Source organism: Nannobrachium achirus (genome assembly GCF_963921795.1).
Source record: "Nannobrachium achirus genome assembly, chromosome: 20".
Lineage (NCBI taxonomy): Eukaryota > Metazoa > Chordata > Actinopteri > Myctophiformes > Myctophidae > Nannobrachium > Nannobrachium achirus.
The window spans coordinates 21,935,479-22,079,657 of record NC_137827.1 but is presented as its reverse complement, the minus strand read 5'-3'; the positions used below and the strand labels follow the sequence as shown (position 1 = coordinate 22,079,657).

The window sequence follows — 144,179 nt, the reverse complement described above, 5'->3', positions numbered from 1 at the left end:
AGACATAGTAATTATTGTGTTGATTGTGTTAAATTAGTTTTAATTTAACTCTGAATAATGGACCCATGTTTGTGTCCATTTTTGGATAGTGTTCTACTAATGAGAGGAGAGTTAATGAGATGGAGAGGAGACTGACTAGTAGAGGAGACCGGCGTAAAAAAGGAGAGTCAGAAAGAGAAGTTGGTAACTCTTGCTTCATCTTGTGATCAAGGACCACTGGTGACACTACAAACTTCTATCCCTCCTTTCAGCGTTTCTCCAGTCCACCCCCTTCTCTCTACAGTAGCAGTGCCCCTCGCTATTTTTCTACTTCTTATCCCTTTTAATTAGAAGGCAAATTCTGCAGCCCGGAGAGGCCTAATCCCCTACTAGCCAACAATGCACAGAGTGGCTTTGAACAGCCGACCTGCAACCCCTCAATCCCCCCCGTCCCCCCCCAACCAAATTCTCCTCACCACCACCGCTGGACCTTTTTTTTAGGGGGAAGGGGGCCTATTCTTTCTTCTATAGAAGCAAGAACAGTGCGCACGCACGCACGCACGCACGCACGCACGCACGCACGCACGCACGCACGCACACACACACACACACACACACACACACACACACACACACACACACACACACACACACACACACACACACTGTGTTTTGCACAGAGCTACATATTTCTGTTTCAGGCAGGTTAACAGAGATTAAGGGCAAAACTAACGTGGGCCACATAAATGACACATACACATGTACGCTAACTCGGCCCTATCTCGTTTGCGGAAGACACATAGGGTATGAGTCTCCGCTAATTTGCATATATATTAATGTCCCTTGTTGTACAGATTAGATCCCATTAGTTGTGGTGATTCTGGTAGAAGGTGCAGTCACTGGGATGATAAAAGTCCTGTTATTATGTTAAAATGATGTTTAAATTGTTGGGAGGGCAAGCGGGGAAAGAAGGGGGTTAGGGTACAAATATGAGGTTAAGGGCGATTAGACACCCTGAGCATATTTGACAATAGGGTGAGATTTAGATCGTAAAAACGCCCCCAAAAGGAAAGGAGCTGCTTTAGAATGGACCTGTGTTAAGCTCTCCATGATGGCCTACTGCTTGTGTGTCCAAAATAACCATCTTTCATTCAAATATTTACCAAGGGCTGAGTTTTAGTATTTTAGTAATGACATGATGATGTGGTGCTGTCATCCATGGGAGAGAGAGTCTAATCTACTGATCAACACTTGATTTACAAGAAACCTAAAATATATTTTTGTTAATGTTAAGCTGCGGGCCTGCGCTTTATACTGCCTCCAGTGGGCAAAGCTGTGATGCACTGAGACATTTATTACACACAGCAAAACCTCTGAGGCGTCCCATAAGGGTCAATTTTTACTCTTTCAGACTTAAATTGACACTCTGGATTGTACTGTGTATAATAATGACTGAGGAGCAGGGGTATGATTTACCAGGGAAGCGTCATTATTACTTAGTGATCATATTCAAATGTATAACAGCTCTTACAAAATTTCCAGTTACCAAGATAGTATATTTATTTCATTACACTTGAGGTGTATTTGTCAGGAGAGGCAGACTAGAGGGAGCTGCCAGTAGGAGATAGGCCTCTGTTGTATTACGGCTGTGGGAGATGAATTGTCATACTTTGCTTTTGTGTGTTTGAGATCAAACCATGAGAGAGAGGGGGAGACAGAGAGGGGGAGAGAGAGAGAAATGTTTAGGATAGAAAACAAAGTTGGCCAGTTGCTGCTGAGTCGCCTGATAGGTATTGTGTTCAGCAGTGGTATAAAGTGAATAGTGAGTACATTTAGTTATTTCTTGTTTTGTGAAGCGACCTTGGGTACCTACAAAAGTGCTTTTTATTATTATTATTATTATTATTACTATTACTACATTTATTAAGTACTGTACTTAAGTAAAAAAATAGTTATTTGTTTGTTATTTGTACTGTATTTGTACTTATTTGTCCAATTTTCAATACTTTTACTTCTACTCTGCTATATCTCAGAAGCAATTATTGTACTTTTACTCCACTACAATTATATGACAACTTTAAGTTAGTTACTAGTTACTTTGTAGATTTTGATTATAATTACAAATCACTTAAGCCCTATATTCATTTCGGCAATGCGTTGCGACACATTGTGAGCAATTCTATTCACTGGAAAAAAGAATGGGACATTCTGTATAATGAGTACGTTCTACATTTGGTACTTTGAGTACATTTTGATACCAATAGTGTTGTACTTTTACTCAAGTACATTTGGAATACCGAACTTCTACTTGTAGTAGAGTATTTCTACATTGCAGTATTGATACTTTTACTTAAGTAAGACATTTTAGTACTTTTTCCACCACTGGTGTTCAGTGGAAACGAGCTGTTGTTTTTGAGCGGTGCTCCTGGAAGGAGCTAAGCTCGGGCCCCAAAAAATGTCCGGGCTCTTAAGCGTGGCTTACATTTGGCCTCCTGCATCTGGCCTAAATCTTGGCACAACTCGCTCAAAGTTTGTTGAAAGCCCAGGGTCACATTGGCCAAGCTTCGCGTGACCCTCAATGACATTAACTCATAAACAGATAGATAGATAGATAGATAGATACCTTTATTATCCCAAGGGGGAAATTCAGTTGTCCAGAAGTAGCACAGCAGTATACAGTTATATACAGCACAGCACAGCTCACTTGAGATTTTTCTTAACCACATGAGAGTGTCCCTTTTCTAAGGGCAAAAATAGGAAAGCTGCTACAAGCAACTACGTAAGTATAAGAGTGGTTAATATTCAAGTGCAGCTAATTTCAAAAACTGTGGACAGTCTCAGTGCCAGTGTACCTTTTACCATGTACTGCAAAAAGAAGAAAAAAGCTCAACTTAAGTACAGTAGCTGATTGTTATATTAGTAGTTATCTTTATCTTTATAACGACATCAGATGTGGTCATGATAAACATACAGGTGTCAGATTATAAATCAATCCTCACTCATTCAGTGTTGGAAACCTGGGGTTGGGAGCTTGTTTCATATGGAAGAAAGGAAGTGGATAACATAGTAAAGGAAGTCAATCTGGTCTGCATGCATTGGTTATCCACAGACCAGTTTGGTCTGATCTACAAACTCACAATGTGTTGCATGGCACGTTCTGAGCTTGCAGATCGTCTATTTTCAGTGCATGGCACTGTCGTCGATGGACCATAAATTAAACATTAGCTATGCATTGACATGTGCCTCCTTCGTTGCCTTTCAGACTCCCATCATCATCACGTCTCCCGCTCCCTCTACCCTGTAACAATGTTGTCTTAAAGAAATTCAAACAGAGTGATATTGACATAATGAATGATCTTTCAAAGGAAACACAGATTACACAAAATAACTTCGTTTAGCTCCCATATTAATCATTGCTCGACTAATTAGCATTGATAGAGTTGCCCTGAGCAGGGTTGTGTGTGTAGGGAGGGAGGGGTGGGGGAGTGGGAGATGAGGGCAGCCCCATCCCTTCCATTCAGGGGTGTCACAAGGGGGGGGAAAGTGGGACTGAGTTACTAGGGCCCAAGGTGGAGGGGCTTTAATTATGTTATACATTAGCTATTGAAAAATAGCAGATATACAAGCTCACAGCGAGTGCAGCGCTGTGAGCTTGTAGATCTGCTATTTTTGAAAAGTCGTGAAAATGTGTGCAAGTCTTTGAATATAGCCTATGTATTTTTTAAGCGAACATTTGTAACTCAAATTTTGCTTCAGGGGGGTACCTGGAACTGAATATTTTGAGATGGGGGGGTCTGTGGCCAAATACATTTCATTTTGGGGGTCCTTCACATGAAATAGTTTGAACACCACTGACATAGAAACTGGTTTTTCAAAAAACCTTAGAAGGATTTGAAATATTCAAAGACTTTTTTCAAAAATAGCAGATCTACAAGCTTGCAGCGCGGCACTAGATGCCGAGCTGTGAGCTTGTATATCTGCTATTTTTCAATATAGTTAAAGCACAAAATAATTGTGCGGGGGCCCGCAGTGAATCCTTGGACCCAGGGCCCAGAATTTGGTGCGACACCCCTGCTTCCATTTGCTGAGGGCTCAGAGGATTTCTTTTTTTCGCATCCTGTCTCAATTAGTTATCCATGCTGTCACTCAGTCTGTCACATCCTCACATGTCACACTGGAACAACGCAGCGGTGTGGGCCGTTAAAATAAATGTACATCTCTGAGCACTCACTTTCAGGATGAGAGCGTGGGTCACGCCGCCTGCCTTAGGGCCAGCATATCCTTTGCCTACTCAAGGGTTCAACTTTCAGAAAGCTACTTAAGTATTATTCTAATCCCTACCCTGCTTTTTCCCCCCCAGGCCAAAGACTCACGTTACCATTTGGACAGGCCCGGCAGAGCAACTTGATCAGGTACAGGCCTAGTGTTTTTAAGAGTCTGAAGCTGTCCTCCGTGGTTGAGCTACAGCATCGTGTGTGGCAGAGCAGAGGACAACAATAGCAGATTTTCATAGTTCGCTGCTCTCTGTGCTTATAATCGCCACTTTCTCTCCGGTGTTATAGAGCTGTCAATTACATTTAATTTATTTGGAAATACTAAGCAATTCTACATGATTCTGTGAGTCATTATTTAACGAGGCAGGCAGAGCAACTTGGCTATTAATAAAACATAATCTCTTAATTTGCTATAACAGCAAATTACCATGAGCAAATCAATGGCTTTGATTTGGTATTCATGTATTTCTCCGAGCATATTTGCCACTCTCTTGGGCTTAGGCACTGAGGTGGTATTTCCTCAGGCAGTTGCAGATTGGCTGCGGGGGTGCACGTGGGGTCAGGGTGAGGCCTGCTGGGAGTTGTGGGGACGATTCCCTCCGTGGGATGGAATCTCGTGTACAGTTTTGTTGTCTAAATGTTTTACAAACTTAATTGGCATTCCCGGGGGGAAGCGGCCAGCTGTCTGCCTGATGGCGAGGGGTTCTAATTTGCTGCGTGGCATCGACTGTCTGCTGGGGTAGCTAGCAGAGCGGAGCACCACGCACAGTGCACTACACGGAGCACGCGGCCAGATCAAACCCACGGTTTGTTTGTTTTTGCCTCGTTTGCTCGGGAGCACACACGCACGCATGCACGCATGCAAGTTAGGCAGCTAATTACAAGCCAAGGAACTGCTACAGTTGAGGCTGTGACTTTAGTCAATATTTCCACCAAAAGGCCTTTTAGAAATTTTAGTCCCTGCCTCTCTAGGACTGGGGGGACGCATGTGCGCACCCATACGTACACAGAGCCATAAACCTGAGTAGTGGGAAATAGCATGGTGGATGATAAAAGGGTGAAATCTCGCTACTACTACATGTCATCATTTTGACAATGGAGCGTTGGGAGGGTTAAGCCTCGATCAGAGTCTGTGGTGAAGAGCTATCCACCGAAAATTTTAGGTGAAAAGCTTTCCACCTCAAGTCAGAAAATAAGTGAAGGCCATCATAGTCAGTCACGGTGAAGTCCTATTCACCGTGACTGACTGGTCCAGGTCGACCAATCAGTGAATGGGGTGAAGAGCCTATCTGCCTGAAAGTAAAAACAGAGAGATGTGTCGGGACTCGCGGTGGAAAGCTCTTCACCGCGAGGAATGACGTAACGTTGTAGTTTCATGACTCAAAAAGACTACACCGCGGTCGACTCTGATCGAGGCTTTAGCGACTCACCCCACGGAGGTTAGGGTTAGGGCAAGGGTTAGGTTTGGGTGTCGAAAAGATGACACGTAGTAACAGCGAAGTGGTGCAAACAGGACACACGTGCATATCTCCTTGTATGGTCTGTATGATGTCTGTACCGGTATGTGTATGAGCACGGATCTTGATACATGGAGATCCGTACTAATGCAAATTAGCGAAATGTTGGTGCGGTTTGCACAGCTCAAAAATATTGGGCTGGTATTGTGTACGTTTCCACTAATATTGTTTCAGTAGCTTTCACAAATGTAATCGTGTAACCCTCCTCACCTGACTCGCCATCAAATAGAATCGCCATCACCGAAAAACTATTCTGAAAATGTTCTGTTTTCTTGAATGCCGGCATCAACATTCATTCTTTCTTGCAAGTGCTTGGGCTGTAAGTGATGGTTGGTAGATTAATGAGGCATTTAGGTTATGCTAAATGATACCCTAAAAAAAGTGAAAATGGTTCTGAGAAATCATTTTCTCAAAATCTATATACGTTATCCACATATAGCCATCTATTGGTTATAAATTCAACTAGAAAACCAGTTCCTGCAGAAACTGCATTGGGTCACTGAAAACACACACAAAGTAGATTATTTACAGTAGAAAATCTAGTATACGTGGCCCTCACATCTAGAGTTCGGGCTGCTACACACCGACAGTATGTTGGACCGGTCTACCTGTGTCCTTTTTATACCCATATATGGAGATCCCAGATGTTGATCAGTATATGATCAGTATATGCCCATATAGGTCCTTCTCAAAAAATTAGAATATTGTGTAAAAGTTAATTTTCTTCTGTAATATAATAGATTTTTTTAAACTTTCATATATTTTAGATTCATTGTGCATGCAGTGAAATATTCAAAAGCTTTTTTTGTTTTAATTTGGATTTTTATGGCATACAGCTCATGAAAATCAAAAACCCATATCTCAAAATATTAGAATATTCCACATGACCACTCAAAATACGCATTTATAATACAGAAATGTCAAAGTTCTGAAAGGTTATGTCAATTTATGCACTCAGTACTTGGTATGGAATACTTTTGAACAAATTCCTTCATCAATGGGGCGTGGCATGAAGGTGGTCAGCCTGTGGTACTGTTGAGGTGTTATGGAAGCCCATGGGTTTGATTGATTGAGGCCTTAAGCTCATCTGTGTGGTTGAGTCTGGTGTCTCTCATCTTCCTCTTGACAATACAACACAGATTCTCTGTGGGGTTCAGGTCAGGCCAGTTTGCTGGTCAGTTAAGGCCAGTAATACCATGGTCACTACACCAGTTACTAGTAGTTTTGGCTCTATAGGCAGGTGCCAAGTGCTTCTGGATAAAATAAATTATGCTTAAGCTTTTCAATCTACGGAAGCATTAAGTGCTCTAAAATCCCTGGGTAGATGACTGTCTTGACTCTGAACTTGATAAAACACAATGTGGGCAAAACCAGCATTGCAATGTATTGCAGGTGTTGGTCCACTGTGTTTCATCAAGTTCAGAGTCAACACAGCCATTTACCTGGGGATTTTTGAGCACTTTGCGCTTCTGTAGGTTGACAAGCTTTATGGAGATGATGATTTCCTTTAGCCAGAAGCACTTGGCACCTGCCCACATAGCCAAAACTACAGTAACTGGTGTACTGACCATGGTATTACTGGCCTTAACTGACCAGCAAACTGGCCTGACCTGAACCCCACAGAGAATCTGTGTTGTGTTGTCAAGAGGAAGATGAGAGACACCAGACTCGAGCACACAGATGAGCTTAAGGCCTCAATCAATCAAACCTGGGCTTCCATAACACCTCAACAGTACCACAGGCTGACCACCTTCATGCCACGTCCCATTGATGAAGGAATGTGTTCAAAAGTATTCCATACCAAGTACTGAGTGCATAAATTAACATAACCTTTCAGAACTTTGACATTTCGGTATTATAAATGCTTCTTTTGAGTGGTCATGTGGAATATTCTAATATTTTAAGATATGGATTTTTGATTTTCATGAGCCATAAAAATCCAAATTAAAACAAAAAAAGCTTTTGAATATTTCACTGCATGCACAATGAATCTAAAATATATGAAAGTTTTAAAAAATCTATTATGTCACAGAAGAAAATGAACTTTTACACAATATTCTAATTTTTTGAGAAGGACCTGTATATATATATATTCATATTGGTTGAATCAGCAGTTCTGGACAACCGCATAATCCGAACGACTTGATCGCAGGCACCAGACGAGTTTGAAGTCGGTTGGTCCCATATATGCGCATGACCATATATGGGCATAGCGGTTGGACAGGGCAGTGTCACGGCCACGGCCAGTCAAGCGGTTCCTTAGCCTTGCCAGCCGCACTCAAAGACTTTGGAGTACTTTCTTCTTAGCCGCCATCAGACTCATGAACAAACACTGACAATGAATTTCAAGTGCCTTTTACTTGTGATTGGTATTGTTGGCATTAAAGAACCTTGCTATACTTATTAATACAATCACGGATTCTTTCTTACTAGACTTGACTGGAGTTAATGTTCCTGACAAAGTGTCAGTTCCTCTCAAAGCCTACACACATGTGGATGACTTTTCACTCTTGACTCACTCTCCTCCAGTCCTCCTCCAATAGGTGCCTTTAGGTTAGTCCTCTTTCCTCCATTCAAACCTTAAATCTCCCAATCTGATATGCAGGGATTTCTAAGTCAAACTGTAAAATGACTGACTAAGCTCAATTTCTACTTAGAGCACTAATTCAACTGATATAGTGGAATAAAGATTATAGGTTTAGTCTTAGGCTGAGAGTATATCAGAAACAAATAGTACTAAAAAAGACAAACTTGTAATTGAATTGCACATCATTCACTAATAACACTTGTTGCTTTCGTTATAATATATAGCAAATATGGCATTATGATGTAAGATTTCTATTCCGTGGTGAAACTATAAAGATAAAGTAAACAAAACATCTATACTTGAAGTAGATGTCAATTAATTGCTCAATAGAAAATGTATTGAATCAAACTTTTGCAATCAAATTAGAAATGCGCCACCAGGCCTGGTTGCCTACCCATGTCTTTGTCAGTCGTGGGGTGTAGCCATCAGAAACAGGGTTTGCTGGCATGGCCAACGATAACATTCTATTCTTCCAGCCACGTGTTAAGTAGCCTATGTGCACCACCCAACTGATTGTTACACCTGTGTACCGCAACGCAGCGATTCTTTCAAACACAGATGCTCTGCGCTGATACTGCATCTGTTCATAGTTTCATGAAGCATGATTTATCTACTTGATCACGCAGGTGTGTCACTTACCAAAAATAACAAAGTAGTCAGGATGGACGAGTTATATATTTATGCTACACTGCATTGTGTGCTGCAATATCACAGAGAATATACCAACCAGGGGTCATCGCCATGGTGGCTTGTGGGGGGGCATTTTTGTCAAAATTACTTTTTTTATAATATTACCGGAAACATATAAAGAGCTAGCCCTAAATGACCATAACAGGTCTGTAACTATAGACTATACATTCAGTAATTGGGTCTTATGATCAAAACAAGAACATACTGGTGTGTAAAAAGGAAAATCTCAAATTTGCCACGGACAAGACAGAGTCTTTGCCACGGACACATTTGTCAGTCTACAGACATATTGATGACCCCTGATACCAACTAGGCTGAGCAATGTTTCAGGCTATGCACCTCGTTCAACTAAAGGTTGAAAGAGATTATGTATGAACGGTTGATAGGTAGGCCACTAACGTCGGTAATAAGCTTTGTTTCTGTTACTGTCATGTTAACGCTTTCATGATGCCAGCATAGTCACTGTTCTGCTTTGGAGGGGTGGGCTGTTCCTGCAGCGAGCCCAAGTCTGCAGGACATGTTGACTCTGTGCACGTTATCACCAATGCATGGAGCTGCATAGGCACACAGGATAATGGGCCTGCGGCGCTGGTACACCAGCAGGAAATGTAAAAGTTACAGGCAGGCTTTCAAGGGTAAACAGAACTCTCTCCCTGGCAAGGTGGCGACAGCTGAGCAATTTATAAACATTAGCTGGTGAGCAAGGTCCATGTTGACTGGCTCTTCGACTGGTACCTGTACACTGAACAAAACCCACCAGCACTTTAAGATAAGATAGGCCTTTCTTGATCCCTGGGTGTAAATGCAGGTGTCATAAACTGGGAACGTCCAAGGTTATGAGTGACAGCCTGTACGGGAATGGCAAGTAGCGCATTTTGAAAACAAAGATTTACAATGCAAATTTAAGTAGAAATGGAGTGCAGCAAGATCAGCCTCAAGCTCAATGCCAGATCCGTGATGTAGTGGAGTATTGTATTGGAAATTGGAATGACTCAAGTAAAGTACAAATAACTCAAAATTGTACTTAAAGTGATAGTTCACCTATTTTTGACATGAAGCTGTGTGAAATACTTGCCATTAAAATAGTGGTTACAAATGTATTAATCCATTACCAGAGTCCCGTGGTCAGAGTTCTGGTCAGTTTTAGACGAATATAAAGTAGTTCCGGTCATTTGGCAGGGGCTCATGGCCCAATCATAAAAAATAGATGAATCCACAAAACTAGCTTCATTTGTATTGTTGACCTATTTCTACCAAATAGACCAACTTTCGTTCAACTTTGACCCCTCTGTCACATGGTACTATTTTTTGTGTCCAGTATCACTACGCCGCTGCAACGTATTTCCCCAAAACAAGGTGCTTTGCAGGCAGCTGATCAGAACGAAACCTCGCTCTATATGGTAGAAATAGGCCAACAATAAAACTGACGCTAGTTTTGTGGATTAATCTATTTTCAATGATTGGGCCACGCCAAATGGCCCCCATCCCATTGGAACTACTTAATATTCATTAGAAACTGACCAGAACTCTGACCACGGGACTCTGGTAATCAATTAATACATTTTTAACCACTGTTTTAATGGCAAGTATTTCACACAGCTTTATGTCAAAAATAGGTGAACTATCACTTTAAGTACAGTACTCAAGTAAATGTAGGCTACTTAGTTATTTTACACCACTTCTCGTAACTGGTGGCGAGCAAAGTTAGTCTGTGGGAGCCAACCCAAGGTACTGCAGGGAAGGGAAAGAGGCGCTAGGTGCACCGCACCACCTATGTACCCTGATGTCATCAATATGACATCATACAGTAGTACTGACGTAATAGATGGGCCTGGACTCAGTATTTGGGCATGCCTCACATGGAACTCCATATATGGGCATAACATTTACACAGACAGACAGATACAGAGATCTCCATATATAGGCTAGGGCGCATTACACTAAAATGTAATAGCACCACTATAGTGTCTTGCACGGCCTACTGGGAGTGTCCATGCAAGGTTTGGCACCTATCGGGACAGTCACACACACAGGCACGCACATACACACACAGGGTTGAAAACTAGTCTTTGCTTTGCCTCCCGCTCTGTCAAAGACAATTACCGCTCAGTCAGGAGGAGGGACATAAAACTTACAGATTGTAGCTTTAAAGTAGATTACTTTCTCTTCAAAACCTTTTGGCAGAGGGCCCATCAGAGATTTTACCTCTTCTTTTTTACTTTACCAATGTAACCGGATGTAAAGGATCAGGGGATCTAAAGCTTAGTAAGAGCAGTGCATTCATGATGCATGTGGCTGAGGCTGCAGTGAACATATGCTGGGGTCTTTATTGGCATTCTGCAGGAGATTGGTGGGACAATCAATTAGCCATGAAGCTGTGCGTCCCCAGGGGCTCTCTGGATAACCAGACTGCTTAGTGGCCATACACCCACCAAAAGGCTGATTGACTGGGATTGACTTCATGGGTAAATTTGCCATCGGACCAATTTGTTATTACTTGTATGCTGATTCGTTTGATATGTCACACAAGACGATTATTGTGAGATGAGTCATCAGCCAACTAGAAAAGTCAGTGAGAGTGAGTGAGCGAAGGATAAAATGAACAATCATAAGGTGCAGAGTGTTTGAACATGGGTGGTACAGGGAAGCCTGGTGTCAGTTTGGCCTCTCTTCACTTTAATTGGCCCTACAATGGTCTAATTGATAAGTGTTGTGAGCAGGCCAGGGAGGGGGCGGAGGGGCTGCACTGCACCCCTGGCTGGAGCAGACTTGAGAGGAGCATGCGGGGGCATGGTGATTATTCAACATGCTTCTCTAATCCCGGCCCTTGCGGTAGGAACCTGTGAAAGAGCCTGGTCTTTGTGCCGGGGGGCTAATCGTGTTTTGGAAACGCCGATCGGGGCTAATCTTCTGGCCTGCCTCTAATGTGGAGCCGCTGATATCCTCTGCTGCGATAAATTAAGCTACTTATTAATCTAATTACGGTACATTCATCCCCACAAACTTTCATGTGACTTGGAAAGCCCACCCCACCACCACCCGCCCCCACCGACACTCCCAACCCCCCACTGCCCCCTCCGCCACCCCCTCCATACCCAGCCCTCGAGGCTGACTCCCCTGTCGCTCCCAGACCACATGGCCCCGGCCGTCCCAATTAGGAGCCCTCAGGACTCCTGCCTCTAACGAGACTCCAGGCTCCAGTCAGTCAACCTCTCCAAACAGAGCAGCGTCAGTCTCGCAAGAACTCTCCACAACCAGGAGTTCCAGTGTTCCACCTCCTTTGTTCTGTGCATTCTTTCACTGTGGCTCACCTTGTCGCTGCGTCAGGGTTACTGTAGTTTATCTTTTCAATGTGTCACATATCGTCGAGTGAGTATTAATGTCCTCATTCATTACCTTTCAGGGACGTGCAGAGAATGCACGATGACATTTCTAAAAGGGCCTTTTGGTGGAAATATCAAAAATAGAAGACCTCCAAGCTCACAACGTGTCGCAGCGCGATGCGTTGTGATCTTGGAGGTCGGCTATTTTCGCTGTGTGATACCACACTGAACTAAGCATAATCGAGTCAATACTTTCAATACTTTCGCTGTTTCTATGATGAAACCCAAACCTAACCCTTACCCTAACCCTAACCTCCGTGGGGTATGTTGCTAACCCTCCTGACGCTCCGTTGTCGAAATGATGGTCGTTCGAAAGAGCGAGATTTCCCCCTGGATATGTGGCGTAGGCATGTACTTCTACACAGAGAAGGCAATTATTTCAACATAAGACACTTCATTCAAGTTCAGGAGAGTTTGGACAGGGCAATTCTCTTGAATGCTGCCTTCAGGTATGGCATGGAAAGATGGGCATTTGCATTTCTTCCACCATAGTAAAAACTGCATTCATTGTCTGCAAAGGGCACTTTTTACAGACGGATAAAAGGGCAGGGGCTCAAGCCCCATTTGATGTCTATTTGTGCACGTGCCTGGTTACCTTTTGTTTTCATCACTCCTGTTTTCTTCCTCGTTCATTCACTGTATCCCAGGTCCCCTGATCCTGAGCTTTCTATGGAGCTGCTGTGGGATGATGAAGCCCATGCCACAGATACTGCTGCTCCCAGATTTGGGATAATGTGTTGCCCTTGCTGTGGAACTGGGTTAAGCATAAGGGAAGGTAGGTGGTGAGAAGCTAGAAGAGCTGGGAAGCTTTGGTGTGAGGCAGTGAGAGTGAGATGACAGGTTCATTCCCTCCATGGACAATGACCCTGAAGGGAGATGAAAGAAGTTCACGTCTGCACTTTAGCAGCTCAAACTGGGCTGCAATCATCCGTGAAGGCCCCTCTCCACCTCCCTCCCCTTCTATCCCCACTCTCCCTTTATCTTTGATTTGATTTTTTTTAGTTTGAGGTAGAGAAGAGCACTGCAGTGTGCCCTAGCCTCAAGCCCCCCCCCCCTTAATATTTCTCTCATCTTTGCCCCTCTTTCCTTGTCCCACAAAACAAGTTCCCCTTTGAGAATTTTCGTTTTATCATAGTTCACTTTACAGTGAACAGCGTTAACTTACATTACTGTGAACATCCCACCACCCAGCAAAAGCACAAACTTCAAAGGACATTTCAGAATATTTGAGGTTTCCCTCGTTAGTGTAGGTTAATTCCTTCTTCTACACCAGTGGTCCTCAACCTTTTCAGGCCGCGACCCCCAAAATAATCATATTTTAACTGGGGACCACCCCACCCTGACGAGCACTAAGAGTTGAGGCGTCACATTTTGTATAACACGGTTCTATTGTGAAAATAGCAGATCTACATGCTCGCAGTGCCTGTTGTGAGCATGTAGATCAGCTATTTTCAAAGTTTCTGCCTCTAATATTTGACAATTTGGCCAATGTTTAATTTGTCATTTAAGAGGTATTAAAAATCTCTCATATGGTACCACATCAATACAGCATGGAATTGTGTGCAAACAAACAAAATATTCTCCATCTTGGGTCTGAGAGGCCACATCTCATCAAATGGTGGTCCGTGGCTCAAATGCTGAATAAATAATGGACCTTGATTTGAAAAGGGTTGAGAACCACTGATCTACGGCGTAGATCACTGTTTCCCAAATGGTGGGTTGGACCCATTTGTGGGTTGCAGACACATTTTTATGGGTCCCGGTCCCTTAATTCTTTTGTTTCCTTCATCTAGTTTTAAATTATTATTATTTCAAAACATTTTCTAAAAATATTCCCCAAAATGTCCATGATTTTCATCATGGACATTTTAAGTCAAGTCATTTAAAGAATAAATAAAAATAATAAAACAAATGTTTAAGAAGTAGTGAAAATAGCCGATCTACAAGCTCACAACGCGGCACGGAGTGACGGATTGTGAGCTTGTAGATCGGCTGTTTTCACTAGTTTGGGTCCCGGGCAAATGTCTAATTTCTCTTTTGGGTCACAGGTTAAATAGTTTGGGAACCACTGGCGTAGATGATACTTCCACTAGAACAAGACAGGAACACTGCGTAGATTCTACACTGTGTTGACCTTGTAGTGTCATATTCATCAAGGTACAACGTGAATGTGTCCCCCCCTCCCTCTCAAAGCAAAGTGCAGGGGTCAGAAGACTGTCACAGAAGCTTACTGTTATTTTCCTAAGAAACAAAGGTTCTGCACTGCCATCAAATCTCCATTAGATACAGAGAATTGAGTGTGCGGTCTGCAGCTATGTACCAAACGGCGAGGTGATAACACAGCGCAAAGGCAGGCCAGGACGCTAATTGCATGCCGAATATTTATAGACCAGATAATTAGCTGTTGCCTTTTATATGCAAAATAATAACAGTGGCAGTGGCAACAGAGAGAGAGAGGGGGGGGGGGGTAATTAAGATGCTCAAAACAGGACAGGGGACATGCAGTCTGTTGTACTCTGATTTGTTGCTAACAAACACAATAATTAGCCTGTTATTGTGGCATAATGAAGTTGCCAGTATCCTTTTCCCTCTGCCAAGTGCCATCCTGAACAAGGATGTTGCCGCTGTTGTTATGCATGGAGGGGGCGGGGCCCGCGTGCAGGTGTTCAGAGGTTCAAAGGTCACCAAGCGTGCCACATATCTAGGGATGGGATGATGTGAAAATGTCATGTCACGATAAATTATTTACGATATTATCGCAATAATCAAAATATCCCCAACATCCGTTATGCTGGGGCGGAACGTTTGCCAAAAAATAACAGATCTACAAGCTCACAACACGTCGCAACGCAACACGTTAATTGATCCCAGTACTTTGACTCTTTCAGGGTTAAAATACAAAAGAATTACTCAAAAGCACATGGAAATGTCTTTAGTGGGAGATGGTGTAATGGCCTACAGATCAGACTCACATTGCTGAGTTCATATGTTCAAATCTCAGTCCTCCTAGATTGCTGTAGTTTTTGACATTTTTATTCAAGGTTAAAATACAAAATAATTACTCAAAAGCACTAAGAGATGCCTGCAGTGAGTGATGGTGTAGTGGTCTTAGATCAGACTCTCATTGCAGGGCTTACATGTTCGAATCTCTGTCCTCCTTCATTTCTGTAGTACTGTAAATACAAAATATGTAGCAGACTGGTGATCAGACTTTCAGTTCAGCGCTTCTATGTTCAAATCCCAGTCCTCCTACATATCATTGCTGTTGTACTTGTCTTGGACCTGCAAGGTTAAAATACAAAAGACCTACTCAAAAACACCCATGGCTCCTTGCAGTGAGAGATGGTGTAGAGGGCTAAAGATTGGACTCTCAGTGCAGAGGTTCTTTGTTCAATTCCCAGGCCTCCTACAGCTCATTGCTATTGCACTTTGACATTTTCAAGGTTAAAATTAAAAAGAATACTCAAAACCAATTACTCAAAATGAGTGATGGCGCAGTGGTCTAGAAATCGGACTCTCAGTGCAGAGGTTGAGTGTTCAAGTCCCGGTTCATTACTGGTATACTTTGACATTTTCAAGGCCATAAAGTCAGTTGAATTTCACCATTTACAAGATTTTCCTGTAAAAGAATGGCTGGACAGAGTTCTTTCAGACAACCGATCAAGCACACCACACCATTGAGCCAAGGCACCTTTGGGCCCTCAACAGGTATCTCCTGGTGCTTTTGAGTTGTTCTCTTCTAATTTAGCCTTCAAAAGGTCAAAGCACTACAGGAATGAATTGTAGGTGGACTGGGATTTGAACCTGTGACCTCTGCATGGAGAGTCTGATCTTTAAACCACTACACCATCTCTCACAACAACTGTTTCTTGTTGCTTTTGACTAATTATTTTGTATTTTATTTACCTTGAAAAGGTCAAAACAGTACAACAATGTAGGAGGCCTGGGATTTGAACATAGAATCCCCGCATTGAGAGCCTGATCTTTATACCACTACACCATCTCTGATTGCAGGTGCTTTCTGGTGCCTTGAGTATTAGTTTGTATTTTAACCTTGAAAATGTCAAAGTACTGCAGCAACAACCTGTAGGAGGACTGGGAATTGCACATGTAACCTCTGAACTGAGAGTCTGACCACCAATCCACTACACCATATGTCACTACAGACCTTTTCAGATGCTTTTGAGTAGTTCCTTTGTATTTACCTGAAAATGTCAAAGTACTACAGCAACCTAGGAGGACTGAGATTTGAACATAGGAACTCAGCACTGAGAATCTGAGAGTCTGGTCATTGGACCACTACACCATCACCCATTATAAATGTTTTGAGGTGCTTTTGAGTAATTATTTTGTATTCTAACCTTGAAAATGTCAAGGTATTGCAGCAATGTAGGAGGCCTTGGATTTGAACATGGAACCTCTGCACTGAGAGGCTGAGCTTCAGACCACTACACCATCTGCCCTAGTTATTTTGTATCTTAACCTCACTAATTTCAAAGTACTCCAGAAACTAACTGTTGAGAGTCTTATCTTAGACCACTACAACTTCTGCTTCACAGCAGATGTCTCTAAGGCGCGCTACAGACAATTGCGAGAGCTATCGTGTCCGTATCGTCTGAGAATGAGGAGAGGAGGGAAGGTCCAATTCATTGTCAATGAAGGTCACGTGGTTTTTTGTCGTTGCCGTGTCTCTTGGCCAAAAGACAGCCTTCTGATGAGCAAGAGACACGGCAACGACAGGGATCCCTTTAACATTTTCAAGTCTAAAATACAAAAGAACAACTCAAAAGAACTATTAAACACCTGCTTTGTGAGATGGTGTAGTGGTGTAAAGATCAGACTCTCAGCTCAGAGGATACCTTGAAAATGTCAAAGTACCACAGCAACTATCTGTAATCTGTAAATATACAATATTTAATGACGAACACCTTAGCGATGAGGCCCATTTTGCCTTAAAACCACATGGAAGAACTAAGTGAGAACATAATACTTAAGAATTTAGATTGAGAGTGACAATTTGAAAACATGGTCTAGAACCGCAAACCGTGAGCCTACAAACCACTGACATAGATCTGGTGCCACAGAAGCATAGTATACAGTTGTCATTAACTACTATCCATCAAAGCAACCACTATAGTCAGTTAGTACCATGGAAACTCTGAATGACAGGCCTTAATCACACAATTATAGAAGTGTGTATAGATTTGCATGAGATTTGGACTCAATCTGTTGGAGTAATGTAACACTGGGGTTGTGTGAAAAAATAGCATTATGTCAGTGTGTCCAATTTTCAGTGGTCACTTACAGTAGGTTTTACTTTGCTCTTGTGTTCCTTTTATTTTGTAGTCATCATTGTTCCTAGTTTTCCCTGTCTAGCCTGGTTACTGTTACCTGTCTTGTCTTGTCTTGTCTTGTCTTGTCTTGTCTCACCTCCCTGTGCTTGCTAATCTTTCCACCTGTGTCCTGTTAGTCTCTTAGCCAATCCCTGCGTTGATTGTCAGTTGTGTTCACCTGTGTCTGGTTAACCCTGTGAGTATTTAAACCCTCAGTTCCTTGAGTTCTCTGCCAGTACTTGAATGCTGTTTACAGTGTGCTGTAGTAGTTATGTTCAAGTGCTTTCTGTAGACAACGGCATGCCTTTCTTGTGATCGTGTGCTTGGTGGAATAAATAGTCTATTAGACCTGCTCTGCCTCTTGATTATCTCTTGAGTCACACCCTGATCAAAAGGAGTTTAGTATGTTTAGTCATACAATATTGCACAATTTAATGCCATACTTTATTGTGAGGCTAAATCGTTTGCAGTGCAGCTATCAATTGTTTTATTTAGATGATTGGTGTTTGTTGCAATAAATACATAAAATGGAAGTGGTTGTTTTCAATTTACGTAATTTGTTATTTGAACAGCTCAAAGCAATGCAGTTCAGAGGTTTTCTCAAATAAACTTAATTTAGCTACTCAATGAAGCTGGAGTTTTAAATACCACAATGAGAAACTATTTGCAAACAGTCATATTTTTATTCAACTGTCAAAAGTGAAAACCGCAAATGCACTTGATTTAACAAAAACATTTAAAAAAGAACGTGGTTGAAACTGCTATAGTCTTGAAAATCTGAACCTAAGAAATTGTGCTTTCAATGAAAGTGTAAAGCTGGGTGTTCTAATAAGATAGTTAAAAGAACAACCTAAATTCCAGTTCTCTTAATGAAGCCTAGTCATAAGTAGTCATCTAGTAGATTCAGTCATTCTGTCAGGGGTAGAGGTGTTTGCTGTGTATTTTCATCTATCTACCTGTCGGCTCTCCTTTTCACTTTAAATATAACCTCCAACCCATCATTAGTGTGAATAGCCTGGTGGTGCAGAAGTAAAGCAGAGGACTCACAACCTGAAGGTTGTGGGTTTGAATCTCACTACTGGAAAGTCATTAACTTTGGTCTTTTTAAGCGAAATGCATGGAAGCAGCTCCACCTCCCTCATCACGCCCTCTTTTAGCTCTGGTAGGAGAGGGAGGAGCTCAACCTCTTTTAGCTCCGGTAGGAGAGGGTGGAGCATAGAGAAAGCCCGCCTCCACCTCCCTCATCACGCCCTCTTTTAGCTCTGGTAGGAGAGGGAGGAGCTCAACCTCTTTTAGCTCCGGTAGGAGAGGGTGGAGCATAGAGAAAGCCCGCCTCCACAGGGGAGGAGTTAATACATTTACATATTAATTATATAGCCCGCCTCCACAGGGGAGGAGTTAATACATTTACATATTAATTATATAATTCATTTTCACTTCTGTTTGATTTTTTTGAGGAATTTGTTATTGTTTAATTGTGTTATTTTTTTTTACCCCATTGCAAGTTTGATTTCATCCAAGTTATTTTATTGATGCTTTTGAGATTTTTGTTGTTGTTTGAGTTGTTTGTTTTGAGTTTAGTTTTAGTTTTGTTTGAGTTTTGAACCTACAACCTTTGGTACATGAACCTTTGATTTATCTTTTGAGCCATGCTGGCATGGAGAAATAACCGGGAAACTGATACTTAACCCACCTTTTAGAATTCAAATAGACAGTGAAAAGTTGAGATATAGTTTTGTTTGAGCTTTGAACCTACAACCTTTGGTACATGAACCTTCGATTTATCTCTTGAGCTATGCTGGCATGGAGAAACAACCGGGAATGTAATACTTAACCCACATTTTAGAATTCAAATAGACAGTGAAAAGTTGAGTTGTAGTTTTGTTTGAGCTTTGAACCCACAACCTTTGGTACATGAACCTTCGATTTATCTTTTGAGCCATGCTGGCATGGAGAATTAACCGGGAATGTGATAGTTTACCCACCTTTTAGAATTCAAATAGACAGTGAAAAGTTGAGTTATAGTTTTGTTTGAGCTTTGAACCCACAACCTTTGGTACATGAACCTTCAATGTATCTTTTGAGCCATGCTGGCATGGAGAAATAACTGGGAAACTGATACTTAACCCACCTTTTAGAATTCAAATAGACAGTGAAAAGTTGAGTTATAGTTTTGTTTGAGCTTTGGAACCCACAACCTTTGGTACATGAACCTTAGATTTATCTTTTGAGCTATGCTGGCATGGAGAAATAACCGGGAAACTGATACTTAACCCACCTTTTAGAATTCAAATAGACAGTGAAAAGTTGAGTTATAGTTTTGTTTGAGCTTCGAACCCACAACCTTTGGTACACGAACCTTCGATTTATCTTTTGAGCCATGCTGGCATGGAGAAATATCCGGGAATGTGATACTTAAACACCTTTTAGAATTCAAATAGACAGTGAAAAGTTGAGATATAATAGTTTTGTTTGAGCTTTGTTTGTGCCGTGACCCGGATCCGGGCTTCCCCGTAGGAGGAGTGTGGCGGAGAGAGTCGCAGCCCCAGCCTGAAGCCTCAAAACTCTAGTATCTGCTCTCGTTCCATAGGGATGTCCCTTTGGAGTGATGGTTAAGATATTGGACTTTCATGCGGGAGACCTGGGTTCGAAACCGGGTGGGGAAGTTTGGATCACCTCCGTTACACTTACATTAGGTTTTACTTTGCTCTTGTGTTACTTTTATTTTGTAGACATATGTTTTATTCAACAGTCAAAAGTGAAAACCGCAAATGCACTTGATTTAACAAAAACATTGAACCTGCTATGGTTTTGATCACCTGAAACTAAGTTTCTAAGTTTTTGAAACTAATTGTGCTTTCAATGAAAGTGTAAATATGGGTGTCCTAATAAGATGGTTTTAAAGAACAACCTAAATTGCAATTGTGTCATAATAAAGCCTGTCATAATAAGAAGGTGTATCAAGTAGATTCAGTCATTCTGTCAGGGGTAGAGGTGTTTGTTTGCTGTGGATTCCTCATCTATTGACCTGTCGGCTGTCCTTTTAACTTTAAATATAACCTCCAACTGAACAATTGTGTGAAAAGTCTGGTGGTTCACCAGTTAAGCAGAGGACTCACAACTTGAAGGTTGTGTGTTTGAATCTCACTATTGAAGTTGAATACATTGGTCTTTTTAAGGCGAAGAGCATGGAAGCAGCCCACCTCCCTCCTCACGCCCTCCTTTAGCTCTGGTAGGAGAGGGAGGAGGATTGGAGGCAGCCCAACCACTTTTTCATGCCCTCTTTTAGCTCTGGTAGGAGAGGGTGGAGCATAGATAAGTTTAATACATTTACATATTAATTATATAATTAATTATTATTCACCTTTCTGTTTGATTCTCTTGTTATTGTTTAATTGTGTTCTTGATTTATATTACCCCATTGCAAGCTTGACTTCATCCAGGGTTATTTTTATTGAGGCTTTTGAGATTTTTGTTTGAGTTGTATTTTGAGTTGAACTTTAGATTTATTTGAGTTTTGAACCTACAACCTTTGGTACATGAACCTTTGACTTATCTTTTGAGCCATGCTGGCATGTAGAAATAACTGGGAATGTAAAACTTAACACACCTTTTAGAATTCAAATGGACAGTGAGTTTTGAACAACAGACTTTTCCTATATGAACTCTTTATTTATCTCTTGAGCCACAACAATTTGGAAGAAACAATTGAAACGTAATACTTAATCCACCTTTTAGAATTTGTATGGACAGGGAAAATATAGCCTGGCGTTGCCAGCCTCTTTCACACACTTTGTCGTGGGGTGGAGTTCAATCGGGCTGGAACCCAGGCTAGAGAAAATGTTCCTTTAGGAGCTTTGAACCCCAAACATTCAGTGTACAAACCACCTAATACTTAACCCAGCATTTAGAATTTTGGTGAAAATGTTCTTTGTGATTGTTAAATCCGGACCCCAAACCTTCAGTGTACAAACCACATATTTATCTTTTAAGCCACACTGGCCTGCAAGATGGAATCGACAACAATACTCTGATCTTAACACCACTACACTACACCATCTCCCACAGTAAGTGTTTAGAAGACAAGCCGCACACTCTGTAGCCGAAGTGCCAATATTTATTTTAGGATGCAGAGGGAAAGTTTATCTCATGCCAAAGCGCCAGTGCTCGCGCAGCAGTCTGCTGTCACCCTGGCGGATGCGTGCACGTGCCCATGTGCACGCGCCTATGTCCGTGACCTTGCTATTTGGGGCGAGGTATGAATGATGCTACAACAAGATTTTGGAAGCTGCATGGGTATGTTAAGGTAAACTCTGATTAAGTGAAAGCACTGCATTTTTGCCTAGACTGAATGAATGACGAACAAAATCTCAGACATAGCCTGATCCTCTTGCTGTTTGAAAAGTCTGTTATGTGTTCAAGTATAGGTAGGTGTGTGTGTGTGTGTGTGTGTGTGTGTGTGTGTGTGTACTTCCTTTGTGCATATCGCTGTTTCTGTCCATGACCACAGGTTCACTGCATGGACAATGCTGTCTGGCAGGATTAGGTGCAGCTAGAGCTGATTTGATATTTGTGGCTGATAGTGGTTGTAAGTGTGCCTTTGTTCCCATCCATTGTAACTGAGATTAAGGCGAACCCCCTCTTCATCTTCCTGCTTCAGTATAGTAATAATAACCCAGATAAAGCTACTCTTTGATTGAATCATTTGTGCCTCCATTCAGGGCCTGCTCTGTCTCCTTTTCCATGTCAGCTGTCGATAGTGTATCACTTTTTTTAAAACACCGTCGTCTCCTCTTTCTCTTTCCCTCCCCGACTCTCTCATTACTCCCCTTTTCTCTGTTTTCTTACTTCGCCACACTCTTTGTCTGTAATACCTGTCAATCAGGACGTTGAACACTAATGAGAACATTTGTTTATGTTGTTCCCCACTAATTATGAGCAGAACATGTTTGAACATTGTTTTGTCGACATTTTATCCAACACAGGGCAAGGAACTTTTGCTGGAACTTTAAATGGAGTTCATTAATTCATTAAGCCTCTGATATTGGTGAAAATAAACACATTTGAACAGTTAAGTTTGCAGTTATGCATGTGAAAACCGACAATGTACGTAGAGAGGTTTTTGAGTTCCAGTGTATAGGAGGTACAGTTCCAGTGTATAACATCCCCTGTTATGTTGAAACGTAGGGACGGTTCATCATTGGAGCGTTTTCACGTTTGACCCCGCAGCTTCCTGTTCTAGGCCCCCTATTCAAAGACATATTCAACTTTTCGAGGAATTGGATATAGGTAGTTTCAGATGCATTAACACTCACAGGCACGCGCATGCACGCACGCACACACGCACGCACGCACACACACACACACACACACACACACACACACACACACACACACACACAGACACACACACACACACACACACACACACACACACACACTTCAGAGTTACATTCATGGTCACAAACTGCTTTGCCGTTTGCTTCCCTTCTGAGGGGCGTCACATGACAAAAGACGTCCAAAGTCATTTATTTTTTTGTGTATCTTTCCTCCCTCTCTTGCCTGCCCCTCTCATGCAACTAATCTCTACAGGTATTTCTCCTGGGCTGCTGTTATTAGAATGCAGCAAATGCTCTCTATTGATGCATGTCAGAGCCTCATTCTTTCATCTCCAACATTTAATTTACCGTCCTGTTGTGCCGCTAATCCCGTGTCGTGCCATTTCCTCCGCTCCTCAGATTGCTCTCTCAAAGCCCCCTCTCCGTCAGATAAAGAGGAAGGTAATCGCCATTGTCTGGCTACAGATACACCAGCGCCACCGTCCCCCACCTACCCCCTCCTCATCCTTTCCGCAGCCCCAAATTAAAGGGCCATCCTGCCCTTGTGCCCCCTTAATCACTGGCCTCGCTTCTCTGTGCGAGTGGACCCCAGGGCTGCTCCACTTTCATCCACAAATAGGCTTTCAGTGTGAACCACCCAGGGCTGGCCTCCTCACAGGAGATTCCCCACATATACACTCCCATGTGCTGCTCTGTCCTTTCCCTCCCGAGTGTTTTTTTCTCTCCTCCAGCCCCCAACACACACACTTGCTCCACTCCTGTGATCGGACATGAAGAGTACGGTACTTTCACGTCTAATGCATCCTGATGAATGAAGACTCTGCCTCTCTTCAGGAGGTCTGACCCCCGAGTTTGTTGGGGAACTTCAAAGTGGTCATGCAGGGGGATTTGTTTCAGTTGTTTCAACTAAGAGTGAATCCAATAATATCTTCCACAGCGTTTTCTTCTCCTCTGGCTTTGTTTCCTTTTCCTGTTGTGTGATGTTAGGTCTCTTGAAGCCTTGAATTTAACCGTTTTTTATAGCATAATGTTTTGATGTCGGCAATAAAATGCCCTAAATATTGTGGCAGTGGCACGTTTGTATTACTGTATCATAATGAATCAAACTAGAGCCTGTTTTATATGTGCATGTGCTAAGGGTTTATTGACTATACAGAAATGACTGGTAAACTGAGCTCAGATTATCTCCATTGGTATCTCAGTTTATTGACTGACTGTCCTGTGCCCTGTGTCATGATATAATTAATTATCATTCATTCTATTGGGATTGTGCTTGAGAACAATAGTTGAAATATAATAAAACTAGGAGCCCGTGGCTCCAATGTGGATCTCGGACAGTAGTGAATATAGTCTGTAAATCTGGTCAAGATTTGAGTGTGGTCACAGCCCCTTTGACTTCCTGTATAAAATGAAAGGTAGATATTTCAAAAAGTATAAACCATGTGGGGAAAATAAATAATGGAGGTATTTCGGCGGCCAACTGGCAGCATGCTAACAACGTTTGGCGCTGATCGGTCCAGTGGTTTGAGAGATTAGCTCCAGACAGTCACACAGGCCCTGTCATAGATGGCTAGCCTCATGCAGCATTCACGCTGAGGAAGGCAGACCGTTGGCCGAAACGTCCGTGAGTTATCTGCTGCTGGCGCTACGTCACAATTAATAAAATAACCTAAAAGGACCAAGTGAGTGCTGGTGATCTTTTCAAAGATGGCGCGTCTCCAAAGTGGATCTCTGGCATTAGTAGAGGTACCCTCTGTGGCCTACTGGCAGTCTGCATACAATGTTTTGGCGGTGATCGGTCCAGCAGTTTGCAAGATTATCTCCTGACACGCACACTCGCACGCACGCACGCACGCACGCAGACAGACCCTCTCATAGATGGCTGGCCTCTTTCAGAGCCACGTCGTAAATATGATGTTGAGGAGGTCGGTGCGCTGCCCTATATGCTCAAAACTACTCAATGGCATTGAGCTAATTTCTGTTAATTGTGGCCGTTGACTTTCCCCCGATGAATTAACATAGTGCTGGAGAGCTCAGCCAAATCATCACCATTATGACATTAGCCAGAGCTTATCCAGCGCTAAGAGCTTGAGCTGATACTAAGACTAAGGAGTTTAGGATGCTAAGATGAGACCGAGCAATAGCAATGGCTGCCATAAGACTGACGGACAACAATGAAAGTGTACAATAAGGATCAGAGATCCTCGAAGGGTTAAAGCGACGATCCAATTAAGGAAGCGAGTCTTTCAAAGCATCCGCACACAAGTTGGATCACCACAAATGAGGCGACTGACACTGCTTGAGCAAACGCAGAGAGGCTACACCCCCATGCGCTAATAACAGGCTGTTTAGCCTGAGCGACCGCTATACGGTGCACAAAGGAACGACTGCTCTTTGCAGCTTGGTTAGTTTGTCTGGTTTGGACTTATTAAGGCTCCTGTAAGAGGGATTCTCTTCTTTGACTTGTGGTGAAGAGGTTGTTTAATACACACAGCAAATTAGTGGTGAAAATGGCATTGTGCTTTTCGCGACACAAGCGGTGGGGGCAGGGAGCTCAGGCCGAGGGGTGCGGGTTGTGCAGGGGCGTCACAAGGGGGGGGGGGGGGGGCTTAGACCCAAGGTGGAGGGGCCTTAATTATGTTATACTTTAGCTATTGAAAAATAGCAGATCTACAAGCTCACAGCGTGGCACTCGGTGCCGCGCTGCGAGTGGGCAACAACAGAGTATTTGGTTTGGAACAGACCCATCTTGTCTCTTTGTGTCATAGTGACATTGTCCTGCATCAGATCATGTGTCCCTATCCAAATCAGGTTCTCCAATAGCCTCTTCTGTTTTTTTGTTTTCGAAAAGTGGTGAAAATGTGAGCAAATCTTTGAATGTATGTATTTTTTAAGTGAACATCTGTAACTCAAATTTTGCTTCTGGGGGGGGGGGGGGGGGGGGTTGAGATGGGGTCCATGGCCAAATACATATCATTTTTTTCAAAAATAGCAGATATACAAGCTTGCAGCATGTGAGCTTGTATATCTGCTATTTTTCAATATAGTTAAAGCACAAACTATAGTTTGTGCTTGAATCCTTTGTACCCAGGGCCCAGAATTTGGGCTTGTATATCTGCTATTTTTCAATATAGTTAAAGCACAAACTATAGTTTGTGCTTGAATCCTTTGTACCCAGGGCCCAGAATTTGGTACGACACCCCTGGGGTTGTGTGGGGGAGATGATTGCTTGTGATGTATCCCAGGTTGTAATCCTTGGACAAGAGACTGTGGGCTCCCTTTTAGCCAACAGAGGGGCCCTGGCTGGGTAAAGGCACTGGGCTTAATTAGACTTGTCTGGAGAAGAGACAGGCTTTAGGTGTAGCTAATTAAGATCATAGCTACGGCTGAAATGGCTTAAACTGCACAGAAATACAAGTCGGGTCCCAGGGGAAGCAGGGTAAAACCAGTGAGTAACTGTGTAGCCCATGAATTCACACTTTAGGAGATAAGGCAGTGAGGGGTGGAAGGGTTAAGAGCGCAAGCACGCTGCCTGATGATTTCAAGCGTTCATCCCATCACAGTTATGGGGGTTAATAGAGCAGGAAGGAGAACAACCTCCGATACGGTTCATTTGAGATCATCTAATAATGTTCTAAAATTGTCTTGATGGACATAGATATGATCATATCGTCACTGTCGGACAGAAACCTTGTATCTCCAAGTTTCAAATGTGTTAATTTTTTTCGCAAAGTAAAGCCCTGTTTCATCATTCAAGGCCGTCGCACAAAAGTAGTGAAAACAGCAGATCTACAAGCACACAACGCCTCGCAGTGAGAGGCGTTGTGTGCTTGCAGATCGGCTGTTTTCACTAGTTTAAATACGTTTTAAAATGATAAATACAAAAAACGGTTTTGGACATACAAGGTTTCCACCCGACAACGACGATATGAGATATCAAATGACATTTTTCATAATGTGGTATGATTCTATTTAGACCAAAAAAATTAAATGATGACGAAATATGAGGCCTCAATAATATTATGTGAGTGTTTCAGTCGCCAAATCCCTCTCAGTCCGTCTGCTAGCGCTGGAGCCAGTTAGCGCCAGAGACACTTGACAATAAGAGTGGAACTGAATCAAACTGGAGCCCTCTTGTGTCTTCTGGCGGGCAAAATGGTTGGGGGCCAAACAGCCGTTCACATAATCCTCACTATTAACAGGGACCACTCTGTTCTCCGCCTGATCTGTTTGGTCTGTCGAGTTAAACGAGACCCTTTAGTGCATTGGGGAAACAAATCTAAAAACAAACCCTCAAATGATATCAGGTCCTTTCCAGTGTATTATAGTCTTCAGGCAACAATCACCCTCCTTGTAACTTCAATTGAAGTAATTACATAGCTGGTTCCAGTTACAAAACATTTTGTTGTTGTTTCTTCTTTGTTCCATTTTGGGCCAGGAGGATAGTTTTTTATTTTCAGTGTGTTGCATTCACATTTTGACCATTGCTCTTTGATTCCTCTCTAATTCCTGCCCAGCGTCTCATTTCATATTGTCAGAATGTGACTTTTACACGTTGGCCGTTGAATGGCAATGAATGATAAGTACAGAAATGGATTATATATCTCTTAGGAGTGCCTTAGTTATCCCTTCATCGTTTCCCTCATTGAGGAAGGAAACAGACCGCTTCTGGCTGGGATATTTCAGCTTTTCCTCCCTTGTTCATTTCAGCCATGGGTGACAAGGGGAGGGGGTTTTCTAAATGTAGCCACATCGCCCTGATAGCAAGACTCCCTCTCTCCCTCCTTCCCCTCTGACCAGCCGTCACCTTTAAATCTGCCTTTTCATATTCCTCTCAAAGCTCCTTGTCTATTGAGAAGGCTACTCGACAAACGACATCTCTGGACAAACAAGAGCCAAAGAAAAGGAGATGCTGAACCTATTGGAGGCAAATTGGCAAAGAATATATATATTCTTTTATTCTTTTCCCCCCCTCTTTTTTGCCTCTCCCTTCCACTCTGCTAGATATGTTAACTTTACTGAGTTACATTTTCAATTGCAAGGAATACTATTTCCAAGCATACTATAATATAGTATGCTTGGAAATAGTATTCAAACCGATGAGCTTGCCGGGATCTTCTAGGCAGGTTTCTTCCAACAGGTTTTCAGAACTGAAAGGTGTATCATTCTTCGCAAAAGGGGCCTGCTGATGCGCGCGTTACGGTTCTGGCTTGGTTCCATTGACTTGGAGTGACAGAGCCAGAGAGCAGCATGACTAGGGGACACAGTTCGTCTACCTGGGTGGCTGTCCTGTCCCACGAGGGGCTTTGGTGGGACAGCCCAGACCGGCTTGACCGACAGGCCTGCGATGGCTGCCGACAGCCGGGCCTCTTGTCCATAAAGGGCAGGGGGGCCCGGTGGCACCGCAGACCACATCTGCCACCACTCGAGAAAGGGGAAATATTCAAATGGTAATCGGAAAGCCGTGAATCATAAGCCCAAGGTAAAGCTATGTAATGCTGGTACGACAGTGAGTGGTGTTTTATTGGGGCAGAGGGAAATCCCTTTGGCCATTCAGGAGATGAATTGCAACAGTAATACCATTAACTTGCACCCTGGATCGCCAAATGCCATTTAATTGCCGATAGCAGCCTATTGTTTGGAGTGGGTGAATATAGGCTTCAGTCTGGGTGTTTGTGTGTAGTGTGTGTGTGTGTGTGTGTGTGTGTGTGTGTGTGTGTGTGTGTGTGTGTGTGTGTGTGTGTGTGTGTGTGTGTGTGTGAGAGCGAGAGGATAGGAATGGAAGGGTTTATGTTGAGAGGGGGGGGCTTTCTACAGTGTCACAGTGTAAGGTGCCTGGAGAATGATGGCCCCTCACACATGCACACTTTGTGCACATGCAGCCCACGCCTAACTAAAGCTCCGCAGTAACTAGCTTAACTAAAGTCTTTAAGGAAAGTAAATTCGGACAAACTCCTCTCTCCTTAATACCTGATTTGTTCAACAACATGATTTGGGGCGCGTCTATTCAGGGCCCTTTTGGGGCAAGCCGAGGTCTTAAGGCTCAGGGCTTGTACCTCGCGGTTATTGTGGGCTGTTTGGGGTTTGTCTCAAATCTCCTTGTGCGTGGTGTGTGTGCGGACGCTGCTAATGCTGGCTAATGGGCTTCGGCGGAGTAATGTTCTCCCGAGTCCCATTGAGGACCCCATGGAAAGCAGCATAAGCTCTGTGGAATAAAGGCTGCTGCCAGACCTTTCTTTTGGAGTTTTTCTTTTTTATTATTGGGAAGAGGCCACCCTCCATCACCCCTATTTTCACCCCAAATCTCCTGTCCATTCTCCTCGGATTCCCCCAGTCCCCGCCGCCGCCCCCCCCGCCCCCCAAACCCAACCATACCACCAGCACCCCTTTTTTTGGGACTGTGAGCCCAACCCCGTCAACATTACCATACCCCCACCCCTCTCCCTCTCCCCCTCCCCTCCCTGCTCAACTGTCCACGATCCGAGACATCGGCTTCTTCCACCCCCAGCTCCTTCTCATATACTGGTGGTGGTGACCCTGACAGCCATGTCCCAGGGAGGGCTAAATCGAATGTGAAATGCATGGTGGGTCCACGCAGACGCCATTGTGCGGAGAGAGAGTCTGGGAGGCGAGCGGCGTCACCGGCCCTCAGCGCTGATCGAGTTTGACAGCGCATCGGGAGGAGGCAAGGAAAACGCTCTCTCTCTCTCTCTGTCTCTCTCTGTCTCTCCCTCGCTTTCATTGAAAACTGAAAGAGGGCCTTTTTTATAGTACCCTCCCGCATCACCCTCCTCCCCCTCCCCCCTGTATCTCTGCCTTCTTCTCTCGTACTGCTCCTTTTGCCACCCTTCCACTCTCCCTTTCAGACGGCACTGAAACGGGAGCCCAGAACGTCCCTGAATCACCACCCAGGCCCTGGAACGACCACAGAGGTCGCAACTCTAATGATGCTCATTCCTGTCCCTCTGCTTTCTTTAACCAATTCATTATTTTATACTTTAGCCATTGACAAATAGCAGATCTACAAGCTTCGAGTGCCGCACTGTGAGCTTGTTGATCTGCTATTTTTGAAAAATAGTGAAGATTATAATACTGTATTTTTGAAAGCAAACTTTAGTTAACTGAAATCTCTGCTTCTGGGGGCTCTGGAACAACATATTTTGAGCCAAATACATGTAATTTTAGTGGTCCTTGACATGAAAAAGTTTGAGAACCACTGATTTAGAAGAAGGATTTAGAAGACATTTATAGAATCGTGTCAAAATATTCAAAGACTTTGAAATGTTCACCATTTTTCAAAAATAACAGATCTACAAGCTCGCTACGTGGCACTCGGTGCCACACGGTGAGCTTGTATATCTGCTATTTTTTTTATAGTTAAAGCATATAATAATGGTTAAAGTAATAATGCATTCCTGATCTTAATGTGATAAAGGAATATTTCACAGAAAATAAAATTCTGTCATCATCTGCTCATCCTCAGTTGAAACACATGCGATTAGCTCAGTGGTGACCAGTTTATCAGAGTTTATCATTATAAAGGCCCATTCCCACTGGGCCAGATAACAGATAAGAAAAATATCTGTCACAGATATTTTTTTTATCTGTATCTTATCATCCACTTGAATGGAGAAAGAGTTTTTTTTTATCTGGAGAAAGATATTTTTTTATCTGTTATCTGGCCCAGTGGGAATGGGCCTTAACAATTATCATAACATTCCCTACAGCTTGTGCTGCATAATCAAAATCTTATGAAGCCAATCGATGGTACCTTGAGTGGAACAGTAATGAGAATCGTAGCATTCTGCCACATCCAGCTCTGCCTACTGTCTTTTCATCGGTGCCACCATTTCCAAGCCGTATAGCATATCTATTCTCACTTATACATTTCCCCTCTCACTCTCTTACTGGTACCCTTCTGTCACAAATCACTCCTGACAACTTCCTCCATTGGTTCCATCCTGCCCGCACTCTCTTCTTCACCTCTCTTCCTTTCAATGGACCCAAGGACACTTTACATAAAGACAATAAAGAGCAAACCAACCAACCAAACAAACCAACCAACAACTAGTTGCCATAGGCCTGACAAAATAGATGTATTTTCAAGGCAGCAAGATTTCTGTCTTAACTCCAGCTGACTTTCATTCCCTTCTCTCAGTGCATGCCTCCACGTTTCCAGACTCTCTTCAACCGTATGGAGTCATTTTATGGTCATAATTTTCTCATTTGGAATTGAAAATACCTCGTCGCCATTAACTTGTTTTGCAGAATCTTAAGGAATTATAAATGGTCTGCATTTCTACAGCACCTTTATCCAAATTGCTTACCGATGGATGGGAGAGGCGGGAACAGTTATGGGTTCAGTGTCTTGCTCAAGGACACCTCAACAGCAAGGCAGGAGGAGCCAGGGATTTAACCGAAGACTTTTCTGTTCCCGCTTCCCGGACGGTCGCTCTGCCTGCTGAGTTGTGCCAGCAACACCCCCTCTATGGACACCTGAAACGTTACATGTGACATTTACATGAATGTTTTTATACTTAAATGGACCATTTTTGGAACTGGTCACCACTGAACTCATCTGTATTGGAGTTTCAACACACTTCCCTGCGTGTTATGTGGACAAACACATTTCACCTGTGTTCCAACTGGCATGAACATGGGAAGATAATGACAGAATTTAGATTTTTGGATGAATTACTCCTTATAACTCCAGAACCAAGCCAAATCTTTCAATGTAATTTCTCTCCTGCAGCCACAGCCATGACCTTTATCATTGACAATGTTTAGATTCACCAGTATTTCATATCAACCAGATGTTCATCTAGTTCAATTAAATCATCACAAAGGTTGATTGTTTTTATCTGTGGGTGGGCAAGAAGTGTAATCAGCTGTATATGTCTCTAAATGTGTGTGTGTGTGTGTGTGTGTGTGTGTGTGTGTGTGTGTGTGTGTGTGTGTGTGTGTGTGTGTGTGTGTGTGTGTGTGTGCACGTGTGCATTTCATTCTCACTACATTATGGAAAGAGCTATTTGGTCCGTTCCGCTTGATGGCAGGCAACCCCTCTCCCCTGGATGCGGCAAACCCCTCATTTAATGCAAATGACAGTCATCTAGAATCCAATGCATCTCTCGTCGGTGCACATTGCCTAATCAATGTGAAGTGCCGTGTAAAAAAATACATTGCCTCCCTGTAATAGTTGTTTTGACCGAGTCAAGTGCAGCTCCTAGAATTAATCCCGACCTGAGATTCAATTATGGGCGCCTGGCTAAGCAGAAGGGGGATAGCGTTGCACACGCTGGTGTGAGGATCGTGTGTATGTGTGTGTGTGTGTGTGTATGTATCCATATCTGTGTGTGCATGTGAGTGTAAGGTGTATGTATGCGTGAACATTGTTCGACATGACATGGTGTTGGACCTGTGGATGAGTTTATACGAGGGCTTATTGTGCGACATGGGTCTCCATCCCCACTGGCTGGAGGCCTGGGGGATGTGGGGGGTGGTGGGGGGGCTGTAAGCAGAAGGCTCTCCAGACTCCTTTCTCCTGGAGGCCCAAGTGTCGATTCAAAGGCAGCCCACGTCAAGTCTCCCTGCCGTGCCCTGGGTAGCAAAAGGAAATGTTGGGGGAATTGGCTGGGTGGAAATTCAGAGTCGCAAAACTCATTGTCACCTTTTTTCTAATGAGGTCCCCGGTCGTCAAACGCGTTCTCAGTTCTGACATTGCTTGGAGGAGGAGGCGTAGACGACGTCGGGCTTGGGCGTTGGGCGGGCGGCTGGAGCTGTATTGTGGATATCAATGGGGGGGGGGGGGGGGGGGGGGGAGACTAGCTTCATCAATGTGCATGAAAGAAAGTCAGGCTTCCGGAAATTCATTTCTAGTGTGCCTCTGCAAGATAAGCATGTTTCAGGTCGGTGTTTGTGTGTTTGTGCCTCTGACAAGATGTGGTGTTCATTATAAGGTGTTAGAGAGGCTCTTGTAAATTTGTTTCCCATTTACATGCAGTTCTGTTGTGTTTTGTTTGTATCCATCAACACCTCAATCGTGTATAATGATCACTTTGTAGACATTAGATTAACCTGCTACTGTAGCTAACGTACAGTAACACTTTAGTGCGAAATAACTCAAACATCTGCACACAGTGCATGTCCATGTGGAGATGTGTGTATGTCTGTGTATACTGTGGTACATGACTAGTGATGGGACGATATGAAAATTTCATATCACGATTATTGTGACAAAAGAAATCGCGATTTACGATATTATCGCAATAATCAAAATATCCCCAACATCCATTATCCTGGGGTGGAACATTTGCCAAAAAATAGCAGATCTACAAGCTCACAACACGTCACAACAAGTTGATACACACACACACACACACACACACACACACACACACACACACACACACACTAATAAGACGTCTCAGGGCGACATGCGACCTCGCCCCAAAAGGGCGAGGTCGCACCAATTCTTGGCCATCTGGCCAGTGATGTATATCGGACCAGTTACCCTTACTGTATATGGAGACCCCTGATACCCATATACTGTATGGAGATCCATGTACTGTACTGTATATGGAGATATGCAGTGAGAGCCCAAACTTGCTTACTCAGTTATTCGTTATGTGAAAGAATGTCTATGACATCTGACATCATACCCTTTTATGCCCATACATGGAGATCCCTGTCTGTAGAACCAGCTGTTAATGTGGCTGGTGTGGCCTCCATATATGGGCATTCCCATATGAAGTCCTGTTAGATATGGACTTAATATTGATGATCAGGGAACTCCATATATGGGCATAAAAGGGATTCTGTTAGTGTGACATCACAGTGAAGCCAGAGCGTGATGTCAGAGCAACACACTGTCAGGCGTGACAGAGATGCATACCGTACATACATACATACGGACAAGCTGTGACCGTTCAGATACTAAACTGCAACCTACGGTCGCAATAAACAAACACACACACACACACACACACACACACACACACACACACACACACACACACACACACACACACACACACACACACACACACACACACTCTCATACTCACAAGTTGATCTTCCTATCCAGCCCAAGGACACTGCTGCTGTCTCCCATCCTCCACCCTTCCTGACAGTGGACTAATGACAACATAAACACAGAAAAGGCAATTTAGCTCCCTCCTCAGAACCACTTTGAAAATAAAGGAATTTTAATTATGGGCACAATGAAGAAGAAAAGGGAGTAAAAAGGGGGGAAAACACTCACGCTCAGTAAACAAAGCTGAAACAATTATCTTCTGGTGACCAGTCGGTGTTTTTAGAAGAGTCATTTAATCTTTTATTTACTGCAGAGAGAGCGAGAGCGAGAGCGAGGACGAGAGAGCACAAGACCGTGGGGAGAGGAGAGAGAGGAAGAGGAGCAATTGGAGTGAGGGTGGTTGGGATGCAATGGGAGGGGGGTTGTTGAGAGAGGAGAGAGGCTAGGGCGAGAGCGAGAGAAAGATAATATGCATATATTTAAAATATCCCCACCCTCACAATCAAAAGATGCATTTTATTTATTAGAGAAACAATTTAGCCTCACACGCGGGTGGGGGGTGGGGTAGTTTGTAATTTGTTGGAAATTGCTCGGCGTCAAACCCCCCCGCCCCCAAAGACAACACTGCATTTCTCCATTCATCAGTGAAAGAGAACGGAATGACATTGTGAGTTTCCTCTGGTGGGATAAAGCCAACCAACATTGGCAACACAATACAATGTGATGACGGCAGAGTGATTTCAGATCCAGACATAATTGAGTCTAGGAGTAACCTTTGTCTACTTGGAGCAGTGGCACACTGTGCAGCAATCAGGTTATAATAGTTTGGGTTATTGACATTCAGATGAGTTGCGCAGTGACCTATCAGGGCCAGGAAATGAACTGTACGTACACTATATGATGGGAGGAGGTTAGGGCTAACCGGTCTTTATAATTAGAAAAAAAAGAAGAGCGGAAATTGGCAACGATTGGTTGACAAAGACATAACGCGTAGCATTTAAAGTGGCCAGTTTAGGGTTAGGGCACCTTCTCTCTCCAAGTGTCCAATCTGCGTGGACAATCACAGTCCAGCTCTGCGAGTTGAAATGATGGAGAAGAGACAGAGAACATTGGATATGGTGAACGCTGGCTCGACCCTATAGTTTGTCAATGCTGGATCACTGTCCAGAATAAATTAAATATAATCACTGTCCAGAGTAAATTAAATATAATTACTCTATCACATCAATTGTAATATAAATGAGTCACTGACACCTTGCCTTTGATGTGGCGCTGCTGTGTGTCTGCAGATAAACATCAGCTGTGTCCATTCCCTGGGCGCCTCACAAAGAAACACTCCACCGGATGCTGCTATCCTCTATTGAGCGGTGCTGATGTGTTATGTGAGATCGAGCAAGATAGCAAAGGCAAAAGCTACAAATCTCCATTTGCAATGAGGAGAAAATTCCATAGGATTAATTTTCTGTGTAAGACCCCTTGCTCGGGCCCCCACTATCCCCCTCACCGCCACCCCCGCCCCGTCCACAACTTCAGCTGTGCAGCCCGGTGTTAAAAGACCCAGAGGAATACTGTCTTTGTCGTCCTGCCGTTTGGGCCCAAAGAATAAGAGAAGTTTTAATCCCCATTGTCCAGGAGACTGGGGGGAGGGGGGGTGGGGTGGGGGGGTGGTCGGCGGCTGTAAGATGATCCAACCGGCCACACTAATCCTCCCATACCCCGCTCGCCTCCACATAAAATAAAATAAAACACCCCCCACCCTCCCACAATGCAGCAGCCTTGTGAGTTGGACCCCAATGTGCAAATTCTATAGACGGAAAATGGAGCAAAGAAAAAAAGTTGCAACAACAGCGCAGAATAGACATAAAGACAGTTGCACAGAAGATGGGGCGAGGTCCGGGTGGAGAGTGGGGGCATGGTAGCCTCCTTGGCTGCGAGAACACACTCCCTGCTGCCACTCTCCCCCTCAGGTCGGCCCTGATGCTGCAGCTTTGCCATTTTATAGATGGCTTTGACATTCTATTGTTGCTAGGAGACGTGTGAAACCTTTGTCAACATCCTGTCAGCTGTCTGCACCACTAGCAAATGTAAAACTCGAGAGATACGATTCGGGGAATCTGTGGTTGCCGTGATGCGAGTCATGAGGAATCCGGTGTAAAATGAATTCCGTCTTACCATTTGTCCCTTTCATGCCCATACTGTATATATATGTATATATATGTATCTTTCAGTCCTTGTTCATATTTGAGCGCTGACCGCTCCTACATCTGGCTTTGTCTGTTTGTCCCGCATTTGTTTGTACACATGGCCAGGGTCACATTGGCCGAGCTTCGCGGGACACTCAATGAAACTAGAAAAGCAGTTCCTGCAGAAACTGCGTGGGCTCGCTGAAAACACGCACAAAGTATTTTATGTACAGCAGAAAATGTACACATCCGAATTCTGCCGCAACATGCACAGGTGCAGAAGTGACCTTTGTCAGTCATCTCCATATTTGGGAAAAGTGTAATTTTCTGCATTTTCCCATTCAAGTCAATGGGTAAATTTAATTCACAGATAAATTCATTAATATATAAATTAAACTATAAAACCTAACTCTTAACGAAATGCAAGCACACGATTTCCGAAGCCGGTCGATTTGACATATGGCTTGAGTGGGTGCCGCAAAATCTGTGGAAGGAGTTGGGGTTACTGTATAAAGAAGTAAAAGAATCAAGTCGGACAAGTACTGTAGTATGTTAGGGCAACCACACTAATGATAATACTACTAGCAATACACATTTTTGTAGGGTTGCTAGTTAAAGCAAATAGTTAAAGTTTGTCGTTTCCCAGAGCAATCGTTACAAACAGCCAGAACACAAGAACATTCAGGACAGTGATGATGATGTTATTGTTTGTAGAATGAAACCGTCTATACAGTATAGGCTTCACTGACAACCAAAATATGTCCTAAATCTTCTGTATTTTCCAGAATGGCCACAAACCAGAGGGAAAGAGACAGGTGTTATTCAGCCGAATACACACAGGCTTACCCCTATCTGCGAATGCCGACTGTGATCCACAATATTGTTTCTTCCTAAATCCAGCCGGATTAGTCAATAAAACAAAAAAAGCAGCCATTTGTGAACAACTCCAAACAGCGGGGACTCTTTTATTCCACAGCCTCTGTGTACTAAAGTATCAAAAAAATTATTGTTATGAAGTGATCAATGGAATGAGAATTGCAATTCAGTGCCTCTCTATTAATTGCATTCATCAACCAATTCATCAATTGCGTTGATATTTCCACATGGGTCTGCTCACTTGCGTGCCTTTGTGATAACGCTATTATTTCAGTAGAGCAATACTTAAAATACTTGTAATGTATTTCTATGCCCCCACCCCGGAACTCCCAGGGCTTCGCATTTCAATAATGAAACCTAACGGGGAGATCTAAAGATGTTGACTTGTGATTAAATAATAATAATAGCCATTTAATGTGATGATACTTGCTCCACACTTGGAGATTTAAGTCTGACACCTGCCTTCAATAGTTATTACTCCCTCTGTTATCAGTGATAACGTTTTCAGGCCAAGGACCCCTTAGTCGAGAGAGAGCTGTAGCAGGGACCCCAACAATCATCAGTGTATGTATGGGTTCATCCAAATGTTTTCAGGTATTTAACCACTTGTACCGTCAATACTAAATAAACTTGACCTTTCACTCTGTACTTAGTCTGCTCTTTTTCCCATCTACACCAAACCTCTTTGCCGAAAATAGCCGATCAACAAGCTCACAATGCCGTTGTGAGCTTGTATATCTGCTATTTTTGGCTAAAGTTCTCAGAATATGGATGCTCAAGTGATTAGCCCATTCAGGAACACATTTTAGTGTATTACAGTACATGTACAGTATGTAGCAACATATTTGTTTTTGTAGGCAAATTTTTGAATAATATTGTTTTTCAGAAAACTTAGGTCAGGAGAAAAAAGCTTCTATCACACAAAGATTTGGAGGACCCCCTGTTGAAGACCCTTGATTTAAGGGCCGTACTGTAAGTCACGGAGGCTGTCTGCCTGCCCTGCTGCCCCCGGGGGTCACGTGGTGCACTGTAGCGGCTCTGATGAAGTTGACTGTAATAGAGAGTGTGAAGGGAGTCAGGGTGGGGGGAGGAGGAGAGGAGACAGGGCGAAGGTGGGGGAGAAGAGATGCGTGCGTCTGTGTGTGAGGGAGCCAGGAGACAGCCGTTTAAAATTCTGTTTCCTGCAAGTGAGGAGGCTAATCCTGCCCCCATAATTCCCTGCAGCCAAAGCACCCCTCCTTTCCTCAACATCACCACTCCCCCCTTTCTGGATCTCGTTCTCCCTCTATCTCGCTCGGCCTCCCTCCCTCTCTCTCTCTCCCTCGCTCCCTCTCTTAGTGCGCGCTCCATGAGTGACAGCACAATGCCCAGGCCCTCGCACGCTTATCTAACTCTAGCAGATGGTCGACTTGGATCAATGCACACACGCCACGATCAATGGCTACGATAAAGAACGGCGGGGATGGTACTCGCTCCCCGGCTCCCTCTCTCTCCCTCTATCTCGCCCTCCCCTCACGCCCCAGCCCCGCTGCCCCCTGCCCGATTGTTTTCTCTCCCTTTACCCCGTTTGGTCTGCATCTGCACTGGCACCTAACCCTGTGGTAGGCCCTCTGCTGGAGCCCAGGTCCTGCTGGTGGCAGGGGTGCCCCATGCACTGCCTGCCCGCCTGCTTGCCTCCTCCTCTGCCCGCTCCCAAGAGAGCTCACTCCCTCACTCCCTCTCTCTCTCTCTCTCTCTCTCTCTCAGGCTTATCATGAGATCACCGCTTCATCTCCTTCTCGCCCACCCTCCTTCACTTATCTCTTCGCTCTTTTTCTCTCATTCATTGGCCCTGGTCGTATCACCCATGTTCATCTCCCACAGCTGTGCTCATTCTCCTCGGCCATACAGAAGCTTGTAACCCTCTCTGGTTGTGACCGTCGCCTGATGAACGTTTTCCTGATGATGACTCAACCTCCGTGTTTTTTATGCGTTTCTATGAGATGGCTATATTGCAGGGGTCTTCAACAGGGGGTCCGGGACCCCTAGGGGGTCCTCAGAGTTACTAAAGGGGGTCCTCCAAATCTTTGTGTGATAGAAACATTTTTCTCCATTTTTATATTAACAACTTGAACCCTAGTGTCCTTATTCTGAGAACCTTAGCCAAAAACAGCGGATCTACAAGCTCACAACGCCTCGCAGTGTGAGCTTAAATTGTGGAATTTCAATGCGTTAACATCTTCTGTCCTCTGTGCTGAACAAAGGGCTCTGATGAGATCTTGAAGACCAACCAGGTACAGTGAATCAAAGTGGGTCAGAGTCGGAGCCATGAAAGAGAAACTGGAACATATGTCTGACTGGGAGAGGCCCTGCTAGGAACTATGGGTAGAACTGGAGCAGGGTGCATGCTGGTAAACAAATTCAAACACTATAAGCATAGATCACATTCAGAAACACACAGAGGGATCCAATTCTCATGCAAGAGCATAAAACTTTTCTTCATGATATTCAAATGTTTTTCTTTAACTCAACAGCTACTTCTGACCCATTAGAAGCCTGGAATATTGTTATAATTCAGAGTATTAGTATTATTATCAGGATATCAGAACACATACGAATCATCCATTGAATTCACCAGTGAGATTCATACACTGATCTTGCTTTGGCATAACTTAGTATCGTAGTATCTATCTATACTATAATCCATTATCTAAATATTCATTTACCGAATGTCTGTCCTTCCGGCTTCCGCCGTCTGACCGTCTGTCTGCATGCTGACATCACTGATACTACACAGTGTCGCCACCATGTTAACATCCGCTTGCTGAAACAATGCCCACATTTGGAGATGAGCATGGTGACATCCACCATGGTAACAGCCACATGCTGAAACAATGCCTGCATCACTGGCACGTCAATGGTGACTGTTCTGCCCAACAGGCACCGTTTGGGTTCTCCAACATTACTTCTGAGACTCTTACATTCAATTCCACATATACTGTGCACACCCCCGGGCACAAGACTATAATTTACCAAATCTCTGTGTGTCAGTCACACAGAAATGTGTCCTGACAGGGCCGGCTAGTGGACCTCTGACGTCACTTTGACTCAGACGTACCCATAAACAAACCTGATATGCCCATATAGGCATAGAGATCACACCGGGTCCAAAATCCTTTCCACGTGGAAAATCGGACCGTGTGTGCAAAAGCCTGTAGTGTAGACAGACATATACTCATTCGTCTTTCTTTTACAAATATGATGCACTATGTTAAGGATGACGATAAGAGCGTCCACAGAGATGACAATCACTACATTTCAGGCCATATGCTGGCCTGGATAACTAAACTGAGCGATTCTTTTTTTCTTTTCTTTTTTTTTTGAAAAAAAAATCTTTTTGAAAAAAAATTGTTTTGATTTTTTTTTTTTTTTTTTTGTGATGTCACAATCGGCAGATGACGTCACAATCGGCAGCAAATCTGAACAGCCTGTTTTGAGAACCCGTGGGATACTTTTAACCTTCACCTTCTCAAAACCAGAGAAAGACACAACGGTCAGAAATGGGACTTTGTGAGGATAGAAGGTGCTAGTGGGACCCCAAAAAAAGGTTTTAAAATAGGAAAAGTGAAATTTCATGGTGTATCACCTTTAAGGGTACAAGGGGCCAAGTACTCTGACAACAGGAACTGACTCATAGTATTGACATAGACTGGACTATTGGGTACTGTACTGCACAGTATCAAACAAAATAAATTATACAGTAGTCATTATCCATTAAAAAGCTATGCTATATTGTCAAACACGGAGGAGGAATGTCTAAATGTCGGGTTGGGTTCGGGTATGGTTGGGTTCGGGCAGAATTTGAGAACTCCACCTGAAACCCTAGTGCGCATGCTTCAAGCTCAAATCTTCCGGATTTGGGCACCAATTTGGAAGAAGAGTGTACTTCCGGGGGAGCATAAGCAACTTGAAGCATCAATGAAAGGAATAGGTGGGGGCGGGGTCCTCTGTCCTCAGCAGAGATGGGAGATAGGAGCGGTGAATTCGGCCTATAGGAGCAGTGCATTCAGCCTATAGGAAGAGTGCATTCAGCATATATGAGCAGTGTATTCAGCCTATAGGAGCAGAGCATTCAACCTATAGGAGCAGTTCAGTGTATAGGAACAGAGCATTCAGCCTATAGGAACAATGCATTCAGTCTTAGAAGTGGTATATTCAGCCTATCTAGAAAGAGAACATGACATCACCCCGTTGAAAGTAATAGCAAAAACCTGGAAGAAAGATGGCGGCACCTGTCTATTGAAAGGTTCCTATATAGGAGCTCTGCATTCAGCTCAACCTTCGCTGTGGGCACACGACTCCTCAGCCAGTCGCATAAACTTTGTTGAAGAGTATGCGCCGCTGCCTTCACTTCCATCCTCAAGGAATTTGTAATTGGCCGTTGGTGATGTAATGCGGTTCATAATAAGCCCATTAAAGCCTTTCTCTGTGCTGATGGAAAACGCAGTGGCAATATGGACACCTTCGCTATTTATACCTCTCAAATCCTCATGCATATTCACAGCCCGCACGGAGACGGGGAGCGAGCAGGCAGACACACTGACAAATAAGTGCCTGGGTCTCATTTCTTTGGAGCGTTAAGCTATTTCAACTTGCTGGGGCCTCCTCACATTATGGCCTCATGCATTCTCTAGGCCTGGCTGCTTTCATTAGAGAGAGAGGGATAGATGGATACATACACGTGTGTGTGTGTGTGCGTGCGTGTGTGCGTGCGTGCGTGCGTGCGTTTGCGTGTGTGTGCGTGTGTGTGTGCGTGTCAGGAGACTGTATAATTCTGTGAACATGTTTTTATGTGTTCTATTGTGTATGATATGTATGAGTGAGGGGGATGCTAAGCACAAAACTTGGATACAGACAGCATAGCTCTCCACAATTTCCGTCCATTTGTACGTGTATATGTACGCCCTAACAAACAACTATACATTATTATACTTTTGCTTTGCTTTGACCACACAGTTTACTATACAGTTTGAATACGATTGAAAATAAGTTAAAATAAAATAAAGATTAGGGAATAAAAGATTAAATTATATCACAACCAATGTGAAGTGAGAGGTGGTCGTGCTTGCATAACGTCTTCAGACTAGGGTATAGGTCTAGGATGTAATTGGTGATGTAATATAGGCTACACACACACACATTGCTATGGCAAAACGCTGAGGAAAAGTGGCTACAGACACACGCACAGCCACTCTATGGAGCGGTTTACCACCGCTCAAAAAAAACACTCTGTTAAATGCTGCGGCAAACAGAAAGGTCTAGGTTTGATTTAGAATAACAGAGTTCTAGCTGACCACAAGGAAGAGTTTGTTCCAGATATGTGGTGCATGGAAGTTGAACGCTGCTTCTCATGTACCCTCATTGCCACAGCTATAGATACAGGTTGCAAGTTTGGCATGAAATTTCAATAGGATACAAGCTTTTCATATGTGCAGGTATTATCAGGTGCTCTCAGTATACAAAACAGGAGCCTGGTTTATGTTTTTCCAACACGCACAGAGGGATCTCCATATATGGCCATAAAAGGGACAAGGACGGAATTAAGTGTGACCTGTGTTGCGACCACCACACTGGTTATCATGAGACTGACACAATATGTCCATATATGGGCATTCCCAGATATGTACTTAATATTGATGACATCAGGTAACTTAGCCATATATGGAGCGTGACATGAGGCGTGATGCACACACGCACGCACGCACATGATCTGCAGGTCTTCCTACTTAATGCAACCTACGGTCGCAATAATGTTGTTTTTCAGCAGAAAACACACTATTTTTGTCACCGAACCATAAGTCAGCCTTTGCAACTCCCACGCCTGCATGGCTGCTGCCACTGTGGGGCAGATAGTCTGGCTGACCACATTCAGCTCTTGTCACATGATCCGCAGCCTGAAGAGGCCGGTGCCCCCCCCATCCCTTAATCCTGCTTAATTTGAGTGCAAAGAAATTCACATGTATCAGTAAGAACATTTACAGAGTACACTGCCTCCATTTTCCTCCCCTAAAATAAAACAGCTTAGGCACTAAGCTTTATTGATCCCACAACTTGATAGTGTGATTGGGGGGGGGGGGGGGGGGGGGGGGGGGGGGTACGGACAGATTGTGCCTCTAAAGCAGTGCACACTTATAGATGACAGACTATGCTACACTGCTTTTAATTGGGAATTCATTAGCGTAGCTGCAGAGTCTTGCCTATAAGTGCCCCCCCCTCCCCCCCAGCCCTGTGCTCACCTCACCATGTTATGATGCAGCGTACTGCATTAATTCGGGTACCTTTTTGTGAGAGTTGCATGCCACACTGCGTCACGACTCGCAACGCATTGTGAGCTGGTAGATTGTCTATTTCTGCTATTTGATGCATAACAAAGTATGTGTAGGCTTTAAGTGGGTAAAAGACCCTGGGTACAAGGATCCACTCACTATTGAAAAATAGCAGCTATACAAGCTTGTAGATCTGCTATTTTGGAAAAATCATGAAAATGTGTGCAAGTCTTTGAATATTTCAAATCCTTCTATGGTTTTTTGAAAAACCTATGTTTCTATGTTTTTCACGTGAAGGACCCCCAACATGATATGTATTTGGCCATGGACCCTCATCTCAACATTTTTACTTCCAGGGACCCCCCAGAAGCAAGATTTGAGTTACAAAATATGTTCTCTTAAAAAAGACATATACAGTTTGCACAAATTTTCATTACTTTTCAAAAATAGCAGATCTACAAGCTCGCAGCGCAGCACTCGGTGCCACGCTTTGAGCTTGTAGATCTCTGGCCTACCAGCCAGAGTGGAGGAGGGCACCATGTGGCAGAGAGATGCAGATTGTGCCCCGATGGAGATTTGAACACCTCCATTCCGTGGGTGGGCAGACAGACATGGAGACACGGAGCTAAAGGGCTGCGTGGCCACCCGGTAGCAGTCACTCTACACCCCACTGATGCTAGGCATTAGTTCAGCACCAGCTCCTCAGCAGCTCTCACACACACATGGACAAACCCAAACGCTGCAGGAGCTGACGCTTTGATCACACAGAATCACTGGCACTGATGACACCAACACGTTGGTTCCATTTAGCCCTTAACAAGCTCAATCATGCAAACGTAAAGGCAGTCAGTTCTTCTTGCTTCGTCAAGATCAGCACAAAGTCTTTAGGTTGGTTAAGATTCTATCAGCAGAACCAGTGAAAACAAGTATGCTTCCACAACACTGCACATGCCAGCTTTAACTAAAGCTTAATGATGAAGGGTCCCAAACTCCAAACCATAACTTTTGTCAACAAAAAACAAAATAACTTATCTTTTAAACTTGCTTTCCCAGATTTCTTTCTGCATGATTTTGTATAACTTTTTCCAATCCCTGGATATCAAGTTTTCTTTTTTTACTGAGTTCTTGAACAGAACTTTGGCAAACCAATGCAAAAAAACAACAACAAAAAGTGTGCAAAATCTACATGATATTGTCTCAAGATTTTGCTCACATTAAGCCAAAAATGCACAAAAAAGGGGAAAAGAAAAATCCTCAGTCAATAACAATGCCTCGATGGTGTTGTTTGTTTTACTGAACGTATTGTCTCAGATCTCGTTGGCATTGGATTCTGGCAGGATCTCTCGCGGTTCCTCTTTGTGTTCTATCATTGTGGATTGTCGTTCACCGGCTACAGCCTGTGATACAGCAGCGCCTCGCTTTCCTCAAAACACCTACTCATTTGAGAACTGATTCATTCCAGCCTAATTCATATTCCTGCAGGATTAGAGACATCTAAATGGGTGATATTGCCGCCATGCACACTTGGTTGGATGTTATGTAGTATCCAAGCACCCCCTCCCCCCCTTTTTTGCCATAAGCACACAAACACAAATACATGGAAACAAATACACTGCAACATATCACGTGGTCGTCTTCTACTGGCAGGCTCTGTATTTTATCACAACGCTCAATAGAATCTCACTTCATCTTCAATGGGGGAGAGAGAGAGAGAGAGAGAGAGAGAGAGAGAGAGAGAGAGAGAGAGAGAGAGAGAGAGAGATAGAGAGAGAGAGAGAGAGAGAGAGAGAGAGACACACACACACACACACACACAGATAGATCCAAAATGAATGATTAGAATAACAGTGAAGGCACAAACACAGCAAAATCTTGAGTGTTCATTTAATACAGAGTTCATGGTAAATGTCCTGCATTTCTGTAGAGAGAGGGCGAGATCATTTAGCGACCTACAATCGGGTCGCGACGTGGTCGGTAATTTTCAGCGACTGGGTCGCTAAATCGACCGACTGGGACGGTAAAACCACCGACCGGGACGCTAGAACCACCGACCGGGACGTTAAAACCACCGACCGGGACGCTAAAACACCGACCGGGTCGCTAAATCGACCGACCGGGACGCTAAAACCACCGACCGGGACGCTAAAACCACCGACCGGGACGCTAATTCCACCGACCGGGACGCTAATTCCACCGACCGGGACGCTAATCCAGCGACTGGGTAGGTAAATCCACCGACGGGCTACTAACCCTAACCCTAACCTCAGTAACCTTACCTCAGTTAGGCTAACCTGCCACGCAACCTCCCGACCGGGTCGCTAAATCACCGACCGCGTCGCTAAATCACCGACCGCGCCGCTAAAGCGAGCGACGGGGTCGCTAAATCGACCGACTGGGGCGCAAAATCTTCCGACCGGGTCACTAGATGTACCAACCGGGTCGCTAAATCTACCGACCTAAAACTGCAGGCAGGTCGGTAGATTTAGCGACCGGGTCGGCCGGTTTAGCGGCGCGGTCGGTGATTTAACGACCCGGTCGCTCGATTTAGCGACCCGGTCGCTCGATTTAGCGACCCGGTCGCTGAAAACTAACGACCACGTCGCGACCCGGTTTTAGGTCGCTAAATGATCTCGCTCCTACTGTTTCTGTACTGCCTTTTTCACATTTACCCACTCACACATGGATGGCAGAGACAACCATGCAAGTCCTCCAACCTGCACATTGGAGGAGTTAGGGGTTCAATGTCTCGCTCAAGGATGCTTCGACACAAAGCCAGAAGCCAAACCGGGAACCTTCTGGTTCCCAAACCACTACCTCCTGAGCCACTTCCACTCAGGAGTCATAATGTACTATATCGTCACTGTCGGGCAGAAACCTTGTATCTCCAAGTTTCAAATTTGTATGTTTTTTCGCGAAGTAAAGCCCTGCTTCATCAGACAGGGCCGTCGCACAAAAGTAGTGAAAACAGCCGATCTACAAGCACACAACGCCTCGTTTAAATCACTTTAAAAATGATAAATACAAAACAAACGGTTTTGGACATACAAGGTTTCCACCAGACAACGACGATATGTATGAGTGAACTGGGGTTTCCAGATAAAAAGGGGAGACAGTGGTCCTGAAAAGTTCTGGGCAAAGTCCAGATCCACACGTATAACAGTCCCAATTTAGTCACGATCACAGGCTTCCATCACCAAGTTATAATGGTTCTAACCACTGATAGCACAGAATCACACACTCTTCACAAACCTCGCCAAGAAAGGATTGACGGAACGTTGGCATAGACCACAGTATAACAGTACACCTTAAATAGTGATACATTTGAAGCTTTGAAATACAGTAATCACTGTAACATCCACATTATGCCTCATTCACAAACACAAGTGGCTCCTGTAATCACCAATAAGAACACACTTGAATCAGAATGCTTGATTTGGGTTGCAGACCAATGTACTATAGATACATCCACGGAGAACGAACATGCTTGTGTCTCCACAAATTCACACGCCACTTTGTCTAATGGTGCAGCATTTAAGCTACAGTATATGCAAAGCAAACCCATCACAGGATATAATGCCTTTTCTTCTGATTTTGAGCTTATAGACCGGCTATTTGTGCTACTCGTTGTACAACATACGATGATGAAGTATATAGGGCTCACGGTTAACTGAGTGGTGTTCCCACTTAAAGCACCCATCCCACAACAGACAGAGCATTGGATTCCACAGTTCACCAGCATCAATACCGTACCGCCCCAGTGTGCCCTGGCTTCCAAGGGTGGCGTGACAGTGATGGATGGCTGTGGACCTGGTACCAATAAGACCTTCAGAGTGGTCCACGTGAGGCCCGGGCCCTCCAGGAGACCCACTCTAAATTAAATCTCCCGTGTCTGCCAGGCTGCTATGACGCTCTCCCTCTGCCCCACGCCCATCCTCGACCACTGCCTCCAGCCAGCCTCACTTTTGTTCCCCAAGAACACGTTTTTCCCTCTTTAATTAATTCAACGAAAAGTAATTAAACCTTTGCATTTCGCCGACGTGTGTCTGCCCTCACCCTCACGGGACACAAAGGAAAGGTAGTTTGGAGGGGGCGGGGGTGGGTGGGGGGCCTGCTAGAAATTAAGAACACTCTGTGCCAAATGACTGTCGGAAGCAAAACAATATTAGCCCCCCCGAGTTAGCAGGCCTGGGCTCATAATAAAAGAATAACAAGACCAGGCATAGGGCTGAGATGAATTCACGGTGGTGGCAGTGCAGGTTGCATTGTTCTGCAGAGAGGTGGAGGCTGTTAAGGTGGAAGCCCCCAGCCACACAGTCCGCTCTTAATTTGCTGAGTGGTGTAAGACCTCAGGGTGCATGTTGCTTGACCCTGAGGGGCAATAATGTTCTTGGCAGCGTCTCCTCATCTGCCCTTCATTTAGCACTTTATGTGGAAACTTTAAAAAGTTTTTTTTTCCTAACGACTTGTCAGAACTACTGTAATAGCCAGGCACGTGCACACATAGACATCAAAGGGGGCTTGAGCCCCTGCCCTTTTATCCGTCTGTAAAAAGTGCCCCCTCCAGACCATGCATGCAGTTTTTACTACGGTGAAAGAATTGCAAATGCCCTCTTTCCATGCCATACCTGAGTGCAGCATTCAAGAAAATTACCATGTCCAAACTCTCCTGAACTTGAATGCAGCTTCTCATGTTGAAAGAAATATTGAAAATAGACAACCTATTTTGCTATTTTCAATATTTTCACCAAAAGGCCCTTTTAGAAATTTCAGCCCCTGCCTCTCGAACATTCTCTGTGCGTCCCTGGTTATAGTCCCCTTCCCCCCTAGATTGTTTTAGCTTTTGGAAGTATGTGACTGCATTATTCTTACAGCACTTTGAGTGCCATAGTTTTGCCATAACTAATGTAGATTACTGGCAAGACTTTTTCCTATTGTTTTTACCTGATTTTCGAGGGCTCTGTGTACACAGCATGTGTCCATTATGGAAACAGGAGGTCCCGGTCACGACTCACGGCTGACAAACGTCTTTTCTTTCACATGAAGACAAAATACAACCGCGATGATCCGTGTGTAAGTTATGGTCCATAGAAAACAGGACGTTTTGACCAAGCGTGCGATATGGGAAAAGAATCCGAGATATATCCATTTTTCTGCAGCCATGATTAATACAAGTGAATGGACGATAGAATATCCTGACTACATTATTTCGCAAGGCATCATGGGAAACTGAGTCTTAACTCCCGCGTGAGGGAAAACACCTGTGAACGTGTTAGGCACTCCTTGTGTTAAGACAGTGGACTTGTATAGTATAAATATTCATGTCCTGGGCTGATCCAGCTTGATTGCTAGCATGAACAAGTCTCTCCTGAAGCTAGAAGACTAATCTATGATGTCATTAAGCTGCACAGCAAATGACAGACTGACTGGAGACACAAGACATTAACATTTTACTTATTACTGTTTGACACAAATGAGACAAACTCTCTTACTTTCTTGTGATGGAAGGCAGGTAACTATCATTTTCAAGCTAGTATTTATTTTATACACACACATAAAAAGACAACAAACGACTTTCATCTGTAAATAAATGTTTTGCTCACTGGTACTTGCACTAATGTGTGCAATACACATTCATTAAGTACACTTAATATTTACATTAAGTGTATATACTTTCTATAAATGTGATATGAAATTACATCCCCATTTTGTACATCCCCCAAGGCTTTCTTTACAGAGGGTTGTGTGTTGTGGCTGTACTTTTTAAATCTTACTTTATCTCATCTTATTTTTTATTATTATTATTATTTCATTACAATCCAGTATTCTCAATGATGTGCTATGTACTGTATATTGTGTTGATTTTGTTAGCAGTCATTGCAGAACAAGCCATATACTGTATACATGTTGCTACTTGTACTTGTATGCATTTATGACAAATAAACTCCCTTGATTCTTCATATTCTTTGATGAGCCTTGATCATTTTAAGGTTAATCACTGCAGTGAATATTTCTTTTCACAAGGTGTTATTCTTTTAAACCAAGATATATTTTAATAAGCCCAGAAACAACGTGTATTGTATGCAAGCTGAAACATAATACTATACCTCTTCAATGTCACATGATTATTATTTTTTGAGCAACTAATGGGAGTGTGTTTGTAATCCACAGGTTGCGTGTTTGTGGTTTTTTTGTGCCCCTCAGTTATTACCGCTGTTTCAATGGGGCACATGACCCATTAGCACTAGCATTCTCTGCATTTCATACGACTGAACAAGCCTATTCAGCATAATAAGCTGACACACAGCACGTGTTCACATGTATAGTATGTAAATCAAAGCTATTAATAATGAACATCAGTGAACGTCACCGCTTGCACCGTGTGGTCTCCAGATGTCACGTAAAGAGAAGGGTTGCTGAAGCCTGCGTCTTTGAACTATGGCGTTGGGTCATACAGAAAAGGCAGATATTTGCACAGCAAATATTTTAATCCCCAACTAATCACTCGGTGAGTCCAGTGAGGGCGGAATTCTGCCGCGGTGGCGCGGCACATTCTTCCCGTCAATGACGGCTTTTTCTTTTCCGCGGTGGATTGTGGGAAGAAGGGTGACCTCTGGAGTGAGTCGGTGGCACTGTGCTCATGGACGTCCCTCCAACAGAGGGCACGTGTGTGCTGTGTGCGTGAGTGCGTGTGTGCGGCCCCCACATCCATGCTAGGTACAGGCACACTCCGTTGACCCACGGATGCAGGCCGGCTTACTCCCCTCTGGGGCCCAAGTCCTCCGGGTCGCCCAAGTTACAAATCACAGGCTGGTCGTGATGGCTGGGTAAATCCCTGGTTCTCAATGCGGGGTCCAGAGAACTCTAGGGGTCCTAGAGGGGGTTCCAGGGGGGCCCCAGCTAAATGACTGATAGTTACAGTAGGAACCAAATGGACCCTCGCCGGTCTGTAACTCGGAGAGTGTACAAATGGCACCGAATGTTCAATTTGGTTCTCCGAGGTATATTACCACTGAGGATCTTACAGCGTAAAATCCTTTAAATTAAACAAGGTTGAGAATCACAATCATGTACCATTCCACTGGCCAAGGACAACATTGGGTGACTGTTGTAAAAAGTACAGTTTTGCTCTAGTTGCAAAATGCCTTTTAAAAAAACAGTTCCTCTCATACACTATTCCGTGCATGCAAAACAGAGCATGCAAAGAGTAACATGACTCTCTCACGCAGTGACTCTCTTGCTGCCATAGCCGTTCGTTGACTCTCGGCGTTTGCCTTTATTATCAGAATATTCCTAATCACAGCGGAGACGGTGCCAGCGTGGAGAGAGCGAGCCGAGCGAGACACGTCAAAACAGCTTCAACCGTAAACGACCCGACAGCGAGCGTGATGGGCAAATTAGTCAGAGGCGCAGCCTAAATGGATGGTAAGGGCAGAGAGGGGGAAAGATAGGCGGAAGGGAGTGAGTGCGCGTTGCATTCGCACACGTGCACGTCGAGGGAGCGAAAATCAGAGCTGGAGCAGAAACACACAAGTGAGAGAAAGAGAAGGGACCTTCTCCGTTTCACCATTCAGTGGCGTCTCCTATTCCCGGATCACAACCCGCCAACTGATAGAGAAATAAATTAAGGAAAGGGCTGTTCAAATAGATATGATTCTAGAGGAGATTTAAGGAGTGGAACTGATTGTGCATGTCTGATTCCTGCGCTTCAGAGTCCTCACCCGGGGGGCTTGGCTTTCAAAGCTGAGTGACTCGCACACAGAAACACTCCATTAACAAAGTTCAGCTATCCTCTGAACCCCCTTCTCTCTCTCCCGCCATGGCAGACCTCTCCCAGGCAGCAGAGCCTTTCTTTTTTTTCCCTTTCTAATGACGTTCCAGGGTGCTGTGCCTTGATAAACAGTCTGGGGACCCTCTCCCCATAGAGAATGTGTGTGTGTGTGTGTGTGTGTGTGTGTGTGTGTGTGTGTGTGTGTGTGTGTGTGTGTGTGTGTACGCGAGTGTGTGTGTACGCGAGTGTGTGTTTGAGTGCAGTGTCCTGGCGATGGTCTCAGCTGCAATTAGCTACACTGTTTTGTACTGGACCTGATATGCAGAGGGTGCTTGTGCTGGCAATACAAAAAAAAGAAAACACACACACACACACACACACACACACACACACACACACACACACACACACATATAGGTCAGATGCTTCCCGAAAATGTAGGTTACACTAAAGGGTTAACACTACCCAAGACCAATTCAGAGACACAGAAGGGCATTGAGAAGGCGGTATAGAGGGGAGTGGGGGCAGGCGAGGCGGGGTGGGGGTTCGGGCAGTAGCCTGGATCCTCAGTCCCAGGATTAAAGTCATGGGACTGGGCAGAGGCAGGACCATTACTCCTGAGCGAAGGAGGCTGGAACTCAGAGACTCCCTCTTAGATCAGATGGACAGAGAAGAGACCGGCCGACTGGCTTTTAGATAGAGGGGGGCGATGTGGAACAGAGGAGTGCAGAGTAATTAGGTGAAGTAGGAGTGAGATGGATACGTTTTTTTTTTCTTCTACGACACCGAAAGAGTCCCATGATCACCTTGAAAGAGCATGCTCATAATCTCTTTGGAGGAGTGACGCTGATAATACAGATCAACCTCTGATTGATTTCCAAAGAACCTTGATAAGCCGTCATCACAAGGTTTCATTGAAGTTAGTCCTCCCCATACTTGAGCATGAGTATCATACCACTTAGGCTGTTATCAACTGCACATGCTGCATCTCCACCACTCGGCTCATGTCTTTTTGACCATTAACCCCCTTTAACTCACCGATACGGCACTGGGAATATTTGAAAAATGTTCTGCGTGGGTGAGAAGGGGAGCTACTGTAGGTGAGTCTGGATAATTGAACAGCCTGCCGGCATGGCGTCCGGAGATAAGTGCAAGAGTCAGGAATGGAGTGTGATGTTGAGGCGAGGGGAGGCAAGGGGCCGGGGCCCTTTTTTAATTCGACGGAGGAGAAAAAAAAAGAAGGAACAGAGAAAGAGAGTATACGTCTCTGAGGAGGAGAGATAGACGGCACCGGAGCGAGGGACTCTGAGATGGAGAAGGAGAGAGATACGGATGGCAGGCGGCAATTACTGAGGCTGAGTTCTCTGTGTGCACACAGCCAAGTGTGTACATGTGTGGGGACTGTGTGAGAGCGAGAGACAGAGACGGGAAGGGGAGGGGAGGGGAGGGGGGTGGCAGAGGGGCGGATTGAGATCTCTGCCTGCCCGGGCCCCTGCTGAGTCTCATACAGGCAGATCACAGCCTCATCATGTCAGCTCTGTTTGTGGAAATCCTCCCTCATCAAATGACAAATTTGCTACACGTTTACCTTTATCAGATCTGAGCGAGAGAGAGAGACACAGAGACGGGGTGGGGGGAGCGCTGCAGTGGGGGTTGTGGATGCGAGCTTCTCTTTTTCTCTTTTTCTCTCTCTCTCTCTCTCTCTCTCTCTCTCTCTCTGTGTCACCGCCGAGGGGCCAATTACTTGCTCCTCCGAGAGCGACGGTGCCGTCCCGGGCCCTTTTCATTCACGCCGCCCGCCCGTCCTCTTCCCTGTCCTCATCTTCTGCCACGGGAAACATCTGCCTTTGAATATGCAATGAGCTTGTCAAAGAGAACACACACCCACGTCCTGCACAGAGCTAATATTTGCCGACATCAAACCTGTCTTGTTCTCCGTGCGTCTAGTGCTGCAGCACGCCGCTGGCACGGGGACGCCAGTTGTGAACCCCTCTAAAGCCCCCCTCCCAGGCACGTGCACACATAGACATCAAAGGGGGCTTGAGCCCCTGCCCTTTTACCTGTCTGTAAAAAGTGCCCTCTCCAGACCATGAATGCAGGTTTTACAATGGTAAAGGAAATGCAAATGCTCTCTTTCTATGCCATACCTGAAGGCAGCCTCCACTGGCTCCCGGTTGCGGCCCGCACTGAATACAAAACACTGATGCTGACCTTCAAAGCAGCCAAAGGTATGGCTCCTCCGTACCTCCAAAACCTGATCAACCCCTACACCCCCACCCGTTCACTTAGATCAGCCAACACAGGGATGCTGACAGAACCCTCGCTAAAAACTCCAGGGCAAAAATCCACTCGTCCGAGACAGTTTGCCCTCCTGGCCCCCAAGTTGTGGAATAAACTCCCTGTCGCACTTAGAACAACGGACTCACTCGCTAGCTTTCGCCGTGGACTGAAGACTCACCTTTTCAGACTCCACCTAAACCCTTAGCACTACAGAAAAAATCAATGACCACACATGAAGCTAGTTAGCATTTGTTTTTGTTTTTTTTAGTTTTTTTTTGTTTTTTTAGAACTTTGATTATATTGTGTTTTTTTTTTCTAGATAGATATCCATTTGCATTTGTTATATTGTTGATGATGTACTGACATATTATCTTGTTTATTATTGTGATGTTATCTGCTTATTGTAAGTCGCTTTGGATTAAAAGTGTCTGCTAAATGCCTAAACTGTAAACTGTAAACTGTAAGGCATAGCCTTGTCCAAACTCTCCTGAACTTAAATCGTATGTCAAAAGAATTGCCCTCTCTGTGTAGAAATCCATGCCGTACGCCACATCTACAGTATTCACTTGTTTATGCTTAGTTCATTGTGGTATCAAGCACTGAAAATAGTCGACCTCCAAGCTCAGTGAGCTTGGAGGTTTTCACCAAAATGCCCTTTCAGAAATGTCAGCCCCTGCCTCTCTAACATTCTCTGCACGTCCCTGAACCCCTCTAAAGCCCCCCTCCCCACCCGCCACCCACGCTGTAAAATTACCGGCCTTGTCACTGCCTCCTTACCTTGCTACCTCCTCTCCATCACCTCTTCCTCCCTCCTTACCTTACCCAGTCCCAGACCTTATCATCCAGCCTGCTGCCTGCTCTGCCCTTCATCAACTAATGGAGGCTTAATGAACTACAGGACCACAGGGCTGCTCCGTCAGCCTGCTATTTACTGCAGAACGCCCTTGCTAAATGAAAATCAATATTGACCAAAGTTTCACCTATCAGGTTTCTGGGTTGATTCTATGGATTACAATCGAGGAATGGCTTTAACCCAACATTAACCTGTTTAATGGGAAAATATTCACCATCCACCCAAGCTGTCATCCAACAATGTTCAACTGCCTAGATTTGGTCCAGGAGAACTTGTATCCCACAAGATCAATAAGAAAATTGATCGATTTGTCTTGTATCCTTCCTCCTTCCTAAATTTGCAATGCTCATGGACATTCTTGGGAATGTAATCAACACTTGATGAATGAGGAAGAGAGTGAGAGATGATAGACAGAGCGAGAGAGTGAGAGAAAGATAGAGTGCTTTGGTGGCAGGAGACACTATTCTCTTTCTGTCTCCACTGACTGATGGAGATTAGAATGACACAGAGAGAGAGATTATACGGGAGCAGGGATAGACTGCAAGAGAGACAGTGAGAGAGAGAGAGAGAGAGAGAGAGAGAGAGAGAGAGACTGAATGAGGGAGGGAGGAAGAGGAAGATAGGAGAATAGAGAGAGAGGGAGGGAGAATGAGAAAGAGATCATTTGCATAATGTCCTCCACCACAGTAAGTCCCCGAGGCTAGCCATGCTGGATAACAGAGGACCAATACTCTTAATTCAATCTCTTTATTTTTCTAATACTTCAGAAATTAATAATTCACCCCCTATTCCACCCCCAGTCACCTCCCCCTCTCATCCACAAACCACCGTGAGCGTCGAGCTGAGCTGCCTAACTTTGTAACTTTAACCCAAGAAATTGATGTGAGCAGGCCTTGAGGCAGACCTGCTAATGAATGGATCGGCAGAGAAAGAAGAAAGTTAAAAGATGGTCTTTTATAAAGTAATTTAAGAAAATCCTGTTAGCTGGATCAAGTACAAGAGTATAATTCCTCAAAATGGGGGGGAAAAGAGGTGCTTTCTTGCCTCTCCCGCGCACTTAATAACAAAATTAAGGAGGTGAAGAGATAAAGAGAGAGGGAGGGAGTGAGTGAGAGTGGAATCAATTAGGCCGGGCCTTGTAAATAGTTTTGATTGCAGATGGGATGGGGCAGCGAGCCTAGCTGTAGAGGTGGGATGATTAATCACACCATCACCTCCCAAATGGACATGTTGGGGTCAGGTCTGTAACGGCTCGGCCACAAGGCTGGAGGCAGACACAAACACATGCTGTGGATCGGAGTACTATGGTTGACTGACCACCGCACATCTGGGAACAGACTCTTTTAATGTTCTGCTTGTGCTACCTCATCTTTTCAAAGAAGGGGAATCAAGTTATTAATGTGAGATTACCCGCATTGGAAATAGGTAAAAATCAGCATTATACAGTATATTACACGTGGACTTGCATAACACCTTTTTTTAAATAGATATATATTTTTTTGTTTTGGGGCTTTTATGTCCTATTGATAGGACAGTCGACTGACAGGAAATGGGGAGAGAGGTGGGGAGTGACATGCAGCAAAGGTCTTCGGGAACGGGACTCGAACCTGCGGCAAGCAGTCATGCATCAGAGCCTATGTGGTATGCGCCTGGACCACTAGGCCAGCGGGCTCTCCAGGACTTGCATAACACTTTGACGCAAATCGAGTTCGGATGGTGGCGTATTGCGATTTGGACCGGCTTATCACATTATCTTGAGAGTTTACATAATGTAACATCTTCATTCCCCTATGGCGGACGTGTGGACTCAAACAGAGAGCCGGCTCCTTTCAACCTGGCTACCCTGTTTTGGGAATGTTAGGTGACATTTTTCTAAAACGTTTTAGGTTTTCTAATTTGTCCACAAATGAAGGAAAAAGAATCTGATCTACAAGCTCACAACGTGTGATTACAACATGTTGCGAGCCTGTAGTGGGGCTATATTGAAGTATATAGGGCTTACGTGGTTAACCAGGCACTAAACACACTAGAGATAAGAGGAGATTATCAGACTGTTAGTGTTCCAAAGGGAAGTTCTCTGTCACAGGGACCTGACCAGGCTCAGTCACTCAGTCAGAATGGATGGATAGTTAAATACATTGGAGATCACTCAAGGCGGTGGGGAAACCTTTGCTATCTACTCCCTCTACTGTAAGCACTTGATAACCTGAGTATCTTTGTCTCAGGGATTCAAATGAGATAAATGGGGATTATGACCTTGTGATATTTACATGTTGAATGGCACCTTTGTCATACAAATTTGCGGAACGATAACACTGTATATGAACGAATTGAAACATCGATAGCTATAATGCCTGCCTTGGTTTTATGTGTTCGTAATAAGACAGTGTTTGATAGAAAATAATGGCATTGTGTTTCCCTGACATCTTCATATATTCTCTATCATATAAGATAAGATGCAATAATATTGATACAAGATGTACCCATAATAATAGAGCTAAAGAATGGGAATGTAATTTCGATGGCTAATTTATATGAATCAGTGATTTCTTTAAAGTGATTATCTCTCTCTACACACCCACCCACACACACACACACACACACACACACAAAATAAGTATTCATTTGAACCCATTTAGGCCTAGAATTATTGCTTTAACCAGTGAAAAATAGCAGATATACAAGCTCACAGCGTGGCACCGAGTGCCGCGCTGCGAGCTTGTAGATCTGCTATTTTTGTCGTAAAAATGTGTGCAAATCTTTGAATATAATGTATTTTCAAAGCGAACGTTTGTATCTCAAATTTTGCTTCTGGGTGGTCCCTGGAACTAAATATTTTGAGATGGGGGTCCGTGGCTAAATAAATATCATTTTGGGGGTCCTTCACATGAAAAGGTTTGAGAACCACTGGCATAGTAGTCTCTCAAGAACAGACTAACTGAGCTCCAGTTAAGTAAAACGGACCTTTTCTTTGACGATGGCTGGCCAGATTGCTGACATAGAAACATAGGTTTTTCAAAAAAAAAAACATAGAAGGATTCAAAAGACACTTATAGAATCGGGTCAAAATTCAAATTTTCAAGATTTTTCAAAAATAGCAGATCTACAAGCTCACAGCATGGCACTTGGTGCCGCGCTGTGAGCTTGTATATCTGCTATTTTTCACTGGTTAAAGCATTCAATAATTCTAGGCCTAAATGGGTTTTAAAATACTATAACATTTCATTGACTTGTAGCATTAGCTCATAGGACAGAAAGGTTATTGTTTAGATTGTAGTTCTTTACCTCTCCGTGTGTGACCCTGCTGACCCCTTATCAAACAGCTTCACTTCTGTCCCACTTCCACAGCAGATAAACGGGGATGGATGAGCGCTCTCTGCGGGCACAGCAAACAGGAAGCATTATTTGATTCAGACTCCCTTGGGTGTTATGACTGGGAAATAATTGTACGTATTTTTATTTGTCTCTTTTTGCTGTGGCGTGCTCTGGGTAATTCTTAATACCTTCTAGAGATTATACGGTAACTCCCAAACTCCCATGATTATAATTAAGCCCGACTTGGATATAAAATGAGCAAATACCAATTTAGTTTTGCAACGTGTGAGGGAGCATCTCTGTGTGTTCCTCCCTGTCCCCCCCCGTGTATCCATACATTTCTAAATAAGTCTTGTTTCACTGCATCTCTGCATATACTTGTGTTTATGCTTGAGAGTTTGTGTTTAGTGCGCATGTGTGTATGGGCATGCGTGCGTACAAAATGGTTGTGTGCGAGCGTGCACACTTGCCTGTTTGTGAATCTCTGTGTCAGGGGAAAGTGTTAGAGAGGACAAGCAAAATCTTGAGTGTTTAACTCTGAGTGTAAAAAATGTACCAAGCCATTTTACTCTCAGATTGAAACTAACCCTCAAGATTTTGCAGCCTATAGAGAAGGTTTGGTTAGTTACAGAGTCTGCTGTCATCTTCTTTTTGGTGAAAAAAAGAAAAAAGAAAATCTACAATCCATTCTGTCTTTCCTTCTTAAGCTCGATTCACACTTTGTCGCTCGCCGGTGTTGCGCACCAAAAGCAGCCGACCTACAAGATCACAAGGCATCATGGGCGCGAGCTCTCGTGAGCTTGTAGGTCTGCCATTTTCGGCATGCGACACTGCCGTGCGACGGAGCATAAATTAGGCATTATTCTCAATTGCACGCACACTCTTCAGTTCTCTCTCTCTCTCTCTGTATCACTTACAAAGGCAGCCGTCTCCTGCAAAATGAGGCCACGCACGGAAGGTATGCAAATGAAATCATTGCTCGTGGATTAGAATGGGACACCATATACCCTAAATCATGATTGTCAATCATGGCTAGGGATTAAGGGATATGGGCTCACAGACCTAAAAAAGCAACCCCCCTCCCCTCCCTCAGGCAGAGCCCCATTGTGAGGAGCTCTAAGGAAGAGAGGGCTCCACAGGGGACGACAGCATCACTGGAACACTAGTGCCCCCTACTTGTGTCTGACGCTCTCTGCAGAGTTTCATCATCAATTGCAGTCAGCAGTGTGAGGCTAACACACACACACACACACACACACACGCACACGCACACACGCACGCACGCACACACGCGCACCTTCATTTACATTCAATGCAACCGGAGGCTGAAGCTTGATTAGACAAATGCACATGCTTTGGTGATGTAGTGTTTCATCTTCAGCGGAGAGAGAGAGAGACCTCATTTGTTTCTCTCTGCTAAGCATGCAAGGCTTGGCTCAACATCAGTGGGTTAGACGGGCCACTGACCATATTCACATGATGGCCATTTTGCCCTTACGTCATACCCGCTTTGCTCTACATTAGTGATTATCAAACGTCATGTCGTGACCCCCAAATTGAAATATATTTGGCCACGGATTCCTGTCTGAGAATATCTTTCTGCCATGGGCCCCTATTTTTCTATAAAGAAATGACAGATTATTCTATTATATCTTTCAATTCCTTTCTAAATGTTTCTAAACTAGCTGATCTACAAGCTCACAACGCATCACAACGCATCACGATGTGACGCATCGTAAGTTTGTAGTTTGGCAATTTCTTAATAGCCTTAAACTGTTCCTCATTTTGCAGGAACCCTATCCCCAGACCTCACTTTGAGAACCACTGCTATAAGTCAACCCCCACTATAAGGTAAAATGGACAACATGTGAATATGGTCAATGGGCCGACAACTGTAACAGATGTTTTCCCTGCGAGTGTTGAGAAACAAATCTCTTTAGCAGTATAGTTTCAATCAATATAGTTTTCAATATAGTTCAATTGTATATAGTTTCAATATAGTTTTCTTGAAACATGTTAAATATAAAAATGCACAAAATAGGGATGCCAGGTTGAAAGAGGTTAGTCACCTGAACAATATTACTTGCTTTACTAGAATTATAGTTAAAGTATTGATGTGACCTTAATATACACTATATAGACTTTTAGGTATAGTGTGTATGTAATTAAACTGAGTCAATTTGGTAGTATGCATGTACTATACATAGTGTATAGTATGTTTAAGTGTGTGAGTGAATATGTATATACAGTGTATATATACAAAGAAAAGAGATGCACTTATGTACTGCAAGGCGGTACTCTAAACGTACCGTGTAATTTCTTGCGAGAAAGCAGTCCGATTCCTCACACCGACGTGTTTAGTGTGCGCAGGCCCCGGAGTCCTCAGCTAGAGTGCCAGTCTGTTCCTGTGGAGCAGTCAAACAGACGAGCCCGGCCAAGAGCGAGCATGGCAGAGGCACGGAGCCAGGAAACGGCTCCGGAAAAACGCTCCACAATGGCAGTGTATTAATAGTTTTTATGGGAGAGAAGGGACGGGAGGAACAAGAGTAGCACATTGGTTTAAGCATCATCAAAGGGGAGGCAGTGTATCATTAATCAAGGGAGGGCTCCATTTAGCCCCGACAGACCACCAGACCTTCATATGTGAAACTGAAGCCCTGGAGGAGGAGAGAGTCAGGGTTGGCACTATTTTGAATCCTGCTCAGCGCAGCTCCCGGCTGCCCAAGACCAAAGGTGGCATGGCACCTGTGCCATTTTGGCCCTGGCATGATATGGGCAGGAGGTCACGGCTAGGGCAACAGCTGCATCACACAATGTGAAATTAACTTAATTTTGGGACATGTATACGTGCACGTAGACTTTTGTGTCTCACCTGAGGTGTAAATACAAAGCACTCTTCAACGGGAGTGATAATTACTACTAATTGAAATGGAAGGGTATTGTAAAGTGCTCCCGGGCTGGCTGGTGTAGCCAGATCACCCGAGTCATTTTTCGAATGTCGAGTAAAATAAACGACAGAAATTGATACAAGCCACCGGCAGACTAAAGAGCAAGTGCTGATCATTATGCATCATTAGGTGAAGATTTAGCTTAAACGTGTTTAGCAGGAATTAAGCAAAGCTGTTGTTGACATGGATTGACTGCTGTAATGCTTTATTGTCAGTGCTCCAGGAGGCGGAGGGAGGGCCGGCCTAGTCAGGGGGGCGTGATGTGCCGAAAGCAGGGATTTGTGGGATACTGGAGGACTTGTAGGTTTTGTAGAAAGAGTGGACAAACAGGAAATGATGCTTGGTAATCTGTTGGAGGGGAGACAGAGAGGCAGATAGCTCAACAAGTGGGGATGGAAGGCATGGGAGAGGAATACTCCGAGTCTGAATGGAATATGGTGATATTGGTGCTCAGTAGAAGAACACACACACACACACACACACACACACACACACACACACACACACATATATTTTACCATCTTATAAGTGCCAAAGTCTGTAAGCAATCAGCGCTTCTCCCAGTTTCCCTGATGGACCCTCAAAACACGACAAACTACAGCTGACCAACAGACCCTTTGAAACTTTGTGTAACTTACTTGAACTGCAAGAGTAATCCCATCCTTCTAAGGTCTGCAACCTCACAACATGTCGTGAATTATACTTTGTCTTACCAGCAATTTGCGTGACTCAAACAGTAAACTGTAAAATTCTAAACCCTATATTCTGCAGACAGGGATATTGACGCCTACAATACCAACCTGTGAGTGAGACTATAGCACTGAGAGCGTGCAATACCATACATAGCACTCAGACTAAAAGGTAAACAAGGCAACCTAGACTTGTGCATAGCCAACCTGCTTCAGCACTCTCTAGTGGACCAAGTAAAGTACAGACAGAAACGGACAGCTAGCCAGCCTCTTTACACAAGTTTAGCATTGCTTCAACTAATTATTATGGTACTCAGTGTTGTGATGATAATTACTATGGTACTCAAAGTTTGTTGGGTACCTGTTATTTCTGCCTGCAAGCAAACAGGATGTTGTGAAACATAAACAGCAGCAGTCAGTCATTTCAACCCCCAAACAAGTTCGCTTCTCCTCTTCAGATAGACGATGCCCTGTGTGTTTGTGTGTGTTGTCTCTTTACACGTCTGAATGTGTATATGAAAGAGCCGCTCAAACTGTGTTCGGGGCCGACGAGTAAGAGAGGACAGTCTTATCCAGCTATCCAGTGTTGACAGTATTACTAATCCCCTCCACCTGCTCAAACACCCCCCCAAAAAACCACATACCTCCCCCTCTTCCATCTGCCTGGACTGGGAGTCCCTGGGGCCAGACTGTGCCTCTGCCTTCGTTTCAACACCAGTTATCGTCCCTGGCCGGGCCTCGCTTCCCCAGCCCCTTCCTGTGCTGCACACAGTAATCACGGCAAAAACAAATAGTTTTCAAATGTTTGGAAAAGACCCAGTGTTTGCATCAGGGCCTAACAAAATAATTTTTACAAGCTATCCAGTTGTGATTAGGGCTGGTAGAATTGAATTTATGTGGTATTGATAATATTAATATTAGCCTAATTAATTATGTTGTTTGACTTTGCACAGTGCCGTGTGTACCTTCTACACAACAGCAGCCAGCCGGAGCTGAAGCGGAGCTCTCAGCCGTCTCTATCTCGCCAGCTCGCCCCAGTCCATGACTACTGCACACATTTCATCAACCAGTAGATATCTAATCCCCTCCGCTCTGCTCACTTCCTGAAGACTCACAAAGAACTTTACTCTGGTGGCAAGAATTCCCATGAATACTTGATGACTTCCATAGAAAAGGAAGTTGCCCGTTTCGTCTCACTTTGAAAGTGACACTCGCCCAGAGAGCGGGCGGAACTTTTCAATTTCCGGATCCCGGCGGTTTGCTAAAGGGAGAAGGATAGGATAAAAAAAAAATTAAAAGGTACTGTGATGAATCACATCTTTTTAATGAGTCATTGATTAAGGTAAACAGCGGTACACTGGGAACAGGTTAGCATAGCACGCGGTTTCAGGCAAATGAATGGTCTCCATGCTGGGAACAGAGACGGTGACAGTGAACCTTCAATAATCCCTGTGTGAAGAACTCCACACAAGTTTGATTCCTTAATCAGCAGGGGCCGGCATTTCAACGAGCCCTGACCCAGAAACGCCTGCTGATCCAGTCAACAATGGAGTACATGGGAGTGCGGGCACCGCTGGATGAGCAGGTGTTGATCTGTGCAATTACAGTGACAGATATTCACTGACCCATCACACCAGTCATCTCAGCCTAATTTGTGGACCACCCAAATCTCCCAAGGGGGTTCTCAGACCTGCTTACAGCTCACATCACAGTTCTCTGTAGTAGTCGTGACCTCTTGATCTCTGCTCTGAAATCAGAGGTCGAGGGTTAAAAGAGGTGGTCATGTGTCTTATCTCATGCTCGGCTGAGATGTCTACAGTCTGTGGCAGTCCACTCGCAGGCCCGAGGCAACAGTCATAACCTTCCTTTTACAGCAGCTTTACAGTCCTGTTCCTGTGCACAAGTGCAGCCACATTATAAGATTCATATATTTGGCACAATCAAAACAACAAGTCTGTTTCTTTGTGTGTTATGGGGCAAAAGCACGGAAATCAATGTTGTCCATTTACTGATAGTAGGTCAAATCATAACCCTGTGGATTGGTGTGGGATTAGTATTTAAAAACAAATAAAGTTCAGTCCATAGACATTAAACATAAAAATGCACATATCCCAGATTGAAGGGGGCCTTCTGTCTCTTTGAATGGACAAAGCAATCCTGGAAAATTCCATTTGCCTGAGAGAGAGACAATCCAGAATGAAATAGTGCTCTGAAGCGGGGAAATGAGCTCCGAGGTGCATTGTCTGAAAGCACGGGGGAATAAATGTGATTGGACGGAGGAGGGCAGCGGACGGGACGGTTCGGTCAGTCATTAACTGAAGTGGCGGCCCAGTCGGGCCGCGCGGTAGTCTACTCTCAGCTGGACGAAGGCGTGCAGGAGGTTCCGGTCCAGGTTTGTCAGCTGCTCGCCCGAGCAGACCTGCTTCAGGTTGTCGGGGGCAACCACCAGGAGGTTACAGAGGGCGTGGAGCGTGTCGAACAGCTGCAGCACCAGAGGGACCTGTTGGGGACAAAAAATAAAAAAAATGCAAAATTCTTACAATAGGGTTCTTCAACGTTTTCAGGCCAAGGACCCCTTAGCTGAGAGAGAGATGAAGCGGGGACCCCCAACTACATAATGTATAAAATTGTGTTGCAGATTAAAAATGTTCATAGATTTCTTAAGACAGCGTAGACTTGTTTGACAGCACTGTCATCGTGTTGGAGTAATGTGTATTTTCAGACATTTAACCACTTGAAATGTCAAAAAGCTTCTTTTCCCTCTACAAACCTCTTTGCCAAAAATAGCTGATCTACAAGCTTACAACGCCTTGCGCTGTGAGGCGTATTTTTTGGCTAATGTTCTACTCAGATTAGGGATGCTAGGATTCAACTGGTTAATGTAAAAAACATGATCCTATCGCACAAAGATTTGGCGGCCCCCCTTCTAGTAACTCTGGGGACCCCCTAGGGGTCCCGGACCCCCTGTTGAAGACCCCTGTCTTACAACCTACTGTAAAGATTACAACTAGGGACATCTGCTGGTAATTGCTACATTTTGTCCTATTGGCGGGCAGTTTCCAAAGCACAGATAATCCAGACCCCTATTCCTGAAAAAAAAAACAGACTTTTAATTCATAACCATTTTAACCCGAAAGCCATTCTTCTGGCTCCTAGTGTATTAAGTATTTAAGTATTTCTGTGTAAGAATGTTGCAGTCAAATTGTTAGTTAAAATTGTGCTCATTCTCAATTCGGTCAAAAGAAATTGGTTGAACAGAACTCCTATTTTGAGACCATCGCTCCATTGTTAGCAATGGTTTAATGCAGGCCCATGTGGTCATGAGATCCAAGATGGCCGCGGTGTGAATATGGTCAATACAGTGTTTGTTCAGTAAAGGCAGGTCTTAACCCGTCGATTAAAAACTGACCCTGCTCAGTCTTTTGCAAGAGTCAGTAGAATGACTCTACTCTCAATTCCTAAACCAATCAGGTCCAAAACAAAGTTAGTAATAGTTCTGTGCTTTGTTTTGGTGAGAGAAGAGAAACACTGCTGCAGCTGTGCAAAATTCTCCCAATTTCTCTGGTTGCCAAATTCTGTGAGTGAAACAAGCGACCAGGTCTATGAAAACAGGCCCAAAGGTTTCACAACTTGAGCCCTATTACATTAGCTATTTTCTACAAGAATGTTGAAAGCAAGGCCAAATAAGCAACTACATTTCAGAAACAAGCCCAAACAAAAGCAACCTGAAATTAGAGACTTTACAGGAAAACAAGACCAAAGTTGCTTATAATGAGCAGACCTGACAACACACCAGCTAAGGGTGCAGGCTACGGAGGTCTGATCTGAATGCAATGTTCCGTCGCCCATTTTAAATGCCAAGTTTACCAACTAATGCCAGCAGACTACAACAGACTGGCAGTTTAGAGCCGTTGGAAGTAGGCTGTGAAGTCACCTTAACATGGTTCTCCCTGTCTCTCCAGCTCATTAATAAACAGAAAATAAAAAAGTTTTAAGGTGGGAGAGAGTATCTGTTCATCAGCTTCACTTGTATAGTGTGCCTGTTCCAATTTTGTCTGCTCTCTTCTTTGTGACCCATTACTTCTAAATCCACTTGTTTGTCCTGTATGAGTTCTCTCTCATGATTGGATACAATTTGTGTCTTATAAACTGAAAATAAATGTTCTGTTTGTCAAAGAGCTGGAGAAATGGGGAGACCCCGATTAGTGAATACAAACTCTTATAGCAATGATTACCGTAGAGCTATTAAAGTTCTAAATAGAGAACCTTAACTGGAGACAGGCTGTTATCAGAGACAGTCCATCATTTTTCAGAATAGGGTTTAGTGTACCCGTCTCCTCAGAATTAGACCAATCACAACTCATGGCTATGTGCATGCCATCACAAAACAGAGCGCTCTCTGGCCATAAACAAAAGCAGCATGAAAAGAGTGTGGAACTTGGATTGTAGATGTGTACATAGTTAATCAGCTTCACCACAGAACACGTACTGTGATTTGTGCAGCTTTGTTCACAGTCTGCAACAAAGTAACTTACTATTGATAGCGAAAGATTTAACATAGAGGCCAAACATAGAGGTAAACATTTCAATACTAAAATATGTCTTACTTACATATCTTTGTAATATTTAATACCACATACAGATGTGCCATTTAAAAACGTCACGTGTCATGCCATTGGCAAGACAGTAGATTTTCAGAAAATGTAGATTGTAGATCAACTATTTTTGCTAGTTTCTGCAAAAATAAGCTCTGTTCTCCATATAAATTAGAAAAGCAAAACTGGGAAAGAAACCAGTGAAAAAAATGCATTTGTAGGACATTTTCTGGAAAAAAGTAAAAGCAGTAAATACTGAAGAGTTGAAACGGCACATCACATACTGTAGTTGCAAAAAAGAGAACTGTCAATTACAGCGACTTCTGGCCAATCACAGCGGGGTTTGCCTAGAACTGAGGTGGGATCCATAATAACGCGTCCCGACTACCAAAAACTTCCCTTCAGTCCTCTACTCTGTTGAAATCAGAAACTGAGCAGTGGTGAGTAGGACTATGAAGGTTGTTGTACATGAATAACTACTACTATGCAAAGGTAAATTATGGTGAACTGTCCACCAGAGCGCTTAGGAACAAGTCCGATCATGAATCTGCTATTAGTTGTCGTTACACACGTTGTGTTTTGGGGTGAGCATTCAGCGCAAGTGCCAATCAAAGTGACTCCTGGCCAATCAAAGCACGTCTTTTCCTATCCAAGTGATGGAAAAGATACGCTGTGATTGCCGATAGGGGTTATTCTGCAAATAGACCCCATGGCCAGTCATTTGGGATCAATATACCATATATTTTCAAATAATAGTCACCAGGCATCAAATACCTGCCGGGGGTCTGACACCGTTTTGCGCATCGCCCGGCATTCAAATGGACGTAAATAAATATCGCAAATACTCACCGGGCACAAATTGACCACCGAGGGTTCAAATCAATTTTGTGAATTAAAAGCCTGGGATACTATTTGGAAAAATACGGTAAATAAGAAAAAAAGGCTAAATGTTATTTTAGCCCGGACTTGTCTTTTAAGTACATTTCTTATATTATTTTTTGCTGGCTTTTGCTGGGGACAGGCCTTTATACGTAATCGGCGAGTCTTGTATCGCAGGCTTGTACATCAAAAGTATGAATTCAGTCAATTGGTGTGACTTGAGTGTAGCACTAATGGACAAAACATAAGGAAAGTGATAGAATACTGAGTTCCCCACCTCATGCACCCATTTTTAAGGTTTATAATAAATACAATAAAAACGAATAACTTTAAAAGCCTCATCTGCCATTCGAGGCAGAAACGAGGTACAGATCACAGCTCTCCCCTGGACATACCATGTTTTTGTACCGTCTTTTTTTTTTTTTTCTTTTTGTTAAAGGAATTGGCAAAGGTTTGACGTATGTTCCTTATGTTTTGTACATTCATAGAAGTCACCGTTCCCCCCCACCCCGCACCTTGAAGTCCTTGGCGCTTCGTCGGTATTCGGCCACATCGCAGATGGCCAGCATGCCTCCCATGGAGCTGTAGCTGTATTGCTGTAGGTGCTCGTGTATTAGCCTGTGGAAGCGCACGCCCAGCTCCGTCAACACCGTGTCCACGTTCTTCCCGTCCATGGACTTCCGCACACGCTCCACCTGTCGGCTGACGTACACACACACCTTGGAGCAGGCCTGCAGAGGAGCACAGGAGGGGGTCATGTATCATAACCATCATCATTATAACATGGTATTAAACTACAATGAAGTTGAAGGTACTTTAAACACTTCCAAACCAGTGTCACTATTTTGGGCATATCATAGACAGATTTGCAAACAGATTCAAATACATATATGTGTTTTTAAAATGAAAATAGTACTGTATGTTGAATGAACATTGAACACACAATGAACTGTGTTTTCATTGTGTATTAGTTAGTATGTGAGGTTAGGTGGGAAACAAACTTGTTGTTTGGTTGTGCTTGAGCCTACTGGGATACGCCCATTTTCACAGAATGTTCGGCTATTATGACATGCCCAGAATAGGGACGCTAAGTGGTTTATCACACTTTTGGATCACCATTAATTAATTACATTAATGCTGTTGCACATTTAAAACATGCCAGATCCATCTGCCATTTTTCTTTCAGCAAAATGCATGACGACGTAGTGATTGGTTAGTGAGTGTGACACACATTCAGACAGCAATACAAAATATCAAACTCACTACATGGTGGAATATATAGTGAGTCTAAGATTCATCAATGCAGATGTAGCCTGAAAGCTAGATATGGACACGAAAAGTTATGAATTGTATTCATAACTCATATTCAACCAAATGGACCCTTTGTGTTAGGACCTGGATTGAATGTACCCTCCCCCCCCCCCTTAAACAGTGAATCTCTACTCCAGGATGTAACCAAACACCATACCCTCAACTGGACCAAGGACCATGTTTTATTGCCTATTGGTATGTGGCCGATCAAGATAAGGGACATCCTGCCAGGGTCTCTTCTCTTCATGTGCACACAGTATTGAGCTCCACAGACAAATGTGGAAGACAATGAAACCATGGAATGTGCTAAAAACTGCTTGATGCAATGACATTTTATAACATTACACTACAGGGTTGTATTGCAATATGATGTACAGCAACTATATATTGATTTTAACGTGTACAAATATGTATTTCTTTGGTTATTCGAATTTTTAATCCATATGCCCTCTGAACGATATGAAAGGGTCATATGTCATATGTGGACGTTCGCACAAGCGCAATGAGTACAAATATCTGGTCAAATATACGAAATCACGTTCCTTAGAACTCCAGCATCCAAGTTTAGTATTTTATTCTGTCTAAGGAAGGAGGTGGCAAAGAGACTATGTTTCGACTCCTCCTCATGCGGGCCTAACAGAGAGGCCACACCTCTGGACTTTAAAAGGCCATTTCCTGGTTCTCTCTCGCTCTCTTGCAAAAACATCACTGAACAGAAAACAACAGGACAGTAGGGCTAAAGACTACTCAGCCACCGGGGGCTGCCATGCCCTGGTGAACACAACTCTCTCTTCCAAAAAATCACTGAACAGATAACAACAGAACAGTAGGGCTAAAGACCACTCACCCACCGGGGGCTGTCATGCCCTGGTGACCACGACTCTCTCTCAACAACAGAGGGGACAAGACTGTCCTCTGCAGCTCTACCAACACAGGGTTCCCAGGATCCCCTGGGCTCATCAACAAGCAGGCAAATACACTGCTATCCAGACCAGGTGATTGGAGCATGCAGCGCTCTCGCCTGTGACACCATCTCTCAACAACCACAGGGTGGAATTCCAGGATCCCCTGTCACCTCACCAGCATCTCCTCCAGCGGTGAAGACAACAGACGTGGGTGACTCCCACTCAACAGCAGCAGGATCTCCTGCTCCTGAGCAAGCGCCTCCTCCAGCCAGCGGGGGGTGCCTCTCCATCCTGCTCTGCACACGCTACTTCCTGTGGCTCTCAAAGATGGCTGCCTCCATCCAAGCCGCATGGTCAGACCTCATGGCGATGACACAGCCAACGCCCTGCTGCAATGGCCGACCTTCCAGCACATGCTAGGCTGCTACGCTAGCAACCAACCCTCTCTCTTTCTCCTCCTACTCCCAAACACGTGACGCAGACGGACCCTCTAAAGTAAGGCAGTGTGTGTTTACATGTGTCATTGGCAACGCAGAGTAGGATTAGATATCGAATGTTTAATGATCTTCTATTATTTCATTTCTTTTATTTCTTTTCTTTTGGTAATTGTTTGATTTATATGTTTTGGGGAACGCTATGCAAAACTGAATAATACTGTACAGTAGTCTGCCATCTATTTTGTACAACAATTTGACAGTTTTTTTTAAATACTATGCCTACTACTTCCCTAGGAACCTATTATCTATCTTTTGCTTGAAGAATCAGACATAGCTATGCTAGTCTGAATGTACATTTTATGATTTTTATAATAAATCACTTTTTCATATTTTAACCTTAAGCGAAACAGTGTGGACAGTGACGTTCTTTCTGTGTGTTTTGAATCAATGTGATTGGTACTGGAATCTTAAATGCCTAGGCTAATATAAAGAATCTACGTTTCGAACAGTGAACGAGAAGAGAAAAATATATTTTTCATCATTTTGTGAAAAAAATATTTATTAATATTAACTCTCCTACTGCCAGATTATTTATTTATTTATTGGGTCTGGCGCCATCAAAAAGCGGCTTACCTTTGCGACGTTATAGTAGATAGACAGACAGACATTTATTTATTTATTTTTATTTTTTTTTGGTTGTGCAATAGTGCACTTTGGTCTGCCAGGCAGCAGAGGGCGGCGTCATGCGAGAATGAATGTGAATTTGCCTGTTATGTGTTGAAGAAGAAGAAGACCAGTCACTGGCCACAGAGCCTTACAGCCGGAGGAAATCAACAAGGAAGTGAATTGTTCTCCGTTGATCTAACGCATAATGGATTTTTTACACCATCACCGCGGAAAATGTGTTTACAGTAGACGGCCGCGCGACCCCTCATCAGCTTACAGTCATCAGACGAACGAACCGAACGAGCGCCGTATTGGCATCGAGGTTCTGTAAAAAATGGGGCGAACGTTAACGTTCAAAGCGTGGGAAGAGTTAATATTTTTTATTAATATTGATATTAATATTACTGTCATAACGCTTACACAGAGATGAATACAGGAAAAGGTGGGCACTAGGGAAATCTGGGCATAATCATTTTGGGAAGAATGGGTACTAGAGTGCCCTGAATGTTTTAGTGCCCACCTTGCTTTCTCATTTGTTTGGTTTTGCATGTGAGCCAAGTCAAAGGAGAAGCTATGGCTAAGTTGCGTTCCCTTACTGCAGTGTACTGGATCATGACGTTGTTCTCATCCTCTGGCCTGAAGTCAGTTTTCTTCTGCTCCGTGGTCAGGATGTGCTTCATCTGGCCCACCATGCAGTTAATCGTTCTGGATGGATGTATAGAGAATATGAACAATTGTGCTTTCAACTGAGTGCATTAACACATTCACCACCGAGAACAACTTAAGTCGTCTTCACGCTTTTTCAATGGTTTAGGCCAGTGGTTCTCAACCTGGGGGCGGGACCCCAAGGAGATCCCTAAATTATTATACAAAATGTAATGCCTCAACTCTTAGTGCTCGTCAGGTTGGGGGGTCCCCAGTTCAAAATATTATTTTGGGGGTCGCGGCCTGAAAAGGTTGAGAACCACTGGTTTAGGCTTGATGCTGCTCTCCTGCACCCGGAAGTGGTCCCAGGTCAGGACAAATCCCACAATACAACCAGAAATTACGTCATTCCAAAATGTTCACAAATTTAGAAAAAATGCATTGATCTCAGATTCTTTTCCTAGATGCATTTTTGTGCTTTGTTCTATGGACCCTAATTAAATAACGGATGATCACGTATAACATTTTAGAAAATTGTGAAAGAAAAGACGACGCCCTGCCTGACCACGTGTTTTTTGTTTACATCATGGCCACATGCCTTTCGGTATTGAAAAGATTTAGCAGAGGCTACTGAATTAATTCATTTATACCTGGCAGTCGTTAATTTGTGTCCTCATACTGTATACTGTAAATGCTATAACAGAAGTATCATACATATTGTTATAGTAGGAAAACTGACCTGTCAATGCCTGTATCCAGTTTAACTTCCATTTGTTCAATCACTTCTTTCTTCTTGTGCAGACACTCTGCCAACTTTGGGGAGGAGCTGTGGACACAAATGTCAGAGGTTCCTACTTTTAACTGCGAAAAACAAAGCTAGGTGAGGAGCTAACAGCTTCCAGCAGGATGCACTGATTTGAATGATCTGACCTTATGAGAGGCATAAGGTGGTCGTTGAACTGCTTGTCGAACAGGTGGAAGATAGTGTTGGCCTGCTGGACCACGTCCAGGAAGTACAGGTTGGCGTTCTTGGCATCTGCTGAGGGGATAGCTGTAGTTCAAAGCAAAAGGAACAGAATGGATGATTAGCGTACACAAAAAGGTGGATTAACGGTGGGGGAAATTAGCTTTTGTATGAGAATCAGAAAGCTCCGGGTTCAGCAATACAGCCATCATGTCGAAGTGTCCTTGAGCAAGACACTGAAACCCTTTATCTACTCCACTGTCTGCGTGTGTGAATGGTTTAATGTAATACATACATTGTAAAGTTCCTTGGAAAACGGTGCAATAAATGCTATCCATTTATTATTACTACCATTTATTAATTCCAATCAACAACCACTTGCTGAGACGTTCTTTGATGGTGGCTGTCAGGAGTTGAGATTTACGTACCCGAGAGGCCAATCTCCAGGGCGTAGTCAATGTGTTCCATACACAGGTGCTCCACCAGAAGCAGGAAGATGGAGAAGGCATTCTTGGGCAAGTCTGCAGGATCTGACAACTGGATCACAGCAAAAAGAAAAGAGAATGGCGATGCAATTTGCACTCGGCTCAAAAGGGTTTCTTCACTAAATGGCATAGAACAGGGGTCTTCAACAGGAGGACCCCTAGGGGGTCCTCAGAGTTATTACAGGGGCTCCTCCAAATCTTCCAATCCTTTTTATATTAACAACTTGAACCCAAGTGTCCATATTCTGAGAACTGTAGCCAAAAATAGCAGATCTACAGCGTTGTGAGCTTGTAGATCGTCTATTTTTGGCAAAGAGGTTTGGTGTAGAGGGGGAAAAGAGCAGACAAAGTACAGAGTAAAAGGTCAAGTTTAAACTAAGGTAATGATGGCTCAAGTGGTTAAATATCTGGAAACACAAATTGACACGAATCCAAAATACACTGATGATCGATCATGCTGTCAAACAATGAAACTATATGGAATCTATGAAAAGGTTGTGGGGGTCCCTGCGTTATCTCACCCTCAGTTAAGGGGTCCCTGGCCTGAAAACGTTGAAGACCCCTGGCATAGAAAACAAGTCCCTTATATACTGTATGTTGACTTGAAATGCACAACATTCTCGTGAACCAGGACAAAGGGGATTCTCACCTTGTTGCATCTTTCAAAGGCATGTCGTGTCTCCTGCAGAAGGTTAACCACCACCTCTTGGGACAGGAAGGTCTCTCCATGGGTGTCAAGGCTCGGGCCCAGGGGCAGGTTTGTGCGCTGCCTTATTCGCTCCTTCAACTCCTGGATACTGCAGGAGGGGAGAGAGAGAGAGAAAAGAAGGGATTAGACTTGCTAAAGGCTTTCAAATGTAGTCTCCACCTAGTCCTTTATTCAACAATGTCATGTCTGTTGCCAAGAGGCACGTTAAACCAGGGGTCTTCAACAGGGGGTCCGGGACCCCTAGGGGGTCCTCAGAGTTACTACAGGCGGTCCTCCAAATCTTTGAGTGATAGAAAGTTTTTTTCTCTTTTTTCATATTAACAACTTGAATCCTAGTGTCCATATACTGAGAACTTTAGCACTAAAACGCCTTGCAGTGCGAGGCGTTGTAGATCGTCTATTGAGCTTGTAGATCGTCTATTTTTAGCAAAGAGCTTCGGTGAGAAGGAGAAAAAGAGCAGACTAAGTACAGAGTGAAAGGTCAGGTTTATTAATTACTGACGGTTCAAGTGGTTAAATATCTGAAAACACAAATTGACATGAATCCAAAATACACTGATAATCGTGCTGTCAAACAATGTAACTATATGGAATCTATGAAGAGGTTGTGGGGGTCCCTGCTTCATCTCTCTCTCAATTAAGGGGTCCTTGGCCTGAAAACGTTGAAGACCCCTGCGTTAAACTCATTCACATGTTTTTTATCATCTCAGGAATATATCCAGGATTAGATCAACTGAGATTTAAAGACACCTAAATCATCTTACAAGCTTTTATTTCTTCAAGCTAAAACTATTGCAACAAATGTATTTGTTTTAACATGTTTTAAGCAAAATATCATTTTACAAGCTCCAAATAGTACTCTTAATCAAGTCAATTGACACCACCCACAGGTTTGTACGACAAACGGTTGATGAGTAAAGCCAAATAAAGTTTTGGCCAATGAGGGGAGGGGGCGGGGCAAAGTTAAACCAATGAAGGTGAAGGACTGTTGGAGCAGCAGGAGTCTGTGGTCTCCGGGAATTCCCCGCGAGCAGCCCAGTTGGGGTGTTGATTTGGTCATTTTTGCAGTATTTGGCGGCGGTGGCAGGGGGTCCCTGAAGGTTGTGGTTTGGCAGGCAAGGAGTGTGTGTAGATAATTTCACATGGATAGGGGCAACGATGGCGGAGATATGAGTAGGGCAAAAGTGTGACGTGACAGACAGACTGACGGACGGACTGACTGACTGACGGACTGACAGACAGCCGGTGGAGGTTTTGATAGTAAATGCGACCTGACGGCAACAAAGCGGAGCAGGTTCAGGAGGTTTGATGAGCCAAGTGGTGGCAGGCTCTCGCCTTACTTATGTGGGAAACTCAACCTGTTCTGATTTTAACATAAAAGGACCATTGTCAGCGTATTTTCACACGCCAACAGTATTGTAATGAAACCTAAAACTCACCTGCCAGTGCCAATGAGACGCTTCTGGTGGTTCTTGGAGTCGTAGAAACGTTGAAGGATCAAGTGACTGCGAGTGCGAAGGTAGTCTCTCTCCATGTCAATGTAGCTCTCCAGGTAGGAGGAGAAGATGTTCTTGACGAGTTTGGACAGGAAGGTGTGCTTGTCTGAGCCTAGGTTGAACTCCGTCAGCTTGTTTGTCAACACCGTGGTCCTGGTAGAGGGCACAAACATTGGGATGAAGTCACTTTTTACAGTATGTTTGTCGAGTGACGTGTAACGTGTCAAGCAGATATTAGCCAGAAATCAGTGTACTGTTGCCTTTGTTTTCCAATTTAAATTAATTTCCCCTTTTAGTAATTGACAGTGCACCCTGTAAAATGTTGGTTCGCTGTGAATATGTGTCAAGCTGACAAGGTTTTGAAGTTTAAATGACACATTAACCACTTTCAACCTGGCCTCACTATTTTGAGCATGTCTTTATAGACTTCAATTCAAAAAAGAAATCAAGGGCTCACAATAGCTTGTAGATTCTCAATTCCTCACACAACGACGAATAGGGATTAACTGAATTCATAAATACATTAATTACTTTGTATAAAGGTCATAAAGGTGCTTGAGGTATTGTTCCACGTCACTGTGTCGGGTCTCGTCCAGTTTCTCTCTCACGTGGGCCTGTAAACACAAAGGATATCAGTCTGACAGAACACCACAGTTATGGTGGGATCTAGCTAATACAGAATGACAATGGCAAATAGTGGATATGTACCTGTAGTTTGTTCTCAAAGATACTTTGGATGAGTTTGGCCATAACGGCTTCTGGGCTGCTGAAGACCTCCCCCACTTGCTTGTTGACTCTCTGGCAGAGGACTGCGGTGTCTTCAAACACATCATTCCTCATGTACGCCCCCTGGGAAGAGAAACAGAAGGGCTTACTTGTGGCATGTGCATAATACTGACTGTAAAAAAGAGATGATTGGGATATTATTTGAGACTATAGGGAACACTGTACACTCACTTCCTGACACTGTTTGATGTAGACGTCCACACAGTGCGCATATCCCTGTTACAGAAAGAGACAAGTTACTATCAATGCAACTTTGGACACTCCACTTCCATATTAGCACATTCTGTATGAATCGACATTAACAACAATTTTGAAAGTTTATAAACGTAACATTTTTGTGAAACAGTGAAACTAGCTGATCCACAAGCTCACCATTAGCAAATGCTATTAGCTGTGTTGTATGGGGAAGTATATGGTTTTACAGTAGGTAATTATGCCCTATTTTATACCTTGTCATACAACAGAGTTGCACAAAAATAGCCAGTTTTAAAATGTACTACTTTTACCTATAATGACATGCCCAAAATAGGGATGCTAGGGTTTAAGTGGTTCATGATGTAATGCTGACAAGAACAAAAGGATGGAGTCATGATTGCAGAATGTCTCTGGATCACCTTGAAATGTAACAGAACCGCTGCAACCTCCCGCATACGTCCGATCTCACCCCTGCGCTGGGCGGCAGTGAACTCCTGGATCAACTGACGCTCCAGGTCATGGTACTTACCTGGAAATAACACACACACGAAAAGTTGTTTTATTTGCAGGTCATTTCTTGTGACCTTGTGCCCTGGACAATTTAATGACTACAGCTGAAATACAACTCACTTGCAATCTTTGCCTTGACATCTGCAAATCTGTAAAATGGGAACAAAAATGATTCAGTCAATTTAATCTTCAAGTACAAATGCATGCATTTTTCAGGAACTTTTATAATTTAATCCAACACCAAAACATTGTTGATTCCATGAACCATGATAGGAGATTACACACCACGCTAATATTGGCACTTTCAACTTCCACCTTCTCTGACAGTGCTAGGATGTCTAAAGCTGCCTCTAGGACGCCTGACTCACCTGTCGAAAGGCAGCTCTTGGGCAATGAGATGCAGCTTCTGAATGATATCAGCCGCCTCCTTAATCTGATGAGGAGCGAGGTGGACAAAGGAGGAGAGAGAGAGAGAAATACCATGAGAGGACAGTGAGAGGTGGACATCCAAACAGGCAGAGCAGACAGGCCACTGAAAAACGACTCCACGTGGGGATTCATCATCTTAGAGCAGCCCTCCTCCACCTCCCCATGTTGGCCACGTAGCTGATAACAAGCAGACAACTGCTCACCTGGGCATCGGCAGAAGCGGTGGTGGCAGCAGCAGCAGCCCTGATTTAGCCGCACGTCCAACTCTTTATTGGCATGCTTTTTTTCTGAATAGGCTGTAATCCCACAGGAGTGTAAATCGCCTTCAATAATCTGTCCGGCCAGGGATATCGGCCTAAAAAAATAAAAAAAGAGGCCCCTGTCGAGAACCCTCCCCACGCCCCCCCTCCCTCCTCCTGACATACATGCTGGCTGAAAAAGCTCCGGACCTACGAAAGGCCCGCCGTCCGCAACTCCTCTGTTCCCGCAGATGCCTGCCTCAGCTAACATCATTACTCTGCTCCCGTGAGGAGGATCCAGTCTTTCTGCTCGGCGAAGGTTTTCTAAGTATCTGTCCCCCAGCTAAGATTAGCTAAATCCCATGTAAGTAATGTAGCCGTCTCCCTGCAGTCAGGGTTTAGCAGCACTTGTCTCCACGCTGGCGGCCCAGCCCTCCCTTTCAGAAGGATTAGCAGAGCCATCCCCCTTCAGCTATTCACTTGCAGCTTTCCTCTTTCCCCCTCGTCTGGAGGTATGCTCAGGAAAAAGAATCTGGTCAGATATTCCTGCATGCCTCTCCAAAAGCCTAGCCCCATCTACAGCTCTCGTCTCCGGGATTGACCTCACCCCCCTCCCCTGCTCCACCACCACTAATGATGTGTCTCCAAGCAGGAATGCATCTGGAGCATCCCGATCCCTCCACAACCAATTACAATATTCAAATGTCAATGCTTTTAGGGGTCAACAGTAGGCTAATTTGTCTAATATCAACTTGGCCTGTGTTTAGGTGAAAATCTGAGCACATTTGAGCACCTTGTGTGTAATGTAACGTACTGTAACTGAGGGCAACAGGCTCCCTCTGGCTCTACAATTAATGCAATTAGGCTTGACATGAGCATGTTGACACCCATGCTAGTCAATCAGCCAGTTATTATCAGAAAGCAAATGACACTTTATTAATCCAAATTAGCCGAGGGATCCAACTAAAGGGATGAACTTGACAAATTAACGTGGATCATTTTCTTTATAATCCTGTTCACGTGCGTTTCACCTACGGTAATAATCACAGCGGGGGCCTCCACAACAAAACAAATAAATGGTGGTAGGACAGTAGGTGTGTGTAGTGCAGTGGACTGACCTTGTCTGGATTGTTGAACACGTCACTGCGAAGCTCCCCGTCCAAAAACTCGTTGAAGTAAGTCATGAGACGCTGAGCCTCTACGGCCCTCTGTCGAGGTGTGTTCACTCCCTCCAGCTGGTCTCCCAGGTGACACACCTTAGTGGCCACATAGCTGATGTGCTCGTCCAGTTCCTGGAAATGCTGAAAGGCCACCTGAAGGAGCAAAATGTTTAATAAGCAGACATCTCTACGTGTGGCAGGGGCCTTACAGTACAATGATTTGCACGGATTGTCTTTTATTGTCACATCACAGGTTTACAGGTGTAAAGAAGTGGGTGAAATTCATTTTTGTGCAAGCTCCATCATTTTCGAAAAGAAGAGGGGGGGGGCAGTCAGGCAGAGCAAGGAGACAAATCAAACCGAAAAGAAAAACATGTCAACGAGAGGCAAAGATCAAAAAGAAGAAAAAAAAAGACTTCCAACATTATCCATCCACCTCACCTGATTGCTCCTCTGGAGGTCTTGTACTTTGTGTGCAAATTCCTTAGCCTCGCGGTGACACTGATGTTCAAGCTTCTCCACGCGCCGTTGGATCTTCTCGTCCAGTTGCTTCAGCTCTTCTATGTGATTCTCAAACTCCTCCAGCAGCCTGTCAGTGTGGAGAAAAAATTAATAAAAACATGTCTTTAGAATAGACAAACATACAAAATTGTCTCACACACAAAAGATCTAGACACATGCACGGCACGCACACACAAGGTATAGTATATACTCTTGGCCGTGCCCTTGACCAAGGTTCTGGAAATACACCTGGAGCTGGTCCCCAAGCGCTATTCACTGCTCCTTGGGAGGCGTTAAATACGAGGACAAATTTCTCCATGGTAACAATAAAGTAAAATCAGATCAAATAAACTAAGATCCATGACAACCACATAAAACACAAAACAAATTCACGTAAATCTAAATCTGGAGGAGTAATTGTGGGAAAAGCAGGGTTAAATCTGTCCCACTGACCCAACACTTACAGTTAATAGTTAAAGAATAGTGTGTAACTGGGTGCTTTAATTCCTGGGTCCCTAGACTTAAGAAGCTCTGTAAACTAGGAGCCTCGTCAGCTGCATTTTAAGTGCCATCAGGACGGCCGAGCAAAAGTTGTAAGTCAGCAGTCTCAGCACTACGTTTCACCGAGTAGGAAACATCCTAAAATGATGAGTATATAATCTCTTGACTAATTCCCTCTGCACTGGCTACAGATTAAGGACGTCTACCTTCCCTTCTCGTTCCCTGGTTGGTGACTCACAGTATGGTGGCCTCCATACGTCGTCTCTGACTCTTCACTAAGGTTTAAATAGAGCTTGATAGGGGGTTGTGGCAACGGTTTTGTGGAGGAAGCAGATAAGGCTGGATGGATCGACATAATAGTTAGTTGGGGTTCTTCCAAAGGCCTACTGTGTGGTATTTGTGATTAAGAAAGTTAAGTTGGCTACCAAATGTAAACATAAGACCCAGCAACAGTCTCACCAAGCAACTCAAACTTTATTCCAAGTAACAATGTAGAATGATTCCTGTCAACCGCAAACCCAGCAAGCTCTCTCCAAAACAGAAACAATGTAGTGTTGGTCCATAAATCAGTCACACCCCAAGAAATGTGTCTACAGTCTGAAATCCCATGTCTACAGTCTGAAATCCTTCCCTTTGGAGCATTGCTTAATTTTATTTCTTTCAGAAATCAGATTATAAATACTGGCTGATATTGTAAATACATTTCTCAGAATGAATAATGAGCGGAACAAGGTTATAAAACACAATCAACTAGCCATTTTGTTATTGCTTCAATCATACAATTGTGCACAATCTGGGTATTGCCTACAACCTCACGATAGATGCGCATTACGATACAGAGGCCACAATGCGATATAGAGTCCTAGACCAGCAGTATATCACAAGTAGGTATATCAGAAATAATCAGGCAGAGAAATAATTAATTATTAATAATAACAATTGTTTGGTTGCCCTTGTTTTTTTATGCCACACTTTAAACCCTGTAACTGTAGCACAGGTTTGCAACAATGTAAAGTGCGTTATAAATAAAATGATTATCATCATCATCATCATCTGGGAAACACAAGAAATGAGCATTTGAAAAGTTGAGTTTCTCCAGAATCCCTTGAAAATAGGATGGAATACGGTCATTGATGCTAACTAAACAATGATTATGTTTATATTATGATAAGCTTACATTGGGGCCACAGGGGCTCATGTGGTAGAGTTGCTTCATGGGAATACAAAGTTGTCCGGTTTGATCCCCTTCTCTCCCTGGGTTAGTGTCAAAGTGCAGTTGACACTGACTGAACCCTAACTGCTCCTGATGAGCAGGTTTGAGCAAAGCATGTCCTCTGCCGTTGGTGTGTGTGTGTGTGTGTGTGTGTGTGTGTGTGTGTGTGTGTGTGTGTGTGTGTAGGTGAAGGTAATGCACATTATAAAGCGCTTTGGCTAAAGGCACCATAAACCCTTTTCTGATAGTAAATAATAACAATATATAACATTATGATGTTTTTCAATAGGTGCTTCATAAGTGGAGGCAAAACATTAGCTGAACATGGTAGCCACTCAATACAGTACATCCATGTCAACTGCTTGTTTTTGCCATGCTGCCATCCATAGAAAAAAGTTACCGGTAGACAAATCTATGAGTGGTGGGTGTAAATCAGTGGTGTTCTCAAACGTTATGAATTAGGTCACGGACACCCATAACTCAGAGAGTGTAGCAATGTGTACAATCTCAGTTACAGACCTGACTGTAAGGGTCCATTTGGTTCCTAATTCACTGCCAGGTATTAATTACTTAATTCATTAGCCTCTGCCAGGGTTTTTCTGTGTTTTTACCTTATTCTCGATGGCTCCATGAACATCAACATACCATGATTTAATATGTAAACAGAAGCTCCTGATCACGGTAGATCTTTTTTCACCCGGAAAAGAAAAATTATTCCTGGGCCATCCATGCTTTTGTTATGGTCCGTAGAAAAGTGCTTGTTTTGACCAAAAGCGCGATCTGGGAGAGGATTGCAAGATACATCAATTTTTCAGAATTTCACAACATTGGTCTGGATGGAAAGACGGATTTCCGGATTACATAATTTCCGAATGCGCCATCATGGGAATCGGAGACGGCAGTAGGTGGGAGTGTGTTATTTCTACCGGAGCCGAGGAGAGTAGGGGGAGGCGCTTGTGCAAGGACACGCTGTGATTGGGAGAAGTCCCTTTGAACGGCAGCCGGTCGCAAAAGCAGTCCCCACAACAATAGTTACTATTCTGGACCCCCTGGTTTACAACTTCTAACGGCGCTGAGTCGGCTCTTGCGACCTTCACAAAGCTCGACACAGCGAGCCACTCACTACCGCTCGCTCGGCGGTGTCTCAGGTGGCTCAAGGTCACCTGAGACGCCGCGCCTCCGTCATAGTTTTGTCAATAACTATACTTTGCCAAAACAGCGAGAGAAGCACTTCCGCGTTGGCCGTGGCCTCGGCTCAGCACCGGTAGGAAAAACTTCGTTGCGCAGTAGGTAAACCACTGAATAGACGAGATGACGCGTTAAAGAGTCAATGTGTTTAAATGACACTAGCCTACCTTTTAGGATCAAAGGCCTCGGCACCTCCTTTGGAACCTCCTCCAGGTGTTCTCCATGCCAACCTCTCAATGTACTCATCTGCATCAAAAGGCTCCTGGAGGGAGGGAGGCAAGTGCCAAGTAAACAAGTGTACAAAACTGCCAAGCAAATATCAACACAACAACACAACAGTGACGACACGACACACCCACATCACAGGAGCAATAAGCGAGCTATGAACCGAATTGTCGTTATGACAGGGGTCTTCAACAGGGGTCCAGGACCCCTAGGAGGTCCTCAGAGATACTACAGGGAGGCCGCCAAATCTTTGTGTGATAGGATCATGTTTTTACATTAACCACTTGAACCCTATCATCCCTAGTATTCTGAGTGGAACATTACCCAAAAATAGCAGATCGACAAGCTGACAACGCAAGGTTGTAAGCTTGTAGATCGGCTATTTTTGTCAAAGAAGAGCAGACTAAAGTATTTGATGGTTCAAGTGGTTATATGTCTGAAAATACACATTACTCCCAACATGATGACAGTGCTGTCAAACAAGTCTAAGCTGTCTAAGAAATCTATGAAAATCTTTCTTTGTTTCTGCAACACAATTTTACACAATATGTAGTGGGGGTCCCTGCTTCATCTCTCTCTCAGCTAAGGGGTCCCTGGTCTGAAAACGTTGAAGACGCCTGCGTTAAGATATTCCTCACTACCAGTACCGAATAAACTGTATGCTCAATCTGACGTTAGCCAATATCACAATTCATAAATATAGCAGTGTACGGTTATTAGATGAGCAGGGTGGATGCAAAATATACGGTGACGGATCATTTTCTGCAGGTCATGTTCTTTACATCTGACATCTCTCCACACTGGACAAACAACCTTGTCCAGTCTGTATAGTGACATTATTCAATATTTCTGGCAGGCACATACATTGATGATCAACCATCAAGCTAACGACACTAGCTACCTAGCTACCCTGCTAACACAGCACTTTCAGTGCACCAGATCATTTCTACCTCGAACAGTTGAGCTGTTGTTGCCATGTTCAACCGTCGGCTAGCAACGCAGAGCAGAGGAGTGATGTTTAGACTTGAGGGATGGTGAATCGGCAACACTGCCGACCTCCCGATAGATTTGCTGCTTTTCCTGCAGTGTTGTCCTTTGTTGACAGCATAGAGCCAGCCCAGCTAGTTAGCAACCTGCTTCCTGTATGGGGAAAAGGGTGGGGATATGATGCGTTCAACATGTCTCGGGAAGTCGGAATTTGCAACTGCAATTTTGCTCAAGATTGGAACGGTAATTTAAAGTGTGAATAATAATAATAATTATTATTATAATACAAATATATATGTTTATTATTATTATGTTATATTATAGTAGGCCTATATGGCATAGGCCTATCATTAAGAAATGTGGGAATTTCTATATGCCAACTGTCAAGAAAACCTTTTTAAATTGTGTCTACGATCAATTAAAGCAGCCAACGGAAATTTGCTAAATAGATGTAAGATATTTCCAAAAGAGTAGCACATCAAAAACCTCAAATCAACGGAGGACAAAGTACTCACCATTAGGAATTGAAAAACCGACCGTCTAGTACTCCACTGAGAAACCCCAACATTGCTGATGCGCATTGCGCAACATCTCTTTCTCATTTAGATATAAGATATTATTTAGAAAACGTTACAGTCGTGTTAAACAAACAGGCAGCAACAACAACCATAACTGTAAATGTAGCCATTTAATGCACTGCTTGTAGTCCTCAAACTAAGAATGAAATAACGAAAATAACTTTATTACTACATCACCATACCAAGGTCAGATAAACGGCATAGAATCATAGAATTCCTAGTCTCCGACGCGTCTGAAACGCAGCAAGAGCTGCCCGCAAACACGCATGCGCACAAGTCACCTGATTGGCTGTGGCTGTCACATGAAACAACAATAGGAAGTAGCTACTTGAAGCAAATACATGTTTGTTTATCTTTAAAGTAGCTATTTTAACATTTGACAGAATGAGAATACGTTAGTGTTAAGCACAGACATTAATGATCAGTTGGAGTCAGTGTTTACGACCAAATGAGTCTACGTGCTTTATGGATTATTTCTCACGAGAAGGGAGAAAATGTGTCTGTTCGTTTCTCAAGGTTTGTAGCTTTGATTTGTATTGCTGTCAAACCGTTCACTTCCCCTTTCTTTTCCGAATTGGTGCAGTGCTCAAACTACCCTGTTTTTGTTTATAGCTTTTTGTTTTATATGAGATACATAAAGTGTGGTTTCTGTGGAAATAAGCCATAGAGCTTTCTAGGATCTCCTTTTAGTTGACCTTGTACCAGTGCTGTCATGAAACTGCACTTTTTTCTATTGCAAACTTCCTAAATTCTTCAATCAATCATTTTCTAATATATTCATATATTATATTCAAATCACTGTAAAATGTTATCCCACAGGAGGTTCCCTACAGTTGAGCACCGTGCAAAGTCTCTGGCAGGTTCCTTGCATGTGGCAGTTCCAGAAGACAGCACAGTGCTCCAGCTGCTATTAACCGAGCTGGGTTTGGTGGACTTAGACAAACCTTTTGTAGCTTCGAGAGATGACTGCCTCCACCATCAGCGCTCACCAGCCCTGGAGCTGCACGTGGAGCGGCCGAGAAAGGGAATCCTGTGGCCAGTGTTGGCCCTTTCACAAGGGCCACTCATCCTTGCTTGTCTGCCTCTGGTAGAGGCCCCCCCAGAGCCCCGGCCACCTCTATCCAGCCTGCTCTCTGTCTCCCAGGGTCTCACTCTACTGGCCGGCTTACAGACATTTCTCTGTGGCTCCGGGACCAAGCCTGACAGCGAGGGGCTTGCATCTCGTCTGGCAATGTTGCCCTCAGTTCTTCTGCAGGTTTGTCCACTCGGCACCCCACTGGATGTCCCCCAGCCCGGGGCCCCTGCTACGTCAGCGGTGCCAGCTCCTGCTGGGACCCAGAAGCAACCGGCTTGGAAGACGGGGCTGCACAAGGGTCGAGCTGTGGTAAACGTGACGCTGGTGGAGATAGTCCGTTCCATGCAGTATGGAAATCGGAGTAGACAGGACCTCTGGGACGTCTATGGTACTGTGACTTGCAAAGTAAGCACGCCGTGTGAGGCTTATACTCTGTTGCATGATGGTGTCACTCGCCAAACATAATGATTTTCAAGCGAGTCTCTGTTAAATTAGGCGAGGGACACCATTGTTATTAGGACAAAAGGGACAATTAATTGTTGCTAAGTAACTGCATTGTCTTTTCTCTTACTCTTGTTGAATGACCATGAAAACTATTCTTAAATTCTATACTTTATTCTCCTATTCTAATTTATATTTTTTGCTTCGGTCATCATCAGTGTGAAGTTGAGGGCGTGTTGCCAAACGTGACGGTGACACTCACCCTGCCACCAAATGGCTCACCGCTACAAGATATCCAGATCCACCCCTGTGTGACATCATTGGATGCCAGTATTCTCACTGCCAGCAGCGTGGATAACTGCGACAGCTCTGCTTTCTCTGGCCCTTACAAGTTCCCCTTCTCACCTCCACTGGAGCCCTTCAGACTGTGCAGTTACACATCGCAGGTAGTAAACTTGACATAAGAAGACACCATTTGATGATTCCTATGGCTGATGATATGGTCAGTTTGCAACGTTAAAATGTTCCGTTTTCAACCTTAACTCATCAATCTCAAAAGGCTTTATACACAATTTTACAGTTTTGATGTTTATATAAACTAATCAAGTGGTTGAAAAATTAGTCGACGAAGAATTTCTGAAATCAAGGACAGCCCTCTGATTCATATTTCATGTCTTTCTTTAGGTCCCCGTACCGCCCATCCTCGGTTCCTATCAACTGAAAGAAGATGATAACCAGCTGCGCTTGTCAGTAACACTCAAACTCCATGAGAGTGTGAAGAATTGCTTTGAGTACTGTGAAGCACACCTGCCTTTCTTTAATAGGTAACCAAACCAACAGTAGATGGGCAATTGGACATAATGTGTCATCATTATGATATTTATGGACCTCATTAACATCTTGATATAGTCACATTTTCACTTAACTTCCTTTACAATTGTTTTGTCTTTATTTACTGACATCTTGAAGATGTTAAAGCTACAATCTACAATCTATAACTTTTATGTCAATGCTGATGATGGAGAGGTAATTATAGCGATGCCTGAACTACAAAAAAGATGGTGGTGCGTTTAGTTTCCAATTCAGTGTAAATAGAATGAAGTTGAGTTTGTAGATCTGCAATTTTTGTTGTTCCCCCCCGGAATAGGGATGCTTGGGTTCAATTGTTTAAACGTTAAGGATATAGTTAGTTTCTCTCAAGTTTTCCTCATGACATACTATATCTTAAGGGGAAAAGATGTATTCATTTGCGTGCCATCAAATGTAAGATGCTATAAAGTAACAATGCAATTCAGGGGTACTGCCGATTCACGTTATTTATAGGGGTGCTCTGAGCCAAAAAGGTTTTAGAACCACTACACTAGACATAGACAACCAAAAATACTCAAAAGTAAATACATAACAGAAAAGTAAGAGTACAAAACATAGTAACATCTCTCTCTCTGTCGTATGAGAGAGAGAACAAGTTAATAGTGTCTCTACTCTATTTGTCTCTACTCTATTTGATTATAATATAATATGGACAATGGAGTATAATGTGTAAATGCCCAGCATTGCAAAAAATACATTATTATGTGATTAATGTTGATTGTTGCTGTGTGATTGATGATTATCACATGTGCAGTGTGGTCTCTTATCTGCTTCCAGGGACCAGATGGGTAGTGTGGATGTGAAGGTAAGCTCTGGGCAGTTGGAGGTGTCCAAGGAGAAGAACCTGTTGGTTTGGGTCCTCGGTAGGTTTTGTGCTGCCCAGCATCATTCTAAACATTCAGTCTCAATTGGGGGTGAAACAATCAAATACAATAATCAATTAATTGATTAAAATTAAATTAATCAAATTTAATTTTAGTAATCAAATAATTGTTTTAATGTTGTGCCGTGTTAAAAGGCCGAATGCTACTTACATTCCCCAAAAATGAATGCCATAATTTTGTACGTTATTTTATTTTACTGCCATTTTATGGAACGTATTGCATAGATTCATTGCAGAATCTCATGATATCAATTCTACAGATTAATCAATTATGATCATAATAATTATTTGCTCAATGTACATTAAGTATTTGAATTGAAAATTAATGACTGCATTTTGTCCGTTGCTTCCCAGGACAAAAGTTTCCTAAATCTCGCGAGGTCACGATGGAGGGTAGCATCGGCTTCACAGGGCAGCTCCCAGGACCTACAGACCCTCTGTGCACTGAACTTACAGCTTACATCAAAGTACGTAGCACCCAGGACCTACAGAACCCACTGAGCCCAGTGTCGCTGTGCAACGGAATGAATCCCTCTGAATTTGATAGGATGGGTAAATGCAGAGGAGGAATTTTCACATATGTGAAAATGTATGGTGATTGGTGACACAAAACCCAACAATAACCTTACTAGTGTGGTGGTTATTAATAGCTTGTTATCCACCCAGGCCATTATAATACACTTTCACAATGCTTATAACTAATACATCTACTGGCCACCACATACCCCTATTTATTATTTTACTAATTAAAATAAACTATTAAGCAAATAAAATGCTAACCAGACAGTAGTATAAATGATTGTTTGAGGCCGACAGTGGATACTCTAACAATAACTGCTCTTAATCCCTCATACTACTTGTTACAGTACACATTCCCAGAGAGAGGGTTCGAGGGTATGGGCAAGATATGAAGTCCCTTCCTGCCTCTGAAAACTCCTCCATCTTTATATACCCTCTTGCACCTCTGCTCCCAGGATACAGTACATGTCTACTTTCCATTATCCATACCAATCACCATTCAACAGGCAACAGGGCCTTCAGTGTTGCTGGGCCTAAACTCTGCAACTGTCTATATTATGATCTCCATACCGGAACCTGACTGGCTAACTCACACAATTATGATTACTTTTATAGTCGTGTATTCTGCTGAAGTTCTATTGTATTGCTTGTTCTTCCCAATTCATTTGAAATAGGATATGACACTTACTTACCACCCTTCTCTTTTTTACTTTTGTTCTTTATTATTTATTTTGTATTTTTAATGTATTTTTTTCTGTTTATCTTGTACAATGTCCTTGAGCTCATTGAAAGCTACAGTAAATGCTTATTATTAATGAAAATTATTATTATTATTACTAAAGCTCCAGTTTACCACTTACGTACCTGTCACAATTTTGTGAATCCACCACGTTTCCCTACATGCCTCATGATGTCTTTTAGAAACATTGTCTTTAAGACACAGCTTTGGAGTTAAAGACAAAATCTGTTTAATCAAAATTATTTCATCTTGTGAACATACAAGGTCAACTGCTGACATCAATACAAAGTACTGTGTGTAGTTTAACTCTTCCAACCTTTCTTGTTTTCCAGTTGTACTTCAAAGTGCCTGATTTGACACTGTCTGGCTGCTGTGTGGACCAGCATTCAGTGCAGGTGTACTCTTCTGCCAAACCACGCATTGTAACATGTAAGTGTCGTGTCTGTATTATGTTTTGGAATTGAATCACACTTTGCCTATGTCAGTTAAGGTTTTGAAAACGACAACAACAAAAAAACCTCCTACTGTATCCGCAGCTCGAGAACTTCAGTCGAAAGAGTACTTCATATGGAACTCTACTTCTGCTGCGCCAGTGTCATCTGGGCATATGATGCTGTAGGATGGACTTGTGGGGACAAGATGGACAAATATTTGAACAATATACAGTACAGTCATCTAGATTAGATCTATGACCCTATGATATGGGTTGTTACTATTCCATTGTTTCTGGGGCACAGGTCTCATGCTTGATATAATGTACAATACAAAATACATTTCAGATGATACTAAATAAATGATAATGCATTATTACAGATGTTCCAATCCGGAACTTAAATGTTATTTTAACCAATCTGTATGGTAGACTAGGTCAGTGTGACCCCCAAAATAATCATATTTTAACTGGGGACCCCCCACCCTGACGAGCACTAACAGTTGAGCCATAACATTTTGTATAACACGGTTCCATTGTGAAAATAGCCGATCTACAGGCTCACAACGCCTCGCATTGAGGTGTTGTGAGCATGTAGATCGGCTATTTTCACAATGTCTGCCTCTAATATTTGACAATGTTTAATTTGTCATTTTAGAGGTATTATTATTATTATTAAGTCCTTAAATTGTCACTTTAGAAATATGCATATACCCCTCTATACACTTAAACTTTGTTGGTTTGTTTACTGTTGAGTGAGAAAACAATGTTGCACATTAAGTCAATCATCTGGGGACCCCCCCAAAATAATTTGGGGACCCCCCTGGGGGTCCGGACCCACAGGTTGAGAATCACTGGACTAGTTTAATACAATACACGCCTGCCGGGAGTTGTTCTCCCTATGAGAAGTTTCGACCCTGGTGTTGAGTAGGACACTTCCCAAGCACTGGGTCGGGAGTCGGGACCCATTTGAGGGTCGCGGACATATTTTTATGGGTCCCTTTGTTTTTTGTTGCGCGTGTTCCTGACTTCCTTCCAGACTCAGCTATTACAACAGAAGTAGCAATTGTAAGGCATTTTGTTATTTTAGGACAATAAATATTTTCTAAAAACATTCCCAAAAAAGCAGAATCTTTCATGAATTTAAGAAAAGCCAAATAAAGTCATAAATTAGAAAATAAATGTCTAAGAAGTAGTGAAAATAGCCCATCTACAAGCTAGTGAAGCTTTGCGCCACGTTGTGAGCTTGTAGATCTGCTGTTTTCACTAGTTTGGGTCCTGGGCAAACGTCTAATCTCTCTTTTGGGTCATTACCTGAAAGGTTTGGGAACCATTGGAGTAGGACACCTACTAAAGTTATTTGAGGCAAACTAAAGATTGCACACCAGATGGGTTGCATCTGTTCTGTTCTGTGTGTACTTTGGACATCATTGCAATTACCTCTCTCCATCAGGAGAGGGAGACACTGGATAATAGTTGAAGCTGCTTTAATGTAATTAAAGATTAAATATATTTTGTTATTCATCATAGTTCATGTATATAACGTTACCAAATTGAGGTAAGCAGAATTCCTTAACTGGTAGAAATATGGATTTACTTTATGGGTGATTTTCTAAAAGCAAAACAAATTACATTTTCTTTTTTTTTCTTTTTTTGAAGAAAAAAGTAATTTAAAAATAAAGGGCACCTGCATTAGAAGGATAATATATCTGTGACCACAAGCAGAACATGTGTTTTCAATTCACCCTTTGTACCAGCAGGCTCTATCTGCCTTGTCCCGCCCTGGTTCCGCCTTTTTTATGTTGAATTAGCTAAAACATAATTTTTGGAGAAATAAAAACATTTAAAAACATGACGAGTCACTATACTGCCACTGAGCAGCTCCATTTCACTGAAACCAAGTTTGAAATGAGAATTGAATACACAGAATAACAATACGAAACAACTGAATTACAATGGTAGTGGATGGAGTGTCCCACCGAATGTCCCACTAAGACACAGCAACCAATGGGTGTGAAGAGGGGCGGGACAACGGGCGGGACTTGACAAAGGGTGAATTGGTCTAACATGGAGTTAACCATGTACAGTGTACAATTCAGATCTGTTTTACTATAGAATGGTGTTTGATCAAATTAATATCAAACATTATTACATTATTATTACATTATTGACTCAACCTACGTTAAAACTGTCTGGGGTGACGAAATTACAAGTTTTAAAGTTAAATACCCCTTGGAAAGAGCACCTAGAAAAGTACTATAGCTTGGACATTTTTTAGGTTGGACTTTTTATTTTATCTGTGTGACTCTTAAGGAGTATTTCACCCCCAGAAATCTTGGGAGTTGAATACAAGGAGACTTTTCTTTTGTATAAAATCCTTTTACTGTGAATGAAGAATCCCAAAACAAAGAAAATAGTTGATGAATTTAAGTAAATTTAAGGTCAAGATACACAGCAACATTTACGTATTTATTTAGAGAAATGTATAAATAAATAGCTTACCTACAGTACATTGGGTAGTTACAGTTAAAGAAACATTGTGTACGGTAGCTCATATAGTCTATTCATCAATCAAGCAAATGGCAGGCTACACCAGCTTTGTTTATTAACCAGCAATAAACCACCAAATCGGCTTTAGTGTAGATGCAACGTAAGTGTGTGACGTCACCAAGTACAATACCACATATGAGTTTGCGTCATATGGCTCAGTACCACATCAGTGAAAGAGAGAATGTCTTTTGCAAAGTCACAAAGTCAAAACAAGAAGTCAGGATATACGGTAGCCTTAAAGGAGCAATTGAAGTTTAACTCCAAGACCTTTGACCTGGAGTTTACCCAAGAGCGTTTCAGGACCGGGATCGCTGCAAAGGAGGAAAAGGAACTTATTGGAGAACAAAATCAAGTTTTGGCTGGTAAGCTCCGTGTTGCTGAGCAGAAGATTAAAGACATGGAACATGTGAGGATAGCAGTGAATGAGTTCCAGGCAGGGGAACAGACTATTATCTTAAACAAAAAGGTGTTGGAAGAGAAATGCAACTTGATGGAATGTGATAAAGAAGCTGCTATCCGAGAGCAATTCAGGGAACAAATGGCTCAAAAGAAGCTGAGCATGGATAAAAGACTACAATCACAGCTGAACCACATCAAAACTGAATTCAGAACCAAGGAGATTACTTGGGCAAATGAGCCTAATGAAATACTAGAGTGCTTCAGGATTGAGATGTCTGCAAAGGAGGAGAATTGGGACAAGGAGAAAAAGGAACTGACTGGAGAACAGCAAGAATTGTCTGGAAAGCTCCACGATGCAGAGCAGAACATTTTAAACTTCTGGGAGAACCATCTGAAAACAGCAGGGAATAATCTAAAACAAAATGCTATCCGAGAGCACTTCAGGGAACACATGGCTCCAAAGGAGTATGGCTTTGATAAACAACTCCAATCACAGCTGAGCCACATCACAACAGAATACAGAACCAAGGAAATTCTTTGGACAAACGAGCGGAAGGAAATACAAGAGTGCTTCAGGATAGAGATGGCTCTAAAGGAGGAGAATTGGGATGAGGAGAAAAGGGAACTGATTGGAGAACAGCAAGCTTTGGCTGGAAAGCTCCGTGTTGCAGAGCAGAAGGTCAAAGAGATGGAGGAACATCAGAGAACGGCAGAGCATGACTTTCAGGCAATGGAACAGACTCACCTCTTAAACCAAAAGGTGTTGGAGGAAAAATGCATCTTGATGAAATGCAACCAGGATGCTGTCCAAGAGCAATTCAGGGAACAGGTAGCTGAAAAGGAGCATATCTTTGAAAAACAACTCCAGTCACAGCTGAATCACATCACAACAGAATTCAGAAACAAGGAGAATATTTGGGCAAATCATCGGAAGGATATCGAACAGTGCTTTAGGACAGAGATGAAGACAAAGGAAGAGAACTGGGACAAAGAGAAAAGGGTACTGGTTAGAGACCACCAAGCTTTGGCTGAAAAGCTCTGTGTTGCAGAGCAGAATATTAAAGATATGTCAGAACGTCTGAGAACAGCAGAGAATGACTACCAGACAATGCAGGACACTCACCTCTTTAATATAAAGTTCTTGGAGGAAAAATGCATCTTGAAGGAACATGAGACAATTGCTATCCGAGAGCAATTCAGTAAAGAAATGTCTCAAAAAGAGCATAGCATTGATAAACAACTGAACCACATCAAGACAGAATTTAGAACCAAGGAGATTCTGTGGGGAAATGAGCGTAAGGAAATACAAGAGCGCTTCAGGATAGAAATCACTGCAAAGGAGGGGAACTGGGTAAAGGAGAAAAGGGAATTGTTTGCAGAACAGAAAGCTTTGGCTGGACAGCTCTGCGTTGCAAGGCAGAAGATTAGAGACATGGGGGAACATCTGAGAACAGCTGAGGATAGCTTTCTGGCAATGCAACAGACTCACCTCTTGAAGCAAAAGGTGTTGAAGGAAAAATGCATCTTGATGGAACATGATCAGGATGCTATCCAAGAGAAATTCAGGGAACAGGTGGCTCAAAAGGAGCATAGCTTTGATAGAATTGAATCACAGCTGAACCGCATCAAGACAGACTTCTCAACGAAGGAGAATATTTGGGAAAATCAGCGAAATGGAATTCAAGAGTTCTTTAGGAAAGAAATCGTTGCAATGGAGGAGAACTGGGACATGGAGAAAATGGAACTGCTTGGAGAACAGAAAACGTTGGCTGAAAAGCTCTGCAATGCAGAGAATAAGATTAGAGACTTAGAGAAACACATGAAAAAAGCATGGGCTGAGTTCCAGGCAATACACCAAACTCAACTCTTAAACATAAAATCGTTACAGGAAAAATGTATCTTCATGGAACGTGATAATGATGCCATCCGAGAGAACTTCAGGGAAGAAATACGGTCACAGCTGAGTCATATCAATAAAGAATTCAGAGCCAAGGAGACTCTTTGGGCAAATGAGAGGAAGGAAATACAAGAGCGCCTCAGGACAGAGATGGCTACAAAAGAGGCAAAGTGGGATGAGGAGAAAAAGGAACTAATTGGAGAACAGCAAGCTTGGACTGTAAGGCTCAGTGTCACAGAGGATAAGATTAAAGACACAGAGGAACATTTGAGAACAGCAAAGAATGAGTTCCAGGTAATGCAACAGACTCACCTCTTAAACCTAAAGGTAATGGAGGAAATGATGGAAGAGAAGAAAAAGAAAGATGAGGAGATTGTCAACCTTAGAGAGACTGTTTGCATTCAGATGGAAAACCAGAAATTATACAGGAACGTCACAGAGGAGAATAGAGAACTCCTGTACCAACTGGACAGTGTCAGGAAAGAGATCGCTACAAAGGGGCTGAACTGGGAGAAGGAGAGAAGGGAACTGCTTGAAGAACAGCGGGCTTTGGCTGTAAAGCTACATGTTGAAGAGCTTAAGAATGTAGACATGGAGGAACAGGTGAAAAGAGCAGAGAACGAGTTCCAGGAACTGCAAGAGACTGATGCATTAAATGTGAGGTTGTTGAAGGAAACAACCATCTTGAAGGAACACTATTTTAGAATACTAGAGCAAGAGCAAATGAAGCGAAATTCCGGTAATAGGTGGCTCAAAAGAGGATGGCTCAAACACAGCTGATAATCAAGGAGATTCTTTGGGTGGATGAGCATGAGGAAATGCAAGAGTTCTTCAGGACAGGGATGCCTGCAAAGTAGAACAGATAAAACCAGAGAGAAGAGCGAAACACAAGAGTAAAGAAAAGAGAGAAAGTAGAACTGTGACATGGAGGAAAGGGGACTGACTGCAGTTCCAGTGAACTGCAAGCTCTGAAGTTGGCTGGAAAGAGAGAAGATTAAAGACAGGGTGAAAATGGTTGCAAAGGTTTCTTTTGCTGATGATATGATGTTGTACATCTCATACCAGACTCTATATTTGATTCTAAAGTAACCCCTATATTTGATTCTAAAGTAACCCCCCTCTCCCACCCCACCACTGCTGCTACAGAGAGTTTACTAGAGTGTGTGTGGGGGTCTTTCCTGTACCTTTTAGCCTTATTCCTATATTGTTTTTCTTGTTCCTTAGTTTCCTTGAAACCCACAGTTATATTTTTGTATTTTTGGCGGCTGTTGTTGTACAGTTTTTTGCTACTTCTATCGGTGTGAGTGAGTACAAAGAAAACGTTCCTGATTCTCACTCTTGCAGAACTGCTTGGAGATCAGTATACTTTTCTGAAAGGTTCCTCTCTGCAGAGCAAAACCTTAATAAAAGATGATAAAAAAAGTATCTAAAAGCCCTGGAGCAGCGCTTCAAAACAGCTCTGTGAAGAGCATGCTGCACTTGGCACAGAAAAATGAGAACCTTTGGCCAATGCCCCTATTGCGAAATGATACAACAAAGAAAAATAAATGGCCAATCCACAAACTCACATGTGTTGATGTACAAGCTCACAACGTGTCGGAAAATAGCTCTACAATCTCACAACAGTACATCGCAATGTGTTGTGAGCTTGTAGATGCTATTTTCGCTGAGGTTGAAGGTGGTTCAAAATGGCACAATAATCTTAAATTCGAATTGAAAATTAAAACCTTTTTCTTTTTGTCTCTGCCAGGCCGAAGGCGTGGCTGAGACTATATTCGCCCCTGTCCGTGTGTATTCGTTCTTCGTCCGTCTGTCCGTGTACAACTAATCTCTGGGACCGATTCTGTCATGTACACACACTACCTTGAGGCCAGAGCAGAACCAGAGCGCCACAAGCATTTATGCAAAATATTTCTTTTTTTTTAATTAATATTACTCAAACTGATTTTCACTCAAATCGGTACACATGATCTTTATAGCCATGTGTCCAATTTTTCATATTCCATCCCAATTGGCTTCCAAAGTTTTCAGGAGTGGACCGTTTCGAATAAAATGCATCAAATCATGAAAGCAGTGTCCGCTTGCCATGAAAACTTCAAATTGGCCTAAAAACATCATGCAAATTGGTACACTGTGTCATCAAGACAGACCTGTCCGATTTGTCATATATTACATTCTGATTGGTTCTGATCTGACCTGTGCTCTGCGGAGCACATTTTTCCTTTAGGCCTTATCCCAAATAACGAGGCCTACTGGGATTTGAATGGACCACATTATGGACCACACACGACATTGTGTCACGCGACCGTCATGTTTCAGGGCTAATAACCCTGACATAGTGAGGGCAAACGATCGCAAAAGTGAGATTTCCCCCGTACATACAGACAAGGACAAAGCCAGATGTAGGAGCGGTTATCACAGCTCAAAAGTCCATAAGTCAGGCAAGGTCAGGCAAGTATATTTCGTATATACAGTACTGTATAGTACATCACTTTTGTAAACGTTCCTGTACAGTAGGCCTATGTGTGAACAAAATAGCGGATGAACACATTTGGCAAGGTCAAAATTACCCAGAGACCATGGGACTCTGGGACTGCAACAACAGATCCCATAGCCTATGGCAATGGCATTGACTGCACACCCATACACAAGTATAATGCCCACAGAGTGCATGCTGTAGCTTAACCTCACTTCACCAGCCTTTCCACCTCGGAGGAAAGCCTGGTATTTGTTTTAAACGGGCTGTGTGATCCGGTCTAGGCGTGTCCTAAACCGGCAACAGGCTTTGTTTTGGTCCCCCTGTTTGTTTCCCCAATCCTTAAATGCTTGAGAAGTGTAGTCTTGCCAGTTGCTACGAGTTGGACTAAAAGACGGGTATAAAACCCAAATTTCAAAAAAATAAGCAAAACTTTTATTGGGTAGGCCCTAAAAGTATGCCCTTGAGCGTGGGGAATTCTTTTGGGTTAAAACTGTTCCCGGTTTGATCTTTCCGGCCAACGTGTAGTCCGTCTGAGGACTACAACATGTAGTAGCCCGTTTCCACTCCAGACCGGACCAGAAACCCAAGAATGGTACTGATCCCAGGCTAGCTGTAGATATAGCATAGTGCACTGGTTCTCAAAGTGGGGTCCGTAGACCCCCAGGGGTCCTTGAGGTGCCATGGGGTCCCCAGCAAAATAAACAAAACTAGGAAAATAGCCGATATACAAGTTCTTTGCATGATGCATAGTAGTGAGCTTGTACATGTAGATCTACCATTTCTAAAAACAAATGTTAACAAATCATCACTTATAGATGTCCCGGACTTGGTTTATGTGTCTCTGAGCAGGACACTTAAAAAAGGAGTAGTTCACCCCCAAAATGACTTTTTTTATATTGATTACTCATGCCATGGAGAGTAGAGTTCAATAATATTTTTTTGGTTTTTGTCACATTCCTAAGACAAAAATTTGATTCGAGTAAATTTACCCCCATTGATTCCGGATGGGGACCCGTTTCGAAGCGGGTCCCCATCCGGAACGAATGGGGGTAAATTTATTGTTATCACATTTTTGTCTTAGGAATGCGACAAAAAACTAAAAATATTATTGAACTCTAGTCTCCATGGCGTGACTAATCAATAGAAAAAAAGTCATTTTGGGGGTGAACTACTCCTTTAACCCCTAACCGCTCCCCTGAACGCTCATCATAACCATCTGAGCAGCCATCAGCTGGGTGATGCTGACACTGAATTTCTCTGTTACAATGTTGATTACAATATAGGCCGTCTGGGGAGAACTGTCCCTTAAGCCTTTAGCCTTTTGTCATTTGGAGATTTTAAGGTGTTCTGTGTGGAGTTGTTTGGAGGCTAAAACATGTCTACTATGTAACTAAACTACAGTATATTTTCACAAACAAATATTGTGTTTCACGAATAACATGCCGGCGAAGGAAGAGGAGGTTGTTTCACTATTCCAGTGTGTCCAGTCCACACCGTAAAATCCTGAGAGACCCTTACAGGTCCATGTGGTTCCATTTGTACTCTCTCAGAGTTAAATGAACCCTCAGGATTTTACAGCGCCGTCCCCTCTGAGAGCTTCATTGTCTGCCATTGGCCCCTTGTGCCCCTTGCTGGTCCCAGTGCTACATTCTCACGTGGATTTCCACTCGGAAGGCTGACCATGACCAATCCTCTGTCAATTGGAACCAATTGCTCACACGGCATCCTTCACCTTCTTTTTATGTTGCTGTATGGAGTGACAGACACCAGGACCCCTCGCCACCTCCCCCCTCCTCATTGATTTGGCTTTAACACCCAGTGTGTGTGGCCAGTGAACTGTAAAAGAAGAAGAAGTTTCTTGAAGAGTCAAGCGGCTATAATTCTCAGTATCCCAGTCTGTGGTCACTCCTGAAGTCCGCAGTCATTAGCCTTTCACCATTGGCAGACTTTGCTTTGTTCTATATTGAATGGCTTGCTAAGTCAATGGACTCGTTTTAACTTGCTTATATGCACCTCTATCTTGCTCATCAGCTTTTGGACAAAATATTTCTGTTGCAAACAAAACAATATTGTCAAAGTGCATCTTCAAAAAATAATGGAACAAACTTGTTCACTATGAAATTATGTTACTCTTTTTCTTTTGGATTGGTTCAAAGCAGGTGGTCTACAAGATAAAAAATTAAATAAACATTTAAGTTGCACTTAAAATTATTTAATCAATATCCTACTAAACTTGTAAATTGTGCTTAATTCATTAAGGATTGCCATGAACCAATATACTAAACCAACAAACAAAAATAAACGAGTCACATAATTCATGTTAACGTACAGTAACAACACAATGATATACTGTAGTTGCAGAACATTTTAATTGGTTATTATAAAGGTTCTATCTACAGTATGCAACTGTACTGTACAGAGCTGTATAACTCAGGCTTACCTTGTCCTCCAGGCCAATAATGACACCCAGTGGCAGAACTGCATGAAGTTCACATTTTTTTCCCTATCATAATAATAATTTCTTTCCCACTCCTTGGAGTGTTTTTTTGTGAATGTATCCACAAGTTTCCCAACAAGCTTACTGGGGAAAAATGTGTGCTTCACTTCCTCTACACAGCTGATTCAAATCACTTAAAGCAAGTAATCACAATGCAGAGATTCAGGTGCCACAGCAGCACAACAACAAATGAGACTGAGGACAGGAAGTGATGCCCACCTTTCACGCAAAGGCTCAAATAGGGGTTAAGAGTCTTGTACAGGGACACACATCAACACATTGTTGGCCTGGCCTGGCCTGGACCTAACCTGCGACTACCAGGGCCTCTGGCTGCTGAGACGGGCTCACTGACCATTCAGTGAATAAGTACAGTAGCCTACATATGCAAAAGATAATACAAAGCTCTGTCATTTCTAAATTGTATTTTTATTTTCAAATTTCCATAACACAGTTGTATGTGTGGGGATACTTGAAACCCATTGAAACAGGATGGATCCACATTATGAGGGCCCCGTCAATGTTCACCTGATGCCTGAGGAGGTGCATGGCTCCTCTTAAATGGCCTCAGGTGTTTGGAAATGGATCAATTTCCACGGCTTCTGAGAGTTGCACTGCAATTAGCAATTTCCTCTCTTTCCTCTCTGTTCATTCTTGAGCCATACATCTCTGCTAATAATTGGTTTTCTTAGGAAACTTGAAGGATTCTTTTGTACATTTCTCACTGACATGCATCCAATTATACCTTGAAGTTTTATAGATTTGTAGAACGATGTTTGTCTTAAAAGCTGTCCATGGTTTGAACAAAATTGGAAGCCTGATTTTGGCTCTAAAGTAGGCTATTAATATTATGTGGACTGGTGCATAGATGTGCTGCACAAAATGTGCATTTCTGTTTTTCTTTCCTGTTGCCTCAGAGTATCACTGCTACCCCCTAGATGGCACCATCTACTGTCTTAAAGGGGAATATTCAACATTGAGACCAACACACACACACACACACACACAAGCACACACACACGCACGCACGCAGGCGCGCACACACACACACACACAAACACACACAGTTAATCCAGTTTCAATACTGTAACACAGTGGTTCTCAACCTGGGGGTCGGGACCCCCAGGGGGGTCCCCAAATTATTTTGGGGGTCTCCAGAAGATTAGCTTAATGTGCAACACTGTTTTCTCACTCAACAGTAAACAAACCAACATAAAGTTTAAGTGTATAGAGGGTATCTGCACATTTCTAAAGTGACAATTTAAGGACTTTTTAATACTTCTAAAATGAAACATTGGCCAAATTGGCATTATATTAGACGCAGAAATTGTAAGAATAGCAGATCTACATGCTCACAACGCCTCGCAACGGGGGGAGTATGTGTTATTAGAGAAGTCAGACTGTCCTTGTGCCTTAGTTGTCAGTTGTTTAAATGATGCTATAGCTACTTAAGGTAATTAATTTGCATGACTTAATCTCAGGTTTCAGATCCATTCTAATCCAGTTTATGAAACGATACCTGTGTGCTTACTCCAGCTCAGAGTCCCAAATCCCTCTATCCTCGTGACACACATCTGTTATCCACTTAAACCTGGCTTACAGTACAGTAGTTGACTGGGGTCTCCCAGGTGACAGGTCTCAGGTCGGCTCATCTTTTCCCTACACTAAATCTCTTCCCTGAAAACAGTTGATGTTGTATACAAGCTCACATCTCATCACAGCACAACACATTGTGAGCTTGTAGATTACATTTTCGCTGAATGTTCGCCCCCAGAATAGGGATCCTAGGATTCATGTGGTTAAAATGTCTCCTTGGTTGACCATGTCAGGCTCCTACCCCATCCTCCCTGAAGTATGTCCCTTTGTTTTACTGGTGCCTTAACTCTTCTCCTTCCATATCAACTGCCCATGTTAAGTTTTTTTGTCCGCAGCCTGTGTCTAGTTTGTTTGTGTGCTCTCTTGTCCAGCCTTGTTGACCTTAAGCTCAACTGCTCCAGGCTGGGTTTTCAACTTGGCACTGTAGAAGTGAATTATTCTGCTTGTGTTGTTTTGCTTCTTGCACCAAGGGAGGCAAAGGGCTAGGTTGCAGGAGGTGCCTGAAGTCCAGGCTCTCTCCTGTGGACTCGTCCCAGAATATGTCCTTCTCTGTGGGCCTTCTCACAAGATGAAGCCTCTGCACCCCTTCCTTGTTGAGTCCTCCCACTGTAGAAGACAGAGAAAAAAAACATGTATTACTTATGTATTTCCGTAAATATTTCAACAGGGGAAAAGATAAAAGTACAAACTAAAATCTTTCTGGGGCCCATGCTGGCTGGCCTACTGGTCCAGGCGCATACCACTTAGGCATTGCCACATAGGCATGGATGCCTGGCGGTGTCGCCGGTTTGATTCCTGATCCGTATGACCTTTGACTTTGACTTTGACCTTTCACTCCCCATCTCTCCCCCAATTTCCTGTCAGTACTGTCCTATCAATAAAGGCTAGCCCAAAAACAAATCTTAAAAAAAATCTTTCACCCTATACAGTTTAAAGAATGTTCTTTAAGGAGAGATACAATACATACAGTAGAGACAAAGAATGTGGGAGAAGGATGATACAGATGAGTAAATGGTGTGGAAAGTTCAGAAGTCAGAAAACAAAACAAAATCTTGTGAGATTTTGAGAATGGAATCTTTCTAAAGAACATATAATCAAGAGTGATGGAATGTGTACCACCAGACCCCCTGGTTATCTTACCATTAGCAGTGTAAACAGTCTTCTGTCTCCTCTGCTCTCTGGCTTGACGGTGATGAGCTCGCCGGTGTCGGTATGACTTTTGACTGAGGGCTGACTGGGCGTCCAGAAACCCTCCCTATACGGGCCACACAGTCACAGGAACACATCTTCTAGTTTCACTGGTTATGATTTAGTTAGTTCCTGAACAATATAGTTGATGTACCGGACGGTTCAGTAATTCCTATACTTACTGTATTCCTCTGTTGGAACACGTATCCACTTAATCACCTCTCAACAAAAGAGCCGTCTCTGGTAATTGGCTTATAATGAAACGAAGATTGTGCCTGGCACACATTTGCACTTGAGATGATGAAATGTCTGTAAGGCACTTTGGTACAATGGAAGTCGGGGCGGCATAGCTCAGGGTAGAGAAACCGTCATTAGAGCATGAAGGGTTCCCCCCAGTTTGAATCCGGCTCCCCCTGAGTTAATGTCGATTAGTCCTTGAGCAAGACTCTGGACCCCTAGTTGCTCCCGGTGAGCAGGTTGGTGCCTTGCATGGTTTCTTCCGCCATCGGTGTACGAATGTGTGTGTGAATGGGTGAATGTAATGCACATTCTATGTAAAGCTCCTTGGATAAAGGCGTGTGTGTGTAATGTATGTGTTTTACTAATAGTGGAGGTCTTCCTGTTCTTTGTACCCTGAAAATGGGTCCCATTGAGGGCCAGTCATGGCTGCCCGCCCCACTTTCCACTCCACCGGCACTTTAATCAGACCCACAGGGACAGAAGGGAGGGGACACACATTTCACCAGCTGTCTCTCACTCTCACTCTCTCTCTCTCTCTCTGCAGCCCTCTGTTTAAAGCATTCCTCTTTGCTGACGCTATACGTTTCCCTATAGAATAATAACTGAATTATTTATGAGCGATTCACTTGCTTCTCTTCCACATTGTGCCTGTACACTGTACCTGTATGAGTCTGTTGGCGCCAGACAGTCCTGTTTGGCTTATGGAAGAAAATCGCTGGACACCCCCATCGCTGCATTCCCTGACCTACAAGGAAACCGGTAAAATCCCTCATTATCATAGCACACTGCCACTGCACACCCTGGGGTGGGTCATGTACACAGTGAGGCACTGGTGGCAGGAGGACACATGCGTTTTACCATGGCAATTTGATTGGCGGTGACTGTGTGGCCAGTTTGAAAGGAGAGCGGCTGCAGTGCCTGAGGAGAGATAATGATGGATGCGAGGTCCTTTTGCAAACAACAGCACAATTTTCTCCCCACTCTGAATTCCAGACGCAGTACAGAACAGACAAGAGGCTATTTGAGACATTAACCCAAATTAACAGTATGTTGTACAGTATGCTGACTTTGGCCATTCTAACCTGTGGTTTCCTAGGCGGATGAGAATGAATGATGCTCGGGTTGTTGCTTAGGGTTGAGGGCGAGGAGATGCCTGCAAGGCACGATTCTTAACGACACACACATGCACACACATCAAGCTGCTTGTGATGTTTTAACACAGTGGTTCTCAACCTGTGGGTTGGGGTCCCCAGATTATTTTGGGTGGTCCCCAGATGATTAACTTAATGTGCAACATTGTTTTCTCACTCAACTGTAAACAAACCAACATAAAGTTTTAGTGTATAGAGGGCATCTGCACATTTCTAAAATGACAATGTAAGGGCTTTTGAATGCCCTTAACATGACAAATTAAACATTGGCCAAATTGTCAAATATTAGAGGCAGAAATTGTGAAAATAGCCGATCTACATGCTCACAACGCCTCGTTGTGAGCATGTAGATCTGCTATTTTCACAATAGAACAAAATGTAATGCCTCAGTGCTCGTCAGGGTGGGGGTCCCCCAGTTAAATGGGGGATTATTTTGGGGGTCGTGGCCTGAAAAGGTTGAGGACCACTGTTTTAACACAATATGAACGGTGCACTGTTACAACAGACTACATGGTTGCTACAAATCTGAATAATGAATAGAAATGCATGAATGGGGATAGAAAGTCTTGACACAAAAACCTGTTACTAACCTGAGAGAGGTATGGTTGTTGCATGTTTCAGGGGAGGCAAGGCTGTCTTTTTCTGTCCCAGGGGCTTCTGGTCCAGTGTGAGGGGCAGAGCGGGCAGGGTCCATTGTGGTTGTGGATGCCTGGCCTCCTGGTCCTCCTCTTCTACAATGAGAGTTGGGGCCACCTGGCTCGGCCGAGGCCTGGACACTGTGGAGCCCATATTTGTCCTGCCAACTGCTCTGATACTGTATAGTTAACAGGCCAAGATGCTTTGCCTGGATGTCAAGCAAGACTATTATCAAGCAACAGTCCTTTGATCACACTACTACTTTCTAAGTTCAACTTCAGAAGGTACAGTAGAAATACGTTTACGCTTTGTTCACAAAAACTCTACTTCTCACCTTCCTTGTATGGCGTCTTTGTTGTTTTGTCACATTGATGTTGATCAGCAACACTGCAGATCTTTTGGATTATATACTCCCAACTGGCCCTCCTTTGTTGACAGCGAATCGGTGTGGCTGTTCAGTCCATTCCCTTCCAAGTAGGACATTGTGAGTTACAGAATAACTACTGCTCTCCCCAAAACCCTGTCTATTTAACCTGACTGCTGCCAGTTCAAATCCAGTGGACTTGCCTGACTGGCAAATAGAAATTCTGCAAAATGCAGTAAACTCTTTTGGTTGCAGTTCAAATAGTGGGTGTGTTCTCCAAATACCTGCCTTCTTCATACTTGACTTTCTCATTATAATGAGCTACGTTTCTATGGTAACTCTCCCTACAGGTTACTTTGTAACTCGTAAGTTAATGCTTGAAAGATTCAGTACTTTTTTCTGTCCTTTCCCCCACGAGAGCTTTGCCCTGACAGGAGTAAAGATGGAGGCAGGTACTCAGGGAGGTTGATGGTTATAAGATTATAGCACACAGGTTTCAGTAAACTGCATAAATGTTTCATTTCATTCAAAATTCAGTAGGGTGACATAGGCATACATCTTTCTTTGTGGGCAGATGAGTTGAAGAATCGCACAGCAGTCACCTCAGGCCTCTGATGGTTTGTCATCTGTGGGTATCTGGCTGTGTGGCAGTAACTCATGTAATGAGGATTTCCAGATCAACTGCGCCTCTGCCTCCTCTAGCTCATTTCTTTTAATATGGCAGCCGCCATCGTGCAGATGAAACTGTCACCTCAGCAAATGCTTCATTACTGGAGAAGACTGACAACACCAGCGACCATAACAGCACTGTTGGGACACTTGGGAGTGTGTGTTAATGTGTGTGTGAGGGGGGGAAGGAAGTCCCCCTTCTCTAAAGAACCATACCAGCATTGAATTTTCTATTCAAAGCTTCTGCCATATCTCTTCCATCTACACAGAACTGTGTAGTGGCTTTATTTTTTACATTTAATGTTTGTTCACATCTCCTTTAAAGTAAAATGTTATTGAACTTATCTGAATAACTTTGTGTTGGCGAAACACCGCTGTGTGGTTTAGAAGTCATGGATGTTCAAAATCATCAAAATTATGCACTACAAAATGATGCACTACACAATGCCCTCTCCTACTTGGAAAAGAGGAACTGCTACTGTATGTGAGAATGACCTTCATAGGTTACAGCTCAGCGTTCAAACATAGTCTCCTCCAGACTGGACCCTTGTGTCTGAGCGATGCCAGGTGGTGAAGCACCGCTCTGTCCCCTGACCATCAACACACAAGCAACCAGGGCTGTGTTATTCCTATAAGAGTATTACTATTCCCTTCCTATACTCCCTGTACACCCACGACTGCAAGGTCACGCACAGCTCTAACCTAATGGTCACTGATGGGACGACAGTGGTAGGCCTGGTCACTGATGACAATGAGACGGCCTAGAGAACAATCCCCCGACATCAACAGGACCAAAGAGCTGATCGTGGACAACAGGTAGTCAGACAGAGCAAAACCCCCATTTGCATCGATGACACTGTTGTCGAGCATAAACATCACCGAGAAACTCATGTGGGATGCACACACCGGCTATGCCCGGAGCATTACGAAAGTCCAATGTCTCATTATAGTCCGGAATGCAGTTAGGGTTAGAGTTAGAGATAGTGTTAGTCTATCTATGGGGAGAGGCGGACCAACGCAACGCATGCGGCCCAAGGTCCTACAGGCCTTCTACAGAGGCTCCACTGAGAGCATCCAGTTTGCGAACGGTGTCAATATCAAAGAAGACCCCCGGGAGCGTGTCGCTGTTACTACGTTTTCGACACCCGACTCTAACCCTCACCCTAACCTTAACCTCCGTGGAGTGAGTCGCTAACCCTCCGGTCGAAACGATGGGCGTTCGCAAAAGCGAAATTTCCCCAGACCCTCGCCACCCCAACCACGTAATATTCCAAATGCAAGTGGCTTTGTAGCACAAACACTGGCACATGATGACACTTTTAAAATAAATGCAAAATATATATTTATTATGAAACTAGAGCCTAGAGGCTTTTTTTCTTTCAGAAATTTCACACAGACACCTTTTCAAAAAGAAAGTTACTTTTACTTTAAGTCAATAATCAATATATAATGGTATGTTGGCACAGATCAGGGCACCACATTGATTAAGACACTTTGCACATAACAATAAAGGTAGTGCATTAAAGCAAAGTGTGTAAAGTCACATTGATTAAGACACTTTGCACATAACAATAAAGGTAGTGCATTAAAGCAAAGTGTGTAAAGTCACATTGATTAAGACACTTTGCACATAACAATAAAGGTAGTGCATTAAAGCAAAGTGTGTAAAGTCTAAAATGCATTTTTTTTTCAAGCAAGCAAAAATTTCCTTTAATAAAAATATCTCTTGTACTTTTGGAGATATATCAAAAATATCATTTAATTCCATTACACAATGGAACTCTATCTCCCTAGTGTTTAAGTGCTCCACTAAAGTAGATAGTGTTGATACTTTTTATAGATTTTATACAGATTTTAAAATTTGATTTCTATACTCACTATTAATTCTGTGATTAAGGTTGTTTGTTAGAACTCACATCTCTTATGTGAGCACCGTCATGACGTACTGTCTTGCCACAACTTAAAAAGTGATGCTTTGCATTCACACTCGCGTGCCGGGATAACAATGCAGGCATTCTCAGTAGGTTCGATGATGTGATATTGACAGCAGAAGTTCTCACAGATTGACAAATATACCAGTAAATTGGAGGGATTCAAGTGAGTGGGCTCAGTTTCTCTCTCTCTCTGCAGGTACTATGTGCCCCATGCATGCAGTTCATCTGTGCAGAGATACAGTATATTGAAGCGACTAGTTGCTAGTTTGATACGTACCATACCTCTGAAGCTCTGCCAAGTGAATCAGAGTTGTTTGAACTGCGTTCCACTCGGAAAACAAAACTGACTGAATCAATCAAAATTATGTTTTAATTCAAATGTATAATTTTCTAATGTTTAAGACTTTCCCGATCCTGTCTAGTAATACACAGCAATAAATGTGGGTGGGTCTTAATTTTTTATTAGAAAAGAAAAAGAGCCTGTACATTACACATCATTTTCATTCTTGTATATAATACTATTTGTCGTAAAATGTAAATATTATTGTCTTATCGAGACAGCTCTAAATGAATTCAATAAATACAGGTAGAGTGAGCCAAACAGGCCCTGCCAATATTTATATTCACAGAATACAGTCTGCCGATCAGGTTGGGGAGAGGGGTTGTCTGGGGTGGGGCAGTCAGCTCTGTGAGGCCGACGGGGAGGGGGAGGGGAGCTTGGGCTGGGGAGGGTATTGGGGTGTACAGGGGGAGGCGTGCGAGGGGCAGGACTGGGCACGGCAAGGTGCTCGAGAAAGTACAGGATGCTTTCTACCCTTTCACTTAGCAAGATCCATAAATGCTCTGTTTTCGCGTCTCCTGCAGGGAAGTGAGAGAGACAGAGATGCATTTAAAAAAAACTGTCCCCCCCTCATCTTCCCTGCGCACACACACAGTTCAACATAATATAATTCCTGTCTTCCTGGCCCGGAGGACTGGATGTTCATGAGGACTAGGCACCCATATCTGCACTTCCCCGATGGATGCTGGACAAACGTGCGAGGAAGGGACTTAGACGTCGAACAGGGTTTACGGGCTTGACGGACGACCCGGGCGAGAAGAGCTTCATGCCAGGGGTATGGAGACCGCGCCGTTGGCTCGGCTGCGGCTGCGGGTGTGGACGCTGGACTCTGTCAGCTCCTCGCCGTGCTCCTCAGACTTCTTGTCGGCGATGGTGGCCAGGAAACGCAGCGTGACCGAGTCCCACTCCTCCGGCAGCAGGAGGAGCAGGAAGCCCAGGCTGATGATGCACGTGGCCGTGAGACGCACCACGCTGAAGATCACCTCATGTTTCAACACGTCTACAGCTGTGGTGGTGGGGAGGACACGGAGGTTAAGGGGATAGGAGGGGAGGAAGACAGAGAGAGGGGGCAAAGGAAGGGAAGAAGATGACAAAGATGGGGGTAGAAAATAGCAGACCTCCAAGCTCACAACGGAGGTCGGCGATTTTCAGTACTTGATACCACACTGAACTAAGCATAAAAAGGCAATACTGGAGACGTGGCATACAGCATGGATTTCTACACAGTGAGGGCAATTCTTTCAACATAAGATGATGCATTTAGTTCAGGAGAGTTTGGACAAGGCAATTCTCTTGAATGCTGCCTTCAGGTATGGCATGGAAAGAGGGCATTTGCATTTCTTTCACCATAGTAAAAACTGCATTCATGGTCTGGAAAGGGCACTTTTTTACAGACGGATAAAAGGGCAGGGGCTCAAGCCCCCTTTCATGTCTATGTGTGCACGTGCCTGGGGGGAGGGTGGGGCGGTGGGGTTAAAACAAAAACAAATTAAGATTAATTACATGAAGTAAGCCAAATCACTGACACTGGGGCTGTAGGAGGATGAACATAGCTTAGCGGTGCGGCTTACAATCAGCCCAAATGGGCCACTCTGTCCTTTGTGTCTCTGTGGTTAGAAAAGCCCGTAACCCACTGACCTTCATACAGTCCATTGTGGTTAAGGAAAAGAAACCCATCTGTAGGCATTTAGTGTCGCCTTAGCAACCTGATCCTCCCTCGGTGAGGGGATAGTTGCAGCGTCGGTCGAGGCACATCGATGATTGGGTTTCCGGGGCGTGAGAGCCAGACTTGCTGTGTAATCTTTTTGCTACAGTGGCCAGAAATGCTGACCGCTCAATACAATGCCATCGCAGGCACGCTCTGTTCAAAGTGTCCGTTTTACTCCCATATATACTGTAAGATCCTGAGTGTAAATGTAACACTGAGAGACCCAAACAATCTTACAAACATAAACAGATAGGTAGCTCCACCACCAAAATGTGTTTTATTATCTAGGTGATTGACTCAGCTCTTGATAGATGGACTAAAACAACAATTAAATGATTTATTTACATTGGTAATTGTTGTAAACATTGGAGTAAAACAGACCTATATTTTCATATATGATGGGTAGGGTTAGAAAGTTCCAAATACCTCATTTTCCATCTGCAAAACAATACAGTGCAGTATGTGAAATATAAAGCTAATTAATATTTTCTAAACCATCTTGGATTGGGCCTTTAACATCACAAACCCCTGAGCTTTCTTCTGTCTTATAAAAATACATTATTTCTAATAACAAACACATTATTTCCAATTACCTATGCCTTACATTAATTAATGTTTCGTAAATAGTTTGAGTTTTCTTTGTGAAAGGGATAATAAATTAACCTAAAAGAAAGCACTCTGCACTCTGCCTAGTAAAATGTAATGCTTTTTTTATGCATAGCAGCAGTCAAACTCTCCAATTCATTAAATGTAGCATTTACTGTAAACGTATTATGTGAGTACGGATGTTCCATTTATTGATCATGCATGATTGTTTAAGAATCTGTCATGTGAGTTTGAGCGTGCAGTCCTGCGGCCATGAATGGGTAGAGAGGCTGTCTGTGAATTGGACGGTTACCGGTTCGACCCTCAGCTCAACCAGTCATAGTGTCAATACAACACACTTTCTCTGTCCCTAACAGCTCTCCCCTGTGGCTCATCTGAGCCATCTGAACCAGGGGGGCAGGCGTCAGGATTTTAAATGAAGCAACACGGAACTGAAAGTTCCTATGATTGGCTGCTAGTTGCGCTGTTCTGGTACCAGAAGCAACAAGTTCTCCATAGGATTCCATTCTATTCCCCGAAACTTTTACATTTGATTTTCTTACCTTAATAAACATTGTCATAAGTACTTTATGGTTCCTGTTGCTAGTTTAAAGCCTTGTTTCATTTTATGAAAATATGGTCCAATTTATGTTATATTTGATGTTAAAGCAGGGTATGCTGTAGGAGGGGCTTGTGATCATAGGCTTGTGATGGTTCTTCTTCATGTGCTTTATTTTGCAAGTTCAAACACCACATTCTCCCAAGTATCCCTGCCGTTGCATGTGACCATTGGCAACCAATAGCATTCGAGATGGTACCATTTCTACCAATGAACGTTGATTTCTACAATGATGGCGGCACCCGTTCAAGGGACAAAAAAGCGTCAATTTCGCAGCATTGAAACCAATGGCTTAACACCGTCCATATCTTTTTACAGTCTATGATCTGAACAGGCATCTGCTGGTCGAAAGCAATACAAGTAAAGTAATTTCCCCTCCCCGGTGACCAGCAAATATTTCCTTATATAATAACGTGACTGTACCTGCATTGCCTGGCACACTGAGCAGTGTTCCTATGGAGATGAGGATGGGGTAGGTCAGCACAACACCGACATTCACCAGGATGTTGAACACTGGGAACCAGGTGAAAAGGGTTCAAACTAGCAATGTACTCAAGGGAAAACATTTCATAACTGCTTGTGAAAGTGGATAGGTGAAACAGGCATGCACAATCATTTTATTGGTGCGTATGTGCGTGTGCGTGTGTTTGTGTATGTACTGTATGTGAACTCACCCAGCCATAGTCCAGCCAGTCCACAGAGATACCCCCAGGGCAGAGAGGAAATTGAACCCCAGTGCTCTACTTTGGTAAAGTAGAGGACGAGGGGCACAAGGGAGATGAAGATAAGATTGAAGAAGCCCATTGTGGAAACGAAGTGCGCCACCTCGCCCAAGTTGGCACTGCCCAGGAACATCTTAAACAGCACCTGTAGCACGGTGAAGGAAACAATATTAAATTCCTGCTGATGGTTCTTATGCAGGCATTTTTTGGGTTATTGTGCTGCAGTGTTTGGCCTGAAGTCAATCTGGTCTCTTTCTGAGTAACCTAATCCAGTATTACTAAAACTGCGGCACTACAGACTCGGGCTGCTGTAGTGAGGGTGCAGTTTGGATAATGCCTGATACCATACACAAGCGGTTCTCAAAGTGGGGTCTGGGGGGCCACCAGGGGTCTTTGAGGGATTTCCAGGTTTCTAGCTAAATTAACGATAGTTTGTCTTGTAATTAATTGTACAAGTAAATACAACTAGAGAATGTACAAGAATAGCTATTTTGATCAGAGTTTCACTGTTATCTCTACAGTACATAAAATAAATGATGGAACATCAGACAGACCAAATCATGTCTATCAATACAAATATTCTGAGACTGGGTTCCCAGAGATAAACATCTTATCAAATGGGGGTCCATGGCCTAGGCCCTAGTGCATATAAAATTAGGGGTCCTTGAAATAAAGGTTAGTTAACCTTATAGAGAGCTGACGTGGATGCGGAGCCGACAGCCAAGGCCACACCGACAAAAGAATCCCCATGGAATCCATCGGCATAAGCCATCATGACAATACCTGTGATGGCCATTATGGCAGCCACAATCTGCAGGCAAAGAATGAGAAAAACAAAAACAAAAAATCAAACCTCGGTTCGAAGTGGAGCGGTGAATTTGAGCAGCTGTACCCTATGTGAGTGAGTGAGTGAGTGTAAACTGTGCCTGTGAGTGAGTGGTGAGTGTGCCTGGCCTGCACAAAACAGCGCCCCTCCTTTAACTAGTGTGTTGTGTGTGGCCACTCAAGGTATTGCCCAGGCTACGGACAGGGCCAGCCAGCCACCCACCCACCCAGCCAGCCAGCCAGCCACATACCCACGGATATACCTGTTCATTGGGAGCGCTTTCACCGCTCCAAAAAACACACAGATTAAATTACATCATAAACTCATCCCCTCCACTTTTACCATTCACCCAACACTGTGGGTGTGGCTAACCTCAGCTGGGCCACCAGCCACCTGACAACCAGGCATACTTAATGAACTGGTGGGTGTGGAACATAAAAACCCAATTTTAACACTTTCTGTACATTTTTATGGAAAACATCTTCCTCCTAGTATAATCATAATACCTGATGATCATGTTTTAGGGGGGAAACAAATCATGGCACCCCATCTTTAACTGAAATGGGACGCACTTTGTGCCGTACTTTGAGGAACAGTGAATCAATATGATGACAGGACGATGTATTTGAGAAATGTGATTCTGCCATCCTCCTGCTCCTAGCCTCCTTCTCAATGGCAGTTAGTGCTTTCAGTATTGCCCCATAGCCTAGGCTCCCATACACCGCCTCCATTCTAGCTACCGTGCACGCTGAGACATGAAATGCATTGATCCCATAGCCCTGGGGAGAGTAACCGTGACCAGGACATTTATACTAGCCCTCCCCATTGGCTACAGCGCCAGCCAATGTGGAGAAGCGTGACAGGAAAATGCAAATGAGAGAGCGATCACTAGGTGGTCAGAAGAGATGTAGACCAGGTCTGAACGACCTGATAAAAACAAAATTAAGTCTAAAAGACCCTTTATCGGCCCCTAGAGGTCGTGCTGCTCCAAGTTTCATGGCAACCCACCCTTTAGGTTTCATGACAGTGATATATGTTGGAAGGACCATCCGACCGAAAGACATTTCTATTCATAAAGCCCCAACACTAAATACCTATGTATACCAGTAAGACTCCCTAATCGGGAGATAAGCGACAGTCAGGTCACATGTATACACAAATAGACCTGTAAGTGCCATTGGTTCCTGCGTGTAGGGGGATATGCGTCATGGCAAATGTATTGCTTAGGTAGGGCCACAGAATGTGGGTTTTAGCTGTAACAGCCAGGGTTGTGTTCAAGTAGTAGGAGATATGTTAGTATGTAGGTGGAGCAAATGTGTAACATAGGTGTTGAATTATGACAGCTTTGTGTGATTTTAAGGCAAAATCTGTAGGAGCAGTGTCCAAAAATGTGTTTGAAAAGATCGGCCTGATAAATGCTAAATGGGACAGATCCATGTTAATGACATGACTCTAGACATACTGGGATAAAGTTAGCATTGGCTATTGGCGATGGCTTAGTACTGACCCGAACACCCATGAAACGGTCCTTGAGGACGATCCAAGACAGGAGAAAGACGAAGGCCTTATGGCAGCAGTAGAGGGCTGAGACGTCAGTGGCGGTCAGCTTCCTCAGGGCCAGCAGATACAGGTAGTTAGTCAAGGTCCACAGGATAGAGAAGGGCGCTGTCCTCTTCAGGAAAAGCTTCAGTGTCATCCCATCCTCCCCGAAGAGTTTGCTACACTCCCTGTTAGAGAAGGGAGAAGGGAGTATGCAACACATTCCGTTACTTAGTTGTTAGTTCTGGACTGTAATTTCCCACCCATTCTCATGGGGCAGTACTTCAGAGAAATTGCTGAACATAAGCATTGTGAACCTACTGTTTCCCCTCATTGCAGTCAATATCTCCCCATACAGGCCTAACTGTAAATGTCAATTAAAGGAGAGATATGTCATTCCAATGTTGTCTCACTAATGGTGTAAACTGTGTTTACGATCAGTCTGCTTGCCCACAGATGGCTCTTATTGGCATTTGGCAATGCTGGCACACAGTTTATTAATCCCCTAAAACTCCAAAAGGATTAGCCAGGTCTAAGAAGGCAGATATTCAGCCATCGGGACATAAACAACCTCCACCTCCTCACTGGCAGTGCCCCTGCTGATGTCAGAGAAGGGAAGTTGCCAGCTGAGTAGAGTTCACTTCACAAAGATGAACGCCATCTCCTCCATGGACGCCAACCCCTTGCCCAACGACTGAAGTCAAGAAGAAGCCATGTCCAAGCCAAGCCTGTGACAACATCTCAGGAAGAAACCAGACTCCAGGTATGAACAAAAAAGCTTGATAATGACCTCCCTCCTATTGACATGGGAATCCCCTTTATGAAGATCCCCCTTCTGGCTCAGATGCACATATGTCCTGTGCACACTCAACCTCAGTCCAAAACCATATCTAAATATACTAACGGTGACTAACCATCTAAAATGTATTAAACCACACCAAACTCATGCCTAAACTTAATAATTCAGTGCCTAACCTGACGATGCTGAAAGCAGACCTTGCAGTCTGATTTTTGCCATAGTAATAATCACCGTCATAATCACTCAATTATTACAGCCAAACTGTATTGTGTACACTAGGTTTTGACGAATGTAGCTGAAGGTTAGATTAGTTCATGTCCTCTAATACAGTGGTTGTCAAAGTGGGATCATGGGACCCCCAGTGGTCCTTGAGGTTGTGCCAGGGGGTCCCCAGTGAAATTGTCAGATACCGCTGTCTAGTCTTTCACAGGCCCCACTCCAAACACACCAACACGGCATTGATGGTACTGTATGCAAGGAAACAATCGAGACTTGGTGAGGGGTGTGACCGAAAACAAACACTGTGAGCGATAAACTGTAACTCTGAGTTATAGGGGTCCGTGGCCTAATGCATAACAAACTGGGTCTCCTTGAAATGATAAAGTTTGAGAACCACTGCTTTCGTTTCATGTCCTCGCTCATCCTCTCATGTCCTATAATGTCCTCTCGTGGGGTCTAATATTTCCCATGTCCTCTATGTATTGTAATATCTTTCATGTCCTATCCTGTCTTCTAATATTCTCTCATGGAGTCTAATATCTCTAATGTGCTCTAGACTAACATATTCTACTATCCTTCTTCTAATATCCGCTGATGTCCTCTAACACAGTGGTTCTCAAACTTTTTGGGCTTCAGTTCCCACTTTTTCTGATTATATGAATCCAAGTATCCCCTTTAATCGACGACAACACTTTGATTAGAAAATACTGACATAAAAAGTCAATATGTTGAAAATAAATAGTAAGTAGCATGTTTTTTCTATTCAGTAACAGTTGTGTTAATCAAAATTCGTACTTAATTTGGTTTAAAGCTTTACAGAGCAGCACGTTCACATACACGTGTCAATGTTTTATCATTAAACATTAAACGTAAAATACATTTTACATTTTCTCTCAAGTACCCCCGTAGTACCTCTGCGTACCACTAAGGGTACACGTACCCCCATTTGAGAAACACTGCTCTAACATATTCTAATGTCCTCTCACGTTCTCTAAAGTCTGTACGTTACATTAATCTTAGGCAGTTTGTTTTGATTATATGAAGATATTTGCATCCAGTGTATCCCTAATGCTGTGGCCATCTTGGAAAAACGGCGGCCATATTGTATTTTAATAAGCAGCCTAAAGGTGATGCAAAATGTCATGCCTGCTTGTGTAGCAGTAGCAGCTCAGAGCCTCTGCCTGATGGCCAAAAGCCTAATATCTCCCTCACCCGAGGGAGAATTCTCCTTTAGGCTAGTGCAGGGGTCTTCAATGTTTTCAGGCCAAGGACCCCTTAGTTGAGAGAGAGATGAAGCAGGGACCCCCACAACCTTTTCATAGATTCCATATATTTTCATCGGTTGACACCACAATTGTGTGTTCTTATATTTAACCACTTGAACCGTCAATACTTAATAAACTTGACCTTTCACTCAGTACTTGGTCTGCTCTTTTTCCTCCAAAACTCTCTGCCGAAAATAGCAGATCTACAAGCTCGAGCTTGTAGATCTGCTATTTTTGGCTAAGGTTCTCAGAATATGGACACTAGGGTTCAAGTGGTTAATAAAAAAAAAAGGTTTCTATCACACAAAGATTTGGAGGACCCCCTGTAGTAACTCTGAGGACCCCCTAGGGGTTGCGGACCCCCTGTTGAAGACCCCTGGGCTAGTAGTTAAGATGTTGGCTTTCCACGCGGGTGACCAGGGTTCGATTGCAGAGCATTACAATTGTGTATCCATCTGAACGATTTAGCACTTAGCTGCCCCATCACAACTCTTTCGGAAAAGGGTTTGAGAATGATCACATTTTGCCAGGGTCTGCTCAACACATGATCCAGATCAGTATCAGATCAGATTCTGTATGGCGGAAAACCTCATATGTCCAAAACAGATACTTTTCAGGAAATGGAAAAAGGAACCTGTGTTCCAATGGATCCAGTGTAATTCACTAGTTTGCAAATCCCGCCCCATTCTGCCCTGTTACTATGATGGGACATTTGACCCTGGGCAGATTGTTTTTATAGTGGCAGTGAATGGGATTTTTTTATGTTTTCATAGCCTCATTACAGCTATATAAAGTACCAAAGGAAAAACATCTAGGTGATATTAATAAAAAGGGAAGACAAAGGTACAGTAGTTACATTGCAAAACAGGGGGTTTCCCCGAAAATATATGTTTTAATTTGTTTAATCCCAGTGGGACAGAATCACTATTGCAGATTCTTTTATAGTGGAAGTGGATGGGATTTTTTTTTCCTTCATAGCCTCATTACAGCTATATAAAGTACCAAAAAAAACACATCTACGTGATATTAATAAAAAGGGAAGAAAAAGGTACAGTAATTACATAGCAAAACAGTAATTTCCCCCCGAAAATATATGTTTTAATTAGTTTAATCCTCTGGATCAGAGAGAGAATAGAAATAGAAAAAGAAAGCGCATTGCATCTTGGGTAGGAAGAGGACAGGCTGATTATAGTTCTCCTCACATAATAGGCTGGCTTTTCGTAATTCTGCCCATTTAAATTATATGTACCCAATCGTGACTCTTAGACCATTGATAAGGTCCATGTGAACTAGTTTGTTGAAGCTTATTCGTTATGATGAGCGAGATCGCTTGCCGTCGCTATCACCTCCCGCGGCCGTACCGGGCGAACTCCGTGTCGCGCAGTGCGGACAGTTCTTGAAAGCTACATTCAACATTCTCCACTGCACAAACTCCACCCCCGATAGCAAAAAGTGAATGTTTTTTTCTGGTTGGCCAGTCAGGGAGTCTCAGGGACCAATCAGAAGGCTGACAAACGGTGAATTGTTATTGAGTCACTAGCTCTTGTTAATACTTTCCACATGTTAAATATTTATAAAACCCACAGACAGACTTAAAGGAGTAGTACACCCCCAATTTCTTTTTCTTCTATTGATTACTCACGCCATGGAGACTTGAGTTCAATCATATTCTTTTAGTTTTTGTCACATTCCTAAGACAAAAACTTTAAAATTGTAAATTTACCCCCATATATTTTTGCTACTTTTGTGTGTAGTGTAGTATATGACAAAGTAGGGCTTTAAATTACAAGAAGACAACAACATAAAAAAGGTGAAATATGGCGATACAAGGTTTCTGCCCGACAGCAACATTATGTTACTCACCTAAACTTTTGGATGGGGGTCTGCTTGTCTCGTGTGAGGACCACGTGTCCAGAGTAGTAGATGGGAAAGAAGAGGATATTCCAGTTGCTGCTGAACCAGGAGATGAAGAAGGGACAGGAGAAGGACTGGAAGGTCAGCTTTACCACCTGCGTGTAAGGGATGGGACGATAATAGTTATTATTGTTTTTACCCTGATAAAAAAAACACTCAATCGTATCGTGGAGATTGTCCTCCGCTATGCACAGCTCTAAAACAGACCTGGAAATAACATACTTGATACAGGCAATAGCTCCTTTTCCACTACGAGGTGGAACCAGAACTTTCCAGAACCACCTATTTTTTTGGTTCTGGTTTTGTTCCTACAGCGTATGGCCCGGTTTCAGACAAGGTTCTGGGAACCTTTTTTAGGTCCTGCTCTCGAGGTAGTACTAAACTTGAGTTCTGGGAACCCATGGGCGGGGCCAGCAGCGTTGCTGCTCTCGATTCTGGACCTTCCTGGTTGGGTCTGGTTATATGGAAACTTAAGCAGAACTTGGTCAAGGTGAAAAGTTTTTGGTTCTGGAAAGTTCTGGTTCTTGGTCTAGTTCGTCCCTTTAGTGGAAAAGGGGCTTTTTTTCACTCTCTACCAAAACTTGTAAAGATTGTAGATCTGCTATTTTTTGGCAGATGTTCCGCCCCAGGATAATGGATGTTGGGGATATTTTGATCATTGCGATAATATCGTAAATCGCAATTATTTTGGACACAAAAATCGTGACATGAAATGTTCATATGGAGCTGTATCCCTACCTGCGTGGTGCCCACCCAGGACGAGCTGACTCCCAGCACCAACAGGAGCCCCCCCAGGACCTTCAGGACCGTGTGGGCGCATGTCTGGTAGGACAAACTCTCTCCGCTGGCCTCACTGCCCGGAGTCTCTGCATTAGACTCAGACCCCTCCTCTCCTGGTTGGGTTAATAAGAACATGACATAAAATGTAATATTCTCACTTGGAGGCTTCGGTAAATGCTGTCTGCTCTAGCCGGTGCCACCACTTCAAAACAGTAGAGGCCTCTCTACTTACCATGGTTCAGCAGATTTATTTTTTAATTTTTATGGAAGCGATGACACAATAATTATTCAAGTGGGTTTCATCACCCCACATTATATGAAAATAGTCAGTCTACTCAAGCCTAGATGTTGTAGGATATAACATATTCTGTGATCCCCTTTCTCGAGTGCAGTAGGTAAGCATGTATTGATCCACTGTCCTTAGTAAGCCCTCCCGCAGTTTGCATTACCTGCTGTAAAGGCACTAACACAAAAGGCAAGACTTTGCTAAAATGCATTGGCTTTGCATGGTGCACGCCTGTGTCATAAATAGCACCATAAGCATCATAACACAGCGTAGCATTGAACACCCATTACGTTCAGATGTGGCCAGAAACCTGACACTCTGAAAGCAGGAGTCAGCCTGACCACATGACATTCCACAAGAAAGACGCAACAACCTTGCCGCTTGTGTGGACCATTATCACCGTACTGCAGTGACTACATTAACTCTGGGACATTGTGATATAAATAAATCAAGGTTAATATGCAAAAACCAACTAGGCCAACATTTATTTCTAGAAAGATAGGCAGATAGCATGTCAGTCAGACAGACAGCCAGGTGAATAAATAGACCCATATATTCAGACAGGTAGATAGATAGGTGGGTAGAAACTACAATGATTAGAGAATAATATACCGTAGAAGTGCTGTGTCCCCAGTTTTGAATGTGCATGCACTCTTTTGCACACTGTTGGGAGCATGGTCAATGCCACATACATCCAACTGAAAAGAAAGGCTGCTAACTAAGGATTTATTTAGTTTTTCTTTTCTTTTTTCCTTTTTTTCTGTCCTTCCCTATAGAGGCTATGCGCGTGACATCATCATCATACCCGGAAGTTATGCGGGAACGCCTACTGAGTGGCAAAAAAATACTTTCTGGCCTTGACACATACATCCAAACAGAAAAGTCCTATTTGATTGCATTAAATTACATTAAACTCACTTTGCCGCTCGATTTGCCATTCACTTTATGAATTGTGCATACCCTCTATGCTTTCATTGCAGAATTGCAAATGGTGCATAGCCATGATTGATCGTGGAACTGAATTACTTTTATATGTTAATAACTCAGTTGCCTAAAGTATGTGTGTATGTGTGTGTGTGTGTGTGTGTGTGTGTGTGTGTGTGTGTGTGTGTGTGTGTGTGTGGCGGGGTTACATACTGTGCTACAGACACACATGCATGCATACACACACATCCTCTCTCACGCACATGCACACACACACTCACTTATTCACTCGCTCACACACTTGCGTGTGCACGCGTGCAACAGCATGAGCATGTTTCTTGGTTGATGTGAGGACGTTTCCGGACGGGCTGAGAGAGCCCAGATCCGTTGTACACCGTTAGCTCTCAACAGTCCGATCAATTTACACCAGGACAGGAATAAAAGATGACATGTGCTCGGTGTTTGCTGCTCGTGCCCCCTTCGCTGGCTCAGCACAAGGAGCTCTGCCATTTCCACTACAGACAGTGCAGAAATGTCTCTACTGCAGGGCTTCTCGTGGGTGCTCATTATTATTACCCTTACAGCCCCTTTGTTCACTGCAAACAGCCATTAGCAGGGGTTCAGATAGGAACAGCAGGGTGCCTGTAACAAGTGTAACATACTGAATAAAAATTGATCGCTCCTCTGTGTATTAAGTCTTCCGTCGAAGGCAAAAAGAACAACCAGACAAAGTCCAATACTTTTCACGTTATTAAAGTCATACATCAAACGAAGTACAACGTTTTAGCATGATGTCTTCAGCACTCAGATTCGGGCAGACTTGTAGAGGTTTTACTGGTGTGGTGTGTGGTGCCAACCACAATGTTTACGTTTTGCACCATGACCTTTGGAAAGAGATATGGAGGCTGTCGTGCTCCATTAAGTGAGATCCACGCAAAACTGAGCAATGTTTCACTTTCTGGACCACGTTTGGCTTAAGCTTATGGAAGGCATGAGCTCAATTTGGTACTTTCTTAAAAGAGCACTAAAGGTGATGAATGTGTAATGTGTTACTATTGGATTAATAGTGGTGAATTTAATAGAAAAATGGAACAGGCCTTGAATATATGGCCACACTACAATGAAGAATGTCCAGTCCTCAGAGTAAAGTCTGGTGTTAATTTAAACTTCTGCGTAGTTCAATGCATTAGAGACTTGCAATGTTACCAAAGAAATTAAAAGTGTGCAGTCCTGCTTGCAGTCATATTGATTTCTTTTAAGCGATTCACACAGAAAGCTAAATGGTTACATTTACACTCCATATTTTACTGTGCATTCTAGGTGTGGTGTCATGCACACCAACAGGGCAAATAATAGTCTTATGACAAAATGACACTATGGTATTTAAACTAGATGTCTTGCAAACATCGAATCCAAGATTTTTGTTACAGGTAGAGAACATAAGCCAGCTACTGTATATTTCCTACCCTGACCAGTACTATACTATATAATAACACTCACAATTCTATTGTAAATTGCCTCTCAAATTCTGTATAGTTCAATTCAATGCATTATTAGAGAAAGATGAGAATGAGAATGAGAAATCTCTACAGATACATCAAACGTCTGCAGTATAGTCCTTGCAGTCCCACTGTATTTACTCAGTAATAAAAGGTTTCATTCTACCGCATCTCATTTGGGAGGTCCCCAGTAAAGAGGTGAAAGCAAAACATTGATGACTAATCTAGACTCAACTGCAAGACTCATCTAGGGATTTGGTTTAATCAGATTGTGTCTTAGAAAGGATTCTTAATCAAGCTTATGAGCCCAGTGGCTCCTTGCATGAAAACATTCACGTTCATTTATATAACAGATTACTTCATTCTTTTCTCTTATTTTGTTCCCATCTCTCCTTGCCCACCAAACAGGGTGGTTTTAATTCCTGGCATCAACAGCATTTGTTGATTTCTCTGTGCTAAAAACTGTTCATTGCTAACATAACACGTTTTAAAACTGAACTATTCCCCTTTGTCATTAATGCACTTTTAATGGCTACTGTATATTTGATTTGTTACTCATAACAGCCGACATTAGTGCAGAGATGCTGACTATAGTGCTTCTAAGAAAAAGGTCTCTGACAGTCTGGTGCTGCAGAGGAACTGTGAATAAACTCTGCGTGCACTTTGTTCAAGATGAATGTGAGTCAGGCTACTTGACTAGAAAATCACTCAACAGTTTTGACGCTCCCATAAAATGTGTTATTAAATGTTATTTTAGTTACTTAAATGTGATTGTGAAGAGTCATCAAGAATTTGTGAACGCTCACATTTCTGTGTGCTCCAAATTCAATCGCCCATCCATCATTTGTTGGCTCATATTATCAACAAGGCTACATTACAACTATTATTAGAGGTAGAGTCCATATACTGTGTAAAGTAATGTATCCAAAACAAATAGTTCCTCACATAAAGCATATGTAAAATACTCGAAAGGTAAGTAAGCAAGCTACTGGGTAAGTGACAGTGAATAAAAGTCATTTTTCTAGTTAGTAACATTGCAAATCAAGAATCTAAAACCATGGTACTGATAGTGTATGAAGTTCTTTTTTATAGTACACTGAGACTGAGAGTGTACAAATGGAACCACATCGACCCATCCACACAACCATTTGTGTGTGTAATAGGGGCTAACATTGACATTATCTCTAATCTATAACTTAATTTAATTAAATAACTGCAGATTCTATGCTGGAGTTTCTTCACTGTAGTATACGCCATACCTTTGGCACACAAGAGAGCATGCATACTCCCCCTGCCAGCATGACGCAGTACTCTGCTGGAACCTCATATTTCAATCCATTCAGTGTTTTATACCTGCTACAGAGGCAGCCCCCGGGCGACATTGATGGATAGATCTGTGCTGCATCCAACATGGACAACACATGAGCCTGTAGACATTTACTGCATGCCAGAAACTGCATCATCTCCTTACCTAAATTAGGTGAGTGGAGGTGGTACATCTCGGTAGCTTAATGATGAAAGGAAGATTAGTGGAATCTTTCTCTAATCCCAGGTACAATCATCAACTCTAGGTTAATGGAAGCTATGAATTTCAAGTCTTAACCACTTAAACCCTATCAGACTTAGTGGACCAGGGTCCGCTCCTGTTTTCCCTCTACACCAAATCTCTTCAGTGAAAATCTACAAGCTCACAACGCGTCACAACATGTTGCAACGCAGCACCATGTGTAACAATGAAGCGTGTTACGAGCTTGTAGATCTATTTCCGCCAAATGTTCGCCCCCAGTGGGGTGGGGGCGGGGTGCAGAGGATGCCACTCCCACAGGGCTCCTTCCGTGGAGCTCACTAAGGGGCCTTTTCCACTGGCAAAGAACCGGTTCTGGTTCTTTCTCCTGCCTATGGGATGAACCAGAGGTGAGCTTTTCCACCGAGAACCGGAGTTGGTTCCGAACCATAAAAGTTGGTTCGGAACTGGAACCACAAAATCCTTGGTTTTTGTGGTTCCAGAGCCTAATCCTTGGCTCTGGTTCAGTCTGGTGGAAATGCAAGCCAGTTTGCAAGAACGAACCAAGGTTCCAAAGAAAGTTGAACCGGCACTGTTTCTGGGACCGGTTCTTTTAACCGGCAAAGAACTGGTTCAGGTTCTTTCTTCTGCCTGTGGGATGAACCAGAGGTGAGCTTTTCCACCGAGAACCAAGTTGGTTCCGAACCGTAAAAGTTGGTTTGCAGCCCGGTTCGCAAGAACGAACCAATGTTCCAAGAAAGTTGCCATCCCATAGGCGGGAGAAAGAACCCGAACCGGTTCTTTGCCGGTGGAAAAGGCCCCTAAGGGAGTGGGTTGTTTGACTCTCTGAGGGCAAGCTAAAAGGGATAACACGTTTTGTCTGTAGGTCCTTCCACATTTTTCACATGCTACGTTATGAAACATCCAGACCTCTCAGCCAGGTCATCTGGGACAGGTCTGCGTTCTGTCCTGAGAGTACAAACAAAATGTTGAGAAGCAGCGTTCAGTTTTTGTGCGCCACATACAGTATCTGGAACAAACTCCCTGAAAACCTGCTGAAAACATTTGTGTTTGCTGCCGCTGAGGCTTTTTTTAAAGATATTTTTGGGGCCTTTTCTGCCTTTATTGATAGGTATACAATAGGTTGATAGGAAATGGGGAGAGAGATGGGGGGGTGACACGACGTAGCAAAGGTTGTCGGGATCGGGACTCGAACCCGTGACACACTGTCAGACCAGATTACCAGCGTAGGTGCCTGGACCACTACACTGTGGCTCAGGCCACAGCTAAGGATTTTGATTAATTTCTTACACTGCACTGTAACATTATTTCATCTGTCATACATTATTTTAACTTATATTTATTGTAAGTTCTCACACTAACACTTTAATACCTATTTTGTTATTGTATTTAAATGTAATTTTATGATGTATCTCTTTTACACTGTCTTAATGCTCTAAATGTTTTGTTTACAGCACACCTAAATGAACTTGAAGAGCCAAAAAAGGGAGTCCCGCACACAGTTGCCTGATGAAGGTCCGAGTGACCGAAACGTTGCATCCCTATTCATACATAGTGAAGCCTGTGTGCAGGACTGAAATAAAGTTGCCTTGCCTTGCCAAAAAAGCATCACATAAAACAAGACGGCAGAAATGAGCAGATGTGAAAGCAACCGACAGGGGCCTATTTAGTTTGTTTCTTACGTTGACATCAATGGTGTACTGCAAATGGGCATGTACATAAACAACAAAGCTGGTGTTACTGCATGTCCTATTCAATATCTTAACATCCATTAACAAGGCATCACATAATATATTAGGCTACTCTTCTCTTTATATGGCGTATGTTTTAAGAAAAATCGTTTTAAGAAACACTGCAGTCTCTGTAATTGCTGAATGTGAAATTGCTGAGTATTAACAAAGCTCTCACACTACTTTCTGATCACTGATCATTGTAATGACATGGGACTGTTTTACCAGGTGTTTGATACATTCCGCAGGCTTTGCAAGGTCCCACAGTGTATGTAGAAGCATACACAGGAGAACTAAAGCCTGATTCATACTTCATCACACAGCAGCGTTGTGTTAAGACAAGTGTGTCGCATAGTACAGCAGTTTACACAAAGGATATTCTACCAGTGCTTTTCAAAGGTTACTGCACACCAGTGACCATGGTGTACCTTGAGAAAGACTTGCTGGAGGAACATGGGAAATGTGGCGCATGATGGCACAATGTAATGATTTAAAATCAATGATTTTAAAGGAAATGATAGTCATTAATTTGATGCTCTCCAACGTGCCAACGGCAAACCTCCAACCAGAGACATACATACATATATCTCTAGGGACACACTCACACACACACACACACACACACACACACAGACACAGACACAGACACACACACACACACACACACACACACACACACAGACACAGACACAGACACAGACACAGACACACACACACACACACACACACACACACACACACACACACACACACACACACACACACACACACACACACACACACACACACACAAGCACGGTGTCTCAGGCCCTTCCAGTCCCTCCAGTTTACCTTCAGAGATGGGGCAGGTGAGGACCTGGGTGCTGTAGGAGCTGAGAGGAGCCACTCGGGCCGAGTGTTTCTTCATCCTCCAGTAGGGGAAACAAGCCACTGTCCCTCCCTGGGATGTGTGTGTGTGTGAGGTGTGTGTGTGTTTAGGTGTGAGTGTGTGCCTGGATCCCCGCAGGCTCAGTTCAGCTCTTCCTGTTGGCTCTGAGCATCCTCAGCCTCCCGACTCCTCCGCTGATTTAGTTTGTTTGTTGTTTGTCACTTTTGCTTGATTATCCACCTTCCTCCCAGATCTCTGTCAACTTCCTCTGCCTTCTTCCCGGCGCTCCGATACTCACTTTCACTCTTGTTTCTGCCTCTCTCTCTCTCTCTCTCACTCTGCCTCCCCACCACCTCCTCCTCCTCCTCCTCCTCGCTGTCTCTCTGGACAGCCGTGACACGGCTTTGTTGGAGCTGTGGCTCGGTGGAAGTGCGATGGAGTGGAGACTCTTTCAGTGTTGCACTGTCATGCAGTGATCCAGCGCCTGCCACCGTCTCCAAGGGAGACTGAGCTTCAAGTGTGTGTGGCACGGCGCAATCACTACCCTCATCTCTTTCTCTCTTGCTCTCTCCCTCTCTCTCGGTTGTCCCCTCCTCTTCCTTTGCTCCACAAATCAGCAGCTTTGTTTGGAAGGTAACCCAGCAGCCCCCTGGCTAATTATGTCACTTTAGCAGCTGCCCCCTTCTTTTCCTCCTTCCTCTGCATCCCCTCTACACCCCCACCCCTACTGTACCTGGCCACCCCCTTCCCTCTCTCGCTCTCATCCTCCCTCTTCCAATCACTCTCTTGTTCTCTCTTAGTACTGTACTTGGCACATCTCCCACAATAGCTACTCCTTGAGACTCTGTGGGTCCACGGGACTCCGGTCCTGTAATTTGTGCCATTGCAGCCGTTAACGAATTGAGCAGTGAGATGCTCGCACATCGGACAACACGGCCACATTGTAAACATGGTCATCAATTTAACCACTTCCAACCTGGCATCTCTAGGCATGCCGTTATAGGTGAACATCCAAAAATGTTGACCCCTCAACCCCATTTGCCCGTTATAGACACAGACTCCTTATAATTAGACAAAACAATCTCAATTAAGTCGTGATGATAATCGAAATGTAAGTTCATGCCTATCCCTCTATGATATGCAGTTCCAAATTGCCTATATGCAATCCACCAGAGACGTCAGAGCTAAAGGCCAGCCACTGGGCACAAGGGCACTTTGGCAGAGTTAGTAGGCAGTCTAGGCACCATAGATGTACCAGCCAACATCCACTCACCAGTTTGAACTTGCAATACATCAGTTGCAGTTGCCTGGCTGCACTATGATATTTAACCATAGTTCTGCACTGCCTATAGGACATAAAATCAGAATCAGAATTCGTTTCACAAACTCCAAGCCAATGGTGGGCTCGACCATGTTCCCAAATACCTGTATATGTGTCTCAAAGAATAGACAGGTTTCCTCAGACCCCGACCTCCCAGTCTCAGGGCAGACACTCTAAATACAACACCACTGAGCTGGTTTTCTCAAATATAAAATAAATAAATAAAATACATATATTTAATATATTGTATTTTGTAATACAGATGTAAGATACAAGAAAGGGTCTAATAACTCCTGCATAGATCCCGGGCTTCATGTGGCCATGGGCAAGATTTCACCCTGATCCCACAGCCATTGACTTCCATTATAAAGTTAAAGTTAAATAAGCTGGATGACACTTCCGTGGCCTACTGGCATTGTGCACAAGACTTTTCGCATTGATCAGTCCAGTGGTCTGCCCTGGACAGACAGGGATACATTTGTAGACATCTTTCCTTCCTTTCTTACAGAGCCATAACATAAAACTGACTACCTTTTTATAGACATGTAGCCGAGGCCATGCCCATCATCACCCTCGGGAGCATTGTAAGAGTTTCCATCCAAAGGAACCCTCCTGGCCATGTGATCTCTGTCTGCGGTTTTTGCACTTAAAGATTGAATGGGCTTCACCGTCACTGTGGCCTATACATCAATGGCATACTGTTTGGCTCAGTACTCTATGTGGTCACTGGTCAGACACACAAGAGGCTTTGCACGCTGTAATATTATCTTAATGCAACAACTTCCCTGCAAACCCTCTCACCACTGAAAGGCACAACACCGCAACGTGTTGTTTCAAGGGCCACATCCACACATTTAGGCAATTTCTTTAAATCGATAAAACACTGTGCGTGTCCAGATCTCAAAGCCCCCAGGTGTATATATATTATCATTAGCCAATGATTTTTGTATATTTATGTTCCTGTGATTATAATATTTGCCTGATGAAGACCTAACGGTCGAAACGTTGCATCAATAAAAAGTATGCTTTTGGAGCTCCCGGTTGTTTTATCTTCTCCCAGATCCCCAAGCTCACGTCATGTTGCGAGCTTGTAGACTGGCTATTTTCACTGTGTTGCATGACAAAGTAGGGCTTAAGTTGTTCACGAGCAACAGCTATAATGTCCCCATTTCTCCATTTGGTTTGATTTGTCTTACAATCATGTGTTCTATCACTTTATAAGTGTCACCCTGAACCACCACCCCCACCTCAGCCCTCTCATGTATCTTTACACTGCAATGTGCATCACTCAATTCTGGCACTGATACAAAGAGCATGGCTGATCAGAGCACTGTGTTTGTTCATCAATCTGACAGAGGGGAGATGCAGACAGGAAAGCAAGCAGTACCTTGCTTTTGTTTGATTGGTCATGAAAAGTGGAGGAAGTATTGTGGCTTTCACCCAAACAACAGTATGGTTATTTATTAGTTTGAATGCTAGAGTCTGCTAGTAGAAAGAGGCCATTGGATTACAGAGGAAAGCCTCCGCTGCTGAAATAACGCCAGTGTGTGCACGCTTGATTCCTTTTGTCACCGACTCATATGACTCAACAAGCACACGGCAAATGCATTAAAGTAATGTCGCGTGGAAAGAGCTTATGGATCTAGCAAGGGTTACAGTGCTTGTCGTGTGGTACGTGCATGTGTAGTAGGCATGGCTCAAAATGATGTTTGGCCAGGTATAATGTGCAAGCACGGGATGGTTGGGGCGGTCGGGGGTGTACGGTAGATCCCCAGAGACGAAGGGCACTAAACTTAAAAATAGCCTTGCTGATGTGTGGAGCCATGGCAGTAGACAGAGAGGAGAGAGAGACAACCGTCCAGTCAGCAGATCTGGGCCCAGGATACTAATCACTAAGGGGCAGATATAGAACACAGGCATTATTGGAGGCTATATGGTTCAAACTGAAGGACTGGATGGATCAATGGCTGGTACGTTGCAGCAGGCACACTGGTGATTTGAGCAGCATGAAGACAGATCCATGTACAGATGCAGACTCATGAAGATGATATAATGGTTGTTTGTATATTCTAATATTATTTAATGATTTATTTATTTCCACATAAGCGATACAATTCATGGGTTTCAAATGGGTAGTCCTGACCTACACCATCCATGTTGAGGACCAACAAAGGATTGATTGGCGTAGATTAGATTAGAACATTAGTTTTATGCCAATCAGACAAATTGAAACGGCTGTGTTGGTCCTCAACATGGCCGTGTAGTGTAGGACTACATTTGAAACCAATGAATACAAGGACACAAAAATGTACAAGGTGCAGTATTAAAGTACAGTCAGAATAACTGCTGGAAAAACGGCATGACACTTCCGTGGCTGGTTGGGTATTTTGGACAAATACCCAAACGCCCCTCAGGGGTAGAAGTAACTATATATTTGGAGGCTACCAATGATGGAAGCACAGACTTTTGCGAGCCGTTTAGTTGCTTTTTTTTTGGCTTCCCAACTACTGTACGTTGTTGGAAGCCTCTTACAACCAACCGTACATGTCTTTAACAGAGATAGATCCTCTGTTACCCATGTTTGCACATTATTATTTGCGTATTAAAACTTTTTGCACAGCACCTTGGCACTTAAATTGTAAATGCAATATTAAGTGTAATGTGTGTAATGTTCAGAGTGCCATAGAGAAGTGCAATAGCATGTGAGTAGTGATTGTTAAGTTTGATTGAATGCTTAACTGTTTGTCTCCAGTATGATTGGGCTGGACCATAGTCAGGATGGCAGAGCCCCCCCCCCCCCCCCTCTGTTGTTGTGATATATTGGTATTTACTTATTGTTGTAGTACAGAGTCATTTTGAATGGAGCCTTACATACCAGTTCATTAAGAGTTTTAATATCTAACTATTAAATGACAAAATATACGTCTTCTGTCTGTTCCCCACAGCCAATAAGGGTTTTTGGTGACGTCACCAAGTTAATAGATTATAAAAAGGGTATCTAAATCTAGAGATTTGTAGTCATCGAAAAGGAAAGAAGAGAACATCCTAGAAGTATATACCTAGTCATTAGCGACGGAGAGGAGGAGGGAAGGAGAGAAGGGGAGGAGGGGGAGGGGGGAGAAGAGAGGATGAGGAGAGGAGGAGGGAAGAAGAGAAGGGGAGGAGGAGGAGGGGGGAGAAGATAGGATGAGGAGATGAGGAGGAAAGGAGGAGAGGAGAGAAGGAGAGGAAAAGGAGGGTAGATGAGGGGGGAGGATGAGTGAGAACGGTAACAGGTAAGGAACGGGTAAGGACCTAGTAAGTGTTTATTTATGTATTGTATACTCTATTTATTGTATGCTCTGATTTAGAATACACCCTTTACAGAGTATAGTCCAGGCTGGCGCTGCCACTTGCCAGTTGCTAAAAGTCTGTGTGGAGAGAGAAGAGGTACATGTGATTTTCGTGTCCTTTTTGTATGTTCTTGGGTGAATAAATACACCTTTTATTGTAGGGTTTAACCCTATCAAGGCCTCTGTACTGGTTCCAGCCGCTATGATGGTCCATTCTCACAATGTCCTTGGCTGCCAAAGATAAACACAAGTAGATTGCACTTAGCTCTGTATGGAACGGAGGAGCGGCTGGTATTGAATGACTTTAGTCATAAAAGCTTCCTCTAAAGGTGCAGGGAACTTCAAGAATGGAAACCGATTTGGAGCCTTCATATACAGTATTAAAGTGTGCTTATAGTAGAGTTAATTCGTAGTAGAGTACACGAACCGATCCGATAACCAATATGTCTGAGTCAGTGTTGGGAGCTTTGTCAAAGTACCGTTGTAGCCTTCTGTCCGTGTCCCTTTTATGCCCATATATGGAGATCTCTGTATCCGTCAGTCCCAAAGGCTCTGGTCGGTCTGTGTCCCTTTTAAAACCATATATGGAGTTCCCTGATGTCATATGCCTATATATAGAATAACGAAGTTTGACGTCATTTACATTTTACACATCCTACCTGGTTCACCCCCCCCCCCCCATTCTGAATTCCCATAGACTTTTTTCATATCGTGTCATAAGTAAGAACTGTGTTCCAAACATAAACAAATGATCTCAGCAGTTTGACTCATATGGATATGAAGAATCAACTGAAAACGCTAATGTTAATGTCGCCGAATTAGTTACATTTTCACCAGAAACAGACTGTATCAAATATGAGTGACTGACTATCATAAACGATACAGAGCCACCTCCCCGACAATATTGTGGAGACAGTTTGTTTATTTTTGGACCACAATGCTTTATATGAGACGATTTTAAGATGACCCCAATGTTATTCTCCATAGAGAAATTACTTCCGTGAACCGGGGGATGAGCGAGTAACGCCATGACTTCGTTACTCTATAGCCGAAGTGTGTACCGATGTCGATCGGTCCCATATATCATCCCTCTGCTCTGTCTCTTTACCATCCACAGCTTCTCAGTCCTCCACAAATGCCATCTCCACCACCAAGGACTCCTAAATGATACAATGCTTCTGCTTCTTTACTGTAGATCAAGGCACCAAATAGTGAAACAGCCCTCCTCTACACCTCCATAGTAACGGTGATGTTCCTGTATACAGTAGACCAGGCATACTGGCGCAGTCGGTCCATTCAGGCCCTTTGTCATTCAGATCAGCCTATTTCTCCTCAATCCTGGCTTTGTCTGTATGCATCCGTCTCTTAATCAACAAACACATCTCTGAGAGAACCAGGACGAAAGTGGAAATACCGCATCATGGTTGTACGCCTCCACCAGCACATTCAGACTGGCAGACCCATATGCAGGGAAGACTTATCTAATGCAGTGGTTCTCAACCTTTTCAGACCCCCAAAATAATCATATTTTAACTGGGGACCCCACCCTGACGAGCACTAAGAGTTGAGGAATTACATTTTGTATAACAAGGTTCTAATGGCGGATCTACATGCTCACAACACCTCGTGTTGAGCATGTATATGGGCTTTTTTCACAATTTCTGACTCTAATATATGTTTAATTTGTCATTTTAGAGCTATTAAAAAGGCCTTAAATTGTCACTTTAGAAACGTGCAGATACCCTCTATACACTTAAACTTTAGGCTGGTTTGTTTACTGTTGAGAGAGAGAACAATGTTGCACATTAACTTATCATCTGGGGACCCCCCAAAATAATTTTTGGGGGGTCCCAACCCACAGGTTGAGAACCACTGATCTAATGAACGTACAAATGTTTTGAGGTGAAAGTGGCCTTGACCTTTGACCACCATATTCTAATTAGGCCTGTGCCAAAAAATCGATTTACTATATTATCGCGATGTTAATGCCACGATTCAATTAAATCGATTTTCAAAGTTCAGAATCAATTGCAAGAAAATACAAAACAATATTCTGGATATCTAGCTAAAGATAGCTGCTCAGAGACAGGCCCATGGTAAAAGCCAAAAAAGGTAGTTCAAAATAATAATATTCTTTGATATTTTCTGAATAAAAAGGACTGAATTTGATTATTGGAAGCACTCAGGCCTGCACAAAAAAGGTTGTGTACTCATTTACAGTTACAGATTTGTAGTTATGTTGGGGCTCCTTAAACAGAGAAAGAAGAAAGTGCTGTGGTCCAACGACCACCACCTAAACATTTTAAAATCAAAGTATATAAAATAGCAATGTAAATTGTGGGGAAAGAAATCGCGAATCGCAGAAAAAAACAATAATCGTGATTACATTGAATCGCCACCCTATGAATCGTAAGTGAATCGTCCCAGGCCTAAATATGAGTCAAATATGAGTCCATCCTTGAGTCTAAGGGAAAGAGAGAGAGAGAGAGAGAGAGAGAGAGAGAGAGAGAGAGAGAGAGAGAGAGAGAGAGAGAGAGAGAGAGAGAGAGAGAGAGCAGTAGACAGTGTAGTTGTGTCAGGACAAAATATAAAATGAATTGCTGTTAAAAAGATGTTACCAGTCACCTGGAATAGGAGGACACCCAGTGGTAAACAAGAAGTATTGCATTTGACGCACAAAACATTTTCAGCATTATGTTCACTGACCAGACAAGTGGCTTTGCAAATGAAAATAAACAAAGATATAAAAATCTCAATATATTTTGCCTACATTCACACAATATAAAATGTAATTAGATTCATATTAGTAATAGAAACATCAAATGCGGTGTCTTATACTGTTTATGTTTTACCTCTGAGAGAGCTGACTGGTCATGTACATTTTCTTCAAGCGCTCTCCATTTTGATTTACACATTGGTAGTAATTAGGGTAAGTACTTCTGACATCCCATCACAAGTGCACATTTACTGTCTGTCTTTTATGGAGTATGGATGCATGTGAAATAAGTCTAGAGGATTCATTTGTAGACCACATGAGGGCACTATAAGGCAGCTGACAAGGCTATCCATATGAACAGTAGACAGTATGCTGCATTGGTCATATAAGGTACAGTAGCACCAACCAAAAGGAAGAGGTGTATTTTTGCATCACGGCAATAATTGTCCACAGTGCCATGTGAAAGCTGAAAATACAGAATCCTCACAAACTCATATTAACTTATGGCCGAAAAAAAAAGTTAAGAGGGTTTAGGTGGGGGCCTGGGTGCCCGAACTGTATTTGCCCCACCTGCTCATAATTATTTATGGGGGTAGGGGGTGGTTGTATGGCCAAGTTCTATGTATCATTACCTCCTCACATCCCACTGGAATTTCTGGACATAGCATACTTTGTGCTTTGCATACATTTCCCATCGTTATCTTTTCATTTGGCCAATGTCTGATAATGACTTTATAGAACTAAGATTGTACTGATCTTTTAGACTAGATTCTATTTTATGTCAGACTAGTGATATATAGTGAAGATATTGATGGTTACACTGTGCATGGGAATGCTACGCACACCAGGTCCGGCTCACGGCAGTATAATCTCAGAAAAATGTCTATTTAGACATTTTTCTAAGATATTGATGGTTAACAATAAAGTTAATAAATGTTCCAAATTGGATACTGTATTTTGGCGTGTCCAATGTCTCCACTCCTGATGTAAGCCTGGGGTCTCTCGCACCCTCTAGTCCCATGCCACTGTATTTCAGCATGGCTTACCTGAACATTCTGACCACTTCACATACAGTACATACTGTATGTGTCATGCAAGGATAAAGTACAATAGCATGCCTGCATTATCAGCAGTCGTGCAAGTCACTGCAAGAAATATTGCACCCATTACTTAGCGGATCTATTCCCCAGAGAGCACAAGGCTAACGGTACGCCAGCAGCAGTTCAGGCGAAAGCTCAGATCCTGTTTGATTCTAGGCGTGCTATAAATAGCACGGAGATTGAACAAGCCTGGGAGCGGGAGAGAATTCAAATGAGTGTGGAAATATTGAATGTTAGTCTATATCTACACTAACTAGCCCTTACCCGTTCAAAGATATGAGCTCGGAAATGATGTGCAGTGTGTGGGTTATGGGATGTGCACTGTGCACACAGTATATGAGGGATGGAAAGTAACTTTAACTGGTGTTTGCATGATAATATGTAGGCGCATCAATGTAAGAAATACCCGTTTCGTTTAATGGCTACAGAGATACTGTGTTCCACCCCCCCCCCCCCCCCCCTCCCCCCACACCCCCCACACCCCCCCCGCCCGCCTGCACACACACACACACACACACACACACAGCTGGTTAAACATGTTGCCTCATGCTAGATGCAGAATTGATTAGCCTCAAGCTAGATGCAGAATAGATAGTAGATACACCATAAAAATGCTAATATACAGCATACGATTTGTGAAAGTGACAAACGGGCTTCACAGTTATGTTAGGTGTGTTCATATGCTAATTGTGATGCGATTTCAGATCAATTGCTCCAGCCACTGAGGAGAAACGCTGTTTCAGACAGACAGACAGACAGACAGACAGACAGACAGACAGACAGACAGACAGACAGACAGACAGACAGACAGACAGACAGACAGACAGACAGACAGACAGACAGACAGACAGACAGACAGACAGACAGACAGACAGACAGACAGACAGACACTCACTCACTCACTCACTCACTCACTCACTCACTCACTCAGACATTCGCAAAATTATAGTATAGATATGTTTTCATTTAAAAACTATTTTTAAACAAAAACAATCTCCGTCCACACAGGCATTCATTTCTTTCACACATTGGTGAGACAAATGTTTTCAGAACACGCCAACTATATGTATCACATGGTGAATACATAGCCTACTGGAATTCATTTAAAGCCATTAAGACCTGAGGATGATGTCTTATAAATTGTAATGGTTTTCCAAAAAATAAATATGTATATAGATAGATAGATAGATATACATTTTCATGATTTTTGAGAAATACCAGATCTACAAGCTCTGAGTGCCACGCTGTGATTTTCTTTTATAGCAAAAGCATAAAATAATGGTTAAAGTGGTTAAAATCTAGAGTGACACAAATTCGTTCCAGGTCTACATTCTCTTCAGAGACGCGGTGTGCAGACTCCTTGTGTACTACGGGATGTACGAAATTGAGAATTACCACTTGCTTTCTATGTCCTGAGTAATATGACAAAGTGTGCCTCCATTGTCAAATGTCCCCCCCTTTTTCAGTTGTTGCCTTCTGCGTTGTCAGGGATGAACCACAAGCAGCATGCTGAGCAAGGCTGCCTTTAAGTAGCTGTCATTGCCCCTCTTACATAGCAATTTACCAAGCAGGAAGCTTGCCCACTACAGAGGGTTGGCTTTCCCAAAATTTGCTACTCTCACACATGATGCAAAACAAATTATTCTAATGGATTTCTGAGAGTTGCTGAGGAAGCATTCGCTATTGTTGCAGTGTGCAGAGCTGCTGTCTACAAGCCAGGATGCTGTCCCTCCTAATTTGTTTGTAAATCACCTACAACAATGCTGTCTCTTGAGCAGACGATTACAGGCAAAATGTGTGCCCATGTCCTCTGGTTCCTGGAGAGCTCCCTAGAACTGAAGATCAGTAAGACCAATGAGCCGTGTTCAATGACACCCCACACCCTCTCTCTGGAGTCTGGACTGCTCAGATTAGAGGGGCAAGTGGTGGAACATGTCAAGAAAAATCTGTAAGTACCTGGTCACTGAAATCAATCACCACCTGTCCTTCACAAAATGTTTCACCTCAGGAGGCTGAAGGAAATTTTAACTGCAGCATTCTGGTCACACATTCAACATTGCATCCTGGTACAACTTCTTCACAGAGAAAAGAAAGAAAAGAAACTATCATCAAGCATGTAACCAAAACCAACGACACCACTCAGACCCAACTCTCAGACCTTTACAGTCACTCAGTGAAAACAAAAGCAGACTTGATTACTATGTCACTCAGTAAAAACAAAGGCAGACTCGATTACTATAGCCTGATCACTGACGACAATGAGACCTGACCGCAGTGGTCAGTGGAGTGGGCCAGTGACTTCAAATTGCTCTGTGACAACATCACTGACAAACTCACATGGGATATGCACACCAGCCATGTGGAGAAGAAGGCACAGCAACACCTCTTTCACTTCAGGCATCTGATGTTTCCTACGGGCCTTCTCCAGAGACACCACCAAGAGCATCCTGGTTGCATCACTGCCTGCTATGGGAATTGTACGGCTTTCAAAGCATTGCAGAGAGTTGTATACATATCAGTGTCCCTCAAGCCAGGAAATACAGTATATGATGGATGTTGGGTCAGAAGCATGCAGGCTTATCAAAGAACCAAGCCATCCCAATCACAGATTGTTCTTCAGCTGCTGCTGCTGCTGCTGCTTGGGAAGTGGCTTTGTGGCCACACTAGCAGTGGGCTGCAAAATAACTACTTCCCTCAGGTTTATGAATGACCAGACCAGGAAAAAGAATAATAAGATTATGAAAAGAAAGGCAGCCAGACACATGTGAGACAAGATGAGAGTCAGATATGAACTTGATGCTCACAAGAAGTGAAGCAATATCGTTGTTGGTCGAAACCTTGTACATGTCCAAAACTGTTACTTTTCAGGTAGCTTGTGCATAAAGTGCAGTATTGCTTTCAAGTAATGCAAGATACGCTGTCAAAGTTCACTTGACCATTAGACTATAAACAGTCACAGTTGTTTTTGGAGCGGTGAAAGCGCTCCCAATAGACAGGTATGTCCGTGGGTATGTGGGTGGCTGGGTGGCTGGGTGGCTGGCTGGCTGGCCGTGTCCGTCCGTAGCCTGGCAATACCTTGAGTGGCCACACACAACACACTACTTAAAGGAGGGGCGCTGTTTTGTGCAGGCCAGGCACACTCACCACTCACTCACAGGCACAGTTTACACTCACTCACTCACTCACTCACTCACATAGGGTACAGCTGCTCAAATTCACCGCTCCACTTCGAACCGAGGTTCGATTTTTTATAGATTGATTTGTATTTTAGATTTGTATGCTGATTTGTATTTGTACTTCCAGATTGAACAGCCCTGAACTGAGAGGATGTTTTTACCGAAAGCTGTTTGATGGTGCGGTTTTCCGGTGCAGCACTTCGCAGTCCCCTCTAGTGGTTGCCCTGATGCTGATTCCTTATCAAATTAAGTTAAATTAACAATCAGGGTTTTACTGTTTACCTCAACAAAATCAACATTTTGACTTTCATTTAAAGGTGCAATAGTTACTGTACTAATATGAATTACACCAAATGTAGTCCACAGTCTGCCTCACAGGCATATTTTAATTCAATACAGATGGCAAGTAGCAATAATAACAAATTGGCAACCGATTCTTACTAAATATATAATTACCCCATAGGCTTGGCAGGATATGGCTACTGTTCTATTTATGCCTCTCTTTGTGTTGTCCCACTGAGCCCTTTATGGAAAATAATATGCAACAGCTCAAGGGCCTTGCATTTCTCCACTCCAAAGTTCACGATTGTGTAAACAAAACAAGGCAAACTCATATATTTGGCACTTTTCAACAGTAGAAAGAATTGAGCCTCCATACCAATTGTGTTTGGAGTGTATAAAAAACATAATTAAGCTTTAGCAAGAAAAAATGGCTGAGCTCATCTGTACTCCCGCACAGTCATAGGACAAGATCAATGATGTTTTGAAAGCTGTTGGAGCTGGCTGTATAGTAACAAATTATAGAAGGTGTGCTTTGGATCATCACCTTCTGGCATCTCTGGCATGACACCACTTTGTTGTCGGAATAGAAAATATATGGATGGCATACTTCAGAGACTAGCTGTGTCCCACGTGTCAAAGAATGCCTCTCTGTGAGGCTCATTCTCACAATGGCTTTCATAAGCTTGTTGTGGGGGTTATTATTATCCTCCACACCTGCTCCTTACTTGTACACCTGAAATATCAACAGATGACATCCTATTCCTTTATTTCCTATACTGCTGGTATGTAATACCCTGTATTATCAGTGTTACAATATCACTGGACAGTAATTTAAGTCAATATGCAATTTTAAATGTAGGTTCAAATAACTAATTTCACATTTGGGAATAAGCTCATTTATTGTGGGCTCGCCTGGAAGGCGAGCACACGTATGTTATCTTCATTATTTATCTATCAGTCAGTCAGTCAGTATCTCCTCAAAACTTTGGCGCGATTCATCTCTTAAACGCTTACACCTTTCAACACCATTCAAATTTGTATGTGTTCAGCTTACTGAGGACACGTGTGCTTGTATTTCTCGTTTTGAAATGTTTTGTAGTATAAATATAAAAAAATAAAAATGTTTAACTTTAAGCACCCAATGCATTTCCAATGGGTTTAGTGAGTGGGGACAGAGTGGAGAGAAGGATAATAGACCCATGTTTATGTTAAGGCGCTGTGGCTGCAGTGTTCTCACTTCAGATATGCTATTTATATCATTGCGTTCACACAGGTCTGCTCTCTGATTTGATCCAAATATCTAAGCTGTGTGGTGTATATATTCTGAGTTAAAACTACAAATATCTATAAATGTCCCTCTCCACTCTACTGATTGAGACAGCTGTGATTAAAGGCCTGTCTGTCATTGGCTGTTCTGTGGTGCTGCAAAGTAACCAAGTACATTTACTCAAGTATATACAAGTACTTATACCTACAGTACAATTTTGAGGTACTTTTACTCTACTTTCCATTTTTGTTACATATACTCTACTATAAATACAGCATTTGACAGCCTCAGTTACTTGTTACTTTGCAGATTTTATTATTAATAAAAAACATAGATGGACCACTTAATACTGCTATGAAGTTGATCTACAATGTGCACACACACGCACGCACGCACACACGCACGCACACACACACACACACACACACACACACACACACACACACACACACACACACACACACACACACACACACACACACACACACACACACACACACACACACACACACACACACACACACACACACACACACACACACACACACACACACACACACACAAACCACTGTTACTGTGTTACTGTGGAGACGTTTGCTTGTATTTGTCTTTGAGACATATTTTGTAGTGTTTTAGAAATTTTACTTAAAAAGAATAAGGTTTTAGGATCCCGGGCAATGGGATTTACAGTATAGGCCTATATCCTAGAACCCGCAGGGACAATCAGCCGTATTAGTGGTTGTTGTTGGTTTTCAGGGAGATATCACAACCAATGCATTTTCAAATCAGATCCACAAACACAATAAAAGTCATGCTCCACTCCTCAGTCTGGAGTGGCCACATAGAAGAACGTCTTGTTTATAGACATAGTGGAGGACAGATGTGATCTGGGATTGTTAACCTACAGTATATGCACTCCATATACACCTCTAGAACACATAGAATATGTACAGTAAGGTTCAGTAGAGTACAGTAAAAGTACAGTAAGGTTCAGTAGAGTACAGTAAAGTACAGTAAGGTACAGAAAGGTACAGTACAGTAAGGTATAGTAGAGTACAGTACAGTACAGTAAGGTACAGTAAAGTACAAAACAATACAGTAAGGTACAGTAGAGTACAGTAAAGTACAGTAGAGTACAATAAAGTACAGTAAAGTACAATAAAGTACAGTAAGGTACAGTGGAGTACAGTAAAGTACAGTAGAGTACAGTAAAGTACAGTATAGTAAGGTACAGTAGAGTACAGTACAGTAAGGTACAGTACGGTACAGTAGAGTACAGTATAGTATAGTACAGTAAGGTATAGTACAGTACAGTAAGGTACAGTAGAGTACAGCAAAGTACAGTACAGTAAGGTACAGTACAGTAAGGTACAGTAGAGTACAGTAAAGTACAGTAAGGTACAGTACAGTAGAGTACAGTAAAGTACAGTAAGTTACAGTAGAGTACAGTAAAGTACAGTAAGGTACAGTACAGTAGAGTACAGTAAAGTACAGTAAGTTACAGTACAGTACAGTACAGTACAGTACAGTAAAGTACAGTACAGTACAGTACAGTACAGTAAGGTGCAGTACAGTATAGTAAGGTACAGTACAATACTGTAAGGTACTGTACCTTACAGTACCTTAAAGTATCCTATTTGTTGGGTTGGAAGCGAGCCCACACTGTTTCGAAGGAACAGTATTTCTAGTTAATATTACTGTTGTACTATTTAGAAGCCAAACCCTGTTGTACAGCTTAACTCATGAAAGCTTGAAAGATGCAGTTCTTTTGAAAGCCCAGAATTAATTTGTTAAACACATTATTTGCACTGGCTGCCACTCTTCAAATCAATCCAACAGATTAAACTAGACAAGTAGGCAAATATATCTCATCAACAAAGACATCTTTGATTACACTCTGGCTGGAAGTGACACTGTTGATAAACAGAGCATACAAAATGAAAGACAGGTTCATTTCCTTTTCCCCTGGCTTCTATCTTGCAATCCATCAAGACACTTTCAGCTCATCCAGGAAGCTCAGCTGTAACCAGACAGAATAAGGTCCTATCTGCATCTTTCCATTGCATTTAAGATCCAAAAGAAGCTTGGTGACAGTTGGATATTCAACGGGAGTGATGCGTTGCTCTATATGGCTGTGGGGATGAATATCTTAGCATGTGAAGGTTTCTATCCATTCAAAGTTGCTCAGTTGTTAGGACTTTGATGTGAGCAGACTGAGGGAGCTTTTTGGGAGCTTTCCTGACAGGTCCAATTCATTTAGGCCTGGGGTTTGTGTCTGTGATTGTACGCCGTCTACATCAATGTGGTGTCCGTGTGTCTATGTGGTGTCTGAGTGGTGTTCTGGGGATCCCAGGGGTCCTTGGGGATTCCCAGCTAAATCATTTATATTTAGGAACCAAATGGTCCTTTACAGGTCTGAACTGAGGGTCGTTCCATTTGTTTACTCTGAGATCAAATTAACACTGTTTTATTTTTTACAGTGTAGATTGGGGTCCTTGAAATAAAAAGTTTGAGAATCACTGATTCCACAAGACATGATCACACAAGGCTCAGAGAGGCACAAAATAGATCAATGGCTAATTGGCTATCTTTTTGGATACGGGAGCATGCTAAAACCTCATTACCTTTACAGGGAGACAATAACATGCCGCAATGGATAGACCAATTGCACAACACTGAAGCAAGAGCCTCTGACCATTAGAATGCTCTGCATGTCGTGGTCGAGTCTTTTCCTCATGAAATACAGACCTACACACAACACAGTAAAATCCCTTACATCCATTTTACACTCTCAGAGAGTCAAACAAAGACTCAGGATTTTGCAATACATGCCTCATTTGACATGCTTGGATACTAATAGGCCATATGTGGTGGATTGCGATGGTTGTTATTTCCCTTCTCCAATATAATACCACTGTCATACATTTAAGCTTTTACAAATCATCTCTGAACAGTCTGCACAATCAGTGCATAAGTATTCTTCCCCAAACCCCTCCCAGGCTATATGGGAAATATTGGCTCATATACTCATAAGCAGGAGAAGCCCAGACAAATCAAAGTTGCATTGCTATTCACGTGTGCTTGGCTCATAAACTTTATCAGTGCTATGAAATAGAAAATAACAGGTTTAGTGGTTCTGGTTACAGCACATATACTGAATGATGCTGGCCATGCACAATGAAATGCATTTCTGATCAATGGTACAATATGGTTCACACTTATAGCTCAACATACCTCACAGCTTAAGACATGCATTTTTTATGCAATTGCCAATTGTAGCACCAATTGTAGCACTTATTAAGAACTTAAAGTGCATTATAAATAAAATCCATTATAATTATTAAGCGAACTGACTGCATTCAGGGGTGAACAACCTTTTGAGGCATGAGCTTTAATTCAGAGGCAAGATCTACCATTTCCATTCACTGAAAACCACCACTGCTTTTACATTGTATTGTAGGCAGCCATGCTAATTACATAATGAAAGAAGAAGAAAAACAAACAGACATGATCAGTCAATAGTTTTCTGATGGGAGAAAAGCATTATGCATAATGCAAAAATAATTTATGGGACTTTTAAAAATACAGATAGCACCTGACTATCAGGAATAGTCAGTAATAGCCTACTGGCTTCTGGGTAGTAGGGCTAGGGCAGACAGAATAATTTGCAGTTATTCTGCAAAAAAGAAGAAAGAAATCAGCAGGTAGGCAAGTTCATTGCCACACTTTGTGAGCTTCTAGATCTGCTATTTTTGCCAAATGATCTCCCTAGAATAAGAAAATAAAAATAATTCTTGCAAAAGCTTTCCCCAGTATATGGATGCTGGGGATATTTGGGGGGTGGGGGGTGTGTGTGTGTGTGGGGGGGGGGGGATAGGCTCATGGGCACACTGTGTTTTGGTGCATACTCATGTATGTATTCCAAGGTGGATGGACATCTGTCACTGTTGATCAGTAAGCTACTTTAACTGAAAGCGATAATGTGAGAAAAAAACAGACTTGCGTGTTAATGGAATGAACAAATCAATCACAGTAGCCATACTGTGTGTTCCTTCCTGTACAGTGCTTGCATGCTGTTGTGGTGTTGGTGTAACGATCGATAGCGGAGAAATTGGCAGATATGCTCTTTTGGCGCACGTCATCGTGGATGGTGGCGTTGACGCACTGTCCGTCATTATGGAAACAATGTTTGAAAATTGTCAATGATGACTGACTGCACTGAAAAATTCAGGACTGGAGGCCGAGTTTAAGGTGGGGTAAGTGATTTCATTTAATTAAAATAATAACAAAATGGGTCTATGTTCTGATAGAACTAGTTACTATAAAGTGGACTTCCGCCCTATCCCTTTTGAGGAGAAAAGAAATGTTTCGGTTTTCCCTGTAGGTGACGGCCTTCCTCCAATCATGATCGAGTGAGTGAAGGCCTTACGTACAGCAAGGCCCGCCCCCACTTGATAATGATTGGAGGAAGGATGTTTTTGCCTCACAGCCACAGAGAATAGGGTGGAAGTCCTTATATGGACCAAACACTCTATAGTAACTAACATAGACCCACTTTGTTATTATTTGAATTAAATTAAATTACTTACCCTACTTTAACATGATAAACCAGGTGTGGTTACAACCAGGTGTGCTGGTTTGAATGTGAACCCAAAGGACACCCGCACAGCACAGGAGCAGTGCGATGCAGTTTGGAATAACTGAGTACCGACCCTGGCCTCCAGTAGGCCTATAGCAATGTTCCAATCCCAGGTGAGGTGTATTACCCATTTAGTAGCTGGCTACTAGTCTGGATTAACCTCGCGTAGCCATGCTTACTCGTCTGCGAAGAGAAAAGCCTGGGCAGTGGGCACCATATGAGCTGCAGAGAGTGTTCTAAGGAGGTGGGGCTTCGGCTGTGTGAATTTTCCCAGAAGTTGTCTTTTTTTTCACAGTGCGGTGTTCCTGCAAATGAGTTCCCCGCTGGGGAAAAAACTGTTCTACGAGTCTACTACGACATCCGCTCCGTCGGTTGTGCTCGCAATAAACATTATCCAAACAAAACATGGATTTGCACAAAGTTATAGTCCTACTTCTACCTATTAAGAGCGAGTTAAGTGCTACAATCTATCTTTGTTTGTTTCGCTGGGGGATGTAAAAAGACCTGCACCACATGACATAACTTCCCTTAAACTCAGCACTTCGGCCACAACTTCCGGAACAACGCACAGCACAGGTCGTGCCCAGGGTGAGCTAGATTGAAGCAATAAGACACAAGAGGCATGAGGTTACCTGGTATTTTATAACGGCTGAGAGGCGTGGCGAGACACAAGGCGAAGCCGAGTGTCTCCAACCCTCTCAGCCGTTATAAAATACAGGTAAACACATGCCTTGCGTGGCTTATTGCTTTTCTAAAATGGTTACAATATGGCAACATGAAAAATCATAGACATGTACCATTTAAAACGGTTCTATTTCACAAATAATTCACTACAAGGTCTGCAAGAAAGTAGTTCCCAGCTACAAGCAAGTGGTTCCCAGCTTTTTTTTGTCAACAACACTGGTGCAGATAATTGGTGCACTGTGGAACACTGTGGAAAGAAATAACGCACCTGGGTTTGATATAAACTGATTCAAGGTGTGGATTATAGTCTCATATACCACAGCAATTAATGGGAAACCAGCCAATCAGAATCAAGGAATGGAACTAGCCATTTTAGAAAGGATACTTTGCAACCACAGCTCAGGAGACGTGACTGAGCATGATTGGGCAGCGTGATATGATTGGACGTGTTTTATGTCTGGGCTTTCAAATTGCTTTGCAATCACCTAAAAGCCCCTCGGTCGATCCTAAAACATGCTTACCATGCCCACCCCTGCATTAATTAATTAATTGGAAACATCTGTAGACTGCAGTAAACAATTCAGAATGAGGGGGAGGAGTGTGTGTTGACATGTTTGATCCGGACAATCCAGTCCATATCTTTAGATATTGCTTGCACCATATGTGTGTGTTGTGTAACATGCCTTTGCAATAATTGCATGCAAATCAGTATGTCTCTCTCTCTCTCTCTCTCTCTCTCTCTCTCTCTCTCTCTCTCTCTCTCTCTGTTGTGTCTGAAGAAGTCAATGTAATACCTCAGTGTGGAAGCTGCACCACTGACACAAGGATGTTAGATAATAGCCTCCACAAAAGCTGTGGTTTGGATTTGGATAGGGTATTAGTGAAATACATAATACTGTATCAAACGTTTTAACCAAGGGAGAACAGACAACTTAATATTTCACCTAGTATTTTATACTACTAAAATCCTCAGTAGGCCTATAGCATTGGTTCTCAAAGTGGGGTCCGGGGACCCCAAGTGATCCGGGGGTTCCAGGGGGTCCCCAGCTAAATGATAGTTAGGAACCAAATGGACCCAGTTTTGTATCTCTGTTAGTGTACAAATGCTGTCCATTTGGTTCTATTTGTAGGCTACACTCCCAGTCAGAATTAAATGAAGATTGATTTTAAAATATATAAGGGTACAAATAATATGAAATGGGGGTCCGTAGCCTAATGCATGTCAAACTGGGGGTCCTTGAAAATAAAATGTTTGCGAATCATTGATATAGAGCTGCAAAAATCCTTTCTTATGGGGTTCCATGGCATATCTTTTCAAATGGGGGTCCGCGGGCTAATAAGTGTCTATTTGGGGGTCCTTGACCTTGTCATAAAAAGGTTTGAGAACTACTGGCCCCTAATAGGCCAACTCTGAGAGAGTACAAATGGGACTAAAGGGACCCTTATTTGGTCCAAATGCACTGTCTGTGGTGGACACAGCAAGCCAGCCACACCTGACGAAAGGTGTGTTGTTGTTCAGCCTACGTGCAAGGCAAGGCTACTTTGTTTGACTTACTTCTGTGACTGGTATATCCTGGGTAATAGCCGTAGTAGCCGGTAATCCTCAAAATCCGGTCCTCGATGTCATGCAGTCCGTTGGCTGTCACTTTGGGGCCGGGGTCCCCTAAGAGAGAGGGGCTGCCGCCGCCACCGGCCGAGGGCGCCTTGTTGCCCGGCAAGTGCGTGTTCTTCAGGGGTTCCAGGCGAATGCAATCTGGCTGATCTCCGCCACTCTCCTCCTCGAGACTTTCGGTGCTTATCATTGTTGTGTAGGTCCAAAAGCGGACAAAAAACGGAGACAGCTGCGAAACGTGCTGTGATCAGCATGCGAAGGACGACAGGAGCAGCATCATCACCAATTAACAGCTAGAGGACAACATCCACATTCCATCTGATGATCTGATAGCCTTCTCTTGTCGCTGGCGCGCCAAGCGAGGTGAGCGAAGCGAGGGTGAGGGGTCGTGTC

The 144,179-nt window shown here is 43.3% G+C and overlaps 3 protein-coding genes across 4 annotated transcripts; 1 reads left to right on the top strand and 2 right to left on the bottom strand.

Moving 5' to 3' along the window:
• Nucleotides 1-62,701: 62,701 nt before the first annotated feature.
• exoc5 (exocyst complex component 5) lies at nucleotides 62,702-82,487 on the bottom strand. Its single transcript, XM_080750381.1, has 18 exons — nucleotides 82,341-82,487; nucleotides 81,333-81,427; nucleotides 78,204-78,351; nucleotides 77,721-77,915; nucleotides 76,303-76,367; nucleotides 76,055-76,083; nucleotides 75,844-75,953; nucleotides 75,401-75,445; nucleotides 75,152-75,292; nucleotides 74,975-75,057; nucleotides 74,387-74,596; nucleotides 72,888-73,035; nucleotides 72,182-72,290; nucleotides 71,720-71,840; nucleotides 71,529-71,615; nucleotides 70,741-70,849; nucleotides 67,341-67,556; nucleotides 62,702-63,851 (listed from the first exon to the last, which is right to left on the bottom strand). The coding sequence occupies exons 1-18, from the start codon at nucleotides 82,365-82,367 to the stop codon at nucleotides 63,663-63,665; spliced, it is 2,127 nt and encodes a 708-aa protein (XP_080606507.1). The 5' UTR covers nucleotides 82,368-82,487; the 3' UTR covers nucleotides 62,702-63,662.
• Nucleotides 82,488-83,272: 785 nt separating this feature from the next.
• ap5m1 (adaptor related protein complex 5 subunit mu 1) lies at nucleotides 83,273-88,354 on the top strand. Its single transcript, XM_080750150.1, has 8 exons — nucleotides 83,273-83,471; nucleotides 83,775-84,435; nucleotides 84,690-84,917; nucleotides 85,156-85,295; nucleotides 86,119-86,204; nucleotides 86,579-86,691; nucleotides 87,815-87,911; nucleotides 88,019-88,354. Exons 1-8 carry the CDS (start codon nucleotides 83,404-83,406, stop codon nucleotides 88,099-88,101), a joined length of 1,476 nt encoding a protein of 491 aa, XP_080606276.1. The 5' UTR covers nucleotides 83,273-83,403; the 3' UTR covers nucleotides 88,102-88,354.
• An 18,259-nt stretch (nucleotides 88,355-106,613) lies between these two features.
• Nucleotides 106,614-143,976, bottom strand: slc35f4 (solute carrier family 35 member F4; the record flags this gene model as incomplete). 2 transcript variants are annotated; one of them, XM_080750389.1, is made up of 8 exons in its annotated part: nucleotides 106,614-106,855; nucleotides 109,185-109,274; nucleotides 109,436-109,628; nucleotides 110,169-110,294; nucleotides 111,817-112,036; nucleotides 115,995-116,140; nucleotides 116,784-116,938; nucleotides 143,730-143,976. In XM_080750389.1, 8 exons carry the CDS (start codon nucleotides 143,974-143,976, stop codon nucleotides 106,614-106,616), a joined length of 1,419 nt encoding a protein of 472 aa, XP_080606515.1. The 2 variants fall into 2 exon arrangements, with proteins under 2 accessions (XP_080606515.1, XP_080606516.1); XM_080750390.1 differs by lacking the exon at nucleotides 143,730-143,976 and adding an exon at nucleotides 123,621-123,696.
• Between the last annotated feature and the right edge of the window lie 203 nt (nucleotides 143,977-144,179).

Bases quoted from the DNA above. Each gene is read 5' to 3' on its own strand.
- exoc5 (XM_080750381.1), bottom strand. From the start codon at position 82,367: ATGGCAACAACAGCTCAACTGTTCGAG. The intron at 78,352-81,332 runs GTAGGCTAGTGT...CCACACTGACAG, and splicing joins GAGGCCTTTGATCCTAAAAG to GCTGCTGGAGGAGTTTGAGA. The intron at 74,597-74,974 runs GTAATTAATGTA...GCCCTCTACCAG, and splicing joins CTTTATGACCTTTATACAAA to GACCACGGTGTTGACAAACA.
- ap5m1 (XM_080750150.1), top strand. From the start codon at position 83,404: ATGAGTCTACGTGCTTTATGGATTATTTCTCACGAGAAGGGAGAAAAT. The intron at 84,436-84,689 runs GTAAGCACGCCG...GGTCATCATCAG, and splicing joins ATGGTACTGTGACTTGCAAA to TGTGAAGTTGAGGGCGTGTT. The intron at 87,912-88,018 runs GTAAGTGTCGTG...CTGTATCCGCAG, and splicing joins CAAACCACGCATTGTAACAT to CTCGAGAACTTCAGTCGAAA.